Here is a 142,835-nt window from a genome sequence, read left to right as displayed (position 1 = left end):
GAAATATAATAATAAGAAAAACTCCACCATTTGTTACCCTTCCAAAATTATAAATGTCATATTGTGATATATTTTGATTTGTCCTTTGCTGCCACATCATCACCCTAATCAGATTACACACTTTAATCAGATTACACAACAGCACAGATTACACACCTTAATCAGATTACACAATAGCACAGATTACAAACCCTAATCAAACTACACACCCTAATCACAAATTACTTACACACCTTAATCACAGATTACTTACACATATAATCAGATTACACAGCAGCTCAGATTACACAACCTAATCAGATTAATCACATTACACAACAGCTCGGATTGCACACCCTATTCAGATTACTTACAAACCCTAACCAGATCACACACCCTAAGCAAATCAATCACCAGATTACACACAACAACTAGATCACATAGATTACACAAAACAACCAGATCACACACACCCTAATTAGATTACACACCAGATTACACACAACAACCAGATTACACCCAACAACCAGATTACACACCCAAATCAGATTACACACAACAAAAAGATTACACACCCTAATCAGATTACACTCTTACACACCCTAATGACATATTACGCACCCTAATCAACAACTAGCTTACACAACCTAGTCAGATTAAACAACCTAATCAACAACAAGATTACAAAATGTAATCAACAACTAGATTACACATCCACAACCAGATTACATAACCTAGTAAACAACAACCCTAGTCAGATTACACACCCTAAAAACCAACTAGATTACACAAACTAATCAACAACCAGATTACACAACCTAGTCAACAATCACCCTAATCAGATTACACACCAGATTACACAGATTACACACCAGATTACACAGATTACATACCCTAATCAACAACCATATTACACACCCTAAAAACCAACTAGATTACACCCCCCAAGTTGGATTACACACCCCCCTAGTCGAATTACACTCCTTAGTCGGATTACACTACCCTAATCAACAACGAGATTACACTCCCTAATCAACAATCAGATTACACACCATAATCAACAACCAGATTACACACCCTAGTCAAATTACACAACAACTTAGATTACAAACCTTAATTAGATCACATACCCTAATCAGATTACACACCCTAATCACAAATTACTTACACACCCTACTAATATTACTTACACACCCTAATCACAAATTACTTACACACCCTAAACAAATTACAGAACCTAATCCGATTACACACCTTGTTCAGATTACACAACATTTCAGATTACACACCTTATTCGGATTACTTACACACCCTAACAAGATCACACACCCTAACAAAAAACTAGATTACACACCCTAATTAACAACCAGATTACACAACCTATTTAACAACCAGATTACACATCCTAATCAACAATCAGATTACACACCGTAGTCAGATTACACACCCTAGTCACCCTAGTCAAATTACACAACAACTCAGATTACACACCTTAATTAGATTACATACCCTAATCAGATTACACACCCTAATCACAAATTACTTACACACCCTACATAGATTACACAACCTAATCCGATTAAACAACAGCTCAGATTACACACCCTAATTAAATTACACAACATTTCAGATTGCACACCTTATTCGGATTACTTACACACCCTAACAAGATCACCACACCCTAATAAAAAACCAGATCACACACCCTAACCAAAAACTAGATTACACAACCTATTTAACAACCAGATTACACACCGTAGTTAGATTACACACCCTAGTCACCCTAGTTAGATTACACACCCTCGTTAGATTACACAACAGCTCAGATTACACACCCTAATTAGATTGCTCACCCCAAGCACAGATTACACACCCTACTAATATTACTTACACACCCTAATCAAATTATACCCCCTAATCAGATTATACAACAGCTTAGATTACACACCCTAATCAGATTACACTCTTACACATCCTAATCATAGATTACATACCCTAATCAGATTACACTCTTACACACCCTAATCACAGATTACACACTCTAATCAGATTACACTCTTACACACCCTAATCAGATCACACACCAGATTACACACAACAACCAGATTACAAACCCTAATCAGATTACACAGATTTCACACAACAACCAAATTACACCCAAGAACTGGATTACACACAACAACTGGATTACACACAACAACTAGATTACACACCCTAATAAGGTTACACACCCTAATCAGATTACACACAACAACAAGATTACACACCCTAATCAACAATCAGATTACACACCTTAATCCACAACTATATTACACAACCTAGTCAAATTACACAGCCTTGTCAACAACTAGATTACACAACAGATTACATACAACAACCAGATTACACACTCTAATCATATTACACAAGATTACACATCCTAATCAGATTACACACTCTAATCACAGGTTACACACCCTAGTCAACAACAAGATTATACACCCTAGTCAGATTACACAACTTAGTTAGATTACATAACCTAGTCAACAATCACCCTAATCATCACACCAGATTACACAGATTACACAGATTACACAACCTAATCAATAACCAGATTACACAGATTACACACCATAATTAACAACCAGATTACACCATAATCAATAACCAGATTACACACCCTAATCAACAATCAGATTACACACCCTAATCAGATTACTTACACACCCTAATCTGATTACACACACACTAATAAGATTACACACCTAATAAGATTACACACCCTAATTAGATTACACAACAACTCAGATTACACAGTCTAATCAGATTACTTACACACCTTAAAACGATTACACAACAGCTCAGATTACACACCCTAGTCAGATTACGTACACACCCTATCAGATTACACACCCTAGTCAGATTACGTACACACCCTATCAGATTACACACCTTAAAACGATTACACAACAGCTCAGATTACACACCCTAATCAGATTACTTACACACCCTAATCAGATTACGCAACAGCTCAACACACCCTAATCACAGATTACTTACACCCTAATCAGATTACTTACACACCCTAATCAGATTACTTACACACCCTAATCAGATTACTTAAACGCCCTAATCAGATTACACAACAGCTCAAATTACACACCCTAATCAGACATTACATACCCTAATCAGATTACTTACATGAAGGGAATGAACTCTCGATCCACGTAGTTGAAGCATTGGGAACCGTTTAGATTTTTTATTAAGAATTAAAACAAAGCAATAAATAGAAGAGTAAGAACTCTACCTTTGTAGCTTGCAAGACTCCTCGGGGTATTCCAACCATCCAGAAGTTCTTCAACATTCCACAAGATCTTCCTTACTATGACTCGAAACAAGGTCAAGACTTGTGGGAGCCTTTTGAAAGAAAATCCCAAAGGGATATGAGAAAGAGTTTCAACAATTCTCTAAAGATGTAATTTCATTCTCCAGAGTAAGTGAGAGAGATTGATGTATCTTTGGCTCAACCCGAGGGTCCTATTTATAGGGACTCTCGGAAAATATTTGCCAAATAATATATTTGCATATTTAATATATTAGGATATTATACCTTATGCAAATCATATTTAGATATTATAAGATATCCTAATATATATTTAACTAATTTGAATCTCATTCAAATTTTAAATATATTTTTATTTAATGTATCAAAATACATTAATTGATTTAATATTTAATTGTATCAAATACAATAAATATATTTTTTCTTTAATATATCTAATATATTAAATATTAATTTGAACTTTCAAATTAATATATTTTTCTCCATTTATATTTAACATATCTAATATATTAAATATTAATTTGAACCATTCAAATTAAATATATTTTCTGTATTTATTTAATATATCTAATATATTAAATATTAATTTGACATTTCAATTTAAATTTATTTTCTCTTTTATATTTAATATATTAATATATGTAAATACTATGAGCTAGCAAGAGTACCTTAGATTTTAAACTCCAAAGACACAAAATTAATTAATTAAACTCTTTAATTAATCAATTTTCATTCATTAACTATAGATCACTCCACTAGAAACCTAGAGTTGCACTCTTATGCACTCTAGGACAAGTTATATCCATTGATACAATCATTACAAGCAAGTCGATCCTTCACGAGTTGTTCATAATTACAGCTGGGGCAAAAGTCCGTTTTACCCCTATAATTACATCTTTCACCTTAAGTACCATTGATTCTCTGATGAACAATTTGTCTATGATCCAATCATAAACCAAGTCTCTCTCGGGCCAATGAGAGGGTGGGGCCCCATTGTTCAAGTCCCGAAATCAGTACTTAAAAGAACAACTCATCTACTTTACTTATATGGAAAGGAGTGAATTTCATCTTATGATATTATGTTCCCAACTCCTTATTTGGTCAAGTCCCCAAAATAATAGGCATATTGAATCGGCTAAAAGAGTCATTCTCACCCATGTAAATTAAAGGACAAGCCCTCACAGACAGGAGTTCATAACTTACTAAGGATTAAGATCGAGTCGCATATGATCATCATGTGAAATATTAATCTTCTCAATTAACGGATTTATAAAGAGAGATTAAATATTTCTTGGTCCAGTCAAATACAAACTCATTGTATAGGATACCCCCACTTACATATCTCCACATGAATGATTTGGATCAAATCATTTGTAACGATTACAAAGGGGGCCGTATCAATAGTGTTACTAGGATAAGGCACCCAACCTTATCCATACACTATAGACTCTTTAGGTTATTACTTGAACACGATCTTCTTGTATGTCAACCATATACTGTTCAAGATTACATTAATAACCTTGGATTTTCATACGATGGATAACAATTAAATTACAAATAAAACAATATAAATTATTGTTAAAAACAAAATAATTAATTAGAGGCTTTAGGGCATAAATCCAAACAATCTCCCACTTGCACTAAAGCTGGTGAGACATGTGTCCTAGGGCATACTCTATACCCAACATGTTCTCCCACTTGGCCTAGAGAAGATGAGACATGTCTCGTAATTCTAGACATTCTAGATGACCCTCAAACACTTTAGCCTAGAGAGTCATTTTATATAAATCAAAATAATTATCATTAAAAGCATCTTGGTCACTACCATGATGCTTTCTCTCTCAATATCATTCTTTATAGATTGATCTTTTATGATTTCCTTAATGTTAGTCTTTGTATCACTATCATCACAATGAAGGTGACAAACTAAATCACATCTGAAACACCTTTCAAATGTTTAAGAAATTATTATATTCATACAAGTCATTTTGTTGCTTTAAAAGCAAAAAATATTCTGCTTGTATACCATACTTCACCATCTATGGTAAAATTGATCTTAACATAAATTTCTCTAAATTTATATAACTAGTGTATCGGTTAAAGATCAAAGCTTTAATTCCATACACAAAATAAAAAATTCTCATTATCCATCGATACTCTCAGAAAACTTTAATTTTTCACTTAATGGTCATACCATTAGTTTAACTAATATAATCTAACTAACTATATATTTAATGTTTATTCTCATGTACGCATTAATTGTCTCCCACTCAGGAAAGATAATTAATCATACCCTCAACATTTGAGGTTACTTATGATACTATTCATCCGACTTCATATTTCAATGATCATTATCATTCTTTGAAGTTTTGCATCAAATATTTGACAACCTTTTTTTCAATATAATATACAGGAGACAATAATAACTTTTATCCTTAAATCTTTATTTTTACGAGATACAGAATTATCCCAAATCATTTATTTGGAATTGGTTAAGTAGTCTATTTAAGTTAGATGGACTGGACTGATTACATCATCCTAATGAGTAATGTGTCAACATAAAATTTGAGAAAATTCATTAATCAATAATTTTTTTGTGATGGACAGATTACAAGCTCATTACAATTTATTTAAAGTCATATCTTATCAAACATTCTATTAAAAAATCTGTACGTTAAATTCATTTAAAAAATGAACTTTTACTCCTTTTAGCAAACCGTTTGCTTTTGATCTTTAATAATAAATCCATATAATAACATGAGTACATGCATTCTCTTAGATTTTTTTTCACAAAAAAAATTCTAAATATTCATTCAACATATCTCATATAAAAATGAATCAGAGAATAATAATAGACTCTAAATGACAATAGGAGAGAAGTCTATTTCTAGATACTTTCTCCCATTAAGTTCAACTCTTTGTCATGAGTCATGTTTTGAAGATCTGTATCTTCTTATCTATACATAATTTTTCTTTTATAGATCCATTCATATCCTATGAGTTTAACCTCATCAAGAACATCTATAAATCCCTGGATTTTATGACTTTAACTTATTTATCCTTCGTCATCATCCCTTTTAACTACTGGGTAATAAGCCTTCAAATTGGTCATCTAACATGACAATTTGAATTTTAATAGGATTGAATCATCTCATAATTCTCCAGAATGAGGCTTATCCAATTAATGACTAGGACCCACTTGACTCTCAAGTGAAATTAAATTGTTAACAACTTTTGTTCATTATCAGCCGCTTCACTTGGAACTATCTAATTAACACTATCTCACCCTATTAAAGGTGTATGTCCTTCTATTTGAACTTCTTTAGAAAATTACATTTGTCATATAAATATGTTTTTCTATTTAGAATTAAATAAATGACTATTTTGTTTCTCTTTAGGAGTGCACTTAGGCATAATATTGAACATATTTGTCTCAACATATATGATCGATTACAACTATTGAAGTGTTGTAAACTAAAGTTTACTACATTTCTATAATCCCAAAAATTGTCTCATAGACAATTTTGAAGGCAATCATGTTCACCATGCAATCCCTATTGCATATCTTAACCAGAGTTTGGTAATGACTTATAATTCCTTTTTTTTTTAATACGTGACTATATCTAATTTAGTCTTGTTTTCTCCTCTTATGTCACAATTTTACGAAATTGTATTATGCTCACAGTAGGAAATCAATTCCACTTTCTATCAACTATATTTAGTACACAATGTTTTCGTACTATTCATTATGATCCGATCATAATGTCTTGATAGATTTACCAAAGTGGATTTAACTTTAGTCTCATTTTACTTGAACTTTAAAAAAAAAAAAAATTAGAGTAAGTTACATTTGATAAGGATACTTATATATTGAATAATCATCAAAATCTTCTTTGACTTTTGTATTCATCAAACTACTTGGGTCAGAATGCGTAAGCCCAAAATGCTCTTTGGTCTTCCAGCCTTTTTCAATAAAAGCCCAATGATTATTTGCATGAAAAGCGAGATCTATAGACATGTAAAATAATTAACTCCAACGTTTAGAGGATTAACTTTTACTAGTCTTTGCATTGTATTCAATTTGACATTAATCAAATGAACTGCCAAAGACAAGTATCATCTTTTGGAGAAAACAATTTATTTTTTTTATTCTTGATTCTCTCATCATGAATATCTCAATGTTTCTTAGCATAGTAAGTGTTTAACATTTTAACACATACTAATTGTACTTAATTTGAGCGGAACATATTTTCAAACAATTTTGAAAATATAAACTTTAATATTTCAAGTAACTAATACTATATGAACTACTTAATAATAAAGTTTGAGAAATTGAATTTCTCTCATGGTTACTAAAAACACCATATTCAACATTTAGTAACAATTTTAACTTAACATCTTAATGTCTCCCACTACACCCATTGAGATTGATTTCCTAGTGTCAACGGGTAGAATCTATTCTACCTCATTAAGTATTTTTCAAGAATCACATATAAATGTAATGAAGAACAAATCTTGATAGTAGATCTTATCACTTAGTCTCCACAAAAAATCTAGTAAATCAAATTTACTTTCATTTAGATTTTTCTTTAACTAGAGTAATTTCAAAAATTTCTCTCACTATGACCTCCTCCCTAATTAGGAACTATTTCCCATCATAGCTTTAGTCATAAGATTTTTCCTGAATTTTTGTAATACTTAATTTTGAGATCATTTAGATAACTATCTAAATTTAGCTTTTATTGACTTAAATATCTCACACGTTTTTGTCATTTTCTTATCCTTTAGTCATGACATCAAACATGTCAACTAGAAGACATGAATTCTCATCACCTTTGATTCACCAATCATATGCTCTTAGAACAATTCGATTCACATTGACAATAGGTCTTGAGAACATTTCTCAATAAAGACAACAAAAATATATATATATTACCATCATATAGTGCTAATATTATTTTTCTAAGTATTACAATTTTCTCAATCTAACTTATCAGTAATGAAAATTGAACAATCTGAGAGAATTTAAAGGGAACCCTATAAACTATTTCTAATGCTATGGCTTTAGTGATTTAGAACAAGTGCCACCGTAGGGTAGGTCAAGCGTTCCTTCACTAAACTGAGACAATCTCAACCAAGCATTATACCAGAATAACTCTTATTCTTATAATATTTAGTTACCATTACTACCGAGAGAGTTTAATCCTCTTATTGTCGGTTCTGACGGCGGCGATGGCGTTCCCTCGCGACAGCGACGTGGGTGCTGGGCGGGGGGTTTTCTGATGTGGGAAGGGGCGCGGGGTGGTGTGGGAAACAGTCGACTGCGGGACCGTGAGCGTTGGGTGGTAGTGGCTTAAGGAAGAAAAGTGAAAAAGAAAGAAGGAAGAGTGGCGGGCGGCAGCTGGGTAAGGGTTTGGCTCACATGCTGAACCCTAGGGCTTATTTTTATAATTCTTATTTTGTTATTGGGACATGGGCCCAAAACATGGGCCTCACATGTAGAGTGCTTCAAAGGGTGTCTTGTTAGACAATGGTGATGATGTTTTATTTATAAGATAAATAGCCGTTAAAATGCATTCTCCCCAAAAATTAAGTGGAACCTGTAACTGAAAAAGAAGAGACCTAGCTTACGTTCTACGACTCCATTTTGTTGTGGAGTATAGACACAAGTGCGTTGAAATTCAATACCACAAGAAGTAAAAAATGGTTGCAAAGATAGGAACTTAGTCCCATTGTCTGAACTAACTATCTTGATAGTAGTATGAAATTGAGTTTGAACGAATTTAACAAAGTTTACTAACAAATGATGTACTTCTCATTTGTGTTGCATAAGAAAAACCCAAGTACATCGAGTAAAATCATCAACAACAATGAGAAAAAAAACGTAAACCAGAATGGGTTGGAATTTTATGTGGTCCCCAAACATCATAGTGTAACAGATCAAAGGTAGAATGAATTGTTATTGAACTTCTTGGGAAAGACAACCTAGTTTGTTTTGCTAATGGGCATAATACTACAATTATGAGAAAGAGTAGCATTATTAAGATGCAATTGATCATATAGAAATTTAAAACGAGAAGAAGAAGGATGACCTAGGCGTAAATGCCACAAATCAGATGACTGAGATACTTGATTTGCTGAAGATTTGATTGGAGATGATGAAATATGATAGAGACCTCCAAATTGTTTACCTGAGCCAATCGTCTTCCTCGTAGCTAAGTCCTGCATAACACAAGAATAAGGATAGAAGGTGACATAATATTTCAAGTCATTGGTAAGTTTGCTGATGGACATTAGGTTTAAATTGAATGAAGGCACACATAAAACATTGTTTAATTTAAGGTCAGGATTAAAGAAAACATTGCCGGTATGTGACACATTTGTTGTCCCTCTGTTAGGCAAATTTATCATAGATATGGTGGTAGCCTTTGGTTTAGTCATAACAGAAGCTTTGGATACTATATGATCAGTAGCTCCACTTTCGAGAATCCATAGATTAGAATTTGTAGAGTTAATAGATAATGCAGATACTGGAAACAAACCTGCAACATTGATGTTATTATCAGAATTACCAAAAGAACGATGATTGAGTGCAGATAAGGCTTCTACAATTTGTTGTAATTGCTCAGAAGAAACATTTGGGATGCAATTAGGTGACTGTTCTTCTGTATTCAACTGAGAAACATCGGTCATATTTGCAAATGATCGATATCCTCGATTGTTGTGTTGATTGATTTGTATTGCCCTTCTAGAATTACTTTTCTGTTGACATCGATCTTCTGTATGTCCCCTTCTATCACAAAATTTACAGTAAAACTTAATGATTCGACACTCATCAATTGTATGACCACTTTTATTGCAGTATTCACATGATTTATCCTTGGCGAATTTTGAATATGTTGTTTTCTTCTGCATTGTTGATGCAATCGAGAAATTTTTAGTAGGTTTAGAAGTTACCTGACGCTGCATCTCTTCTTGTACAAGTAATGAATAGGCTTGCCTCACATTAGGTAATGGAGTCATCATCAATATGTTAGATCTCACCGTTTTAGAAGACTTATTGAGCCCCATGAGTAATTGCATCAACTTGTCTTCTTCGCGTTGATCAACATGTATTTGACGTTGATTACAGGTAAATGGTGTGCAGTACGCTTCCAATTCATCCCAGAGTGCTTTGAGCTTGGTGAAATATGCTGACAGTGTCATGGTTCCCTGTGACATCATTGCTATCGACTTTTGTATCTGAAAAATTGCTGGTGCATTCTTTTGTGAGAATTGATCGTGAAGATCAACCCACACTTGATGAGTTGTCTTGGTGTGAATAATACCCTCAACGATACCTGCATCAACTGAATGAGTTAACCAAGATATTATCATACTGTTGCACTGATTCCAGAGTTCAAATTCGATTGAATTTGCATCTTGAGACGGTTTCCAATTTTCTTTTTGGCAATAAGAGCATGCATAACTGATTTACTTCAGGATTGGTAATTTGTTTCCTTTAATTTGATTGGAACAAGTGAATATCCTGACTGATGAGAGTGATGAATATAATAAGGATGTGTTAAATCAACATCCGAAATTTTGAAGCTGGATTTGGCTGATTCCGCTATAGAGGAAATTTTGATATTTAAGAATACCAAGATCGGTGCTCTAATACCATGTTAAGAATGAAAAATAGAAATAGAATTAGAATCAAAAGTGTGTATTCTTATCGATATTCATAATGTTTAGAATACAAGCTAACAACTAATACCTATAAATAAGAAAAAACATATAGTAATTAAATATTAAGAATAAAATAAAATATACTATAAATCAAATAATAAATAAAGAATATTAAAATATAATATCTAAGATATATTTCATAAATAATATATACTCTAAATATTATATCTGGATACTAGTTCACACCAATAAAAGATTCAATAAAGAAAATTTTGAACTACTCTATTAATATTTAAATATATATAAATAAGAAAATATAGGTAGAATGTAGCAAACTTACTCTTAGTATTAATTATTTTCAATATTTTAAATTGTCTTGAAAATAACTATTTCAACTACTTTTCAATCATTCAAATGAGAGACAAAACAGTAGACGTGATGCCTAGTAGACGTGATAGCGGCAGTTAAATCAAAATGAGGACAAATCAAAGTATGTTTATAATTTTGGAAGAGTAAAAAATGGTAGAGTTTTTTTTTTTTAATTTCTAAATAAAATTATTTATACCTAATATAAATTTAAATCTAATTATTACTCATATTCATTTTTATTATTATTCTATTATATTAATATATTAATATATTTTAAAATTTTGGTGGTTACTTACATAATTTTTATTATTATTATATTATATTTTATAATAAATTTTGAAATTTGAATTTAACGGTTACACACGTTATTTTTTTTATTATATTATTATTATTATATATAATAAATTTTGAATTTGTAATTTGACCATTATTCGGTTTTTATTTTTATTTTTATATTATATTATTATAATTTAAAAAAATAATAATAAACTTAAAAGAATTTCTTATTATTTACTCCTAATCTCCACCTTTCATTTCTCTTTTTACCAAATCTAATGGTCCATATTAATCTTATTTTTGCCACTTTTCTTCCCTATTTAAACCCATCTTCCCCATATTTCAAAACATACCACTCCTATAATTCTTTTCAATTGTTCAAAGTCTTCCATTGTTTGTTGCTCTCTACACCCAACCAATTTTATTTCTCATCTCATTTTTTGGAGGGATTTTTAGTGTATTGTGAGAAAATAGGTGTGAATGCTCAAATTGTAAATCTACTATTTTAGAGAGTTGTGGTGTGTTACTACAAAATTTCAGTACTTGTACCGTTTGATCCTGAACCGTGGAAAGAATTGAGTTTACTCTTGAACTCGTAAATATGTCATAGATGAAAGAAAAATGATGTTAATGCTATGCTATGAATGTAAATCATGGGAACCTCATGTATGTATGTATGTCATGCATTGGAATAATTCCTCATTATGTTAATACGGATGTGTACCATTGATATTTATGTTCGTCATGATATCATGCGAGTCTTTCCTTTTCTTCTGTATTTGGTGACACGTTGTGCCTGACAAATTCAAGCCTAGGGAGTATGTATACAGCCCACCTGGTAGGTTCATGTGCGCGTGCATGAGCCATGTGTGGGGAAGTAACATACATCCAACCTTGCCTAAAACTAAAAAAGTTCAGGTCATGTTATGGTTTTAAAGAACAAGTCTCATCATTATATGTGTGTAATTGCATTCCTAACGCAAAAAATGGGGTGATTTACTAAGTATTTCTTAAAATACTCAAGTCACGTGTTACCTTTATTTTTCAGGTAAAGGTAAAATGTTCATGCACAGATGACGGTAAATGCTGAAATGGTCATGAAAGTCAAGATAGGGTAATAGTATGCATTTATTTTCATTGAGTAATTAATAGGTGACTTTTCATTTTCGTATTCAAATACTATGTCATTTCTATTTTCTTGTTTTAAATTAAACGTGTAAGTCTATGACTTGTTTTTTAAAAAAATTATTTTAATTTTAAATTAAACCCAAAAATTTTCACAACCCAACCCAACCCAACCCTCTATTTTCGGGTTTAGGGTTTAGGGTTCGGGTTGTTCCAAATTGAGAAGAGACAAGAAGTTGAGAAAAAACTACGGTCGACCGAAGAAGTCCGACGAGGAACACATAACGTAGAAGTTCGACGAAAATGGAACAGAAAGCCGAGTGGAGAAGCAATTGGCACGACATCGACGAAATCGAGTGGAGAAATGGGAGTAGAGAAGAGAGTCTAACGGAGAAATAAAGAGGTGACTGGCGAGCTAGATCAACGTCTGAGATGAGGACGTCAATGGAGAAGTTGAACACCGTGAGATAAGAAATGAGAGTAGAGAAGAGAGTCTAACGGAGAAATAAAGAGGTGACCGGCAAGCTAGATCAACGTTTGAGATGAGGACGTCAACGGAGAAGTTGAACACCGTGAGATAAGAAATGAGAGTAAAGAAGAGAGTCTAATCGAGAAATAAAGAGGTGACCGACAAGCTAGATCAACGTCTGAGATGAGGACGTCAATGGAGAAGTTGAACACCATGAGATAAGAACGATGAAGATGAGCACAATGAGATAGATGAAGAGAGAGAGAAAGTCGGCACTTTTAAAAACAGAGAGACAATAACAATAATTAATCTAGTGGATCAAACCAGAAAGAGAAAGTGTGCACCTTCAATATTGCATGTCACGTGGCACAGTTAGACAAGATGGTGTTGGGTTTTATGTCCTAAAACTCATAGTGTGTAAACAAAAACATATTCTATTTTCAATAAAGTTATGATTGATGTTTATTCAGTTAAGATTGTTATTGAATAAAGTGAATTTTACGATTATTAATCTAAATCCAATAAACTAAGAACATTCTGACTATAGTATGATTACTTGAACTGTATGAAAAGACATAATAGTGGATCAAGTTCAAGTATACATTCAAAATGATCTATAGTACAGGGATAAGACTGAGTACCTTAACCTAGGGACACTATGGATGCGGCCCACTTTTGTATATGACATAAACAATATGATCACTAAATTGTACATGCGGAGACATATGAGTGGGGGCATCCTATGCAATGAGTATTGCATAAGATCGGACCATGAAGAAAATTACTCACTTTATAATGTCGTTTACTATTGAGATTGATTTTCTTTTCATCCGATGACCTAGGTAACTCGATCTTAATCCTGAGCTAACCATGAACTCCTGTTTATTCGGAATTATCCTTAGATTTACATGGGTGAGAGTGGCTCGAGTTCGCTGACTCAATAGGCCTCCCATTTTAGGGGTAAGACTGGGTGAATGTCTGGGGACGTGGGGTGCAAGATGAAATTCACTCCTACCCACTTTTAGGGATAGAAGAGAGGTAGTTCCCTTAAGTACTGACTCCAGGTCTTGAACAAGGAACCCCACCCTCTCATTGGCCTGAGAGGGATTCGGTTTACTGGTTGGACCACAAACCAATTGTTCATTAGAGGATCAGTGGGACATAAGGAACAAGAAGTAACTTCAGGGGTAAAATGGTAAATTGACCCAGCTCTAGTTACGAACAACCTGTGAAGTATCGACTTACTAATCATGGTTATATCAAATGGACAGAAATATATCTATAATGAGGGGAGTGCAACTACTAGGCTATAGTGGAGTGTCCTAGCAGTTAACGAATGTTAGTTAACAAGGTAATGAGTTTAACCGGTTAATCTTGGATCGTTGGAGCCCATGATCTATAGGTCCATTAGGTCCCTCTATTAGCTCATATCAGACTAAACCGTAGAATAGTTTGACGAGTGAGTTCGAAGTTTCAAATTCAAATTAGGGAATATGCGTTACATATATACGATATATTTAACCACATTTTTGTTTTATTTATGAATTAAATCAAAAGAGAGAATCTAAATATTTAAATAAGATTTAAATATTTTAATAAGGATTAACATTTGAATTAATATTAAATATTAATTAAATAGTTTAATTTATCATTTAATATTACATTAATTTAAAATTAATTATTCAAATTAATGGTTGTATTAAAATGAAAAAGTCAAAATGGACTTCATTTAATGGAAAAATCCATGTTTGAGTTCGTGGAATTTTAAGGTGTCAAAATTTGGTTTAGCCAACTTGCATGTTTGCCAAATAAACCCCACAAATTTTAGTGGAATTTTGAGCATCAAAATTTGGTTAACTCAAACTGCATACTAGCCACATAATCCCAAACATTTTAGTGGAATTTTGAGTGTCAAAATGATGCAAACATGACTCTATAAATAGAGTGATCAAGGTACATGAAAATTCTTCCTTGAAAAAAAACCTTGAGAAAAACTCTCACAAATTCTCTCTTCATATATACTAAAAGCCTCCCAAGTATAGTCACTCACCAGATTCCACAATCCCGTTCTAAGGCCAGAGAATAGTGGAGAAGACACTAGTGGTGGTTCGTGAGAAAAAAAGGAACTTGAACTACAAAAGGTTAGTACTTAAAGACCTTGAATTTTAATACTTATGAACATGCTTGTTATTTACTCTAAGTGATGCTCTAAGAGTGCATAAGATCCAAATTGTTTTCGCATGTGTTATATTAACTTCATCACCCTTAATAATCATATATTACACCCATCAAACAGATTACACACTCTTTTCAAAGATTACACACCCTTTTCATATTACACACCCTAATTAGATTACACAACAACCAGATTATGCACCCTTTTCACAGATTACACACCCTAATCAGATTACACACCGAATCAGATTACACGCCAGATTACACGCAACAACCAGATTACACACAACAACAAGATTATACACAACAACCAAATTACATACCCTAACCAGATTACTCCCAACAACCAGATTACACACCCTAACCAGATTACACCCAACAACTAGATTACACACCCTAATCAGATTACACAAGATTACATGCCCTAATCATATTACACACCCTAATCATATTACACAACCGCTTACCCTTTTCACAGATTACACACCCTAATCAGATTACACATCGAATCAGATTACACGCAACAACCAGATTACACGCAACAACCAGATTATACACAACAACCAAATTACATACCCTAACCAGATTACTCCCAACAACCAGATTACACACCCTAACCAGATTACACCCAACAACTAGATTGCACACCCTAATCAGATTACACAAGATTACATGCTCTAATCATATTACACACCCTAATCATATTACACAACCGCTTACCCTTTTCATAGATTACACCCAACAACCAGATTACACACCCTAACAAAATTACACACCCTAACCATACTACACACCATATCAAAATTACACACCCTAACACGATTACACACCATATCAAGATTACACACCATATCAAAATTACACAGCCTAACCAGATTACACACCCTATCAGACTACACAACCTAACCAGATTACACCCAACAATAAGATTACACACCCTAATCGGATTACACACCCTAATCGTATTACACACCCTAATCAGATTAAACAACAGCTCAAATTACACACCCAACAACCAGATTACACACCCAACAACCAGATTACACACCTAAATCAGATTACACTCCCTAACCAGATTAATTACACACCCTAACCAGATTACTTACACACTCTAATCAAAGATTACTTACACACCCTAATCAGATTACTTACACACCCAACAACAAGATTACACCCAACAATCAGATTACACAAGATTACACACTCTAACCAGATTATACACCCTAATCAAATTACACAACAGCTCAGATTACACACCCTAATTAGATTACACAATAGCTCAGATTACACACCCTACAACCAGAGTACACACCACAACCAGATTACACCCAACAACCAAATTATACACCCTAATAAGATTACACAAGATTACACACCCTAGTCAGATTACACACTAGTAAGACTACACACCCTAACCAAATTACACCCCCTAACAATCACATATTACATACCCTAACAATCACAGATTACACCCCCTAATAATCACAAATTACACCCCCTAATAATCACACGTTACATTCACATATTACACACCCTAATAATCACAGATTACACATAACAACCAGATTACACTCCCTAATTAGATTACACCCCCTAATAATCACATATTACACACAATAACCAGATTACACGCAACAACCAAATTACACGCCTAATCAGATTACACACCTTAATCAAATTACACGCCCTAATCAGATTAGGGAACAACTAAGATTACACAACAGCTAAGATTACACAACCTAATCAGATTACACAACAGCTCAGATTACACACCCTAATCAGATTATACAACAGCTCAGATTACACACCTTATTCAGATTACTTACACACTCTAACAAGATCACACACCCTAACCAGATTACACACAATAACCAAATGACACCCAACAATCAGATTACACACAACAATCAGATTATACACAATAACCAAATGACACCCAACAATCAGATTACACCGAACAACCAGATTACACACAATAACAAAATGACACCCAACAACCAGATTACACACCCTAATCATACACACTCTTTTCACAGATTTCACACAATAACTAGATTACACACCCTAATAATCACAGATTTCATACCCTAATAATCACAGATTACACATCCTACTACTCACAGATAACACAATTTTCACAGAGTACACACTTTACACAGACTACACCTTAATAATCATAATTACACCCCTCACAAATTACACCCTAATAATCACAGATTACACACCTAGTAATCACAAATTACACCATTTTCACAGATTATACACCCTAATAATCACAGATTACACCCTTTTCACAAATTACACACCCTAACCAGATTACACATCCTAACCAGATTACACACCTTAACCAGATTACACACCCCAACCAGATTACACCCCAACAAGATTACACACCCTAATCAGATTACACATGATTACACACCCTAATCATATTACACAACAGCTCAGATTACACATCCTAATCAAATTACACAACAGCTCATATTACACACCCTAACCAAATTACATACCTTAACTAGATTACACCCAACAACCAGATTACACACCCTAACCAGATTACACAAGATTACACACCCTAGTCAGATTACCAGATTAATTACACACCCTAGTCAAATTACACACCCTAACCATATTACACCAAAAGATTACACACCCTAATCAGATTACAAAAGATTACACACCCAAATCAGATTACACACCCTAATCAGATTACAAAAGATTACACACCCTAATCAGATTACAAAAGATTACACACCCTATTAGGATTACACCTAACAACCAGATTACACACCCTAATCAGATTACACCCAACAACCAGATTACACCTACACTAACAACCAAATTACACACCTTAAACCATATTACCCAACAACCAGAGTACATATATTAACCAGAGTACACACCAAACAACCAGATTACACCCAACAACCAGATTACACCCAACAACCAGAGTACACATCCTAACCAGAGTACACACCAAACAACCAGATTACACACCCTAATCAGAATACACAAGATTACACACCCTAATCATATTACACACCCTAGTTAGATTACATACCCTAACCAGATTACACCCCTTAATAATCACATATTACACCCCCCCAATAATCACATATTACATGTTTTTCACAGCTTACGCATAACAACCAGATTACACACCCTAATTAGATTACACTCCCTAATAATCACAAATTACTTCCAACAACCAGATTACACACAACAACCTGATTATACACCTAAGCAGATTACACACCTTAAGCAAATTACACACCTTAATCAAATTACACAGCATAATCAGATTACAAAACAGCTCAGATTACACACCCTAATCAGATTACACACCAGCTTAGACTACACAACAACTCAGACTACACAGCAACTCAGATTACACACCATAATCAGATTACACACCCTAATCAGATTACACAACAGCACAGATTACACACCCTAATCAGATTACATATCCTAATCAAAAATTACTTACACACCCTAATCACAGATTACTTACACACCCTAATCACATAATGCTTACACACCCTAATTACAGATTACTTACACACATAATCAGATTACACAACAGCTCAGATTAAACACCCTATTCAGATTACTTACACACCCTAACCTGATCACACACCCTAACCAAATCACACACTCTAACCAAATCAATCACCAGATTACACACAACAACCAGATCACACAGATTACACACAATAACCAGATCACACACCCTAATCAAATTACATATTAGATTACACACAACAACCAGATTACACCCAACAATCAGATTACACACCCTAATCAGATTACACACAACAACCTGATTACACACCATAATCAAATTACACACACCAAAAAGATTACACACCCTAATCAGATTACACTCTTACATACCCTAATCACATATTACGCACCCTAATCAACAACCAGCGTACACAACCTAGTCAGATTACACAACCTAATCAACAACTAGATTACACAACCTAATCAACAACTATATTACACAACCTAGTCAACAATCACCCTAATCAGATTACACACCACATTACACAGATTACACACCCTAATCAACAACCAGATCACACACCCTAATAAACAACCAGATTACACACCCTAAAAACCAACTAGAGTACACAAACTAATCAACAACCAGATTACACAACCTATTGAATAATTAGATTACACAAATTACATACCCTAATCAACAACCAGATTACACACCCTAAAAACCAACCAGATTACACACCCCCCAAGTCGGATTACACACCCCTCTAGTCGGATTACACTCCCTAATCAACAACCAGATTACACTCCCAAATCAACAATCAGATTACACACCCTAATCAACAACCAGATTACACACCCTAGTCAACAACCAAATTACACACCCTAGTCAACAACCAAATTACACACCCTAGTCAGATTACATACCTTAGTCAACAACCAGATTACACACCCTAATCAACCACCAGATTACACACCTATTTAACAACCATATTAATTAACAACCAGATTAGAAAACCTATTTAACAACCATATTAATCAACAACCAGATTACACACCGTAGTTAGATTACACACCATAGTCACCCTAGTCAAATTACACACCATAATCAAATAAGACAACAACTCAGATTACACACGTTAATTAGATTATATACCCTAATCAGATTACACACCTTAATCACAAATTACATACACACCCTAATAATATTACTTACACACCCTAATCACATATTACTTACACACTCTAAACAGATTACACAACTTAATCCGATTATACAACAGCGCAGATTACACACCCTAATCAAATTACACAACAGCTCAGATTACACACCTTATTAGGATTACTTACACACCCTAACCAGATCACACACCCTAATCAAAAACCAGATCACACACCCTAACCAAAAACCAGATTACACAACCTATTTAACAACCAGATTAATCAACAACCAAATTACACACCGAAGTTAGATTACACACCCTAGTCACCCTAGTCAGATTACACACCCTCGTTAGATTACACAACAGCTCAGATTACACACCCTAATAATATTACTTACACACTCTAATCAGATTACACCCCCTAATCAAATTATACAACAGCTTAGATTACACAGATTATACACCCTAATCAGATTACACTCTTACACATCCTAATCAAAGATTACACACCCTAATCAGATTACACTCTTACATACCCTAAACACAGATTACACACCCTAGCTAGATTACACACCCTAATAAGATCACCCACCAGATTACACAGATTATACACAACAACCAGATCACAAACCCTAATCAGATTACACAGATTACATACAACAACCAGATTACACCCAACAACCGGCTTACACACAACAAACCAGATTACACACAACAACCAGATGACACACAACAATCAGATTACACACAACAACTAGATTACACACCCTAATTAGGTTACACACCCTAATCAGATTACACACAACAACCAGATTACACACCCTAATCACATATTACACACCCTAATCACATATTACACACCCTAATCAACAGCCAGATTACACACCCTAATCAACAACCAGAGTACACACCTTAATCCACAACTAGTTTACACAACCTAGTCAAATTACACAGCCTCGTCAACAACCAAATTACACAACCTAGTCAGAATACACACCTTAGACAGATTACACAACCTAATGAACAATCACCCTAATCAGATTCACAACCTAGTTAGATTACACAACCTAGTCAACAATCAAATTACACAACCTAGTCAACAATCAAATTACACAACCTAGTCAACAATCACCCTAATCATCACACACCAGATACACAAATTACACACCCTAATCAACAACCAGATTACACACCCTAATCAACAACCAGATTACACACCCTAATCAACAACCAGATTACACACCCTAATCAACAACTAGATTACACCCTAATCAACAACCAGATTACATACCCTAATCAACAACAAGATTACACACCCTAATCAGATTACACACACCCTAATCAGATTACACACCTAATCAGATTACACACACCCTAATCAGATTACACACCTAATCAGATTACACACCTAATAAGATTACACACCTAATAAGATTACACACCCTAATAAGATTACACACCTAATCAGATTACACACCTAATCAGATTACACACCCTAATTAGATTACACAATAGCTCAGATTACACACCCTTATCAGATTACTTACACACCCTAATCAGATTTTCCAACCTAATCAGATTACACAACAGCTCAGATTACACACCTTAAAACGATTACACAACAGCTCAGATTACACACTCTAATCAGATTACTTACACACCCTATCAGATTATACATCCTAATCAGATTACACAATAGCCAGATTACTTACACACCCTAATCAGATAACCCAACCTAATCAATTTACACAACAGCTCAGATTACACACACACTAATCAGATAACCCAACCTAATCAATTTACACAACAGCTCAGATTACACACCCTAATCAGATTACTTACACACCCTAATCAGATAACCCAACCTAATCAATTTACACAACAGCTCAAATTACACACACACTAATCAAATAACCCAACCTAATCAATTTACACAACAGCTCAGATTACACACCCTAATCAAATTACTTACACACCCTATCAGATTACACATCCTAATCAAATTACACAACAGCTCAGATTACACACCCTAATCAGATTACTTACACACCCTAATCAGATAACCCAACCTAATCAATTTACACAACAGCTCAGATTACACACCCTATTAGATTACACAACAGCTCAGATTACTCACCCTAATCAGATTACTTACACACCTTAATCAGATTACCCAACCTAATCAAATTACACAACAGCTCAGATTACACACCCTAATCAAATTATACACTTTAAAACGATTACACAACAGTTCAGATTACACACCCTAATCAGATTACACAACAGCTCAACACATCCTAATCACAGATTACTTACACGCCCTAATCAGATTACACAACAGCTCATATTACATACCCTAATCAAATTACACACCCTAATTAGACATTAGACACCCTAATGAGATTACTTACACACCCTAATCAGATTACACACCCTAATCATAGATTACTTACATGAAGGGAATGAACTCTTGATCCACGTAGCGGAAGCATTGGGAACCGTTTTTATTTTTATTAAGAATTAAAACAAAGCAATAAATAGAAGAGTAAGAACTCTACCTTTGTAGAAACCCTAGCTTGCAAGACTCCTCGAAGTATTCCAACCATGTAGAAGTTCTTTAACATTCCATAAGATCTTCCTTACTACGATTCGAACACAAGATCAAGGCTTGTGGGAGCCTCTGGAAAGAAAATCTCAAGGGATTGGAGAGAGAGTTTCGAGAATTCTCTGAGTTTCGAGAATTCTCTGGAGATGTAATTTCATTCTCTAGAGAAAGTGGGAGAGATTGATGTATCTTTGGCTCAACCCGAGGGTCTATTTATAGGGACTCTCGGAAAATATTTGCCAAATAATATATTTGTATATTTAATATATTAGGATATTATACCTTATGCAAATCATATTTAGATATTATAAGATATCCTAATATATATTTAACTAATTTGAATCTCATTCAAATTTCAAATATATTTTTATTTAATGTATCAAAATACATTAATTGATTTAATATTTAATTGTATCAAATACAATAAATATATTTTTTCTTTAATATATCTAATATATTAAATATTAATTTGAACCTTTCAAATTAATATATTTTTCTTCCTTTATATTTAACATATCTAATATATTAAATATTAATTTGAACCATTCAAATTAAATATATTTTCTGTATTTATTTAATATATTAATATATTTAAATACTATGAGCTAGCAAGAGGACCTTATGTACCTAGATTTTAAGCTCCAATGATACAAAATTAATTAATTAAACTCTTTAATTAATCAATTTTCATTCATTAACTATAGGTCACTCCACTATAGACCTAGAGTTGCACTCTTATGCACTGTAGGACAAGTTATATCCATTGATATAATCATTACAAGCAAGTCGATCCTACACGAGTTGTTCATAATCAGAGCGAGCGTTTTTTCTCAAATTAGTATCAGAGCGGCTTTATTTTTCTACAAATTGGTATCAGAGCCGATGGCGAACATGATAAGACAAATGCCGCTACCACGATTGACGAAGACGAACTACGAGAATTGGAGCATCCAAATGAAAGCTCTTTTCGGTTTGCAAGACGCATGGGAGGTGGTCGAAGATGGTTTCGAAGAACCGATTGATACCAGGGTTATACGGTGGCGCAAAACAAGGCGCTAAAGGAATTACGATCAAAGGATAAGGTAGCATTATACATGCTGTTCCAGGTTGTTGACGAGTCGGGCTTTGAGAAGATTGCAAGGGTAATTACTTTAAAAGAAGCGTAGGACACTCTAGAAAAGATGTTCAAAGGAACCGACCGAGTCAAGCGGTGCGTCTCCAAACTCTGTGTGGCGAGTTGGAGAGCATGAAGATGAAGGAGTCAGAAAATGTATCTGACTATATTACACGTGTACAGATCGTGGCGAATCAGCTAAATCAAAGTGAAGAAATGTTACCCGAGACGCAGGTTGTGAAGAAAATCTTGAGGTCGTTAACAGACAACTTCGAAAATGTCGTGTGTGCCATAGAAGAGTCGAAGGACCTGACGAAGTTCACAGTCAATGAGCTTGTCGGTTCTCTCGAGGCACACGAGCAACGTAAGAAAAAGGAGGAGCCACTCGATCAAGCGCTTCAGACGAAGGCAACAATAAAGGATGGAAAAATACTCTACTCACAAAATTTTCGAGGTAGAGATAGTGGAAGCCGCGGGAATGGTCGAGCTGCTCAATGCAATAGTCACGAAGAAAACTACCAGGAGAAAAGACTATCGAGCCAAGCAAATTGGCGTGGAAGAGGACGTATTCAAGGGCGCTGTCAAGGATACAATTCCAACATCCAATGCTTTAAATATAAAAAATATGGTCATTACGTGAATAATTGTAACTCCGAAAAATGTTTGAATTGCGGCAGAATCAGGCACGTTGCAAAAGCATGTCGAGCCAGAAAAATGGTGGAAGGAACAACCAACCTAGCCGTGGAAGACGTAACGGATGAAGGTCTTCTTTTGATGGCTCAAGATGAAGAGAACGTCAACAACGACACTCTGTGGTGCCTCGACTCAGGGGCAAGCAACCATATGTGCGGTCACGAGCACCTATTCAAAGAAAGGCAAAATATTGAAGATGGTCATGTGTCATTTGGAGATGCGTCAAAGGTGGAAGTCAAAGGCCAAGGTACGATACACTTCTTGCAAAAGGATGGTGTGATGGGGTCAATCCAAGATGTCTATTACATACCAGACCTCAAAACCAACCTATTGAGTCTGGGGCAACTCACAGAGAAAGGTTTAGGAATATTCCTAAAGAACCGTCTGCTACACCTAAAGGATAAGAAAGAGCGTTTGGTTGCTCGAGTCGAGATAGGAAGAAATCGAATGTACAAATTGAACTTAAGAAGCATACGAGAAAAGTGTTTGAGAGTTGATGTAGAAGACCATGCATCACTCTGGCATCTCCATTTTTTGTCACCTACATCATGGCAACCTAAAAGAGTTAGTGAAGAAGAATATGGTACATGGGCTACCAAACATGGACTTTGAAGGAAAATTTTGTGAAGAATGCATGCTCAGCAAACATGTGAGAACCTCAATTCAAAAGAAGGCAGAATTTTAGGCTAAACAACCCCTCAAATTGATCCATACAGATATATGTCAACCAATTAACCCCGAGTCTTTCAGCGGAAAGAGGTATTTTATTTCCTTTATCGATGATTACTCACAAAAAACTTCGGCTTATTTTCTGAAAGGAAAATCTGCGGCGTTCGAGGTATTTAAAAAGTTCAAAGTAATGGTGGAGAAGGAAACTGGTAGACACATCAAAGTTGTACGATCCGATAGAGGTGGCAAGTATACGTCGATGACTTTCATGGAGTACTGCGAGGAGCAAGGCATAAGGCGATTTCTAACCGCACCGTACACCCCTCAACAAAATGGTGTGGCCGAGAGAAAGAACCGAACCATTCTCGACATGGTTCGCTCAATGCTTAAGAGAAAAATGATGTCAAAGGAATTTTGGGCAGAAGCCATGCAATGCGCCATCTACGTACAGAATCGATGTCCACATGCAAAGTTAGATGATCAAACACCACAAGAGACTTGGAGCGAACAAAAGCCTACAATTTCTCATCTCAAGGTGTTCGGTAGTGTGGCTTATGCTCACATACTGGACCAACAAAGAACGAAGCTCGAAGACAAAAGCAAAAAATATATTTTTATTGGATATGATGAGAAGACAAAAGGATACAAACTACTTGACCCGATCAGCAAGATGGTGATAGTGAGTCGTGATGTGCGAGTAAATGAAGCAAGCGAATGGGACTGGAACAATTCGACGGAAGTCAATATCAAAGTTGGAGAATCATCTGTCGCTGCACCAACAAGTGCACCAACAGACTCAGAAATTTCCGATGATGAAGATGAACCACAACAACCCAAAATGCAAAGTTTGCGAGATTTATATGACTCAACAGATGAGGTACATCTTGTATGTCTTCTGGTAGATGCTGAAAATATCAGCTTTGAAGAGGCGGTGTGAGACACAAAGTGGCAAACTACCATGGATGAGGAGATTAAAGCGATCCATCACAACAATACATAGGAAGTGACAGATTTACCGAAAGGAAGTCAGCCCATAGGTGTGAAGTGGGTATTCAAGAAAAAGATGAATGCTCAAGGCGAGATTGAGCTATACAAAGCGCGACTTATTGCGAAGGGATACAAGTAAAAGGCGGGAATCGACTATGACGAAGTGTTTGCTCTTGTCGCTAGAATGGAGACAATCTGATTGATCATTTCTCAAGAAGCCCAATTCAAATGGCCGATTTTTCAAATGGATGTCAAATCAACATTCTTGAATGGTGTGCTTGAAGAAGAAGTATATCTCGAACAACCTCCCAGATACGTGAAAATTGGAGAAGAGAAGAAGGTACTAAATCTAAAGAAGGCGCTTTACGGGTTGAAACAAGCACCGAAGCATGGAATACTCGTATCGACACATACTTCAAGGAAAATGGGTACAAGCAATGTCCCCACAAACATTCATTTTATGCAAAGAAGAGTGAAGGTAATGTGATACTTGTCGCTCTTTATGTCGATGACCTCATTTTCTCAGACAACAATGATGAAATGATAGAAGAATTCAAAAGCACAATGACGCGAGAATTTGAGATGACAGACTTAGGTCTGTTGAAATTTTTCCTCGGTTTGGAGGTTAAACAAGGAGAAACAGGTATTTTTATATCACAGGAGAAATATGCAAAAGAAATTTTGAAGAAGTACAAGATGAAAAATTGCAACTCGGTATCCACACCAATGGAACCAGGTGCAAAGCTCTCAAAGTACGATGGAGGAGAACGAGTAGATACAAGTATGTACCGAAGCCTGGTGGGAAGCCTTCGCTATCTTACATGTACAAGACTAGATCTTTTACTAAGTGTCGGCATAGTAAGCCAGTTCATGGAGGAGCCAATTTATTCACATTGGAAGGCGTTGAAGCGAATCCTACAATACGTTCAAGGAACATTGTCACTTGGGTTATTTTACTCAAGAATAGAAGATTACAAGTTAGTTGGTTACTCCGACGGTGATTGGTATAGAGACATAAACGATCGAAAAAGAACATCAGGTTATGTATTCTTCATGGGCAACACAACATTTACTTGGCTTTCAAAGAAACAACCGATCGTGACACTCTCGACGTGTGAAGCTGAGTATGTAGCAGCATCTTGGTGTGTGTGCCATGTAATATGACTTAAAAATTTGTTGAGTGAGATGGAGCTAAAGCAACGAGGTGCAACCATAATACAAGTTGACAACAAATCAGCAATTGAGTTGGCCAAGAACCCAGTGAACCATTAAAGAAGCAAACACATTGATGTTCGATTTCACTTTATCTGAGATCATGTGAAAGAATCATGTGAAAGAAGGAAACGTGGAATTGCTGCATGTGGTAAGTTAGGATCAAGTTACGGACATCTTTACAAAATCGCTACCAAAAGTATTTTTCAACAAATACAGGAAATGATTGGTATGATAAATAGTAGGAGCATTTAAGTTTAGGGGGAGTTTCGTTGAAAAATAAACTTAAATGTATGAGAGAAAAAAATAATAATTATGAATCTTTTTTTGTTTTAAATTGGGTCAAAGACCCTTATGAAATTTGAAATTTGATTTGAAAGAGAAATGGCCTATGGGAGAGAGAAAAGTGATGGGGGCTAAACTTATCCTTGTGAAAAACTATTAAAAGGGCTTTACTTATGGTTGTAAAAAGTACATAGAAAAGAACTTGTGTGAGTTAGTGTGTAATACAAAAAAAAAAAATCTTTTTAGAATTTCTCTGTCTCCTTGTCTCTCTCCCATTTCGACACCCCTTTAAAGTTTTGTGAGAGTTATCTAAACGAGTTAGATTTAGAGCAAGCGTTTTTTTCTTAAGTTGCTATCGGAGCGGCTTTATTTTTCTACAAGTTGGTATCATAGCAATTTATTTTCTACGGTATGTATACAGCCTGCCTGGTAGGTTCATGTGCGCGTGCATGAGCCATTTGTGGGGAAGTACCACACTTCCAACCTTGCCTAGAACTGGAAAAGTCCAAGGTCACGTTACGGTTTTAAAGAATAGGTCTCATCCAACCAGCCATGTGATTGCATTACTAACGCCAAAAATGGGGTGAAAGTCACATGCTACCTTTATTTTTCAGGTAAAGGTAAAGCGCTCATGCACGGATGACGGTAAATGCTGAAATGGTCATGAAAGTCAAGATAGGGGAGTGGTATGCAATGATTTTCATTTAGTAATTAATAGGTGGCTTTTCATTTTCGTACTATGTCATTTCTATTCTCTTGTTTTAAATTAAAGTCTATGACTTGTTTTAAAAAAATTTATTTTAGTTTTAAATTAAATTCAAAAATTTTCCCAATCCAATCCAACCCAACCTTCTATTTTTGGGTTTAGGGTGGGGTTGAGTTCGTGTTGTTCCAAATTGAGAAGATACAAGAAGTGGAGAAAAAACTACAGCCGACCGAAGAAGTCCCGACGAGGAACGTAGAGTGTAGAAGTCCGACGAAAATGGAACGGAAAGTCGAGCGGAGAAACAGTTGGCACGACGTCGACGAAATCGAGTGGAGAGTAGATAAGAGAGTCTAACGGAGAAATAAATAGGTGACTGGTGAGCTAGATCAACGTCTGAGATGAGGACATCAACGGAGAAGTTGAATATCGTGAGATAAGAAGGATGAAGATGAGCACAATGAGATAGATGAAGAGAGAGAAAAAGTCAGCCCCGAGACAATAACAATAATTAATCCTCACCGTAAAGGAGAAGTCTGTACCTTGAATATTGCATGCCACGTGGCAAGGTCAGACAAGATGGGCTTCTACTGCGTGGCTTGGGTCTTTTGTATGGTTTTCGGGTTGGGTCGGGTTGTCCCAATAATTTAAAATTTGAACCCCGAACCCAAAGTCCTTTTAAACCCAACCCAACCCTTATAATTCGGGTTGGGTTCTCGAGCGGACGGGTTGGGTATACACCCCTAGGTTGTATTAAGTTTTACTATTTAAACCCGACTCAACTCAACTCATGAACATCCAATTCAGCGTAAATCCACCGAGAAAACTATGAAGACGAGAAGACATCGTACTGATTAAGGAGATCAAGAAGCTCCGAACAGCAAAAAGAGAGACAATTTGAAGTGTTGCATATAAATATGATTGTGTGGTGCCTTAAAAGTCAAACCAGGACAAAAGCAACATTCCCACTTCCTTAAAGGACAAATTAAAGCCAACAACTATTTTTAGAATATTTAGTTTGACTTTGGTCAATTTATCGTCCACTTTATTTATTCCATAAAATTAACATCATTTTAATAGCTTAATTAATCAAATAAAAAATTAATTCAAAATATCACTCAAACTTAATATTTTTTAATCCAATAAAAAAAAACCATAATGAAAATGAACTAAATTAATATTTGATTGTTTAATAATTATAATAAAAATGAATCAATAAATTATTTTTAAAAATTATGATATATAAATAATAAATCAACTAATCAAAATTAGTCCCGAGAAATAATTAATTATAATTATAAAAATTAAATTTTACCAATGTAAATTGTCTAATTACATCCCTTAAATAAGTTTTTAAATGTAAAAATGAATTAAATATATATTTAAATAATTTATTGATAAATTAATTATGTTGATTTTGGTGAACCAAGAACAATTAACTAATCATCAAGTATATTTATGCAATTAAAAATAAAAATAAAAATAAAAGGCAAATTAAGAACGAGAAAAAAAAAACGTGATTTTATTAGTGTATTGAATATCCCGACCAAAAAAGAGATATATAAATGATCAATACCACATCCGGAGTATTCTTAAAAAATATTACTATATTAATAATATGTACCATTCTCTCCGGTGGCTCAATCATAAAAGTTCTAAAGTTCAATATAACGTCGAAGCTATATCAAGTGTAAAATTAACATTCTAAATTTTGATTCGAATCCTGAATATAGAACGTTACGCTTATGTCGGATGTGTCAGCCCAAGTCCACTGCTAGCAGATATTGTCTTCTTTAGTCTGTTAGGAGGAGGTTTACCCCCTTTGTAGCCTAACGGCTTCGCTGGCACACTGTCCAGTGTCTAGCTCTGATACCATTTGTAACAGCCAAAGCCCATCGCTAGAAGATATTGTTGTTTTAGATCTTTTCCTTCCAAAGTTTTAAAACGGGAGAGGTTTTCACGCCCTTATAAAGAATGACTCGTTCCCCTTTCCAACCGATGTGGGATTTCACAATCCACCCTGTTCGAAGTCCAACGTCCTGACACGCCACTCGTTGTCTGGCTTTGATATCATTTGTAACAGCCGAAGCCCACCGTTATAAGATATTAAACTCATCTGCTAGAGAGAGATTTCCACGTCTTTATAAAAAAAATGTCTCGTTCCCTTCTCCAACCAACGTGGAATCTGACGACGGGTATAAATAATCCTTTGAAGAAAATTATGAATGTGCAAGAATATAAAATGAAGTCCACCATCCCACTATCCAACAAAACAAGCAAAGAAGAAAAGACATATAAGAAGTAAGAATAATGGTAAGTTTCGTTTAGTGGGTTAGCAAAACAAATCTTATATTGCATAATACAAAGATATCCACTCCACAAACCAAACTTTGTCGCCAAGTGTTCTATTTAATCATTTCTTTTTGCTTCCTTTTTGTGCTCTTTATGGAACCTCTCCTCTTCCTTCCTCATCTCTTCCCCCCAACCTAACCACAATCATTTTCCCTTTTTTTTTTCCTTCAATTTTTTACTCAACCTTAGTCCATCATGCCACCTACCAAACCCTACGATCCAAACGGGTGTCAGTTCTATCGTGTCGACCTATCGTTGTTTGAAGCCGTTTATTATGTGATATGGAATTAATTCAAGAGAGTTTTGATCAACAGGAAAAAAAACTCGTGCTTCGAATCACTCTGCGAGAGGTCTGATCAATATTATTTGAATGACTCTAGCGTCTAAATTCTAAACATAAGAATTAGCAAAGTAAAAGCTTAGTTCTCAACAAAGTTAAAATAAAAACGGGATGGTAATTGAGTCAACCGCTCTTTTAGAGTTCCTTTATTTGGGATTCCTAGAAAAGAGGATCAAGTTGGCCCTTGCGAATAACCCATAGAACTACAAGATCACCCCAAGAACGCATTCGGTATCCATGAATCGCGAACCAACTATAGAACCTTGTTCCTATCTGATTGCATAATAAGAGTCGGAGAAGGGTTGTAACTTATAATAACCTAATATCAATCGGAGAAGGGTTGTAACTTATAATAACCTAATATCAATTAAAGACTATTATAATTTAAAGATAATTCTCTAAAACTTAAAAAATACCGTAAAATCTTCTTAAAGGATTAAGACACTTTATTTTGTATCATCAGACACTTTATTTTGTTTCTATCATATGATAGTTTTATCGTGTTGGACATTTATTACTAGATAATTCTATCGTGTTGGACGTTTATGACGAGACAGTTCTATTGTGTCAGCCTCATTAAATAATTTATCGAGAATGACTATAATCGAGCAAGTGGCAGAAGCTGTGACAATTGCAGAATGACGCGAAGTAAAATATGGACAACAGTAGGCGCCCAGTTGTTGAGAAATGGAGCAGAAACAGAGAGGCCAAGCCGCCGTGTATTTTCTCTCGGCACGCTTGTTGACCATTTCTCCTCCTTTTATATATATAAAGCACCCCACTTTGGCTTTGAAACCGAAGGAATGGCTGGCCAAATTTGCCTCTTCCTCCTTGCATGCACGAACATGAGCCTTCCCCTGCCGCCTCAGCCCCAAATATAAGCTTCCATCTCTCACCCTAACACTGCCTCTCCCCTGTCTTGAACGAATCAAAATGGGTAACTCTTGTGCTTCCTACAGAGCCATCTTGCCTTGTTGCCTCAAGGTCGATGCAGCACACAACCAGGTGGAAGCTTTGAAGATTGTTAAACCAGATGGGAAGGTGTTGGGGTTCACCACGCCAACGCTCAAACCCAGCCTCATGGATGATTCAGACAAACCCAGCAGCACAAGGAGAGTCAGAATCGTTTTAACAAAGAAGCAGCTCAAGCTGTTGGTGGACAAACAAGTGTCAATGGAAGAGCTACTTATGCAGCAGATTGAGAAAACCACGTTGTGCAGTGTTCTTGAATGTTCATCATCTTGGAAGCCTGCACTGGCAGCCATTCCTGAAGGAAATGAAGCATAATGGAATTTGTAGAACAAAGTTAGTTTAGTTTACTTTCCGCTAAGCGTCCTTTTGATGTTGGGTTTCTAGAGCAATTCATAACAATCAAGAGAGACAGAATTTGCCATTATTGAAACAAACTTGTTTTATATGTATATATACATCATTAAAATGCACAAACTATCACTGGATCTCAATATCCATGACATTGCGTTGAATTTTGGTTTTTGGGAGTGTGATGTAAAGAACACCATTGTTAAGTTTGGCCTTGATGTTGTCCTTGTCAATGCCATCAGGAAGTTGGAGGCGGGTGTGGTAGGCAGAGGCGTTCTTTGTGGACCAGCCCTCCTCATGGCTGCTAGTGTCCTCATGGCCGCCTTTGATAATCAAGAAATTGTCTTCAATAGATACCTTGACATGTTCTTTGGAGAGGCCAGGCATGTCGAAACGCATCTTGATTTCGTTTTCCTGTTCTTCGATGTCCCATGGAGCTCGGACCTCTCCCCTACTCCACATGCCTCCTGGCCTCAACATTGCTGCATCGTCGAACAACCTGTCTACTGTGTCCAGCATTTGCCTCATTGTCCTCATTGGAGATAAAGGGTCGAAGATTCCTGCAAAAGGGTAATTGAATCAAACTTCAGCCAACATTTTTACAAATGGGTATGAGCTTAATTGATAAATTGATTAGTAAAGGAGTTACCATAAGGTGAAACATCCATGGCCAGCCGCTTGGGGCTGGAGCGCCTCTCCACGGACGTCCCCTGGCTCTGGCCGCTTGGATTGACATGCACCTCCAAAGATGTGTCTTTGCTGTGGTCGCCGCCGGCTCCGGTCTCAGCTCTCACCCTGAAAGGCAGGGATGTGAGTCGGGGCGGTGGGGCTTTCTTGAGGGGTCTAGGCTTGAAGGACAACAGAGGTGAAGCAGAAGAGGAAAGAGTGGACGCCATGGCTGTGTTGGATTTGTAGTTGGTGTCTTACAGAGGGGATGAAGAAGACATTTATAGAGAAATGAAAAGAGGAGAAGAATGGAGATGGGTCTGGAGATCATACACCTGTCACTTGGAATGCTCCAGATTTCTGCTACAACTTCTAAATGATTCTTGAAGGGTCTATGGAAATGACAGAAATTAGAAGCTTTTCTGAGATGACATAAAATTCTTCCCAAATTTGTTCTTACCATCAATGGAAAATCTCTAATACTTCCCTTCACCAACAACATTTTCCTAAATTTATTCCTAAATTTTCAATTTTGTTTCCAAATTAGTTCGAAAAAACTCGCAATTTTCGAACACTATGCCCGATATGAACCCAGTCTAAGTCTCTCTCGAGTCCGAGATGAGAAATCATTCAAACATCGAACACCTATAATGTAAATAATAAATCACATTAGAATGTTTTACATAAGTTCAAAATAAAATTTGAGAAAATTTGTGAAAATCACTTCTAAACCATAAGGGTGGTTACGATCACATAGTTAAACTTTTAAGTTTGATTGATCGTCCTCTTAATCTTAAGGAGTTATGGTAATAAAACCCTTCAATAGTGTAAAAACGCACTACCAAAGAAAAGAAACTTCCCTCATCAACTTTAGGGAAGTTTCTATGGGCATGGTAATATCATTACAACTAGCTAACAGCTCGGTACAAACCTAAATCTGATAACAACAAAGATCATACACTAACTAAACAGATTATCCAAGCAAAATTTAACATCTTGATGAGCATACAAAGCAGAAAGTTCTTTCTATGTCCAGCAAGGCCCTTCAGACTGTCCTGGCTTGGTCTCCAGTGTCTACTCTGCTGCTTGAACATGTTGGGAACCATCATTCTGGTTCAGCTTTTCCAGTGCCGAAATTCTACTCTCCATAGAATCATGCAGCCCTCCCATCTGAATAACCATTAGGAAACAAAAAGTAGTCAGGAACGTGTCCCTGCGCCCTTCCATTCCTCCCTCACCAAACAATCAGAAGGGTGATAGAAACATGTTACAGAGATCTTATACATTTTAAACGCTGTTAACAAGAAGTTTCAGACTGGAAATTGGAAGAAATTATAGACCAAATATGGTAATGATTATAAGAAGGTGATCTGGGTTATGTACCGATAGAACAAAAACGTGTCACATTCCTTCCACAGCCAAACTTGATACTAGGTTTTTCCAAAGATTAACAATTCAGCAATGCAGTATAGTGAAATCTTACCAGTGTCAATCTTGATGTCAATGAGACACCATAGGAGTTTAAGGCTCCAAAGGCTCATCTCTATTAAGCATGCATACATGTAGCGTTAATATCATTTACATGTACGATTCTCAATGGAAATAAATGCCATTCTCTAGTGAATCTTTTGAGTCAGCTATATCATATAGTTAGTTCCACTTCATAGAGCTGAATTGACTTGTAAACTTCACTGAATCTTGCATTTCAAAACATCAACGGTAATTCCCAAAATCTGAAGATGAAATGGGCTCTTTCTTTTCCTTTCCTTTAAGTTCAAATTATAAAATTGGTCCTCATGTTAGCTAAGTTCATATGATTTGAAAGTTATAATTTCATTATTATGATTGGATACCACTTCATCGATAGTGTCGAATGTGGTTTTATCAAACCATTGGGAGGAATTCTAACTTTTAAATTTTTTAACTATAGGAGCTAAATTCTAACTTTCTCTCGAGCATAGGGCCAAATTTGTAATTTAACCCAATTTGGTAATCGCCTTCCTCCACACATCTCACTCTTGATTTCTACTACAATTTGGTAATCTCCTTCCTCCACACATCTCACTCTAGATTTCTTCTAGATTTCTACTACCAAGATAATGCCTCTTTTCTAATCAGCTCCACGAACTCAACCTTCATACAGATTCTCTCGTCTTTGAGGTGCCTCACTCAAAAGGCCTTCCTCTTCCTATTAAGAAACTTTACTCCCTCAAGATCTCATAAACTTCAAATTTCCTGTAGAATAGATCTGATCTATTCTATATTTTCAATATTCACAAACTTATTAGCAAAAATAAAGGTTGAATTCTGAGTTTAGTAAGACTTATTAAAAACAAAATTAAAAATTTAAGGACTTACTAGACACATTATAAAGTTCAGAAATCTATTAGATACAACTTGAAAGTTTAGACCTATTAGATACTTTTTAAAATTCAAATACATAGAAGAGCTCATTTAAGCGTTAAGTATAGAGTTCAAGACATTTCTACTACCTAAATGCCTAGAGTTCATTTTTTTAATATCTAGGCATTTAGGCGTTAAATATAGAGTTCAAGACCTTTCTATTGCCTATGTCGTAGCAGTGTGGTTGTTCGACCATAGTAACAATCAATCCCAAAACGTGAGTAGAGTTAAATTACACCAAGTGGAGATAATAGAAACAATCGATCCAACTCACCCAAAAGTGGGGGAGGTGACAAATCTAAATTGGAGGAGGAGACCATACCCTTCCATCAAAAGTCGGATCTGGAACTGTGGAAGCTGAAACACCACCACTCGAAAGCATTGACAATCTCTCTAGGGCCCTGAAGTTCTAATTTGCTCTACGGAAGAAAGTAGGGGAGACAATGGAGCACTTGGAACAAGGTATTATATACGTCAAAGCTAGGTTAACCATAGATCTGCCAAAGAGGACTATTGACTATGTACCCACCCACTATTGACTATGGATCTACCCACAATTGCATGACAGAGATCAAAGCAAAATACTTGAACATACTCAAACACTTAGATACAGGAACGATGAAAACTATCAATTCGGTAGCACTACCCATATTAGGAATTGCAAAGAGAACCGTGATCATGCTAGGGACTTTTTAGTGAACAAACCGACTACTTGATTGTCAAGATGGACGATTTCGACGTTGTGCAAAGGATTCAATTTCTTCTCGAACATAAAGTCATTCTTATGCCTCAAGAAAAATGCATGGTGATTAAAGAATCCATCCCCACCATTGTTTAGACTAGCATCAAACAACCAGAACCGTGATCATGCTAGGGACTTGTAGTGAACAAACCGACTTCTTGATTGTCAAGATGGACGATTTCGACGTTGTGCAAAGGATTCAATTTCTTCTCAAACATAAAGTCATTCTTATGCCTCAAGAAAAATGCATGGTGATTAAAGGATCCAACCCCACTATTGTTTAGACTAGCATCAAACAACCAGAAAGGGTGAAGATGACATGGGCGCTACAGCTGAAACGATGTTTCACGCACGACAAGCCCACTTTTATGGTTATTCCAATAGTTGAGGATAAAGGCTCAACTAAACCAGTTCCTACAGAGATACAATGGGTACTAGGAAAGTAAAGAGACGTAATGCCAGAAAATACTCCAAAAGCTTTGCTGCTACACAGAGGGATAGATGATGGGATTGAGTTATGGTCGGGTGTCATAGTCGCACTCTTGCGAAAATTGCAATGCGATTGTACAGCACTTACTCTCGCATTCGAGTAAGTCAGCCAACTAAACTTGGGTCGCCGTTGCTACAAACAACCCATGTTCGAGCCTCCGACATCACTCTTGGAAAACGAGATTAGACAAAGTTTTGGAAAAATGTTTGGATTAGTTGAGATCTGAAGTCAGTTGTTGTTCACATTGCTGGGTTCAAGCAAAGTCTTTTGACAGGGACATCAACCACTTAAGTGGGAGAAGATTCCACAATCATGCTTGTTGCTTGTAGCTGCATGCCCATTCCAAACTCTTTTACCTTGCTTTCATGTTATCTACTTGTTTACTTATTTGTATTATTATAATTTATGTGTATGACTCACCACTTTTTACGTCCACACCTACTAAAGGCAATTTACGTCAAAATGTATTAGAGAATGATGCGACTAGTCGTCAATTCTTTCTACTTGAGTTATATGTTATCAATGTCGTTTTTGGCTAGTTAATAACATTATTTTCTCAAATTTCTTTCTAAACGTTTTCCAAAAGTTTCTCTATCTCATTTTCTAAAACTATTTTCCAAAAGCAAGGTTGGAGGCTTAAGTACAGATCATTTGTGCCAACAGTGACCCAAGTTTTAGTTGACTGACTCACTCGATGACAAGAATAAGTGTCTCACAATCACGTTGCAAGTCCCAAAGGAGTGCGATTGTGGCATTTCTTCCTCTTCTGTAATTCCTTTTCTTATTAAGCTAAGAAAGGAATTTCAGCAACTACCTAGAACAAGTCGCCCAACATCGACGGAAAATTCTGTAGTGACCAGTTTCCATCAATATGATATACTAGCCATGACTTTAACCATCTATCCACTGAGCAATAACATCTGACCATATGATATGAAGAACCAGACTTTTATGCACCAACAAGGAAACCACTAATTCCATTTTTCTCCTCAAGTTTTCGCACAGAGATGAGTTTTTAAACTAGCGTCGAATACAAATCTAAATCTCCAGCTCACCTGAATCAAAGCTAGCCCGATAATTCAAAATTTTCACAAATTACAAATGAAGCACCAAAATCGAACGCAAAAAAAAAGGCATTCATGTCAAATAAATCAAATTGGGACGGAGAAAAACTGAAATGTGAAAATCGGAATACCTTTTGCGAAATGGAGTCGTAAGCGATCTTGTAATCTCTTTGAAGAAGGTAAAGCCCTAGAGACGATGCAACCGCTGCTCCGGTAAAGAAGGAAGCCAATCTCACTCTCAGGACGTAACCCATCTCTCCAACCCACGCCCTCTGCTTCGCTTCTCGCCCCTACTATCCTTGTTCTTCTAGAGCATCAAGCGTCAATGAAAATGGCCAACCAAAATCCATAATTACCAAAATGACCTTGAATGTATTTTACTTTTTTTTTTTTTTTAATTTATTACTATAATTATTTTTTAGGTTTGAGAATCTCTGCTAATCCTTCAACGATTAGCCTCCTCCTATTTGGTTTAGGAACTTAACTTTACCAAATGTTTAAATATTTTTTTAAAAATTAAAATTTATTTGTTTAATTGATTAAAAAAAAAATTGCTCCAAATATAAAAATTAAATTTATTAATGTAATAGACTCATAATCTTTTTAAAGTTATATTAGCCTACAAAGTTTTAATATTTTATCGCATAGTTTTTTGAACTTTGAAGACCATAATTTGAACTCATAAGCAAGTAGAACTCAACCATAATTTGAACTCATCTAGTATAAAATGAGCCCAATTTGTAGTATAAAAGATATTTGAACTTTAATAATAGTTCAGAACAAATCAAAATTACATACAAAAAGTAGAAATGAAATGCCAGAAACCATGAGGAATATGACAAAGATCACAGAGATCGATCAATCGAGTATTACTATCAGATTCACAGTTGTAATGATTCGTTTGAATAAAAAATCAGAATGAGACATCTGATGAATCCATGTCATTAGAACACAAACACCCCTAACAATAACCCCAAAAAAACCGAGAAAATACAACAAGGAGAGAAGAAAACAGTTTGACAAGTCCGTTCGGAGAAATTACAGATAATTGATCATTCAAAACTGGACGATTTTCTGCTTCAACGTCTCAGTATTATCCGATCCTTTCCTCCAGAAGCCCTCGTTAAGCCATAAGATTTGAGCACATTCCATATAATCTCTGGAAAATCCACAAAAGGGAATCCTCCATAAATATCAACCATGAAAATTCAAGTATTACCCTAAACTCAAGAATAGATACAATCGTTTATTACCAAAACAAACTTATTGGACCATAAGAGTTTAAAGAAGCCAAAGAGAAATTAAAAGAGATACTATTGCCCAGGAGAGGATGCATTAGTGGATAATAATTCAGACAATCTATCAGAACACGGAACGATGTTGCTTTCTTATAAACAACAACCACTAATTGAGTAAAACAGTTGAGCATCAAAACCTTCTTGAGAAAATCACAACCAATAATAGTAACAATTCAAATTGAGAAAACACACGCAAATGCAGATAGCATACAAAAGAAAGCTTAGGTTAACCGAACTCAAAACTCCAATCTAACAAGAGTACTTACTATCTTCGTGAAGGCAAGGGAGCAGCAGCCATCCTGTCACGTTACATACAAAGTTAAACGCATTAAACTTATGTTCAATCATTCATTCACGACGAAAAGATATTGAGCAAAAGAATATTGACCATAGAGTCCACAAGCTAGATGGTTTAGAATAATACCTGCCCTGATGTTTCCCAGAAAAATTGGCACTAGACCTCCCATCAGTTGAAGGTAAGCTTTGACTGCTCCCACTTGATGTTCTATCAACAGCAGCCCCATTTTCAAACCCCAAAAACACAGATGATTCACCAGGCTTGGCTTCTGAGACGTTCAGTTCACGATTATCCTTTGGTCTTGTATAAAGTTTCATGTTTACTAGACCTCCACCAGCAGCTGAATGAAACCCATTTTTAGGTTGATTCTTCATTTGTGTGCCCTGAGGAGAATCCTTGTGCATATTTGGAGTAAAAACAGAAGTCTTCTCGGCTTTCATGTTTTTTGAATCAGAAGATGGAATCCTCTTTGACCGATTAGTATGAGCCATTGGGGTCATAGCAACAGAAGGCAAATGTGATGAATAATGAGATGAAGCTGCAGCTGCGGCGGCAACCTTAGCAAAAGCTGCAGTAGCTGCTATTGTCTTCTGTGCTCCTTCACGAAGCTGAATATAATCTCCCTCAATCACAAATAACTGATCACAATAAAGAATAAAGCATTAATTGATTCAAAAAGAAAAAGAAAAATTTAGTAACTTTTACAGTCACACTGCTAGAGATATAAAATCATTTAATATGCATCAAGTTGTGGAGAATCTCACTTCAGGGTGACCAGCTACAAAATCTTCGAGCTTACCATACTTCTTCTCATAATCACGCCAGTGTAAAGGTGCAAGCATCTTGCACAGCCTATTTGGCAGCTGCATTTGAAAGAGCAAATAGCTTCATTTAAGAAAAGGGCAACAAAATATTATTTTCTAAAAGTGTAATCACCACTATGATAAAGTTGTCAAAACTAAAACTCACTGTTGAACTTATTTGAATTCTACCACCAGCTGGAATAGTGCGAACAATGCAAGCCAATAATGCTCTTTCATCCAGAAGGGCAGGTTCTGAGGTCTTCCCTGCCATCATTGGAGCTTTCAGCCCAGAAGAAACAAAAGCTTCAGGTACAACCACCCCAGAGCCAGAAGCATTGATGACCATTTCACTGACATTTACATTGTGAATGGAGGAAGAATCAGAGGATAATGTACTGACAGCAGGACTTAATTTTCCCCCATTTAACCCTTGCTCCTCAGGAACTTGATCACCTGCACCCAAACTATTTTGATCCTGGGGCAAACAAAGTATAGCTGAAGTTAAATCTTGAACCAAATAAGCAATCACCAAATAATAAAGGGAAGGAACACAGAATGTTCACCTTTTCATTGTTGGGCTGAATAGAAGTGGAACCAATCCTTAGGGCATCATGAAATTGAGTGGTGACATGTTGCAAGCTCGTATCAGGTTGGGGGGCAACTTGGTATCCTCTATCCACTGACTCAAGCTAAAAAATATATATGCATTGTCAGGATTGCAAACAAGACTAAAAAAACCATGTAACTAATTAATTATTTGGAGTTTAAATCATTTAAAAGACCTGTGTTTCTCCAGAAGACAATGAAATCCCTGAATCAGGTTCTCTTCTCTCCCTGCTATGAACATCCAGATAATCTGGTTCAAGAGCTTGCCCATTATCAGTCATCTCATAGGGGTAATTAGCATTTGATGTCATTATGCTTTGTATATTTTGAGATGACTGAAGCTCATTCTGAACAGATACATTGGAACCCTCTGCAACAATCTTCAGAAGATGCATAATATTTAATTTGCTTCCTACAATATTCAAAGAAGAGAAGAAAAAAAAAACAAATATATTAATGTCAGTTACCTGCTCAGTCTGCCATGGTTGGATGGATGATATGGTTGGTAATGAAGAAAAATGCCCCATATGAGATTGGGGAACTTGGGATGGCACAGAATGAGGAACCCCAGGTTGATGCATCAAAAAAGGATGCAAAGCAGCCATCTGCCCAGGTGGAAGGTAGGGTGGCATCCCAAGGAGAGATGATGGAGCCAGTGGAACACCGGATACATGGTCAGTCTGCAACAAAAACAGATCAGCTATATTATTACAGAAGTCAACAATGTTTTTTCATGTGCATGCTGCAACTGCAACAAGGGATGAGGGTTCAAAATTATTTCTCCTTCGTTTATTGTTGATCCATTTTAGAAGTTTTAAGATCAATAGTTGGACAGGAGGACACTTACTCCCACCTGGATAGATGAATTGCCCGTCAAATTAAAAGATGGAACATTTTCTGAATTCCCACTTGACAGCGCCCCATTATTTCCAGTTGAAGCTGCTCCACCTAATTGGTTACTATTGGTTTGTCCATATTGTGGTACATCTTTGGAATTTGTCTGAGATATATTTGATTCATCATTGTAAGTCCCACTTCTTTCCCTTGCATCAGCCAACTCGAGTTGGAGTTGTTGCAATGCATGCACATGAAGCCTTTCCATCTCTGCGAACTAATATTTAAAAAAGAAAATGATAATATTGATGACAACAATAAATTTCAAAGGAAAAATAAATAAAGCAATATTAAAAAAATACAAATAAGATCTTAGAATAATTAAATAAACGACCTTATGTGCTGCAATGGTTCCTAAAGTAGAATCAAAATATTGTAAAATATGAAATTTGATATTGTAGAGGTCATTAATAAATAGCTCAGAATGAAGAAATCTGGAAATACAGTAACAGAAGAATTCATAGATTTGACAACAAAGTAAGGTGATTTTGATGATCCAAGAAAAGGACTATAGTCATAATTGTAAGTCTGTAAGCTATAATAATACTTGATCAAAAGGCCAAAGAAAACCAACCTGACGCTGGCAACCAACCCATAGCTGGTTATACTGCTCCGTTCGTTCACGCAATTCAGCTTGTAAGGAGTGGTTTGTAGTTGATTGCAAAGCATCCATTTCCTGGACACGAGCAATCCAAGAATGGGCTTCCCTCAATTGTTCATCTTTGTACAAAATGGCTTCTTGAGCTATCCTATGCTGAATAATAGGAAACCATAAGATCTTTATGAAGTTGCGTAGTTGTAATATAACCATACATAACCACGTGAATGACAAAATCAGGGGAAACTGTTTGCAAGAAATAAAAATCATGTTTCACAGAAATCTAGACAAATACAACAGCAATATGCCTTGACAATAATAATGAAGAAAGGTAATATATGTATTTTGATCATGAGACACTCCTTAGATGATAAATCTAGAGGATCAATTGAGGCAATGGATGTATTGTTATCAAGAGACACTCCTTAGATGATAAATCCACACGTTGAAAGGAGAAAATTTTAGAACAAACATCCTCCCAATAAAAATAAAATAAAATTAAAAAAAAGATATTCATGTCAAGGGCGAACTCCAACAAGTAAGAAATACAACTGAGGCTTTAGAAATCACTCGGAACAGCCACTGAAACCATCCTTTGTAAAGGACCAATTTTTCATGATTCAAGAATAAAGTACACTTTTAAATCAACAAATTCTAGCTTGCTTGGAGATGAGAGGCAGATACTGCCTCATTGCATTAAAGACAATATTTATTGTTAGCATTACCTTGCATTATTACAAGTTTTCTCTCTAGCACAAGCACATGATTTTATTTGCTTTCTTTAGAAACTTTATAGTATTAAATTAAAAAATATTCAAGCTTGTTCAACAACTCAGATAATGTTTTCAAGTTTCTGCAGCATCAACACTTGTACTTGAGAACAAAATATAAGAACACAAACAAGAATACCCGAATTAATCCTACATTTGGGGGTGTTTCTTAATCTTCCATCCATCACAAAGAAATTAATAAAAAAAACTCCTAAAGTTTCTTTACCACACAATACCTTAGGAAGTACTTACAAGGAGGTTTAAAGAGAATGGTGGAAAGGAAGAAAGATGATATAGAGAATGAAATTGATTTTCAAATTAACCGGAAAGAACAATTCAATTAAAAAATTAAAAAAAATAAAATAAAATTTTTTTTAAAAAAAACCCTAACCAGGAAAAGCAACAAACCTGCTCCTGTAACTCGAGATGCTGTCGCTCTTTCTCATGGATGTGTTCTTGAAGTTCATGCATTTGTTTCATTTGCTGAGCTCTTTCAGCCTCAGAATGATCACGTTCTCTCCTACAAAGGATATGTTTCTAATTTTCTTAACTTCATAACTCATTATGGCAGCATTATAGAACACGAGGTCTTAATAGAAAATACGCTGTTTATAGCAGAGCCAACAAAAATGCAGGTAGTGAATATTTGTACAGCAATAAAATTACAGTATTTAAGTATGTATAAGAGCAATCAAAAAGTAAAATCAATGACTCAAAAAAGGAAGAAAGACTTGTACACAAAATGTAACCTGTAAGTTGCTATTTCTTTATCTTGTTCCCGCAGAAGATCATCTTTGGCCCAAGCCTGTCAAGAAATTATAAACTAGGAGGGTTATTAAAAAAATATTGGTTTTAAACATTCTTAGGCTAAAAAACCAAACATGATGGAAAAAAACAACAAACCGCTTCATTGTCTAATTTAATTGATTGCAATTCTCTATCTTTATCTTCTATTTTCCTTTCCAATTCGTGAATAGCTTGATCTCTTTCACAAAGTTGTTCCTGTACGATCACAAGCATCTCATTCTAGTATCAAAGTAGTCCAGGTCTAATAACAGTATCAGTAATCAATTAAAAAAAAATCTTCATTTATTAATTTCCACTTTTTTTACGAAATGATATAAGTATGAAATTAAACGTATTAATTTCCACTTTTTTTACGAAATGATATAAGTACGAAATTAAACATATTAAATTCCACTTATAAGTACTATGCACAAATCTTTAGTGGAATGATTTTATATATAATTTCACGAAGCTCATTTGCAAAATCAATAGCTTCTGACTATCAAAACCAATTAACAATGCAACTGTGGCAAATGTATTTCTGAACCATAAATGATATAGAAGATTAAAATGCAGCTAAAAACAATTACAACACGAGCTTCGTCAGACAACTTGTCCAAGCATCTATTCGTAGAAAGTAAAAACCTGCATCTTGATGGCAGCATTATTGCGTTCTTTCATTTGAGCATCAAAACTCTTCTGCATTTCCAATATTTCTGATCTTGCAATAACTTGAGCTCTAAGTTCAATTTCCATCTGTTGAAGATCCTCTCTTTGTCTAGCGACATCATTGAGCCGCCGCTGCAAAATATCATTATCTGGATTCCCATTTATTGAAATTGAACAGAAGTCAACATCAAGGGGTTCCCTTCCCTGCTGCACCTTGACATAGTTCAAATCATAAGATAATTCATGAGGTTCATATAATGATTCACGAGGTTCTATAAGATAATTCCAATACCAGAACTTTCTTACCTCATATATAGTCCTTTCATCTGATTGCAACTTTGATCGTTCCAGCTCCTGCACATCAAATAAGCTTCGATAAAACTAATAACGGTTACAACTCATACATGATGCTCTATACAATTTAACGGAAGTTTCATAATTGGGGCAGGACATAAGCTAACTTCAGTATGCTCAGGGTGGGGGGTAATAATGAACGCAGTGTTCAATCGAAATCAAACATAGTAGAATACTCTTTTTGGCCCGCTTTAAGGTCCTTCAAACAAGAATTTTTTAAAGTTCCCGATGATTTCATATTAACAGATTGAAAGGATTCTTGTATTCTCCACTCTTACATTTGGATTAAGGTTTATTTCCTTAAAACTCAAAATTCAAAACAAAACATGTATTAAGCATGACTTCATGCTGTCCTCCCATTTACCACGAAAAACCAGGGTTCTACTACCAGACCTGAGAATAAGATAAACTCATACACAAAACAACAACTACAATGATATGAGAGGCAACAAAAAAAATATTCAGTACAAGTATTTAACAGGACAAGTAAAGCGATAAGACATTAAGATAAACAAGAGGTGCGTTCCTGTCCTTTATAATTCGTCATGTGAAATATAAGGCCAAGGCAAGAGATCGAAAAAGAAACGGTAGCCGATTAGTGCAGAAACAAAAAGAAGCGGCACAATGCGAGAAACCCTTAAATACAAGGAAAGCCCTACCTCATCGGCGGCATCTCGAGCGGAGTGATTGTCAGCAACGGCACGCCATTCCTGGCGGGAGAGCTGGGGAGAATGCATGGAGAGAGAAGCACCACGCGCTGCAGCCGTGGCTTCCATGAAAAGATAAAAGAGCGTCAATGCTCCAAATCGGTCTGTGTCGGCCTCTGGGAATGTCCAGAAACCCTAGCTCCGGAGGGGCTGGAAGGGCACCCAGGAACTGGGGGAGATGACGAGGGGGCGCAGAGAAGAGATTGGGAATCAGGCAGTGAGGGATTTGGAAGGGCGAAGAGGCAGTGAGTAGGAGAATGAACGCGATGATAGAGAGGAGAAAGGGGGAAGAAGGAAGACGGTCGACGACAGGAGGGGGTCAATTTATTTAGGGAAAAGAGGTCTTTTCGCAAATTTCAATACTTTTGTGGGTCAAACTGTGATTTTAGAAAAATACAGATACAACACTAATGCTTCTTCCTTAAGGATTACACCCAACACTCTTCGTCTTTAATCAAAAATATCTATACCCTCTTTTCCTTTTCAATTTATTTCCAAAATAATCAATATTTTTAATTAAAAAAATAAATAATTAATAATAACTTAAATATAGTTCTATCGATATAAATCTATACCAAATAAAAATTTTGGTTTAAAAATTTCAAATAATTTGAGGAATAAACATCATTTAATAAAACTAATGATGCTAGACATACGACCATTAAGGAAAGGTGGTAAATTGGGCCATTGGGAACCATTGATCTTGGTCACTAGTCACCAAGCACTCGTCCCAATCATTGGTCGCTAGCCTTTGGTCTCGATCGAGAGTCACTGATCCTTAGTAAAGGTCAAAAGCGATTGGATTTGAGACCATAGATCATAACCAAAATTTGATTCTAGTGATTGGTAGTTAGTAACCAAGTATCGGGATTAGTGATTGAGACTAAGAATGGATGATCGTGACCAATGACTTCTCAAATTTGAAGTTATTTGTTCATATCGAAGACTGGCTATTGATGATCAATCGATAGTGTGCAATTTTAAAAATCGAGAAACGGGTAGCAGATTAAAAAGAGGAAAAAAATAAACGAAAACTCTAACCCTAAGGGCTCAATTATAGATAGTCGAGTCCACAATTGGAGTGTCCCCCGATGCACGCATATCGAAGACATCGTTACCACTCAGTTGCGCCACTGTTGTCGCCCCTTTCCTATTCTTTCTTCATTGCATTGTTGTCTCCATCATTCTTTCCCTCTTTCGCTTCTTTCTCGTCATCTTCCACACTCATCTGTTCTTCGCTACTTGTCATTATCGTTCACGACCAACGACGTCCAAGGAGGGACTCGCACACTTGAAGCCACGAGTCCCACTACGGCCCTTGCGTACCAGTCGTTGCAACTATTGCCCCCACATTCACCACCACAGCTACCTGTCCATGAGACGATCGTTGTCGCTATAGTACCACATACAGTATCGTTCAAAAAGGGGAAAACCCTTGGAAATCTAGGTTGGAAGTCAACATGATGACCCATAAGTTTAAAGCACTTTTGAGATAGTCGGAACTAGACTCAAGCCTACAAAGAGGAAGCTAGGTTGATTTGTTAAGGTATTTGAAGGTAGGTTTAGACATAGGACACCTAGACCAACACATCAAACTCAAAGGTTGTTATTTTCTAAATACCGGTTATATATATGTGTGTGTATATATATACTATTGTGTGTATTTGAGTAGCCAGCCATTAATAGTCATGTGAGATGGTTGTTAATAATTACTTTTATGGTAAGAGTTACACGTTATGTGTATCAAGTAACCAATCACGATGTTCACTGAAGAGTGATTGTTGAAAATGATTTTTGGTGAGTAGATTACACGTTAATTTTCTTGTTGCTTTATTTGGTTAAATTGCACGTCTTTGAAGTTTCTTTAGAAAGGGTACACAGTGTCAAAGTTATGTTTGTCCAAGACAAGTTACCTATGCCTGCATGTCGGATGCCTCGGTCATACTTGTCCATGATCGCATGCTCGTTCCAAACCCCTTTTACATGTTTTCATCTTGGATAGGTTTTTACTATTTCATGTTGTGTCAATACGGAGATGTATGACCGGTCACAAAAATCATGTGTACCCCCCCCAAGCTAAAATACCCCAAAATGTACTATAGGGAATATGACTAGTTGTCACTTCTTTCTACTCGAATTATATGTTATCAAACCTGTTGTTGTTGCCTAATCGCTTTTAGCTTATACCATTGTTTATTCAAATTGTTTTCGACCTATTTTCTTGCTCACGTTTTCTAAAACATTTCTTGTCAACGTTGTGTGCGAAATTCAAATTTCTCATGGCTTATTTGTTCGCTGAATTAGAACAAGTGCGCACAATCGTTGTCCCACTACGGCAAGAGTGCGATTGTGAACTCTAACCGAACCGAACCACATTGGGTATAAAATCAACATTTAAAGTGTTTAATAACCGAACCGAACCATATTAGTTCGAAGTGTTTAATAATCATTCTTTATTATACTTAGTTCACAATTTTGAACTCTAACCGAACTACATTGGGTATAAAATCAACATTTAAATTTGGTTCGGTTCGATTTTTTAGCTTGGTTGTGCGCCTCTAACATGTATCAATGGGAGGTTTAGATCTATGAGTATTGATAGTCAAATTAACACATATCATCCGTGGCCTCTTCAAGTAGTGACAATCTTAAATCATTAGAATCGTATGCTTGATGGCATGATGTTCAACACTCGTGGGACATAAATGATACACGAGATTTAAAAGAGAAACTATCCATCCAATTGAGATGGGTACATATGATCCCATACAACAACCTCGTAAACACTACATGTAAATTGTTGTTCTCGTTCTTGTTGAACTCTAGTCTCTACCATTGGCTCGCTCTAGTTCTCTTTATAGCTTTAGTTACTTTTTATTCTAGCTCTAGTTATCACGCCCTTGCAACAGTATAGCTCTCACTCTTGCTATATCTCGTAATTTGACTCTTACTGTCGCCAATAAGATATTATTGCTCTCACGCTTGCTTTCTCTTATAAGTGACCCTCACTAAGGGTGTTTACATGACCCCACTAATTTGGACTACCTAACTCAAATCATAAAGGTCGTGTTGGGTTGGATTCGATTTGTTTTCTCCCGTTTGGGTTGGGATAAGGAAATCTGGTCAGTTAAATCTAAGAATCCTAGTAAGGACTTAGATATGCAAACCCCTAGTTTATTACCCCAAGGAAAAATAAGTCTCTGATTACTTTATTGAATGAACATCTCAAGATAAGAATACTTGTTTGAGATTTGAATTACTCAACCAACAAGAATGATCATGTTAAAATATCATCACTAGTTCAATAGGGTTAAGCCCAACAATTGTGTGAGTCATTGTATATTTATGTTAGGAAAATGATTGGATTTTATGAATAAATTTATGAAAAAGGTTCATTAGGAATAAATTGTGTAGCCTCTATTATATATACCCCTCTATCCTACCTAGGTTTATCATCTCAATCCCAAGAAATTTTAGGAATAAATGTTTTCTTTGTAATCTCTTCTCGATTGGTCTTTACAAAGAGTGTGAGTGTTTCCCACAAAAACTTGTATTTAACAATCTAGTATCAGAGCGAGGTTAGTGTAGGTTGTCGATCTCTTGGAATTCTTAGTATGGTTTATGGTTGCAGCTCTGTCTGATCTTTCACATCAGAGACGATTTCTTAGGATTATTAGTGAGTGAGTTTCTTTGTGTTGTGAGTAGTTTGTGACTCTGCAAGTCTTGTGTCGAAAGAGCTTGTTTGGTATTACTGAGGTAGCCAACACGATGGGTGATTTCCAAATTGTTGGAGGAATTAAGAAACTCAACAACAACAACACAACACGTGAGCAACATGCATGATGTGCTATTTACAAGAACATGACCTTTGGTAGATTGTTCGCGAGAGTGAAACTACGCCGCCAAAGGAGGATTCTAACGGCGCCTTGCTCAAATGGAGAATCAAAGCAGGCAAAGTAATGCTTGTCTTGAAGACCACAATGGAGAAGAGAAGTTGGAGCATATTTGGGATGACAAGGCACCGAAAGAAGCATGGGACACGTTCGTGATGTTGGTTTCAAAGAAGAACGATAGGAGGCTACAACTACTTGAGAACGAGTTATAGAATATAGAAGCTTCATTATTGCTATACAAGGATGGCCGACTCAGCCATTACTTGTAGAGTTTGAAAATTTATTAGCCAGTAAAGAATCCATGACTAAACAAATGGGAGGCATTACATTGAAGAGTGAAGAAGAAGGACTCTATACAAGTGAAAGTTAGAGCAATAATAAGCCTTCTACAAACGTGGATACAAAGATGGTGACAAAAGAAGAAGCCACCAAGGAACTACACAACTAGGAATAGCTCATAAGAACGACAACAAGAGCTGGAAGATATTTGAAGGTATTTGCTACAATTGCAGGAAGGAGGACCACATGTCTAGAGATTGTTGGTCTAAGAAAAAATCTGTCGAAAGCAACGTGGCATCCTCCAACATGGAGATGGAGGAGGAATGAGATGCAAAGGTACGTTATGCCATAAAAGAAGACGAGCTAGCACTCATGGCGATGATGGGAGATCATATCGATTATGAGAATGACTGGATCGTTGATTCAGGATGCTCAAATCACATGACTAGCGATCAGAGAAAATTAAAAAACAAGAAAGAGTACAAAGGGAGTCGCATGATACGCACAACAGATAACACACAGTTGTCAATTGCTCAGATTGACAATACGACAATCATGCATGACAATAAGTTTGACATAGTATCACTACATAATGTTTATCATGTACCGGGTATAAAGAAGAACTTGTTGTCAGTGTCACAACTAACAACATCAAAAAACTACGTCTTGTTGGGGCTAGAGGATGTGAAAGTCTATGAGGATGTTAAGATAATACGAAAGCTGACAATAGAAGGACGAAGAGTGGATTCCGTTTACATTGTATCTGCAGAGTCTGCCTATGTTGACAAGACCCAAAAGAATGAGACAACGGATCTATGGCATGCAAGATTCGGACATGTTGGCTACAACAAGTTGAGACTGATTACGGAAAAATCCATGCTCAAAGGTCTACCTCAACTTGAAGTCAAAACTGACGTTGTTTGCGTTGGATGTCCATATGGTAAGGCTCATCAATTACTGTACAAAGAATCAAGTTTCAAAGCAAAGAAACCATTAGAGTTAATTCACACTGATTTGTTTGGTTCAGTCAAACAAGTATCGATTAGCAGAATGCGGTATATGGTGACATTTATTGACGACTACTCAAGATATGTGTAGATTTTCTTTATGAAAAAAAAGTCTTAACACATTCTCAAAATTTCAAGAATTCAAGATGATGATCGAAGAAGAAGTAAGAGTGAAAATTCATTGCCTACGTTCAAACAAAGGCCTAGAATACACGTCAAATGAGTTCGATCAATATTTACACAAATGTGGAATACGACGTCAATTTACATGTGCCAACACGCTACGACAAAATGGTGTAGCAGAAAGAAAGAATCGACACCTTGCAGAAATATGTCAAAGCATGTTACAAGCAAAGAATGTTTCAAGAAAATTTTGGGTTGGAGCTATGTGAACTGCTGCCCATGTGATCAACAAGCTTCCCAACCAAGGCTAGGATTCGAGATACGATGAGACATGAAACCTACAGTCAGCTACTTCGAGTATTTCGTTGTGTTTGCTATGTATTTGTGTCTGATCATCTACATAGAAAGTTTGACAAGAAAGCAGTCAAGTGTATATTTGTTGGATACGTCAATCAAAGGAAAGGGTGGAAGTGTTGTGATCCAACAAGTGGAAAACACTATACATCAAGAGATGTAGTTTTTGATGAAGCGTCTTCATGGTGGTCCTCGGAGAAGAAAGTCTTACCAGATTCAAACAATGAATCATATACATATGAAGAAGCATCATAAAACTCGGTAGAAATTATAGCCCTGGACCAGAATTAAACTTGGAAACTAGTGTCGTGACTAGGAGATCTCAAGCTCATCTCTTGCAAGTGGGTCTACAAAATAAAGCATCAACTAGATAAATCAATCAAGAGATATAAGACTCGACTCGTAGCTCAAAGATTTTCTCAACAATATAGACTAGACTATGACGAAACATTCAGTCTAGTGGCAAAGATCACTACCGTACGAGTCTTGCTAGCACTTGCGACAAGTAAAGATTAGAAATTGTGGCAGATGGATGTGAAGAATGTTTTCTTACATGGAGAGTTAGACAAGGAGATTTATATAAACCAACCAAAGGGATTTGAGAGTGTAGCTAATCCGAATCACGTATGTAAGCTTAGAAAAGCTCTTTACGGATTGAAGCAAGCACTGAGAGCTTGGTATGGTAAGATTGCTAAATTTCTTGCCCAAAGTGGTTATTCAGTTGCGCATGCAGACTCGAGCTTGTTCATCAAAGAAAGAGAAGGAAAATTTGTAATTATGTTGGTCTATGTGGACAATTTGATTATCATTGGAGACGACGAAAGAGAAATTTATCCATACGCTTTCAGATGAAAGAGCTAGGAGAGCTTAAACACTTCTTAGGCCTAGAAGTTGATCACACAAATGAACGATTGTTTCTCTGTCAACAAAAGTATACAAGAGATATGCTTCAGAAGTTCAGCATGTTAGAGTGCAAGCAAGCTTCAACACCGATGAGAACTAGTGCTGAGGGGGAGTATTAAAATATCATCACTAGCACAATAGAGTTAAGCCCAACAATTGTGTGAGTCATTGTATATTTATGTTAGGAAAATGATTTAGGGATTTTAGAAATAAATTTAGAGAAATGATTTTGGTATTTTAGAACAAAGGTTTAAAAATTTTAAGACTAAATTGTTTAGCCTCTACTATAAATACCCTTTGTGTCATGTACCCCTCCATTCCAAGAAATACAAAGTAGTAGTATTCTACAAAGTGTCATGCAATCTTTTCTCGATTGGTTTTAATAAAGAGTGTGAGTGTTTCCCACAAAAAGTTGGGTTCAACAGTTCATGTAAAGCTGTTTCCCACAAAAAGTTGGGTTCAACCGTTCATATCAAGCTTGAATGATTTTAAATATGTAATCTAAACTATATAAAATTGCAAAGAAATTTAGACATTGGCTAGAAGAAACCACAAATGTTTTTTTTTCCTACATTTTCCAAACCTACCCTATAAAGACAATATACATAGCATTACGCAACCTCAAAATGAAAACCATTAATTTTACCGGATGCATTTCAAGAGTTGTAACTTTCACACTTTATGAACATTACGTAAATGTAAGGTTAAAATAAATAAAGCCTTAAAGTACATTAAAGAAACATAAACTCTCGATTATCATCTACCTAAAATTTGTAACTGTCCATGAATAAATGAAGTTTAATTCTTCCTTAATGTGACATGAATTGCAACTCTGGTGATAATTTGAACAACATTTTCTTCACATGCTCTTCAAAGTTTATATGCAGATTGATATCTTGATTCATATCAGGTTAGGTTGAATTTTTTGAAAGTCGAAAATTCTATTTGGTTTACATGTTTACCTCTTTTTTTGCTTCCGATAAAAATAGAGTTACAACTTAAGTCAACCATGGCTTAATTTAAAAAAAAAAAAACAAAAAATATTTTTAACCATTGATTTGATAAATAAGATTTTTTAAATAATTAAAAAATAAGAACCCAATAACCCAATTTGAACACAGATGGGAACTCTATTTTTGTTGTTGTTTATTTATTATTGGAATAATTTAGAGAAGGGAGGGAGAAAAAAAAAAGAAGGTTTTACATTTGGACTCCATCCAGTAGTTACCTGCTACTCTTTGACTTCTCTTCTCCTTTCATTTTCTTCCCATTTTTTATTATTTAAATCCTACAGTGAGAAAATGTTAATTAATTTAATTTTAAAACCTAAGTTTCTCCACCATCATTTTCATCCATTTTTTAATTCCTTTTAAATTCTTCTAATTTCACTTCTTTATTTTTTTTTTTTTTACTAATTTTATTTTTGATTTTCCTCAACCCTCAACCCTCCTCCATATTTTATATTTTACATTTATTTTTATTTTTTTCTTATTATTTTACCATTTATTATTATTATTATATTTAAAATATCATTAGTAATTAATTGATGGCGGTATTAATTATTTAAATTAAAATTATTTATTTGAGAATAATTAAAATATTTAGCGCTAAATAAATTTAAAAACTTAAAATTTAAGACATTATATAAAATATTTTTATTAAGGAATGAGAATTAAATTAGTTAATCTTTTTTAATAATTTGACTTAATAAAATTAATTACATTAAAATTGTAAAAAATAAATAATTAAACAAACATGTCGACTCTTATTTTTCAAACTTTATTTTTTTTAAATTCTTGGTCACCTAAATTGACAAAATTATATGCCACGTGTCAGCACCCTATTCATCAGCCTCATCGTTAAACTAAATCAAACAAACGGCATGTCCGTTCCTACTTCCAATTTACCTTCCTCCGACGACTTTACAACCTCCATTTTCAACGCCCACCTTCTCTCCGACGACTCTTTCTTCTTCCTCTTCTTCTTCTTCCTCTTCTTCTTCTTCCTCTTCTCAGAGATCCCAAATTCAGAACTAAATCTCCACAGATTGCCATTTATGCTTAAACCATTCTCCGATTAACGTCATCCTTCCAGCTTAACTTTTCCCATGGGGCACCACTGTAGTAAAAGCGTTTCTGATATCAGTAACCACGCTGTAATTTCCGGTGGCAGCCATCCAACCGAAGATACCCGGCACTCCAACTCTGTCTCTGCGACAGCGAGCCCATTTTCTAGTCCTCTGCCTTCTGGAATAGCGCCGTCGCCAGCCAGAACAACGAGGAGGAAATTCCGATGGCCTCTACCGCCTCCTTCACCAGCAAAGCCCATCATGGCCATTCTCCGGCGGAAATCACGCAAGGCTTCGATACCAGAGGAAAACCAAATTGGGGAAGAGGGGTTAGGAGAGGTTCAGTTGGATAAAAGCTTTGGGTACTCGACGAACTTTGGAGCGAAGTTCGAGCTCGGGAGGGAGGTGGGGAGGGGCCATTTTGGACATACTTTCTGGGCTAAAGGTAAAAAAGGCGACCTCAAAGGAAAGCCTGTGGCCGTCAAAATCATCTCTAAATCTAAGGTTGGTTTAGTTCAATACTCATTTCTTCACCTCAATCTGTTCCTTCGTTTTGTTCATCTAAAACGTGAGATCCTAATCTAAATCTGCTATAAAATCCATTTACATAAGTGGGAACGAAAGACTTACATTATTTTGATGCCAACTCGCTGCTCGGACTTATTTGGTTTGGCAGATGACATCGACCGTTGGAATCGAAGATGTTCGCCGGGAGGTAAAGATACTGAAAGCATTGTCCGGGCACAAGAATCTGGTCCATTTCCACGGTGCATTTGAAGATGCCAATAACATTTACATAGTTATGGAGTATGTGCTTGTAGATATCTGTTTTTGCCAATAGCCCTGCATTTTCTGATAGCTCAATCAAGTTAATATCAACCCTTTTTCTGAATTTGGTATCAGATTGTGTGAAGGCGGAGAACTGCTAGAAAGAATAGTGTCAAGGTAAAAATGGTTTGATTCATTTACTCTTGAGAAAAAACATCGATCAACTCGATTACAAGTTCATAACGTATACCTGCAGAGGAGGAAGATATCAGGAACAAGAATCGAAAACGATCATTGTGCAGATACTCTGTGTTGTTGCATTTTGTCATCTACAAGGGATAGTGCACCGTGACTTGAAGCCAGAGGTACACATCTTCTTGTAGCTTCAAGTCATTCTTTGGCTTTGAATAAAGTTCCCTATTACTTGTTGTAACTAGCTTTATCCAAATTCACTGTACCAGAATTTCCTTTTTATGAAGAAAGATGAGAACACAGGACTCAAACTCATTGATTTTGGTCTCTCTGACTTCGTCAAGCCAGGTAAATACATGTTGCCCTTGATAATATGTTCTTGCCTCTGTTCAGTTCATTAAACATTTGCATATATTATGAAAGATTGGTGGAGAGAGATTCATATATTACCATCCAAGCTTCTGGGCTGTCCTTGAGAAGTTGCTGCTTTCAATTCCTACTTGATTTTCACTTTGCCATCTCATTAGGGGTGAGACTGTTTTCACAACACCTATAAGTTCTTCTACAGATGAACGTCTGAACGATGTCGTCGGTAGTGCATACTATGTTGCTCCTGAAGTACTCTACAGATCCTACAGTTTTGAAGCAGACATGTGGAGTATTGGTGTCATAGCATATATACTGTTGTGTGGGAGCAGACCTTTCTGGGCAAGAACTGAATCAGGAATCTTCCGCTCTGTGCTAAGAGCCGATCCTAACTTCGATGATTCCCCTTGGCCGACCATCTCTCCAGAAGCTAAAGATTTTGTGAAACGCCTTCTGAATAAAGACCATAGAAAAAGAATGACAGCAGCACAAGCTTTAAGTAAAATCTTCAGGCTCACTTTTTCTAGTACCAATAAAATGTATACAAGTATATTTGTTGATAAGCAAACAATTTCGCACCTTTGATTCACAGCACACCCGTGGTTACGAGATGAAGATCTTGCCGTGCCTTTGGATAACTTCATATACAAGTCAGTTAAGGCATATCTTCGTGCAACTCCTTTCAAGCGTGCAGCATTGAAGGTAATCTGTCACTGCAATTGAACATATCACAAATGGTGCATCAATAACTTTAACGACATCTCTACGTTATTGTAGGCACTTGCAAAAGCTTTGACAGAAGATGAACTTTTCTACCTCAGGACCCAATTCAAGCTTTTGGATCCACAAAATGGATTTGTAACCATTGATAACTACAAAGCGGTTAGGCTCCTGCCATTCTTTTTGCTTCGACGTTTACTTTGTAATCTTTACTGTTGATGCATAAATATTATGAGTTGACCTTATGCAGGCTCTAGTGAGAAACGTAACTGATGCAATGAGAGAATCCAATGTTGCTGACATTCTGAAGATGGTGAGATCACTTTTACTTGGCCTTCAATTTAGACACCTTTTGTGAGATCCCCTATTGATGGGAGAGGACGAGAACGAAATAACCTTTATAAGAGTGTGGAAACCTCTCCTTAGCACGTTTTAAAGCCTTGAGGAGGAAGCTCGAAAGGGAAAGCCCAAAGAGGACAATATCGGCTAGCAATGGGCTTGATTTCCTACAAATGATATCAGAGTCAAACACCAAACGATGTACCAACGAAGAGGTCGAACTCCGAAGGGGGTGGACAAAAAAAGGCGGTGTGCCAACAAGGAAGCTAGGCCCTTAGGGGGTGGATTTGGGGGTCCTACATCGATTGGAGAAGGGAATGAACGCCAGTAAAGACGTTGGGCCCTGAAGGGCAGTAAAGACGTTGGGCCCTGAAGGGGGTGGATTGTTAGATCCACGTCAGTTGGGGAGGAGAACGAAATACCCTTTAAAGGGTGTAGAAACCTCTCCCTATAAAGGGAAGTCCAAAGATGACAATATCTGCTAGTAGTGGGCTTGGTTGTTACACCTTTTATGCATATACCAAAATCAAGTTACATTCTCTGCAACTTTGGCATAATTGGCATAATGCTCTCCGGCCGTGGTTGATATTCTTTTTCACTAACATTTCCAACTTGTATTTAGATGGAACCTCTCGCTAACAAAAGAATGGGCTTTGAGGAGTTCTGCGCAGCTGCAATCAGTGTATATCAGCTGGAGGCTGTTGCAGGATGGGAAAGCATCGCCACCCGAGCTTTCGAGTATTTCGAGCAGGAAGGAAATCGAGTCATTTCAGTACATGAGTTAGTTCAGGTAAGAAACAATTCGACGCTTGGAATTACTACATTTTACACAACTAACAACAGTGAATTGAAGTGCAAGTTTAAAATGTGTTCAGGAAATGAATCTGGGTCCTATAGCTCATTCTTTTCTCCAGAATTGGACAAGAAGTTCTGATGGGAAACTCAGTTTTTTCGGATATACAAGATTTCTACATGGTGTTACAATCCGATACTCTAATACAAGACATTAACACACAGAAGAAGCAGATAGTTCAATAGCTGTACACTTGATTCATTTTTTCTCCTCATTGTATTATCAATTTGATTCCTAGCAGCTTCAAAACACTGAATAAAAGAGGGCCATGCGATTGAGAAACATAAAAAGAAACGAGGATGTACCATGTATTGCATTCTTTCCCATTTCACCGCCCAGTTCTTTATAATCCTTCCTACATGTAAAAACAAGGCAGAGATCAGAATACAGATTTTACTGAGACTTGCCAAACTGATATGCTATATTATGTTCTTTCATTCTCCCAAACTTAAGTGCTCAATTGAAATAAACGTTTGAAGATATAGTTTTCAAGATTTTAGAATTCTTCATTCTGTTTCTTTTTTATGTTTTTCTGTAAACATATGGGTTTAGTCTTGACATATCGAGTTACTTCCAAACGTAATGAATATATGAATAAAAGAAAAGCAATGAAGGGAAACAGGAAAGTAAGAATACTGATGGGGTTGAGGTGGGGTGAGCTGATGTCGTCCATTCCATGTGGGCTATGGGTGGTCATAATTGGGAAGTCAATGATGGCATCTGCAAGACTGTAATGCAATACATACTGTAAGTGGAAGAAGCATAATAATGTTCTAAAGAGAATTTGACTTAGCGTTATTCAAGGGAGGATTTAGTATACACAGAAAAACGCGTCAGCAAAGCTGTAGGTGTCATTGCCAGAAAGAATAATAAAAAGTTATTACATCCTTACAAGCAAAGCAATCTCCACCCACCCCTTTTCCCATGGGATAGAGATCCCTCATTTTTTGAAGTCAAACGGGCCAATTTAGAAAGATAAAAGAGTTCCAATGGTCAAATATCCTTCCGAGAATCAATTTCAGACAGTTTTGATTACGTTATTTGAATTTTAACTAGGAAGAAACAGAGATTAATCATCATGATTGAGGCTGAAGAAGCTCGTATATGATACAACATTCAATGGCAAGCTAGACCATGTTGACAGTGACAATAATTTGAATGTATAAACAGAGGAAATTCCAATTCCACTTCCAGAAAGCAATGGTAACGCATGAATTGCTATTGGTTATGTGTATCAGAAAATTAACAAACAAACGAAGAGGACCCAAAACTAAGAACTAAGGTCGGTATTCATCAATATCAGCAATGGGGATGAGACGAATCCCTAAAACAGGAGATGGGAAGAAGATGATGGGGGTGATGATCGTGATGAATTATGCCCTGGAGAGTACGGAAGTCGTCGACAGGGCAAGGGATGGCGATAGGTCCTTTCTGGTCGAAGCCATACTCGTCTTCGGCCTCCTTCAAGAGCCGAGCGAACAAAGGATGGTTAACATAAATGACAGGAATCACGAACCGCTCTTGCTGTTGGCCGACGAGAATTGCCAAACACCCCTTGGGAGTCTCCACCTTGTTCCGATGATGATGGTGGTGAAAGTGAGGCAAATGAATATGGAAATGGAAATTCAGATGCAGGAGGTGCTGATGCTTGTCGCCACCGCCGCCACCGCCGCCAAACCCCATCGGAATTAGAAGAAAAAGAAGCCGCTGCAGCTGCTGCAATTGGAAGCTTGTCAAAGAGTGAAGATCCAAGCGTGAGAGGAAGAGATGGCGAGGGTGAAGAGATTGAAAGAGGAATCAGTGAAGGAGGAAGGGATGTTGCTCATCGAGGCTTCACCCTAATTCCGATCAACATATATAAAAGTGAAAACACAGCAGAAAAAGGGAACGCCGGAGTGGTGGTAGCGGACGCGTAGTATTTATAGTCGCAAAAATTAAATGGAATTTAATTTCATTTCCAAGTCCGCGTGAAAAAGCAAAGGCGGAACCCCGGGAGATGGCCAGGCCGTCATCTCTCTTTTTTCTTTTTTTTTTAAACTTTATTTTTTATTCCCTTTTTTAAGGGGCATTTATTCTTTTCAAATTAATTTTAATTTTCTCTTTAATAATATTTTTTTTCTCTATTCATCTTTATCTAAATACGTTAAAAATAAATTGAATAATTTATGGAGATAAAGATTAAAATTAAAAAATTAAAAATTTCACAAAATAAAAATTAAAATAGGAGGCGAGGACGAGATGAAAAAGGTTTCCCTATCTTCGCTGCTCAGGTGAACATCTCTATCTGTATCTGTATCTGCAAATAAGCTCTAAATGTTTGTTCGGTTCCAATCCAAGGCTCTATCTATATCAATCAAACGTGCAATTTTGTAGCTCATTAGCTTACTGCAGAAAGACCATTTGGATATAGGATCGTTCACTATGATTTTAGAGGTGTTTATATGACTCGATAACCTAACCACCTCAGATTACTCAACCTAAACCATAAAAATTGCTTGGATTGAGTTGAATTTTTTGAAACCTACTGTCGGTTCATGGTTTGACTTTTTTATTAAGTCAACTCAACCAACTTAAAAATAGAGTTATAATGGAACCTAATCCAACGATAGTTTTAAGATTATAATGAAAATGAATAATATTTCACGTTTGTAACCGATGTTAGTTATACGTCGTGACATGTAATTGTTGAATATTTGATATTTATGAGATTAATTATTATTGTAACGTATGGTGGATAAGTAATATTTTTTAAAATAATTTTTACAACTCAATCGAACTGGACGTTGTTCACAGTTCAAAATTTAAATTGGCTCAAAAGATTTCACCGACCTAACTCGTGTACGACCGACTCACATATTATTTCGATTTGTTTTTCAAACAAAGAAAAATCTATTTATTTGCCGACTAATTTAATTATTATTATTATTGTTATTATTGTTATTTACTTCTGAAATAAATTTTAAAATACATTTTCCAATAACCTCTTATTCTCCTTCTAACGGATTTCGTCGATATTCGTTGCTTCCAGATAGTCAAACATTTAATATTATACCACATTTACTGCTTTTATACGTGTTTCTTTTTTGGATTTTTAAAATTTTTAATTATATTCCTTTTCTTTTACCATGTTTCTATTCAATTTTAAATAATAATAATAATAATAATAATAATAATATTAAACTCATAAAAAAAACAATTTGATTTCATTATAATAATAAATATTCGTTGACTAATAGAAGGATAAATAATTAATTACAACACCGACATGAAGTTAATGTAAATTAATTTTTAGTACCAAAAGGATTACTCGATTCTTATTTCTTTGTTCATTAGGTTGAATATTTAAATATTTAAATGTTTTAAATTAGAAAATAGGAAAAAAAAATCATTTTTATTCTCGACTTAGGTTAAATAGAAAAAAAGAATCAATTTTCGATTTATTGAAAAAAAGTAAGATCTACATGGAAATAATCTTTTATGTGAAAGATCCAGGAGAGAATGATGTTGTCGACATGACTTTTGTGATGAGGAGTTCAAGCACGATTAAAATGTGGTTGAAAGCGGAGAGAAAGTGATGGATAAGGCGATGTTCGCGAATACAAAGGATGTAACGACACCGAGGTCGAAGAGAGAAAACATTAATTTCAACGAGAATGATCCTAAGCCCTGCACGTGCTATTATTTCACCGGAACATGGATAACGTAGTGGTTCGAGCCATATCCATTGAAAACCTTTCTAATGATGATTGAAACAAAAACTTAAAACTGAGTGAATGACAAGCTGAATTAGAATAGAATAAGGAAATAAGCACCCTATGCCAATGCCTTTGCTTTGCTTTGCTGTGCCTTTTCCTCTTTTTCTCCAGCTTTGTGGGCATTGGCGGTACCAAAATCCGGCTGGTTAAATAAATAGACCCTGGATAAGGAGGGTATGCCCTTCTTTTTGCCTTTGAGTTCTTCATTCTCTCATCACTATTCCACCTGGTGCTGCCAAGTTCACCTGGTTTTCAATGAAGGGGTTAACATTGAAAGAAAGCATGTTTCCACGGTAACAACCCATGCCTACCGCTAGTAGATGTTGTCCGTTTTGGCTTGTTACGTATCGCTGTCAGCCTCACGGTTTTAGAATGCGTTTATACTAGGGAAAGATTTATGTAAGATCTCACATTGGTTGGAGAGAGTAACGAAATATTCCTTATAAAAGTGTGAAAACCTCTCCCTAGTAGACGTGTTTTAAAACTAAGACTGACTGCGATACGTAACGGGCTAAAGCGGACAATATCTACCAAATGGTATCAAAGCGCGTCAAGTGGTGTGCCAGCGAGAACGCTGGACCCCAACGGGGTGGATTGTGAGATCCCACACCGGTTGGAGAGGGAAACAAAACATGTTTTATAAGGATATGGAAACCTCTCTCTAGTAGACACGTTTTAAAACCGTGAAGCTGATGGTGATACATAATGGGCCAAAGGGGACAATATATTACTAGCAGTGGATTTGGGTGGTTATAGAATGACTTTTAAAAAAGGTTGATATTGAAGTTAAAACTTCAAACCACCTGGTCTGGAAAACATTCTGTATCATCCTCCCGGTGGACGCTCGAGCTCCATCCTCCAACAGGTTCGATTCCTCTTGCGTAAGGCGCCAGCCAAGAGCCCCCAGATTTTCTTGAGCTTGTTTTAATGTCTTAGCTCCAGGTATGGGTATAGTTCCCTTGGATATGCACCAGTTTATAGCAACCTGTTACCAGCTCAGATCATGTGCATTTGTTTGTCAAAACCACAGTATCTAAAGAAATGCAAATCACATCACAGACAATTCCATTGAAATTAATTACTTGTGGTATTGTCTTGCGCCTTTTCTCTGCAATGTTCCCTAGTGTACTCAGTAAAGGTTCCAATCCTGGTAGAATTTGCCTGAACAGAAGACCTCTGGGAACGCCAATGTGTAAATAGCATGAAATTCAAAGAGAAATGTAAAACAATCCATTGATTTTACCGAGGTCCAGATGGAAGCTTGGAGGGTGAGTATTTTCCTGTAAGCATTCCCAACCCCAAAGGACTGTAAGCGATTAAGCGGATGCCCAAAGAATCACATATCTTCTTAGTCTCCAACTGTTCGTCTCCTATGCTTAGTAAAGAAAATTGCACCTAAAATGAAAGAGTTAGCATTCACAAAGTCCAACTGCCATTCAAGGTTTCCTATGCAGTCATTTAACAGTCATCATTCTTGGAACAAGAACTTTGTGGCAGAAAATAAGAGCAGAGTAACAAGGTTTCCTATAAGAGCATACCCATCATAGGCTGGCTCAGTTGGTGACAAAAGTGAATGGACTTTGAAGAAATGAGTTGAAATCCTATGGTGGGTATCTGTGAGATCCTACCTCGGTTGGAGAGGAGAACGAATTATTTTTTATAAGGATGTGAAAACCTCTCCCTAGCATACGCATTTTAAAAACTTTGAGGAGAAGCCGAAAGAGAAAGTCCAAAGAAGACAATATTTGCTAGCAGTCGGCTTAGACGGTTACCGCCCTCCCTAGAATATTAAAATCTTAGACGATTTCCTTGTGTAATAGCCCAAGTCCACTGCTAGCAGATATTGTCTGCTTTGGTTCGTTATGCATCGCTATCAGCCTCACGATTTTAAAACGCATCTACTAGGGAGAGGTTTCCACATTCTTATAAGGAATGCTTCGTTTTCCACTCCAACTAATATGGGATCTCACAATCATCCCCCTTGGAGACCAACGTTTGGTGTCTGACTCTGATATCATTTCTAATAGTCCAAGCCCACCACTGGTAGATATTGTCCGTTTTAGCCTGTTACGTATGGTCATCAACCTCACGGTTTTAAAACACATCTACTAGAGAAAGATTTCCACACCCTTATAAGGAATGTTTCGTTTCCCACTCCAACTGATATAGGATCTCACACGAATTCTTATCCTCCTAAGATGTTTAGCCTTAAACCATTGGTCAAGTACATGGTGGTTGGTAAGCTTGTTCATACCAAATACCTGAGCAGAGCACAAGGGAACTCCTCGATCTTTTAGGTAGTCATGTATCTTCACCAGTTGCTTTGGTCCATAGTTGCTCACTCCAACTGCTTGAACCAAGCCCTGTAATTCCCCAACTTTATGAGTACAGCATCAAAATGAAACGTATGGTTTCAGATACTCTGAATTCAAGTTTAATGATGAGAAAGTTGAACCCATTTGAGCAGAAATTATAGTGACCTGATCATACATTGCCACTAGTCCATCCCAAAGAGCCATCTCCTGCAAAGGAGCATAATTCGCTGTTGACCAATGTAATTGTCCTATACCAATTTTCTCAATCTGCATCCGATCCAAAGACGCCCTAAATAAAGCTCATTGTCATCCAAAATAAGTGGCAGTAAATTTACAAGTTAAGAAGAAAATAATGATAAAATTTGAGTTGGATCTGAAGCATACTTGCATGCTTTGACAAACTGGCCCGGCGTCAGGCGCCATGGATACGCAGCAAACTTGGTGGCTATCACAATGTCATTTTTCTCTGGAGAATTAGGGTTAGGGCAAACTTAATTCCTTGCGCGCGTTCAATTTCATCAACAAGCCAGAAAATAAATGTTAATACGAATAAGAGAGCAAACAGGACCTTGAGATTCTCGGATGAATTTTCCAAGTAGCTTTTCGCTTTGGCCATTTAATCTTCCAGTACCATAGGAATCCGCCGTATCGAAGAGATTGATTCCGTTCTCCACAGCCAAATTGAAAATCTGTTGAAGCTCAGCGTCCATGGATTCCTGGTAGCCCCACAACAGCTGGTTCCCCCACGCCCAGGTTCCAAATCCCATTGGAGATAAACTGAGAGGGCCCATCTTCACCTGTGATCAAACAGGAACGCCATTGAAGGCAGGGTAGTTTGTTTCCATTCAATTTGGATAATGAATACAGACCTTCTGCCATGGCCAAAAGAGAGGAAGCTTGAGTGGCTTGAAAGCCGCCGGAGAAGAAGAAGAAGAAGAGGAAGCCTTGTTCGATGCGGCCACAGCGAAAGATCTGAAGCAGAAGGAGGGGGTGAATGTGGAGGAAGCCATTCCTGCCATTGTTTGGAGGTCGAGACCTCAAGGTGCAAGTAAAAGGAAGGAGATGAGAAAAACAGTTGAAGATATTTGATTCATTGGTTATGTGGTGGAGCACTCTACTCAGTCATCGGGTCGGGCCCCACAAATTTTAAAATAATTAAAAATATTTAAATTGTGACCAATGTTAATATTACGTCATAAATGTTTAATATTTGAAGATAAATAAATTTATTTTTCAAACGGTCCATCAAATTTATTTTATTTTTTATTTTATATTTGTAGAATAGAAGGAAATTGTAAACACCCTAACTTTAGCTAGGAATGTCCAATATGTGAGATGGACCCGTGGAGGCCTGTATTGAACGGAGAGAAGATTTTCCGTCTAGATAGTGAATGAGAAAGCAGCGGGAAGAGATTTTTCTTTGTTAGATAAATAGGGCTCGAAATGAGAATATATTTCTCGTCCATGCTCCGCTTAATACAAATAATAATTTCTAATAGCACGAGTGAACCCGTAACAATTAAAAGTTATTATCGGAAAATGAAAAGTATTCATTAATTTTTTTTAAAATGACTATTTTTTTCTAAGTAGAATAATCCATAATTATCATTTTTGGTGGATAAGGACGAGGGGCATAAAAGTCATTTAGTAAAAAACGTTTTTGGGCCAAATTTTAGAACAAGTTAAAAGGATTTGAATGTATTTCCTTTTTCAGAAAAAAGGAGAATTTAGGGTCATGTTTTCCAGATTCTCCACGATATGAGATTCGAGGTGCGCGCCATTGGTCTCAAAACAATGGACGCCGTTCCAGTTGGCTATAAAAGACGCATCTGGGTTCGAGAGCTGTTGCATTTTGGGTACTGAAATGGCTATGGAGAAGAGGATTTTTGATTCAGAGGAAGATTTGGCTGTTTCTCTAGCCAAATACATCGCCGATTTGTCCGCGCACTTCGCTAAGAACAGGGGTCTTTTCACCGTGGTTCTCTCCGGTGGATGTTTGATCGAATGCCTCAGGTTCCCTTTTCCAATTCTCTTTCAAATTTGATCGAGATTCAACGTTGTTCAAATTTTAGGGACTTAATCGATTTTTGCTTCTTTTTGGGTGATTCATGAACTGGTTAAGGCGAAATAACTTCTGGGATGTTCGATCCTTTGATGTTTTTAGACTTTTCCTGTTCCATTTGAGATGTTGTGTTGCTTTTTCATGGTTTTTTAGATCTTTGTGTCTCAAATGTTAGGAAATTGGTGGAACCACCCTATGTTGATTCGATAGATTGGTCGATATGGCACATATTTTGGCTCGATGAGAGGGTTGTACCCAAGACTCATGTTGATAGCAACTACAAACTTGCTTATGATGGTTTTCTCTCTAAGGTTATACTAACTTTCTTCATGTTTTTGTTCTTTCTTTGTTCTTGTTTGATGGAAATGGCGTGGTATTTTAGTTCGTGTTCTTGACTGTTCATTTATCCCTTTATAGAGAAATGCCTTAAGAACATTAGCAGACAGTTCATTTTCGAAACAGTTCCTTCATATTTAGAACTTTATTGTTAGGTCCCACGTTGGTTGGAGAGAAGAAAAAAGTATTCTTTTAAGACGGTGGAAACCTCTCCCTATCAGATGCGTTTTAAATTCTTGAGGGGAAGCCTAAAAGGGAAACCCATAGAACAATATTTGTTAGCCATACACTTGGCTATGTGTCAGTGAAGAGGCTGAACCCTGAAAGGGGGTGAATACCAGATGATTTGTCAGCGAGGACGTTGGGCTATGAAGGGGGTGGATTGTGAAAAGATCCCACATCGATTGGAGAGGGGAATGAGTGCCAGTGAGGATGCGGGTCCTCGAAGGGGGTGGATTGTGAAAAGATCCCACATCGATTGGAGAGGGGAATGAGTGCTAGTGAGGATGCGGGTCCTCGAAGGGGGTGGATTGTGAGATCCTGCATCGGTTGGAGAGGGAACAAAGCACTCTTTTTAAGGTAGGTATGGAAACCTCTGCCTAGCAGACGTGTTTTAAAGCCTTGAGGGGAAGCCCAGAAGTGAAAGGTCAAATAGGATAATATCGGTTAGCGGTGAGTTTGGGCTGTTACAAATGGTATCAGAGCCAGACACCGAGTGATGTGCAAGTGAGGAGGTTGAAACCGAAGGGGTGAACACTAGGCAGTGTGCCAGCGAGGACGCTAAGCCACAAAGAGGGGTGGATCGTGAGATCCCACCGATTGGAGAGAGGAATGAGTGTCAGGCGAGGACACTGGGCCCTAAAAGGGTAGATTGTGAGATCTCACATCGGTTGGTGAGGGGAACAAAGCACTCTTTGTAAGGGGCGTGGAAACCTCTCCTTAGCAGATGCATTTTAAAACCTTGAGCGGAAGTCCGGAAGGGAAAATCCAAATACAACAACTAGCGGTGAGCTTGGGCTGTTACTTTCATCTCTATGTAGGTATTTGAAGCACATGGATGCTTAATGACGAGAGAATCCATTTAGAAGAACTTTCCAAGTGTTTAAAAACGTGTTCGTTTCCAGCGTCTTTGATAGCAGGGCATCGAATCGTTCCCTGATGTTTAGTTTTTCTTGTTTATCGTGTTGAGTAGGTTCCCATACCTCCTGATAACGTGTATGCTATCGACGACACACTATCAGCAGAGGGTGCAGCAGAAGAGTACGAAGCTCGTCTGAAGCAGTTGGTGAGTAGCAAAGTGATCGATATCTCATCCAAAAGCGGGTTCCCAAAATTTGACCTGAATCTTCTTGGAATGGGACCAGACGGGCATGTGGCTTCCTTATTCCCAGCTCACCCGCTTCTGAAAGAGAATGAAAAATGGGTTACCTTCATCAAGGACTCTCCCAAGCCGCCGCCAGAGCGTATCACTTTAACCTTCCCAGTTATCAACTCATCGGACTACATTGCGCTTGTGGTGCCTGGCGCCGCCCAAGCAGATGCCGTGGGCGTTGCTTTAGGAGGAGGAAGTGGTCAGAATGGTGAAGCATTGCTGCCTGTTCAGAGGGTCGCTGCTGAAGGCGTCCTGACATGGTTCTTGGACAAGGAGGCTGCTTCCAAGCTGTAATGTAAGAAGAGATGTGTTCATCAGCTCCGTTTTGCTTATGTTAAGCATATGAATAAGAGAGTTGTATTAGTACGTTCGCAATTGAATGTAGTTTTATGCAGGGCAAGAATAAACAAAGATCAAAATCTTTGTATTCGATAGCTTCTTCGTGCTTAGAAAAGGTATTTTTGAGAGCGCGATTGAAATTACTTTTAAAAAATTGTTTTGTTTTTAAGTATCGAAAAAGTTATGGTAAAACAAGTGTATTTTTAAGCACTTGAAAGGCCATTCAAATTACGTAGATATGTATACCTGGTTTTTGTCCTAAATTATTCTACAAGACCCTACGAAAGGGTCGTTTTCTTGCATGTCCTATAAAAAATCGATTAAATCATATGAAGAAAAGAATTTATTTGAAATTGAATAACATGAAAAAAAGAACATATGGAACTCTATATTTTATCCACAAATGCCCCAAATTTGAGAGTAAGGATGTCCATGGAGATGAGGGCATAAAAGGTTTTTCCATACACTCACCTAAAAATATAATATAAAGTTGTGCAAATATAAAATTATATAAATCTACTCATAAATAATTAATGCATAATAAAATTGAAAAACTAAAGGTATTTTAAAAATAAATTAAATTAAAGGTATTCTTAATTTTTTATTTATTTAAGGTATTATGAAAGTTTAAAACTATTTTTAAAAAAAATTAATTTAACTTAATTTATTTCATCTCAATATCTCCATTTGTTCTGTCGGCTTATATTATGGCTTCCGCGTCTCCCTCACTTCCTTCCACGCTTCGTATGCTCTCCTCCACTCTGCGAAGACCTCCGAAGATTTCCTCTCCGCTTCTCTCTCTGTCGCTTCCATCCAAAACCCCTGCTCTCTCCCTCCGCTTCACTCAAATTTTCTCTGGGGTTTCTGGGTTGCATCCCACCAAGAAGCATCTCGGTTTAAGAGCTCTTGCTTCCGCTACCGACATGGCATCGGAGAAGAGGGTTTTTGATTCAGGGGAAGATTTGGCGGTTTCTCTAGCTAAATACACTGCCGATTTGTCGGATCATTTTGCTAAGAACAGGGGCGCTTTCACTGTGGTTCTCTCCGGTGGATCTCTGATTAAATGCCTCAGGTTAGTTATTTGGTTTTTGAATTTGTTGGATTAGGGTTGTGAAATTGGCAATTAGGCGTGCTAATTTCAATTCCTGGACTGTCTTTGGTTTCATTGAGGAGTAATTAAAGAACTGGATTTAGGCTGAACTGTACAATTTTTTCGGAGTTGACTCTTTGTGGTAGTGATGAGATCGAACATGCGGCTTCTTGAGGTTCTCCAGCTTTTGTTTCTGATAGTATAGAAACATGCATGTATGCATAGGTCAATTGCTCGGGATTCAGGAATCACTCTTTGATCTTTTAGGACTTTGCAAAGCTTTCTCGCAATTTTCCTTTGAGATGCAATGTGAAATAGTTGGTAGAACTTTGATTGCTTATGAGATAGGAAGAGCCTCCTTTTCATTTTTAACTTGTAGATGTATCAAATTTCAGGAAATTGGTGGAGCCACCGTATGTTGATTCAATAGATTGGTCGAAATGGCATGTGTTTTGGGTTGATGAGAGAGTTGTACCCAAAGATCACGTTGACAGCAACTACAAACTCGCTTATGATGGATTTCTTTCTCAGGTCATCTTAACTTTTAGATGTTATATATATATACACAGAATGGTGGCATGACATTTTAATTCATGTTCTTTAGAGTTCATTTGTGCCTTAAACCACGGGATTGTCTGAGAGATTTTCAGGAGAACAACTTTTTTCTCATGATTTTTAAAATAGAACTTTGGTGAAATTTTGTTTATGGGGTTTTTTTTTACAATGTGTTTCTTTCTTCTTATTTCCTTTGGTAAGATGATTACCTCTGCAGAAGTTTAATTATTGATTGCTAATCCAAATTAGTTTCTGCTAGGAAGAATAACTCCTCTATGTCAAATTATCTGTTTAACTCCAAACCATTTTCTTAGATTATACTGGTTATTTGAGCTGTATCATATGGCTATTGCAGTCTTATGCTAATTGTAACTCTGTGAAAGATAATAATGTGTTTGATAACTATTTGAGTTTTTTATTTTTGTTTTTGAAATTTAAGCTTATAAACACTATTTCTACTGACGAGGTTCCTTGTTTTGTTATCTACTTACAAATATTTTCGTTTTTGGAACTTGACTATGAATATAGATCTTTCCTTTTGAAAAATGAAAACCATCGAAATCGGAAGGAAACAAACCCATTTTTCAAAAATAGAATACTGAAAACGAATGGTTATCAAACAAGATCTTGGTTTTCCATTTTTACACAATTGAGAGAGCTACAGGCACAGTCAACCACCATGGGGATTACCTCAATGGTCTAACAGACTAGCTTGAATTCGATGGCCCTCAAGGGGCAGCCCTGTTGCTAAGGGCTTGGGGCCTCTTGGTCATATGGGCTTAGAGGTCCGAAATTGAAACCTTCGGGTAAGCTTAATACCAGAGACTCTTGATGTCTCATGGTTGTGGGCCTTGGGGCAGGTACAGGCGGTAAAGGGGAGCAAAACTCCTACTCCTAAAATTTTATGATAATAAGCATCTCATTAGTAGCGAGTTCTTTGTCAACTATTATTGTGATTGTTTTTTTGGATTTGTCAAGGTGTGGATAAGTGGTCCTTAACATCAATGGTTATTTTAAAATAAAAAGGGCAATCAATTTGCTCAAAGGCAAAGGTCACTGCTTTAGACGTCTGAAATATCAAGCTGGGCATATTTGTTTAAGGAGGCTTTTTAATCTTTAATAATAGGGAATCGAATCATTCACTCGTGTTAATATATTCTTTTGTAATTGTGTTATATAGGTGCCAATTCTCCCCGGTCACGTTTATGCTATTAATGATGCACTATCTGCTGAGGGTGCAGCTGAAGATTACGAAACCTGCCTGAAGCATTTGGTAAATACCAAAGTGGTCGATGTCTCAGCAGCAAGCGGGTTCCCGAAATTCGATCTTATGCTTCTTGGTATGGGCCCAGATGGGCATGTGGCTTCTTTATTCCCAGGCCATCCCCTTCTCAATGAAAGTCAGAAATGGGTTACCTACATCAAGGATTCCCCTAAACCACCCCCAGAGAGAATCACTTTTACCTTCCCAGTTATCAACTCATCAGCATACATCGCACTTGTAGCGCCTGGTGCTAGCAAGGCCGACGCTGTGTATACTGCACTAGGAGGAGGAAGTTCTCAGAATTCTGAAACATTACCTGTTCAGAGGGTTGCTCCTGAAGGGGCTTTGACATGGTTCTTGGACAAGGATGCTGCTTCCAAGCTCTAATGTTAAAGAGATATGTGAGTCTGAGCTGATCTAATCTAAGTTATTATGCATTTGAATAAGAGATTCTGTATGTTCATCAGAACCTGGGGTAAGTTTGTGGGAGTTTTCCATCCCATTCCTTGAAAAGAGAGGACGCAAAATTGAATAGGCGTGGAGAAAACATACTGGAGGATCTCGGTCTTCGATGACGTATGAGAATGGATCGGATCCTCCTCTATCAGCTACGACTTTTGGGAGAGTTTGTTGATCGGATCCTCCTCTATCAGCTACGACTTTTGGGAGAGTTTGTTCATCTTTCCTACGTTGTTCATGGTTTTTGTTTAAATTAGTCAATGAATTCTGAACAAAGGCGTTAAAGATTTGAGGTAAGTGAATGTAGGAGCATGAGGGAGATATGAAGAGTGTGAGCTTGGGGTTGATGATGCTGATGGGTATCAGAGGAAAAGGGAACACTTTTATGATTGGTCTTGGTTTGCTTTAGGGAGAGGCCTTGATTTACAAGACACTGCCAAAGTGTGTTGTGTCACTATCTCACTACAATATAGCGCTAGCTTTGGTCCTAAATTGTTCCCCAACATCCCTCTTGGCCTTCAATTTTGCTAAAGCTATCATTTTCAAGCCCTACCAAAAATCTATCTTCAATATTTTGACCCATTTCCTTTCTCTCTCTCTCTCTTCCTTTTTGGATATACAAATCAACTTGAGGATAATTCAACTAGTCAAAGGTATATGTGATTGATCATAGGTTTGAACCTTACCCATCGTTGGAATTAATTCAACTGATTGAATGTATCAACTTGAGCATAATTCATTAGTTAAAACATATGTGACTAAGGCAAGAATCCCGGGGTTTTGCTAAAAAGGGAATGCCTTTTTCTTTTCTATTGTTTCTTTTTCATCTTTTAAAAGCAAAAGCAATCCACTTTGTTGACTCTTCTTTGGGGATTCCAATTCTCTTCCCACAAGCCAAGCTAAATTAATTTCCATTTTATTTAATTTTTTAATTTTTTAATTTAGACCCAAAATTAGTGGTTGACGCTTTAAAAGCTTGATTTTGAAGAAACAAGTTTCAATTATGGTTTTGTAATTTAATTTGGAAATTTGTTCAGAGAACATTATAATTCAAAGTTGGTCAAAAAACTCAAATTTATTCAAACCTTTATCAGTCAATTTCCATATTATTTTAATATCTAAATAATTAAGAGATAACGACGTCGTTTCCGTGTCACACCTCATTTCGGACAAATTTCTATCATTTTTTGTTTTTAATTTCCACTCTTTCTCTCTCTTCCTCAAAGACCACACCAGAGAGAGAGAGAGAGAGAGAGAGAGAGAGAGAGAGAGAGAGAGAGTGTCACGGAGAAGAGCGGAGAGAGAAGTTTTGTCGTTAAGAGGGAAAGTCGTTGAAGCCGAAGGAATCAAAGCAGTTGGGTTTCTGTTGGTTGGGACTTAAGGAGAACAGGAGCTCTCTTCTTTTCCTTTTCAATTTCCACTTCATGTTCATCATTGCCTCCGCCATCACCTCCGCCTTCTCCGGTGCCGGCGTTCGATTTCGATTCCGGCAAATGTCTGCGCCTTCCCGGACCTCTACGTGTTTCGCTCTTCCATTTCTTGATCGATGCCATGACTGACTTTCTCCTCAGAAATCTATATATTTAAAACCCTAGTTAGAAGGCCTTAAAGGATTTACAAAACATTTTACCCTCATACTCGATGAAAGCTCTGCGGAGAACTCAAACTTCGTCCTCATCCAATTCCAATTCCAATTCTTCTCCTCCTTCCTTGTCATGGGTTCACTTGCGTTCCGTTTTAGTGGTTGTCAACTCCTCTTCGCCATCTTCTACTTCTTCCTCCGATCGGTGAGTAACTCTTTTAGCTGCCCTTTAATTGGGGTTCTGGTTTTAGTTCACGATTTAGATCTCGATCTTAATCTGCCAAACTCTGTTTTTTTGTCTTCTTTTTGTGGTTAATTTCAGTCTGATCAAGGTGTCCTTGAAGATCCATGTGCTATTTATTTCGTTTCCTGCTTTGGTTCTATTTTCAATTTATTTTAGCTGTTCGACGGTTGTTGAATTCTGATGGTTGTGAGGAGCTTTTTTAACTTTGTGTTCGTGGTGCATTTTGGCTATTAATAGCTTCTTGTTACAAACCATTTTTTGAGGGTCTTGATCGTGTACAAATCTGGCTGATTATTTTGAATAGGTCTGTTGCGCCCTTGTATGAATCAAGTTGATTACATTTTCCTTTTTGAAATTGAAGGGTGTTTTCTTCTTCCTTTTTGAAATTGAAGGGTATTTTCTTCTTCCTTTCCACCCCTCTTTTGATTCGGATTTGACAAGAATTCAACTGTTTTACTTTTTGCGTTTGAAACCTTTGGAATGGAATGTCCCAGTAAAGGGATATAAGCATGTTAGGGACATGATCGCCTTTACCGTGTAAACATGGTTAGGGTTTCGGAATCCTTGCTTGAGGAGTCCGTAAGTTACTGTGATCCTGATGTCATGCATCTCATTGGGAGTTTTGTAATTATGTTCATGCATTCTTATTTAAACATTTCGTTGCAAAGTTGGAATTTCTCAACCCCATAACTCAGAAGGTTGATAATTGTCTTGCCTTAAAATTTATGTTGCAAATATTATCAGATGACTTCAATCCTTCTGACTTGGATGGATGGAATTCAGATACTCTTATAAGATTTGAGGGAGGGACTACTTAAGTTATTACTTGTTTTGGTTTGTTTTAATTTGTTCCAGTGTGTTGTTGCCATGTATTTTTTTTAATTTCCTGATAACTGCTGATAATTTCAACATGTTGATACCTTAAAAATTCAAGAAAATTAAACCTGCAATGAATTGAAATGTTGATTCTTGTTCGGAAGCCATACATTCTGTTACTTGTCTGGTTTAATAACAACTGCAGTTGAATTTTGTCCCAACCAAAGGACTTCTAGAATTTTATTCTTAGTGGCATTCCTTTTGATTTCAGGAATCGTCTCAAATCACCATGGTCGCGTCGAAAAAGAAAACATGCACTTTCACCCCGTCATTGGAAAAATGTGTTTAATCCAGATGGGAAACTCCGTGACTGTGGAATTAAGTTTCTAAAAAAAGTTCGCAGTAGAGTAAGTCAAAATTATCTTCTACTGTCTACTGCTCTTTTAAGATCTGGTGGAAGTTTCATTATCTCAATTCATGCAATTTGTGATTTAGGGTGTTGATCCAAGTATTCGGGCGGAGGTTTGGCCCTTCCTTCTTGGAGTGTAAGTTTCACTCACCCTCTCGGTTTCTGTCCATTACTTTCATTATAAATGGCCGACATGTTTGAAGTAGAACTATTCTGTTCCCTTGTGAATGAGATTGCATGTTCTAAAATTATTGATTTTGTCGACATTATCTTCATGATACTATCAGTAGTGTTAATTTTATTGGTGACTTGTTTTTAAAACTTTTATCAGTTTGTTTCTGAGCATAGAATGCATCTTACACTGTCTACTATCTTATACTACTCAAGCCATTTCTATGGGTCGATGTTAATCAATCTTAATTAGATGGCCTGATTCAGCAAGGTCGAGTGTCCTCAATTCAAGTGGGATCGATGGGTTTTGGTCAATGTTTTAAAAGCCTGTTATAAACTGATTGATTTATTGATATTATCTTCAAAATACTGTTAAAATTGTTAATTTGTTTGTTAGTGATTTATTATTGTTAATTTTTACTAGTTTGTTTCTGGGAAATATAATGTCTTACGCTGTCAAGTTTCTTATACAACTCAAGCTATTTCCATGGGCCAATGTCAACGTATCTTAATTAGATGACCTAATCGAGCAATGTCAAGTATCTTACCCAGTTCAAGCGAGGTTATTGGTTGTAATCATGGTTTAAAAGGCTAACAACAGGGTCAAAGATTCTCTTTCAAGGATATGAAGCATAAGCATTGAGGTAGCATGAGGAGTCTTGACTTTAAAAACTAAAATCTATAAATTGTGCAAGTGTATAAACAGGTCGTGAAAAAGAAATAATGTCTATCGATTATCACTTTAATAAGTAAAAATTCTAGAAGGTCATTCTAAACCTCATTACTATTACTGAGTTTTCTGTGATAGGCATCTTGTTTAGGATACTCTTGAAATACACACTAACACACACACAGATTATGAGAAACATAACAGAATTTCATTCAGAAGGGATCAGCAAAATAAATAAATAAATAAATAAATAAAAGAGGAAACAGAAAACAACCTAAGAGACAAGGACAACGACAAGGGAATAAGGCAACCTTTTTCCTCAGCTCTCTTGTAGTAATATTTCATACCATCTATGAAATATTTTCATTAAATTTTTTGTTCTTTAGAACCTTGGTAGTATAAGTAATAACCACAACTTACAATACAAGTACCATAACCCCTGTCATTAGACATTTTGGTGAATTTTTATATTTTTGAAGGATAGGAGAACCAAAAACTATTTTCCGACATCATTGGAGGACTAAAGAATTCAAACCTTTGTTTATTCTCATTGGAAGTGCCAGCTTCTTCTATAATAGCATTAATCATAGCCTTTTCTCATTGGAATGCTGGCCTGTTCTAAAGTCTCTTATGATTCAACGAAGCCATAAACCTAAAAGTTCGAGTCTTGCCTTGACAAATATATTGTTTAAAGTGATTATTAAAATATATGAATATTTAAAAATGATGTGTCATCATCCTGTTCATTTCTTAAGATTTTGGTAGAATGAAATGTCTATACATACCTTGTATCTGTGTCTTTCTTGGATGAGTTGTTCATTAATAATGGTTAGGGTGGCTTTGTTGACCTGTCTTATCCCATACCACAGGGAATACATTTTCCTTGCCTCATGATAAACGTATATGTAAAAAGAGACTTGGATCTTGCAGTTTGCTTCAAAATGTCTGATTAATTCTTTGTTATACACTTGCACTTGGTTGTACATGGAATGGAATATATGACAAGAAGTAGATAGCCCTCACTGGTTCATTGCCTTTTAGCTTCAACTTCATAAGATTGTTTCATTTGAATTTCCTAATTCAGCTGTATGATGAATGTTGGATATTTCTGTGTAGTGTGTACATGAACAAAGACACTATTAACGAAGAAGGGGAAGTTAGGCCCTCGTAAATATGAGTTCCTAAACTTAAGCAAAATGTTAGTGGGATTCCATTTCAAGTGATTGACTCAACCAGCTGCGAGATTATTTAGGGATAAATTGTGTTTTATATGTTGCTTCAGTTATGTTAATATTTTTTATGAAATCATTTGAATAATGCCTTATTGAAGCCTGAAATTGATCGACATATAACTATACCATCCTGTTCTGATGCTTAATCTTATTGCGATATTTTCTTGTCTATATTGCTTTTGAAGCTCTGAATTTCTGCGGTTCAAATACTGAAACACAGAGTTTCTAGTTTTTGCTGTTGCATTGATTTGATTCGACTGACCCTATGATTTCGAACAGCTATGACCTCAAGAGCTCTAAAACGGAAAGGGATATTGTAAAGACTCAAAAAAGGTACTTACTATATCTTTTTAAATTTTCATTTAGTATTTACACTGGATTCTTTATGCAGTACTTTAGACTGTTACAAGAGATCTCTCTCTCTTTCTTCATTGACATCCATCTATCACGGATTTTGTTTTACAATTTTAATGTTTTTGATGCAGAAAGGAGTATGAAAAACTTCGTAAACAGTGCAGGCGGTTAATAAAACGTAGGAATGAAAGCTCTAAGTGGAATGAATTTAGGGACATGATTGATGGGGAAAATGGCTTTCTTGTCCGAGACATAGATTCTCCTATTTCTGAAGACGGGGTTAGTGCTAGAGAGTCCATTTCAAGTGAAGAAAGGTGCTCCAATGTTGAATTCTTAGATGAAGCCTTCTGCCCTTTGTTGGAAGGGGAGGGGAATTCAAGATGGATAACATCTGATGGTTTTTTGGTACTGAATTCAGATTCGTCGGATTCAGACTCCTCAGATGACTTGGATGTTACTCAAACCTTTCCCTCCACGGATGGAATGGAAGAGCCTTATCTTGATACGACGGCCAAGGAAAATTCTTCTCCCTCAAGGACTGAGGTCTTACCTAATAGTGAAGATTTTACAACATGGCAGCGGATTATTCGACTTGATGCACTTCGTTCTAACTCAGAATGGGTACCATACTTGTCATCATCTCAAGCAATGGTTTCGAATGACAGAGCTAGGGAGTACGCTGAAGCTGTTGGTTTAGTTGATTACGACCATCTAGAACCTTGTATGATTTTCCATGCTGCAAGGCTAGTGGCAATTCTTGAAGCATATGCTCTCTATGACCCTGAAATTGGTTATTGTCAAGGCATGAGCGATCTACTCTCTCCTATCATAACCGTGATTTCAGAGGATCACGAGGCATTCTGGTGTTTTGTTGGTTTCATGCACAAGGCTCGCCACAACTTTAGGCTCGATGAGGTTGGCATTATAAGGCAATTAAATATAGTCTCCAAGATTATTAGGTGCAAGGACTCGCACCTTTACAAGCACCTGGAGAAACTTCAGGCCGAAGATTGCTTTTTCGTTTATCGGATGGTTGTGGTGCTATTCAGAAGGGAGTTGACATTTGAGCAGACGTTATGTCTGTGGGAAGTTATGTGGGCTGATCAGGCAGCCATAAGGGCTGGAATAGGGAAGTCTGCATGGAGCCGGATAAGGCAACGAGCTCCCCCAACAGATGATTTACTGCTCTATGCGATAGCTGCTTCAGTACTACAGAGAAGAAAACTGATCATAGAGAAGTATAATAGCATGGATGAAATTCTGAGGGAATGTAATAGCATGGCTGGGCACCTTGATGTGTGGAAGCTTCTCGACGGTGCACACGATTTGGTGGTAACTTTACACGACAAGATAGAGACGTCCTTCCAATAAGTGACGGGTCCATTTTCATTTTCATTTCCATTCTAGTTTTCACTAACCTGTTGGTATGGTAGTCTTGGCTGTTGGGGTCCTGAAAAGGGTGGGAACTTGGGGCCATTTCGTTATGCTGTCGGAACTGCAGCTTACAATGAAAAGCTCCTAAGTTAGAATATCTGTTTGGGTTAGTGCACATACTATAAAACCTCAAAAGTTAAGGCATCATAGCAAGCAGGCATTCATTCAAATGATGAAGAAAACCAGTTGGCTTGTGTCTGAAATATACGAGGTGAGACGATGGCGAATCAGTGAAGTTTCTGTGGGATGATATGTTTAGAATAGAACCGAATCCAATGATTCATGGAAACGCCTGTTTTCGTATCAAAACTTATCAACTCGCCATTCCTGTGTTCGCATATATGTCTCAAACAAGTCATGTTGCTTTGCTTTGTGGTGTAAGTTATATGAACTTCTGACCTATAGTGTTTGTGTGATATCTTATACTTGACTTAATTCAAGTATTCGTTTTTCCTTTTGTTAAAAGTATTGATCTGATAGGTATCTCTATTTATGTTAGACAACATGATTATAGATTAACAATCAGCCAACGAAGTGTTTGTAGTCTTCCTTTCCCTAAATGAAGCCTCGCTTTTCTATTTGAAGCCGTTGTTCCATAAATGAAACTCGACTTGATTGAAAATTAACTACATTTAATGTCTATTTTGAAATTTTTCTGTAGTCTCAAATAGCATGGTAGGATTCATACCATTTAGTGGCAAGTGAAAGTTTGGGTAAAAAAATGCAAACGATAATAATTGGCTACGAAACAAGGACATGAATGTTTCAAAGGGTCGTCCAGTGTAGCATAGCTTGGATCTTTGTCTTGTCAATCTCACAGCCCGCTTGGATCTTTGTCTTGTCAATCTCAGCTCTAGCGGTAGAAATCCAATGACCAACATATTCAACGCAGACCATAATTTAGATTGACACACAATTTATGTTCCGTTAATAATGAGAAAATTGAGAATAAATGTGTTCAATGAGCATCCAAATTAGAGCTGCAGATAAAAATATCATCATAGAATATAAAGACGAATATGCAAAAATAAGGATAAAAAATTTATTCACGAAAGGCTTGAAAGTGGTCAATGCATTAGTGACAACTTGCTTCTTGTTGCCTATTGAAACATTCAAACATAGATTACCATCTAAAACCATTACAAATTTTGGGTGGATAATGATAATCGAGAGCTCTAAAGGTTACATTTACGTAGTAAATTATGGTCATAAAATATGAAAGTTACTACTCTTGGAATATCTTAGGGAAGGTGAAAGGTTTTATTTTGAGGCTATAAAAAGTCATGTATGTCATATTTGTAAAGTAGCTTGAAAAAACGTAGTAAAAAGAACATTTGTGCTTTTTTGGGCTAAGTTTCTTTACAATTCTATATCGTTTAAGTTGCATGTTTAGAATCATTCAAACTTGACAGGAACAATCTTGCTCTGGAGTGATTCGAATCTCAAACAAGTGTTCTTATGTTGAGATATTCGAACAACAAGGTAATCAAAATCTCACCTTCCCTTGAAGTGATTCCTTATCGTTTTAAGGTTACAAATAGTTATCCGCATTTTGATACAACTTCGAGATGCAAAATTGAAAAAGAAAACAAGAACATAGCACTTAGCTAACTTATTATTAAGTAGAATATAAGATATGATCCAGACAACTCTAGTCTACGACCAACCCTCCACATGAAAACACAAACCAAACATAATCATTATGAATAAGCAGTTTACCCTCTAGAGGCTTTATTCATTCACTTATTCATTCATTCTTGGTGTAGTGACGAACAGCAAATGCCAAACCCAAAATAAATATGGGAACCAAAATCTGCAAGATTTTAATCACAAACTCAGCTGTCTTATCTGGATTGTACTGTGTTTGTTGTGATGGAATGTAAATCTTCCTCAAAGGAACTGTTGATGGATCGATTTCTCCAATGTAATATTTGTCCATCATTTCTCTTGCCGAGTCGCTGTGCCCAACATCTTCGAAATCGTTCGTAGCATCTTTTCCTGCAAAACATTCGAATCAGTAACTGTTATCGTATCATCGCAATCGTCATTTGCACGAGAACTCAAGGAAACGAAATCTAGTGTTTGTTGTAAGGGAACTCAGAGGATTACCAGTTGCTGCTAACAATACTTCATCGCCTCCAGGATGATCCTCCATGAAAGGAGTTACATCATAAACCTAAAGCCAAGGCCACAGGCAATCAAACATCAGAAAAGATATCTTATCTGCCCACCGCTAACTCGCTAACTGATATTGTCTGTTTTGGCCTCACGATTTTAAAACGTGTCTGTTAGGGAGAGGTTTTCACACCCTTATAAGGAATGTTTCGTCCTCCTCTCCAACCAATGTGGGATCTCAAATTCCACCCCCTTTGGGGGCCAGTGTCCTCGCTAGCACACTCCTCAGTGTCTGGCTTTGATATCATTTGTAATAGTCCAAGCCCACCACTAACTCATATTGTCCGCTTTGGCTCATTATGGATCACTGTCAACCTCAAGATTTTAAAACGCGTCTGTTAGGGAGAGGTTTCCACACTCTTATAAGAAATCTTTCGTTCTCCTCTCTAACCAACATGGGATCTCACAATCCACCCTCTTGAGAGCCCAACGTCCTTGTTGGCACACCGCTCGGTGTCTGGCTTTGATACCATTTGTAACAGCCTAAGTCCACCGCTAACTGATATTGTCCACTTCGTCCCATTACGTATCGCCGTCAGCCTCGCGATTTCAAAACGCATCTATTAGGTAGAGGTTTCCACACCCTTATAAAGAATGTTTCGTTCTCCTCTCCAACCAACGAGGAATCTCACAATAAATCATTTGCTCAATTTCAGTCCTTTATATAGCCTTTCACACACTATAATATAAACATCCTAACAGCTCTCCACCATTATTTCCCCATTTGAGATGACTATGGCACAGAAACATTAAGACACTACATAAACATGTAATTCAGTCATACAAACAAATCCAGATAATAGAAACAGAACAGAAAGAAATGAGACTAAATTATCTTCTATATTAAAAGCATATATGGAATCTCGCGTATGAACATAAGCAATGAAGAAAACGGGAGAAGATATTTGAATTTGAGAATCTGAAACAGAAATGTGTGAAAGTGCATACAAAACAATGAAACCCCAAAGCTAAGGCATCTATATCAGACTCTTGTAGCAGATATCCAATGGGCACACTGAGTTAGCAAGAGTTAAGAACATTAGCCATATCCATATGCTTTTCTTACCAATCAAAAGAGAAATATCCAGAAATTATAGCAGAACTGATAATCTGTGCTAAATAAAAATGATACGAACAATCAACTAAGAGAGATCCAATCCAACCTTCCCAGAGATTACAAGCCAACAATCTTTGGTTTTGTTGTGCTTTGCCACTTCTTCGAACAGATGAACCTTCGGATCCGAAGCCATTTAACACTACAAAAATCAAGAAACAATCGAGATTCACAAACCCTACAAAGAGCAGACGCCAAGAACTTGAAACTTCATATAAAAAAACGAAACGAAAATACAGAAACCAAGTCTAGATAAGAAACCGAAGTGGGTCGGCGCTAAGAAACAAGCACACTTACAGAGGGAAAAGGGTTGACGAGGCAACGAATTGTTCGGATCCCTGTTGTTTGCGGCAAAGCCCGAGTGCAGATTAGTTCCTGATTCGGCATCAAAAATCATTTTATAATAACAATGAAAGAACAACGGAAAGTGCGGCAAAAATCCCCTCGAATTACAAGAAGTAAATTACGAAGTCAAAAGGTGAAAAGGTAGTGCGGATTTTGAATCCATGGGCGATTTCCCAATGGAAAAATCCCTCGGAAACTTCAAAACAAGTGGGTAATGTAATTCAAACTTTTCTGCCCTAACGATCAGTGATCGTGTTTTGTTCCTTGACGTATCTAATTTGATTGTCTCTCTGGACCAAAAGAAAAAAATTATAATCTCTTCCTTTCTTTTTCTTTGATTATCGCCTAAATACGAAATGAATCCATTTATTTTTCTTTTAATTTAGTTTTAGATTCTAATTTTAAATTTTTAAATCTCATCATTTAGTTTTAGATTCCAATTATCTCGTTTTTCTCCCCTCGTTCTTACCAATAGCAACTACTATTGTCTAGGACGAGAGGTTTGAAATTAGTATCTAGATTCCAAAATTAAACAATCAGGATCTCAACAATTAGAAAAATGCGATTTTGAAAGACGATGAATATTTGAATGATGAGTGGTGGTCGGGCAACAACCCATGGAGATTGAATAGTGACCGGAGGAGAAGACGGAGGAAGCGTGCACGAAAATATTGGGGGCTCTAAGGGTTCTTGTTTCGTTCGTTGTCGTCATTCTTGTGAACCTCGTCATCATTATCATAGACCTATTGTCAGTAGGCTCTCGAGGCGCAACCTTGACATCTATATTCTAACCCATAATTCTTATCATATCGTTGTGGACACTGTTCTCGTAATCTCTAAAAGAGTTTAGTTGGCATTCCCCCCGATAGTCCCCATAATGTAAGCAACATAAAAAATATTGCGACCCTCGGTCAAGCCAATATCCTCTACCTATGTGGTCTCTCGCTGTTATCCAAACAAGTTCACGATTAGGGAGTAGTTGGAAACTCTCTAAACTGCATCCATAATGCCACAATGCGCTTTCAGAGTTCTAATGGGTTTGTGCATTTTAGGGCTCAAACAACTCGTAAAAGTACTTCAAAGACCCTTGTCGATCTGACAGGTTCGCTAAAAGAAAATTAACTAGCAAACCCCATAATAGTCTCGACAGAGTACACATAAATTATAGTCAGTTCTATAATATCATCCAGACCCTCGATGATCGTGTAGAGGTCACAATTAAGAGTTCGTTGACAAATCCCTAATCGTCCCCGTATAACAACATTTAACGTCACATATATGAACATTTTGTGAAAATTTATCATTTCTTTCTTATCCTTTCCTTCTCTATCTTCTTAAAGTTGAATACCCATCACGTGTAAGATGATAAAAATGATATTTTAGGCCTAACCATATGAAAGTAATTTATCAACTAAATTGGCAACCAAATGGACCCATTTAACCTAAAATCTCTTACATGACGTGCACGTTTTTAATCAATTGAATTATGTGTGTATTATCATTATGTCATGTTTTAGTTAAATAGACGTTTAAATAATAAGAGGAGTTTATATACAAAAAGAAATTGAAGAATGAACTCGACTTCATCTCGTTTTTTGTCCCTAGCTCTCACGAATAGCTATAACTATTGTCTATGATAGTCATGCCTGATAGGATAATTACCATTATGTTCACAAAAGATTTGGAATTAATCTATAGTTTTCAAAATTGAACAATCAAGTTTTCAACATCTAGAAAATGATCGAATTGTTAACGACAACTCTTCATTTGCCCTATTTGATCGCTAGCTCTTTTCGGGTTTTCCTCCCAAACATATTGTTGAAGATTGTTGGGAGAGGAGTCCCATATCGGCGAATTAAGGAGTGATCATGAGTTTATAAGTAGAGGAATACATCTACATTGATATAAAGTCTTTTGGGAACGAAAAGTAAAGTCATGAGAGCTTATGCTCAAAATAAACAATATCATATCATTGTAGAGGTTCATAATTCTTAACACATATGATGAAAAAAATTGGAAACCTATTTGTCTATTCAAATAGAACCGCTACTACATGCATGATATGGTTATTAAGTACAAAAACACTCATTTAAAATAGTTCATAAACGAATTAACTTTAAAAAAATAGTAGAAAATAAATGTGAAATGTACATCAACACAGAGTTTCAATAATAAAATAATTTAAACTGATTAAATTTTTCTAATTATCCATCTTTTTTTTAAAAAGGTAAATAGAATACGATAATTAATAATTAATAATTAATACAATAAATTAGGTGAACAATTATAAATGAAACTTAGAACATGCTAACTTAATAACATTTTAGAACTTAAATAGGAGAGGGTTGTTTTATAGTGGTTCGGTTAAACTCTACTCCATTCTCCAAGCGCCTCTTGATAATTTGAATAAACTTTTCTAACTCTTTCCTCGAATCACAGCCCAACCGCTACAACGCTCTTTTTACGAGTTTAAGAACAAACTCAATCCTTTCCACGACTCAGGATCAAACCAGCATATAGCTCTTTTTACGAGTTTAGGAGCAAACTCAATTCTTTCTACGGCTCAGGATCAAACCGATACACAGCTCTTTTTACGAGTTCAGGAGCAAACTCAATTCTTTTCATGGCTCAAGATCAAACCGGTATACAGCTCTTTTTACGAGTTTAGGAGCAAACTCAATTCTTTCCATGACTCTGGATCAAACCGGTACACAACTCTTTTTAGAGTTCAAGGGCAAATTCATTCCTTTCCACGGCTCAGGATCAAACCAGTACAATTGTCTGAATACAGCTCAGAATCAAACCGGTACACAGCTCTTTTTACGAGTTCAGGAGCAAATTCAATCATTTCCACGGCTCAGAATCAAACCAGTACAATTGTCTGAATATAACTCAGGATCAAACCAGTACACAGCTCTTTTTACGAGTTTAGGAGCAAACTCAATCATTTCCACGGCTTAGGATCAAACCGGTACAATTATCTAAATCTCTTAAGAACACACTACAACTCTATAAAAGAGTAGATTTACAATTTTGATTACTCACAACTATTTCTCACAATACAATAAACATCTCTTAAGACAAGAAATAAACTTGGAAGCTAAACATCTCTTAATATGAACAAGAAATAAACTTGGAAGCGGTAGAGAGCAACAATGAAAGCTTTAGAAAAATTTAGATTGAAAAAATTGTGTCGTGTTCCTACAACTATGGAGGAGTGATGAGTTTAAATAGTGAGCAATTGGTAAAAATAGAAATTGATACAGACCACTACAACCACCACGAAAAATAATATATTTTAAATAAATATTAAAACATTTTAAATCCATTATATATATATATATATATATATATATATATATATATATATATATAAATGTAATAATATAATAAAAAAAAATATTAATGAAAATAATTTGAGTAACGGTTTATTTTTATAATTCAAATAATTTTATTTCAATTCAAAAGTAATTGAAAACTCAACCTTTGTTACTCTACCAAATATTAAAACATTTTAAATTCATTTTTATTATGAGAATGTCATACTTAGATTGGTCCATAATGTCACTTTTACCGCCACATCATCACGTCGGGTATCTTGTTTTTCGACTCAAATTTCTTCGTTTTAGCTCTAATTTAAGTGAACTAAAAAAGACGTTGAAATCGTTATTCCCAACCTTACACTGTGCACAAAATACTGAGAATTATTAATAATTGAATGTAGGTTTGTTATCGTCAAAACATTAGTTAATTAATTAATTAATTTTAATTAATTTGAGATTAAGGGCCAAAAAGCCAACAAATGCAACTACCCTAACATTGGTCCTATGACCTTCATCGTGACGCCATCAACCATACACGAGTGTCTTACCTTTACTTATGTAAGAGTAGTACATGATTTGAGTATCTTAAGAAATACTCAGTAAGTAATCTCACTATTGGGATTAGGACGTATCATAACATGACCTTAGACAACTTTCTTGTCCGAGCAAGGTTGGATGTGTAGTACTTCTCTATACATGCATGGACCCACCAGATGAGCTCGCACACCCCTAGGCTTGGCTCGTCGAGCTAACACTCGTGGGCTCTTGTCGAACACCACGGAGGGAAAAGACCTGCATAACTGTTGGGATTTATGCCCTAAAGCCTCGTAATTAATTATTTAGTTTTTAACCATAATTTTTATTATTTTATTCGTAATTTAATTATTATCCATGGTATGAAAATCCAAGATTATTAATATAATCTTCAATAATATGTGGTTGACATACAAGAGTATCGTGTTCAAGTAATAACCTAAAGAGTCTATAGTATATGGATAAGATTGGGTACTTTGTCCGGGTAACACTATTGAAACGACCCACATTGTAATCGTTACAAATGATTTGATCCAAATCATTCATGTGAGACATGTAAGTGGGGGTATCCTAGACAATGAGTTTGTATAAGACTAGACTAAGAAATATTTAATATCTCTTTATAAATATGTTAAATGAGAAGATTAATATTTCACATGATGATCATATGCGACTCAATCTTAGTAAGTTATGCACGAGGGCTTGTACTTTAATTTACATGGGTGAGAATGACTCTTTTAGCCCATTCAACATGCCTACTATTTTGGGGACTTGACCAAATAGGGAGTTGGAACATAATATCATGGGATGGAATTCACTCCTTTCCATATAAGGAAAGTAGATAGTTGTTGTTTAAGTATTGATTTCGGGACTTTAACAATGGGTCCCACCCTCTCATCAGCCCGAGAGGGACTTGGTTTATAATTGGATCATAGACAAATTGTTCATTAGAGAATCAGTGGTACTTAAGGTGAAAGATGTAATTATAGGCTAAAATGAACTTTTGACTCTACTGGATTATGAACAACTCGTGAAGGATGGACTTGCTTGTAATGGTTATATCAATGGACATAACTTGTCCTATAGTGCATAAGAGTGCAACTCTAAGTCTATTGTAGAGTGACCTAGAGTTAATGAATGAAAATTGATTAATTAAAGAGTTTAATTAATTAATTTTATATCATTAGAGTTTATAATCTGTAGGTCCATAAAGTCCCCTCGCTAGCTCATAATAACGCTTCAATTTATTTGAAAGAAAATTTGAAGTATTCATATTTGATATATTAAATATAAAAGAAAAAATAAATTTAATTTAAAATGTCTAAAATAATATTTAATATATCTCATTTTAAGTGTTCAAATTGATATTTAATATATTTGATATATTAAATATAAAAGAAAAAATAAATTTAATTTGAAATATCAATTTAATATTTAATATATTAGATATATTAAATAAATAGAAAAAATATATTTAATTTAAAGGGTTGAAATTAATATTTAATATATTAGATATATTAAATATAAATAGAGAAAAATATATTAATCTGAAAGGTAGAAATTAATATTTAATATATTAGATATATTAAAAAAAAATATATATTTATTGCATTTGATACAATTAAAAATTAAAAATTAAATTATATTTTGATACATTAAATATATATTATGATATCTTATAATATCTACCAAATATCTGACCATGATTTGTAAAAGGTATTATATCCTAATATATTAAATAGACAAATATATTATTTGTCAAAGATTTTTTTAAGAGTCCCTATAAATAGGACCCTCAAACACATTAATTTCTCTTTTTTTTTTTTTTTTTTTTTTGAGAATGAAATTACATTTCTAGACAATGCTCGAAACTCTTTCTTCTTCTCCAATATCTTTGAGATTTTCTTTCAAGAGGCTCCCACAAGCCTTGGTCTTGTGTTCGAGTCATAGCAAGAAAGATCTTGTAGAATCTTGAAGAACTTCTTGCAAGCTAGAGTTTCTACAAAGGTAGAGTTCTTACTCTCGTATTTATTGCTTTTCTTTTAATTCATAATAAAATCAAAACGGTTCCTAATGCTTCCGCTACGTGGATGATGAGTTCATTCCTTTCAATAATATCATGGTAAACATTAAATGTTATAAATTATAAGTTGTAATGTGCGTCTATACTTATCATAATGAAAAAGTGTTCTGATGCACAAGACACACAAATATGCCTGAGGTCCTCGTAGTTTATTATCATGGCATACCTTCTATTCTTTTATAACATAATTAAGTTTGTAAATTGCACCTCCATTCTTTCATACATAGCATAACTTTTGTGGCATAGTTTATGGAAGTTTATGCGTTATAAAATATCAATCTCATAACAATTTTATGTAACATGCCATAGCTTATCATAATATAACATAACATAGCATGACATCGCATACCATAACATGACATAACATATAAAATATCAATCTCATAACAATTTTATGTAACATGCCATAGCTTATCATAATATAACATAACATAGCATGACATCGCATACCATAACATGACATAACATAGCATGATCCAACATAGTATAACATAACATAAAATAACATAGTATAACATAACATAATACAACATAATATAACAATCATAATTTGTGACGCGTGTAGGAGTTACAAGGCGTGCGTCATCATACATTATACAATCCTTTCAATCAAGCTAAGAGTAGAATTTTACTATGGAAATTAAAATCAAGAAGTCGCCTTGGAACAATCAGAAAATGCATTATCCGACTAGTTCCAAACCGTCCAAGTAGGATACCTTCTACAACTTTATAGACTTCTTTACTATAAAGTCTATGTATTCCAAACCGTCCAAAATGTATTTCATCTTGATTCCTTCTACAACTTTATAGACTTCTTTACTATAAAGTCAACAAGCCATATTCATGGCTTATTACGCAATATGCAAAAAAAAATGATCGAGTCTTAAAGATTCAAACAAATGGATTTTTCGTTACCTTTGTATAAACGTTCGATTCATCTCGTGGCTGCATCTTTTTTTTTGTATTTCTCATTTACTGATTTTATTATTATTATTTTAAACACACAACTTTAATTCCAAAATACATTGTATAGATATATATATATATAACGTATTTTGGAATTAAAGTTTTGTGGTCCTATGTGGCTATATATAATCGGTCAAGCTTCCCCCAAATTGAACAGATTAAGGGCTGCTAATGAAGAAGAATCGAGGAGTGTTGAGGCGTGTTGAGGCGTTGAATGCCGCTGCTAATGAAGAAGAATCGAGGCTTGGTGAGTTGGAGAGGCAAGCCCGCAACATAGCTTTGGGGTATCTCATATGGGAGAGGTGCTTTTTGTTTGCCGTCTCTCTCACTTCCTCCTCCCACAACTGTGTTCCTTGGTGGATTGTTGTGGGTTTGAGCCTTTCTGCCACCGCTCTCTACTTATTCATCTTCCTCCAGGCTGTCACTATGATGTTCCGGACTCATTCCACGCTCAACGTCATCTTGAGGGAACGCACCCTTGTCTTGGAGCCCAGAAACCAAGAAGACTGTGGTGGGTTGGAGAGGAAAGTTTACATATCCGCCCTGGCCTGTGCTATGCTTGCTGTTACTGCGTTTGAGGTCTACGCTATGTTAATGAACAGGGACATTGGGATGGGGAGCTGGAAGTCCCGTTTCTATGGTTTTGGTGACACATTTTTAAACCTCAACAATTTTTGTGTCCACCTGGTGTAACAATCAAAATTTTAAATTTTACATAAATAGCCCAAAATTACGAAGATATATGTACAACATATTTGTATAAAATTGCATTGTGAAATTTTAAGTGTTGGTATTTTGCCAATTTTTATTTGTGGGAACAGATAATGGTAAAAAAAGATGCGTGTGTTTTGTTTTATTCCACAGGCGTCGTAGAACAAGAGTGTCAGGACGTACGTAAATGGGGACATATATTCAATTATCGTTCTCCTTTTTCTTCAAGTCTGTCATCTCCCTACTTTTGGGGGAGTTTTATGTTGTCCTAGCTTCAAGTTGGGGAGTTGGATAATCATTCAAATTTAGAATATTTATATTAAATTAAAGAAAATATAAATAGACCGCTTCTACCCGTCCGCTCTTTTTTCCTCGGGAGCTTTCTTCTCCCCAACAAGGTCATAGCCATGTGGGCATTTCCACGTATTGTATTCTTCGAACGCATGTCTTAAATTTTCTACTTAATTCAATACCGCTATTATGTATATATTATGAACATTTAATATAGAATTTCTCACTTGAACCTTTATTTAAACTTTATAATAAATAATAAAACTTCATATTGTCCTTAATGTCACTTCTAAGTCTTTTTGAAATAAAATAATACAAATTGAATTAATAAAAAAAATAACATAAAGTAAAATACTCTATACTAACCTATATACTGCTAAATGAAAATGCACTAACGTATAGTCTACTAAATTTAAATTACGAAACTACCCTAAGTATGTGCTACAGTTTCGTAGTTGCGATGTCATTGTTAGCTATACAAAAGAGTCTTGCCTTTATTTGAAATAATAGAGTAGCACGTGACTTGAGTATTTTAAGAAATATTCAGTAAGCGACCCTCTATCGAGGTTAAATGCGAACACATACAATTTAATGAATGGAATCTATCATAATAGTCTATTTTCCTACATCGGCTATTCTAACGTGTAACTTTGATGTGTGCTTAATTTTCCTACACATGGTCCACACGTGCAAGCATGGACCCACCAGTCAGTTTGCACACCTTCTGGGCTCCTTTCTAGTCGGGCGAGCATTCTCTAGTAGCTGTTGATGTCAAACACCCGTTAGGAATAGCGACCGTCACGAAATCATTAGGATTAACATAATGATCGTTCCCTTGCCTTGTATGCCTCGTAGCATATGCGTCTGTACTATCAAGAAGGAATAAAGGTATCTCCCGATGTATGAGGTCCCAACATTTTTCCATGTTCATTATCGTTTACAACCCCACTAGTGTCTTCTTCATTTCATATAATTTATCGTTTCTTTTATGCTTGTCGGGGTTGTATTTCATGTTAGTTTGTCGTTTTGCATATCAATCATATCATATTATTCATGATGCACATATATCATATCATAACATTTTCATGCTTTCAGACATAACAATCCACGTCATGCACATAAACATATCATATATCATAACAGTCACATAACATGTCCCGAACATGTCTTCAACATATCATATCATAAACATATCAATTCATCAAATATAACATAACGATCACATCTCATAGCATATACATAACGTTTCATAATAGTTTGCATATACGAACCTATGACACGTGCGAAGCCATGAGCACATGTCATCATACATCACACTATTATAACCAAAAGACGGTAGGGTCACTTACTTGGTTGGCTTTAGCCAGCGTTCTTCCTAATTCGAGTATGTTCGCTCTCGTTCCTCAAAATTACTCCAAATTACCACTAGTTGTCGTTTCCTATTAGAATATTCATCCTGTTTCGTTAATAATCTAATACTTCTTAACTCAGTTGAACTTAAATCGAGAAATTTTTCCTTATATGGATCTTATTTGCCTTAAACAAGGCCAATTTTAGCTACGAGATAATCGAAACAGTGAAAAATGACTATTTTTTCCTTTACCAAGCCACAAGAGCGATTTTTTAGCCGTTTAAGCCGACTAAACCAAGAGGTGTGTTGAGTTATAGGTGTACCACGTGACCCAATCTGAAACCAAATCTTAAAGTCTGTTTATACATAAAAGGTCTATTGTACACAAAAATTTTAAATGTGAGTTCTAGTTGTATGAGGTAACTTTTGTGGTTCATGTGGGTATTAAATGCAGAATTATTATGGACCAACCAAGATAGAAGCAATGACGAAGGCGGTGCAAAAAAACTTTTTGGGTTCAATGGGATCGTGAAAAATGGCCAAATTCAAGCTTTTTTAATGGGAGGAGTCTTAACTCCGTGGGGTTCAAGAGCAAACCGAATCAGTCAAAAAATGCGGTGGTGGGCCCATGGGAACACAACGGCACTTATCACTTATTCCCAATGCGAAACACAACATGAAATATGTGTCATCATCCATGCTAACAAGTAATCTTTATTGTCAATCACAACAAATATCGAAAAATCAAGGATCCTATAATTCATATAAAACTGATCAACTCTCGTACACTGATCAATTCTCGTACACCGGGATGAGTAGTTATCTCAAATCTAGTTTTTACAAAATAATAATAATAATAATAATAATAAAATGAAATACATTATTACATATTTTTCAATGGGGTAAGACTTTATTAAATATAAAATTATAAAAATTTAATCTTTTGAAATGAACTAGTATTTTATCTTTTTAGAATAATGTAAAAAAAAAAAAATAATAATAATAATTAATAGGCTTGCAAGCGTAATGTTATTTTTCGGTAGATGACATTCCTGCCACTAGGTCTCTCCTCATGGGCCTTAAGACAACCAATGGCCTCCTCAATCGACATGTTCTTGAGGTTATAGAATTGTTCGATGGAAGTAACCATTTGCATGAATCTTGAGGATGACTCGAAAGAACTTCTTGACTATTGAAATCTCCTTCATGCTGCCTAACGAATGAATGCTAGTGACGATTGTTGTCAACTTCTTGACAAAGTCATCTACGACTCACCGTCCTTCATGCAGAAAGCCAAAAAATTGCTCTTCAAGATCTGCATCTTTGCTTTCTTGACATGTTCCACACCCATATGCATTATTCGCAATGTCTCCCACACTGTCTTTGCAGATGGCAGCAAGAGTCATCCTATCCTTATGCTCTCCAACTTCGTCACCATGCTCGATGGTGTCCCATATGCCTTATGTTTGTAGATTAGTAACACCTAATTTCCTATTGAAATAGAGTTGCTACCATATGCCTGACGATACCTCTCTATGCGAAAATGTTCATTTAAAATCATTCACAAAATGATGTCATGGACTAATATATTTGCATTAAAAGCTTTAAAACAAAACAATGAAATAACTCATGTGAATCATAAATAAATCAAAGAGAAGACTAAGACTAATTTCCTAATCTAACCTAAGATCTACGAAAATAAAATGAAACTATCCAAACACAAGTTCCATGATCTTCAACGCGACGATGTTGTCAACCATATATGGGTGTCTTGTCTTCACCTGAAATATAAGAATAGTACAAGATTTGAGTATTTTAAGAAATACTAAGTGACTCTAGTTAGACAATGCAAACACATGCAACATGCATGAATGAGACCTATCATTTAAAATGTCTTTTCTTAGGCGGCTTTTCCATCCGGGCAAATTGAATGTGTATTTACTTTTCTACACACGACCCACATGTGCGAGCATGAGCCTGCTGGTCGAGCTAGCGTCTCTGGTGTTTTTGCCAAACACCCAGAAGAAATAACGATCATCGTAGCATCATGATAAACATATCATTTCAATTTTATAGTGTACTCGTCCGTACTCATCAAAAGAGAAAGTATCCCGATGCACGTGAACATACATTTATGTATAAGGTCCCAACATTTTCCATTGTAATTGAATTATGCACAACCTCTATTCCTTTCTCACATATTATACTCAGTAATATACATATGTAAAACCTTACAAAATCATTTCATTCATAGTATAACCTTTAAATCATATATTAAGGGTTGTGCATCATAAATCTTCTTATCTCAAAACATATCATAGTATGTCATAATATAACATGACCTAACATAATTATATCGTAGTGTATCATGACATTTCATATTATATCTCTCGAGCGGAGTGCAATTCCTTTACGTGCCTTCGACTTAAGCAGTTGTGACTCCGATTTTTTTATTTTTTTATTTATTAAAACTTGACAAAAAATTTTATGTTTTTTTCTACATAACTTTGGACATTTTTCATATGCATATTACTTTATTTAGATAGATATGATCATAAGAAAGGGTTACTTACAGCTTAAACTATTTCTAACAATCAAAATCATGTCCTTTTGCATCAGCATAAGCTAGATTAAATTATTGAATACTCAATTTTATCATATAATATCATTATAAGCTTTGTTTATGTCTTGTAATTTGGAAATGATGGTACAATATTATAATATCATATAATATCCTTCTCTTTTCTATTAAATATATTAAATATATTAAATTTTTACTTAAAAAATTTCAAATAAATTTATGAGTTTAGTATTTTGAATTTATGATCTTAGTATTAATTAAGAACTAATAAAGGGATCATATGGATAAGTTTAAGCTTCCATTCATACAACTCATGAACTAAACTCTTTAATAGATTAATTTTCATTAATTAATTATTAATACTTCCATTATATATAGAGTTGAGTATTATATGACAAATTATATTTATGAATATAATCCTTATGAATTTTTCATAATTATAGTTTGGTACAAAATTTGTTTTATCAACGTAATTATATTTTATATGTAACGGTTTGATTTAAATAATAATAATAATAATGAACTTTGCCAAAAATCGAGGCTTTAATGGCGCAATTGAAACCATCCTGAGAATGTTTGCTTAATCCACCACACCTAAATGATGCGAAACTTATCTTATTTATAGTCAAATAAATTACTATGATATGGAAAGAGTAATAAATGGAAATAACAATAAATGTAAAGATACCCTGGGAAGAAGGCAAATATCTAGGGTTTACGGTTTAGGGTTATATTTGTCTTATAATAAAATATCAAATATGATATATATGGTAGATTATAATTTAGTACTAAATATCCTTAATACCCCTGCAAGATGAGCGTTGGATTTGAACGAATGTGAAGTTTGGATCGGAAAAATTCAAAGAGAAGTCGAGAAATACTTTTCGTAAAGATATCAACAACCTGGTTCGGAGGAGGCGTAGAGAAACAATTTCTTGGCCATCGAAAACTGCAAAAGGATCGCCGCTCAGCAGCGATGTTGCCTTGGCTTCAGTGAGAATATGCTTAACCCATGAAGAGGGATCGTCGCTTAGCAACGATGCTGCTTTGGCTCCGGTAATAATGTTCCTAACCCAAGAAGTTGAAGGAAGAAACCTAGACCAAGGGACCAAGACAATGTTGAAGGGGAAGACTGGACAAATAAGCCAATTTTGGCTAGAAGTGTAATACCCTAAATAAATAAATAAAATAGAATAAAACAAAATTAAAAAAAAAAAAAGAGAGAGAGAGAGAAAAGAAGGAAATGATAGGGCAGTCGGCAGACACTCCAACATCCCATCCCTCATCTCCCATCTCTCATCTCCCCTCCCTCATCTGAGACCTGCGAGAATGGAAGGGGTGAGAAGGGGGCTGAAGGTGTGGCTGGCCATTTGTCGAAAGGAGAAGGCACCGCCGGAGGTAGGGGACTGAAACCCAACCCATGCTCGCCGGAGACACTTGAGCTTTAGATCCACGGGTGTTCGGCGGTCGACTTCGGATGGATACACACCGAGGAGGGAAGTTGAACGAAGGAAGAACGCAAAGTTGTTATGTGTTTGCGGGAGGACGATCTACGAGATTTGAGGAGGATCGTGGGCGTCGGAAGCGAACCAGAGGATGAAGCGACGACGAGGATGCAGAGGAATTATCCGAGAAGTTTGGCAAATTTTGGACTAAAGACGCAAGTCCGAACATAAAGTGTCACGCTTTTCAGGTAGGTGGCACCACGGAACCTTGAATCTAGCTACGCTCGTAGTATGCATGAAAGTATGATATAAGAAGTATGTTTTAGAAGTTTGAGCATAGAATGAGATGAGAGGACACATGTTGATTGTGGTTGTGTATGTTTGCTGAAACGCGTATGCACTACCGTATGAACTGAGATTCATGATTAGCTTTCCATGATTAGATCATTATATTATGCCTCCGTCACATATGCTACAGTATTAGCGGTTAAGCGGGGACGTTTAGGGGTTCGCCAACCAACCTCTAACCGTAAACCTGACTTGATTGTCAGAGGTCCGCGTAACCATAGAATTGACCATTTGATTGTTGATGGTACCTTGTGGGGACTTATAGGAAGTTTGCCAGTTAGTTTCCTTTAAGTGAACCTGTCACGAGAGACAGGGGTCCACGTTGGTACATTAGAGTTGGTCGAGGATTACTGTTCATGTATATGATATTAGCGGTTAAGCGGGGACGTTTAGGGGTTCGCCAACTAACCTTTAACCGTAAACCTGACTCGATTGTCAGGGGTCCGCGTAACCATAGAACTGGCCATTTGATTGATGATGGTACCTTGTGGGGACTTATAGGAAGTTTGCCAGTTAGTTTCCTTTAAGTGAACCTGTCACGAGAGACAGGGGTCCACGTTGGTACATTAGAGTTGGTCGAGGATTACTGTTCATGTATATGATATTAGCGGTTAAGCGGGGACGTTTAGGGGTTCGCCAACTAACCTGTAACCGTAAACCTGACTCGATTGTCAGGGGTCCGCGTAACCATAGAACTGGCCATTTGATTGATGATGGTACCTTGTGGGGACTTATAGGAAGTTTGTCAGTTAGTTTCCTTTAAGTGAACCTGTCATGAGAGACAGGGATCCACGTTGGTACATTAGAGTTGGTCGAGGATTACTGTTCATGTATATGATATTAGCGGTTAAGCGGGGACGTTTAGGGGTTCGCCAACTAACCTTTAACCGTAAACCTGACTCGATTGTCAGGGGTCCGCGTAACCATAGAACTGGCCATTTGATTGATGATGGTACCTTGTGGGGACTTATAGGAAGTTTGTCAGTTAGTTTCCTTTAAGTGAACCTGTCATGAGAGACAGGGATCCACGTTGGTACATTAGAGTTGGTCGAGGATTACTGTTCATGTATATGATATTAGCGGTTAAGCGGGGACGTTTAGGGGTTTGCCAACTAACCTCTAACCGTAAACCTGACTCGATTGTCAGGGGTCCGCGTAACCATAGAACTAGCCATTTGATTGTTGATGGTACCTTGTGGGGACTTACAGGAAGTTTGCCAGTTAGTTTCTTTTAAGTGAACCTGTCACGAGTGGCAGGGGTCTACAGTGGTACACTTGAGAGTTGGTCGAGTCTTAGAATGCATGAACCATGAACATCGAGGTCGCGCCTCGAGTGCTTGAGATATGATGACGGTGATCAGAGTGGCTAGCAAAAGTGACTAACTAGGAGACCTAGAGGACCTAAGAATATTCCGAGGGCTAGAGGTCCAAATAGGACCGTGAACCAAGAGAGTGGAATGAGAAATCTCAGGGAGTAACGTAGGAAGAAGTCTATACGGGGGAATGAATCCCGATGAGAGAATAAGATACCGAACGTGGGAACAAGATTAATAAGACTTAATAACGAAATACGAACTATCAGCAAGCTGCTTACTGAGTATATTTTATATACTCATCCCTGCTACTCCAACTTTCTTTTCAGGTGGAAATCGATGTAGCGGTCGAGGTGAAGGCACACGGGGCTGTTGGCTATAGAGAGTTCCAACACATTTGAGTCGAGTTTCTTTGTACCTACCTTTAAATCCAGCCTTTCACGTATTTCAAATAGTTGTCCGAAAGATGTTGTATCTTAGTGGTCTTTTCTCTTTTCGTTATAAAAACAAAATTTTCATTACTACTTTAATTAAATTTCAATTTACATGCACGTGTTTAAATATTTTAAATTTTACGCATTTTTCTTATTTCGACATTCTTGAGTAACGATCCGTGGCTCGAGACCTTCAAAATTTTGGGTCATTACAAGAAGGGGGGGGCGACTTGGTTGGCGAAGAGGCTAGTGCAACGCCCAAATTTCAGAGGTAAATCTCTACAGAAGGTCGATAGGTTTAGGTTAGGGTTTCTGTGAAGGATGAAGGGAAGATTGAGAAGAATGGGAAGAAAATGAAAGAGACTATGTTGGTTAAGGGAAAATCGATTGCGTTGGAAAAGGTGAGGTTTTATGTACAGAATATGGTGAAGGGTGATTTGGAGGTCAAAAGGGTGGAGCCGAAGAGTAATCAATCGATTCCGCATGTGGCAGCCATGGCGACTGCCCCTGCGACGTCAAAGCCAGCAGTGGTAGTGGAGGGAAGAACAGTAGAGGATTTTAGAAGCTATTGAAAAAAAAGGATCGGGGTTGCTAAATCGAAAGGGCTCTGATACCATGAGAATTTTTGCTTAATCCATCGCACCTAAATGGTGTGAAAGTTATCTTATTTATAATCAAATAAATTACATGGATATAGAAGAATAATAAATGGAAATAACAATGAATAGAAAGATACTTCTGAGATATTTGCCTTATAATAAAATATCAAATATGATATAAATGATAAACTATAATTTAGTACTAAATATTCTTAACATATCCCCTACTTAAAAGAAACTCTTCCCTCTCACGCCTTCCATCACATACTTAAAGTATTTCCATTATGCATTCTATTTCACACATCGAGAGGCGAAACGAACAAACCGAGAGAGGTAACACAAAGGAAGGAGTTTTGTATTTTCGAAGAGGTTGTTGGGAATTTAGGAATATAAGAGTGTCGTGGAATTGTTGCACAAACCTCCAAAGGACGAACCCCAGCAGAAGTGTGAAGAAATGACGTCAGAATCGTCGAAAACGAACGGGAAAAAATGAGGGTTGACCAGCTTCAAGCCACGCATATTCTTGGCTCGGCTTCATGATTTGGTTTGGCTCGGCTTGATGGCTCGACTTGACGACTTGACGACTCGGCTTCTCAGCTTAGGCGACTCGGTATACAAATAATATATCGTTTTCTAGGTTTTCAACCTGCCATTTTTGACATTATTTAAGGCATTTGAGGTGAGTAAGACTCCTATTTACCCAAATTTAATTAGCTTTAGGACTTATATTGGAATTAATCATCATGCTTTGCTAGGTTAAGATATTATTAGACTCTAAATATGTCATATGAATTCATATAGGCGATAATTAGGCGTTGGAATATAGATTCGAGGAGACTACCAAATAATTAGAGTTCGGCCAAGGTCAATCAAGTAAGTGAACTTACTGTTGGAGTTAGCTCATTGAATGATGTATGATTTTGTATATGCTGTGGCTTCTGCATGTACCATATTAATTGTGTAATGCTTATGAGTTCTTTATATTGTCATGTGATGTATGCCACGTATATGTGTTATTTCTTACCTGTAAAGTTATGTGATGAAATGTCAAGTATACATGATGCATATATGAAATATGTTATAGAATAACAAAAAAAGAAATGAAATAAATGTTATGGTGTGAATGAAAATTATGGGACCTCATGCATGTATGCTCATGTGCATCGGGATACTCCCAATTATGTTATGATAGTATGGACGCGTACGTTCCATATTTATGTTCGCCATGATATCATGCGGGTCTTTCCTTTTCTGTGGCATCCGGAGACATGTAATGCGTTGTGTCTGACCAAGTCAGACCTAGGGGTACATATACGAGCCCACCTAGTGAGTCCACGTGTGCATACGTGGATCGTGTATGGAAAAGTACCATGCATCCAATCCTACTCAGAACTAGAAAGAGTAGGGTCATGTTAGGTTTTTAAAAGATAGATCTCACTCGTGTTTTATGTGAATGTATATAACCCCAATAGTGGGGCGACTTAGTTTTTCATAAAATACTCAAGTCATGTGCTACCCTCGTATTTTTCACATAAAGGTAAAGCTCCCATACATGGATGACGGTGATTGTTGAAAAGATCATAGAAGCTAGAATAGGGTATGATAGGGCAGTAGAACGCTTTGAATTATAAATTAGTGGTCGATAGGTTGCATTGAATTTCAATCAGTAGTTTTTAGGTGTTTTCTTGCCGTTTGATTTATATAACATTTTTTTAAAATAGTGTGCATGTATAAAGCAAATAAATTATTTATTATGTTAATATATGTTACCGTCGAAATGATTTAAGCAAATATAATCATGTTTTTATGTTAACTTATAACAATATGATAATTTAGTATATTGTTAATTTTAATGTATTGTCACTTACTATAAATGTAATTGAACCATATTTATAAAAATAAAATAAAGTTTGTCATTGATAGATTAATTTCCAGATAAGTTTTAAGGACAAGCTTAAAGCAACTAACCTGTTGTTTGTTTCAATGTTTCATTTTAGATGCCATTGAATAGGATGTTTGGAAATAAGATGGATGAGAATCAAATAATTTTTGTTAGGTGTTATATGGTAAATATTTTTTTTCGAGAATCTATTTTAAAAACTAAAAACAACACATGGGTTTGATATCCAAAACCCGAGTCTTACCCAAAGAAATACAAAACATAGAGTGCAGTAGTTTCTATAGAGTGTCTTGTAATCTCTTTCCGATTGGTGTTAAAAAAAAAGTGCGAGTGTTTCTCACAAAGAGTTGTATTCAACAATTTAGTATCAGAGCGAGGTTAGTGAAGGTTGTCTGATCTCTCTTGGGATTCTTAGTATGCTCCGTGGTTGCAAATTTGTCTGATCTTCCATGTCAAAAACGATTTCTTGATATTATTAGTGAGTGAGTTTCTTTTATGTCATGAGTAGTCTGTGATTCTGCAAGTTGTGTGTCGAAGGAGTTTATTTGGCATTACCAAGGTATAGTTAACACGATAGGTGATTTCTAAATTGTTGGAGGAATCAAGAAACTCAATAACAACAACTACAACTCGTGGGCAACATGCATGATGTCTTATTTACAAGGACAGGACCTTTGGGGGGTCGTTGACGGAAGTGAAACTACGCTACCAAAGGAGGATTCTAATGGCGCCTTGCGCTAATGGAGAATCAAAGCATTCAAAGCTACGTTTGCCTTGAAAACCACAATCGAAGAAGAGAGTTAGAGCATATTTGGGATGACAAGACACCAAAAGAAGCATGAGACACATTCGTGATACTGTTTTCAAAGAAGAACGATACAAGGCTACAACTTCTGGAGAACGAGTTGTTATCAATTTCACAATGTGACATGACAATTGCTCAATACTTCCACAAGGTCAAATCCAATTGTCGAGAGATTACTAAACCAGACCCAAAGTTCGCCATTGGAGAAGCTCGAATGAAGAGGATCATTATCCACGGATTGCGACCAGAATATAGAAGCTTTGTTATTATTGTATAAGGATGACCCGCTCAACCATCAATTGTAAAGTTTGAAAATTTGTCAGTCAGCGTAGAAGTCATGTCTAAACAAATGGGAGGCATCACATGAGAGGGGGAAGAAGAAACACTTACACAAGTGAAAGTTAGAACAACAATAAGTCGTCTACCAAACGTGGATACAAAAATGGTGACAAAGGAAGAAGTCATAAGGAGCTATACAACCTGCGAGAACTTAGAAGAACGACAACCAAAGTTCTCAGGGGAAGAGATTTGAAGGTATTTGCTACAATTGCAAAAAGAATGACCATGTGTCTAGGGATTCTTGTTCCAGGAAAAAAATTTGTCGAAAACAATGTGGCATCCTCCAACATGGAGATGTAGGAGGAATGGGATGCAAAGGCAATATGTGACAAAAGAAGACGAGCTAACACTCATGGCGATGATGAGAGAACATATCGACTACGAGGATGATTGGAACATTGATTCAAGATACTCAAACCACACGATTGATGATCAGAGTGGTGTAATGAAGTGGGGTGACCCTCAAAGAAGGAACTATTACCGTGGTTGGACAACATTGAAGAAATTCTTCCACAGAAGATGGAGGAGCAAACTATACACATTCGTTAAGTGCTTATGTGCCTAGAGATTTGAGTGACATTAATGTTAGTGAGCAAGAGGTGATTCAATCAAGTAAACTCGGTGAAAAGAAAATGGCGCCTCAACAACTTAGACGATAAAAAAGAATCCAAAAGTCAAATCCAAAGTACGTCAATAAAGCTATTATAGAAGACAAAGTTGAGCCAAAGAAGTATGAAGAGCCAACAGGCAATGGATAAAGAAATTATAGCCTTGGAGCATGGAAACTAGGACCAAGACCAAGACTAAGACTAGGAGATGTCAAATCCATCATTTGCAAGTTGATTTACAAAATAAAGTGTACTCTCGATGGATCACTCAGACATACAAGGCTCGGACTATAGTTTTAGGGTTCTCTCAACAATATGATCTAGACTATAATGAAACATTTAGTCCAATGGCGAAGATCACTGTCTTACAAGTTCCTCCATCACTTGCGGTAAATAAAGAATGGAAATTATGGCAGATGGATATGAAGAATGCTTTCTTGCATGGAGAGTTGGACGGGGAGATCTACATGAACCAACCAAACGGATTTGAAAATGGAGTTGGAGTAATTAATTAGTATATGCAAAGTGCAAAGAAGCCTCTTTTGCAGCTCAATAGATCTTAAGATATGTCAAATGTACAATTAATTATGATCTTTTGTACAAAAAAAGCGAAGACGGCAAGCACTAAATAAGTGTTCAAGCTCAATTCAGGAACAATTTCTTAGTGTAAGACAACCAATAATACTATTATCAATTACATAAACAGAGTATAGAGTAATCCATTCAAAAATAGTGAGTTAGGAAAATGATGTAACTATGTCTACGTATTTAAGTATAATGGGTGACTTTTTCCTTCTTCTCCAGGCGCACCTCAATCAATTTCTTCTTCCCTTTTGGGCATTGGGAATCTCAATCCCATTTTTCTGGTAACTGATTTGGGAGCGCCCACTCCCTGTTTCACCAGTTCTTATGAGGAGCAGATCGTCCGAGACGAGGTTCGTGCAGGAATTGGTTCTCTACGCAGCCAGCGCCGCCTTGAGCTGCTTGGTTCTCTTCGTTGGCCTACGCCACCTCGATCCCAACCGTGAGGCCTCCAAGAAGGCTCTTGAGCACAAGAAGGAGATTGCCAAACGCTTGGGCCGCCCTCTCATCCAGACTAACCCTTACGAGGTCTTTTATTTTCACGCCTCTTTACTTTTTGTTAACAATCTATCTATGCTCTTGTATTCCTGTGAAGTTTTATGAATTTGGTTATGTGGGTTTCCAATTTGAGAAATCTGTGAGTTGAATTCAATTGGGTTTGCCCCTCTGTTCTTGTTGAGGATGGTTGGGAGGGAGTCCCACATTGACTAATTAAGAGGATGGTTGGGAGGGAGTCCCACCTTGACTAATTTAGTGGCAAGTGCTATCTCTATTGGAATGAGCCATTTTGAGGAAACCAAAAGCAAAGCACGAGAGCTTATGTTCAAAGTGACAATATCATACCATTGTGGAGATTCGTGATTTCTAACCGCTCTTGTTCTTGTTTTACTCGTTGCTTACTTACATTTTAACCAGGATGTGATTGCCTGTGATGTTATAAACCCTGATCACATTGATGTGGAATTTAACTCCATTGGAGGCCTGGAGAGAATCAAGCAAGCTTTAATTGAATTGGTGATACTTCCACTAAAGAGGCCTGAGTTATTTTCAACTGGGAAGCTTCTTGGTCCCCAGAAAGGAGTTCTGTTGTATGGACCTCCTGGTACTGGGAAAACAATGCTAGCAAAAGCTATTGCAAAGGAGTCTGGTGCTGTTTTCATTAATGTCAGAATTTCAAATCTGATGAGCAAATGGTTTGGCGATGCTCAAAAGCTAGGTTAGTCTAGGGACTTGTTGATGCTTTTCTGGGGTTCTTTATCAACTATTTATGCTTGATTGGTTGTTGCCTGACATGACTTTTCAGTGGCTGCTGTGTTTAGCTTGGCTTATAAGCTCCAGCCTGCTATTATATTCATCGATGAAGTCGATAGTTTTCTGGGTCAGCGACGAACTACAGATCATGAAGCAATGACGAACATGAAGACCGAGTTCATGGCCTTATGGGATGGATTTACCACAGATCGTTAGTCATAGTTGGCCTATTTTGTACTTCTTTTCTGGTTCTTTATTCATAATAGCAGCTCTTTGGTTTTGATATGTCATATCTATTCTTATAGAGACTGCTCGTGTGATGGTTCTTGCTGCTACGAATCGCCCGTCCGAACTGGACGAAGCTATACTTCGGCGTCTTCCACAAGCTTTTGAGATTGGAATACCTGACCGGAGGGAAAGAGCAGAGATATTAAAGGTGATTTTGAAGGGTGAGCGGGTTGAAAGCAATATAGACTATGAGTGTGTGGCAAGGTTGTGTGAGGGGTACACGGGTTCGGATATTCTTGAACTATGCAAGAAAGCTGCTTATTTTCCTGTCAGGGATCTTCTTGATGAAGAGAAGAAGGGGAAACAATCTTCTGTGAGTACTTTTATCACCTCGTCACCTCGTCTCTTTCCTTCCCATTTGTTTAGTTCTTTGTTCTCTCTGCTGGCGTTGAGATATTTGAATGGATCATGTATTGTCTTCTTTGTATTTTTCCTTTTGAGATTCCTTTCAAGGTTTTAAAAATGTGTCGGTTAGTGTGAGGTTTCCATACTCTTATAAAGAATGTTTTGTTCCCCTCTCCAACCAATGTGGGATCTCACAATCCACTCTCCTTCAGGTCCCAGCATTCTCGCTGGCACTCGTTCCTCTCTCTAATCGATGTGAGATATCACTATCTACCCCCCCTCCCACACCTTTGAGGCCAACTCCTTCCTGGCACACTGTCTGGTGTCCACCTATTCAGGGCTCAACGTCCTCCTTGGTACACCCCTCGGTGTTCACCCTCTTTGGGGCCTAGTGTCCTCCCTAGCACACCGCCCAGTATCTACACCCCCTTTCAGAGCTCAGCGTCCTCGTTGGCACATTGTCCGGTGTCTAATTTTGATACCATTTGTCACGACTCAAGCCCACTACCTGGTGTCTAGCTTTGATATCATTTTTAAAACGCGTCTGTTAGAAAGAGGTTTTCACACCCTCATGAAAAATGTTTTGTTTCTCTCTCCAACCAATGTGGAATCTCACACATGTCCTGTGTTTTCATCTTTGCAGAGCCAAGATAGGTATATTGTGTTATGACATGTTCATCTACTGCGTATTATTGTCTTGTAGAGATAACGGACGGTGAAAAGGAAAGTGACTCATGAAAGTATTCCTTTGAGGATCTGCTAGCAACATGATAGCTAGACAATCTGATTTCTTAAAATGAAGCTTTTTGATTGATTGATATTATTATGAAAGTTCACTTACATGGGGTCTGAGGGTACAGGGGTTTATGTACTGTCTTTGTGACGAAGTTTCGGGTCTCTATATTGCGATCGAATAAGAGGTCGTTCACTATTTATGAGTAGGGCATGGAATGTTACTGACCTTCACATAACATGTCGGTTTTTAGGAGCCAAGGCCAATGTCACAGTCAGATTTGGAAAAGGTTCTTGCTACATCCACAAAGACAAAGGTTGCTGCAAGCGAATACACTGGATTGAGCTCTAACTCATCAGGGTGGGGGGAAGGACACAGGGAAGCTGGTGAGTATAAGGTTCAATCTGCTGCTAAGTGAACTCTCCAAGCTTGTCGTCTCCCAAATCTTGAATATACAATCCGATACTCGAGATTCATGAAATCCCTGACATCATCAATGATTCTCCCGACTCGTATTAACTAGCACAGGTTTAATTCAAAGGGTTTGTCTCAAATCTAAGAAGTTGCTTAAATCAAACCGTGGCTTAACCCGTTCGATAGTTTTTGTATGGAACTGGGTCATCTTCGAATTTGATTGAGTTAAAAGCATAATATGAAATGGAAGTTTGTGAATCTAAGGTTATCTGTTTGTTTGATTCTTGGCTTTTGGCTCTGTCTCATAGGTTATTGCTTGTTTCTTGTTCCCTTTGGAATTGAGGAACAAAAATGTGTGATTTTTTTAATATTCCACACAACAATTTGGACTTTGAATAAGATTCTCAAACCACTCGTGACTTTTCTATAAGAATGTATATGTAAAATAGAATAAATTAAGTTGGTCGAATCTTTGATTCATCCATTCATACGACAATTTTGTTTCTAATGTTATTTGCGTATGTATTTGCTTAGTTTTCCAATTTGTTGACCAGCTTTTGAACATTTTACCAAATTTTGGAAAAAATAGTTTTTTTTTTTATTGGTGAGTCTCTCTCTTAAAATTAATACTCTCTAGTCACAAATTTTAAATATTAAGTAAAAAAATTAGATTAACATTTAGAATTCTCAATATTGATAGATTTACATGACTCTCACACACACACAGCTCGAGACTCAGCCTATCACTCATACCCTTCTCTAATCGATGTGGGACCTCCCAATCCACTCCTTTGGGGCCCAATGTCCTTGCTCGCACACTGCCTTGTGTCCACTCTCTCCCTTCTCCAATTGATATGGGACTCCCAATCCATCCCTCCAGGGCCCAACGTCCTTGCTCGCACATTGCCTTATGTCCACTCTCTCCCTTCTCCAATCGATGTGGGACCTCCAATTCATCCCTTCAGGGCCCAACGTCCTGGCACACCACCTTATGTCCACTCCCACCCTTCTCTAATCGATGTGGGACCCTCCAATCCACCCCTTCAGAGCCCAACGTCCTTATTAGCACACTGCCTTGTGTCCACTCCCTCTCCCAATCCACCCCTTCAAAGCTCAACCTCCTCGTTGGCACATGGTCAGATACCTTACTCTAATACCATTTGTAATGACCCAACCACTGCTAACAAATATTGCCAGTCTTTGAACTTTTTTTTTTTTTTGGTTTTTTCCAATACTAATTGTAATGACGCAACCACTCCCAACAAATATTGTCCTCTTTAAGTTTTCTTTTTCTAGTTTTTTCTCAAAATTTGGGATGGTTTCTTCTCCTCCCCTCCCCCTCCCCCTCCCCCTCCCCTACCAACATAGGATCTCCCATTTCCTATCATGTTTGAACTAAATCCAAAGGTTTATCGGCAGCTATTTGGATAAGTATCACACATCCCAAACAACCAACAGCAGAAGAAAGTAATATTTGTTAATAACCTGTAAAGGAGGAGCAGCAGGATGGCATACCATGTGGTATTGGAGCTGCCCCTCTTGATGGCCGATGATGCACTTCGTTTCTGGCTTTGGCTGAACGATTCAAACCCATCTCTCTGTTCTAATCCATCTCATTTCCTCCCGCCGCGCACGCCTCTGCAAATTCAATTCAAACAAGTTGTTATTAAACTAAACAAATCACTGTTGAATACTTTAGACCCACCAAATCCTCCCCTCTGAAGTTTTCAATTCAACTCTCCCTGGTCAGACCCAACCCCATAGCACATCTTCTTCCATTAAAATAACTTCCTTCCCATCTTCTTCTTCTTCAATGGCCAATCCCCATTTCTTTCCTGCCCAAATCCCTCCATAGTTTGTTTGTTCATCTTCTTGTTCTTGATCATGCCGGTTTTCAGCACAGCAGTAGCTTCCTCCTTGTTCTTCGCAATTGCTTTTGTTTTGGTTCTTCGTTTTATAGCCAAAACATCTCTGTTGTACATGGTGGTCAAGGGTTTTCAATCAATTACAGACTATTTCCATGTCTACCAATACTTCAGAATTCCCCAATTCGACGAGAATCTACAGCAGAATCAACTCTACCTCCGTGTACATGCCTACCTTAATTCCTTACCTTCTCTGGAGGATTCCAATTTCACGAACCTATTCTGTGGTGCAAAACCTAGCGATATTGTCCTCCGCCTAGACTCCGATCAAACCGTCCACGATTCCTTCCTCGGGGCGAAACTCCGATGGAAACTCGAGATGCATAGCGATCATCATCGGCAGAACAGCAGTTTTTCATTCGTTCTAAAGCTGAGGAAGGACGATAAACGAAGAGTATTCCGTCAGTACTTCCAACACATCCTCTCGATCTCCGATGAGATTGAACAACAGAAGAGGGAAATCAAGATGTATATCACTGCGGACGGCGGCGCAAGACGTTGGATGGCGGTGCCGTTTACACATCCGGCGACATTCGGTACAGTGGTGATGGACATCGATTTGAAGAATAAGGTAAAATCCGACCTCGAACAGTTCCTGAAATCAAAGCAATATTATCACAGATTAGGCCGTGTGTGGAAACGAAGTTTCTTACTCTACGGTCAGCCGGGGACGGGAAAATCGAGCTTCGTGGCGGCTATGGCTAAGTTTCTGCAGTACGACATCTACAGCATCGATATGTCGAAAATCTCGAGCGACTCCGACATGACGATCCTGCTGCTTCAAACGACGCCGAAGTCGTTGATTCTGGTGGAGGATCTTGATCGGCATCTGATGAAGAGATCGACGGCGACGAGCGCGTCGGGTGTACTGAACTTCATGGACGGCATCGCATCGTACTGCGGTGAAGAGCGTGTGGTGGTGTTCACGATGACCGACAAAAGTGGGATCGATCAAGCGGCGCTGAGGCCGGGACGGGTGGACGTGCACCTTCATTTTCCGGCGTGTGACTTCTCGGCCTTCAAGACTTTAGCTATAAGCCATTTGGGGGTGAAGGATCACAAGCTCTTCTCTCAGGTGGAGGAGGTTTTTCAGAGTGGAGCCAGCATGAGCCCCGCTGAAATTGGTGAGATCATGATAGCTAATCGGAGCTCGCCATCTCGGGCCTTGAAATCCATCATAACTGCTCTGCAAATCTACGGCGGCGATGGCGAGGGGAGGGACCGGAATGGATTGAAATGGACGGGCGGTGGATCGGCGATTCATGATGAGGATGAGATCGGATCTAGACGCTTCTTTTATAAAGATAATTTAAGTATGGGAAAACTGTATGGGCTTTTGAAATTGGGACTGAGAAAAAATGAAGAATGTTTGAATTCTCACTCTATGGAGAAGAACTGATTATAAAAATCAAAGATTATATTCTAGTAATTCAGAAATGTAACAAAAAAAAAAAAAACAAAAAACAAATATTCTGGTTTGAAGGCTCACAAATGGGAGGGTAGATTGAAACTTACTTCTTATACCACCAAGGTGTCACAACGTTATTAGCGAACAGTGTAGGTTGTGACTCTCACGTTTCTATAATAGAAGCAACCACCCTCAAGTGGCGCACATCTGGCCACGTGAGAGCCTAAACGAGTGTCATGATACGACTGAAGAAGAGGACAATGCATCGTTTAACACGCCACACAAAGTGAGTATTGAACATAAGATGACAAGACATGTGCAAGATAAAGGCAACGAGTAGACAAGAGTGTCAAATACAAGCTTGATGAATGGTCGAGTAGGGCCATGAGCGTAAATCTAAAAAATCGAGGTTCCAAAGAGAATTTGGGCATGCTTCGTCTATATAAAATATGAAAGTTCTCAAAATTTGGTATCAATTGGACAGCGGACGTACGACACCGCTAGTTTGGAAATGTCTCAAAACCACCATTGGGCCTTGTGGTCTAAGCAAGCTACCTTGTGGTAGATGTGTGTGTCATAGTGAGGACGAGAGTTTCGAGATGAGTGTATCGGACGTCTTTCTTTGAAATGAATTATTTAAGAACAATACCGACGACATGGGTGTGGTATTGCATCCCAACCCATGTGTGTGGAGGTTCAAACTATGCACCTACTATTCGGTACAATATCTGTAAATGACATGACATGGGCATAAGAGGGTCAATGCCTCGACTGAACCTGGATGGATGGATGTTTGAGATGTCCCGAGATTATGAACGATCATGGGACCATTCTCGATGGCATGACCGAGTGAGTTGCGACGGCCGATGGCACCTCGTGACTTGGGAGATGTCAAGACATGAGGGTCATGTTAATTGTGAACCAAGATGATGTTGGATGAGATGCGACATTGCATTGAGGGACCTTAGCCCCGAGCAGAGGTAAGGTCGAGCCGAATGACTTGGCCTAGTGTAGGGTCAAGTTGGTTGTGTCATAGATAATTAAACACACACGCATAGGCGGCATGTGTGACCGAACAAACTTGGATTTCACACAAGTGATGTTTGGTTAACAAAGACAAACCTCACCTAAGGTTCAACGAAGCCACAAAATTCGGACGAAAAATGAAATGAGGTTTGAGTTCTCCTTAAAATTGGACGTGAACATGTCAAGATCACAATATCGCACGGTTGAAAAGTAGTAGAACCGTGACACAAAATGCATCTCATCTTCATTTTCTGTGGTCAATTATAGATATGTTGGGTCATGTGCACTAAGTGAGTGAACAAAAACATGTTAAAAAGACTCTCCTGAGGAGTAGAAGCAAGTAACGTAACCATAGTGTAGGAGAATTTCTTAATCATGGAGACGTTACACATCCTGAACAAATACTTAGCATTCATATAAAGAACAGAAGTTACTTGTAATATTTAACGAATATGATAGCAATTAAAATTATTTTTGAAGAATAAAGATAAATTTCAACTCGAATGAAAAATGGTCTTAAATATAAAGCTCTTGTTTAATAACGTTTTGATTTTTCATACTTTATTTTTTAAATGTAAGCTCATAAGGTGACTATGAGGAGCTGACATGCCAGCCTGTCTTTAATTTAATCTTGATTTGTTATATAATTTAGTTTTTATTTATTTATTATTACGTAAAGGAGATTTTTAAAAAATAAAATAAAAGAAAAAGGAGTGTAATCTGCATTCATTGGTTGCACATCCACATCGTATGAACAAATTCACATAAAGAGAGATAATCCAATCCCGCGCGTGTGACCCACCGTATAAGTTCTACGCGCGAAGGAAAGTAATCCCCACCGACAACTTCATACCCCATCGGACGGAGAATGTTCAGCCACGTGTCCATCAATCCACATCAGCTCTCAAAACGCGTGGTGGGTTATAATCCACTACGGCGTCACGAATACGCCCGCGCTTGGCTTCATTACTTTTTTCGATTTATTAACACAAAAGTCAAACGTACAATTAAAGATTCGGAAATACTTGAAGAGTCGTGGGAATTAAATTAAATAAAATAGCTATAATAATAATTATTATTAAATTAAAAAATAAAATGAAAAATTAATTAAAATTGGGATTGAGTAATTAATTTAACACACTCCCAAGTATATAACAAACGCCTTCATCTTCATTCTCCCTTGCCATTTCAATCTCTCACACTCTGTACGAAGAGGGACGCCCGTTGGGGAGCTTCTTTCTCTCATTCTGCTACAATGGAGATTTTCTACTTCTTGGTGTTTGGAACAATGTCTCTAGTTGTTGCAGCTCTGGAGCTCAGCAAAACCAACAAGGACCGGATCAATACGCCCTCCGCTTTCAATTCCTTCAAGAACAATTACCTTCTCGTTTATTCTCTCATGATGGGTGCGTATTTTGATTTTTAATTTCCATCCAGATCTGCTTCCGTTTTTCACTCGGATCTCCTTCAATTCTTGTTAATCATTGTCTGTAACTGTGAGTTTTTCGTTTTCGTGTTTGTGTTTTGCGTGAATCTCTGTTCTTGATTCCGTTCGGTGTGATCTGAATTTGTTTCGTTTTTTACTGTAGTGTTGTTATTATTTTGTTTCGATCTGTGTTTTTGATTTGATTGTTGAGGTTTTAGTTGAGAGTTGTGCGCATTTTGTTGGTGATCTTCTCGCGTTGAGAAGTGGTGGAACTAAGAGAGGACAGAGCGGTAATTATTCCAGTTAGAGATGTAATTGGTTCCTGATAGGTTGAGATTGTGTCTTGGAGATGCCGATTATTTTTTCTCTTACCTCTCTTTGTTTGAGCATTGGATCTGGATCTACCGACGGTTCATGATATGAAATGATTGCTATGTGCTCGTTCCTTTAAAGTGTACAATGGCACTGCCTTTTGTCTTTTTTTTTTTTTTTTACCTTGAAAATCTGTGTTCATTTATTGTTATGACCATCAATGTCATGTGTAATGATTTATCTAATGTGTTATTGGTTATGCGGCAACAGCTGGGGACTGGTTGCAGGGACCATACGTATACTACCTTTACAGTCAGTATGGCTTTGGTAAAGGAGAGATCGGTCAGCTTTTCATTGCTGGTTTTGGGTCCTCCATGTTGTTTGGTACAATTGTTGGTTCTCTTGCTGACAAACAGTGAGTCATTTTCTTTTACCTCCAACATTGGTTGACGTCATCAAATTTATTGAGGGAAACCTCTTTATAATAACTGATGCATCCATGTTTTTGAATTCAGAGGTCGAAGGAGGGCTTGCATTACTTATTGTATTACATACATTCTGAGTTGCATCACCAAGCATTCTCCTCAATACAAGGTTCTAATGTTGGGCCGTGTTTTGGGAGGTATTGCCACTTCACTCCTCTTTTCAGCATTTGAGTCATGGCTTGTTGCAGAGCACAATAAGGCAAGGATTCCATGCCACTGTCTTTAAATTCTGTTTAGCTTGCTTATATGATGTTTTCTGCTGAACAACTGGGCATGTTAAGAATATGAATCAATAATAAAATTTACATCAACCTATCAACGTAGACCTTATACACAGCAATAAGCTCTAATGTTTGTCATTGTCTTTTACAAATTGAGTTAGCGGATGTTGTAATTAACGGTAGAAATGTCCATAGACGCACCCCTGGTTTCTTATTCCACTTCATTACAGTGTTATTTCACTAGTTAAATACTTAAGAGTTTTCTGCCAGTTGGTTTGGCCCATGAACATGATATCATAGCCAGATAATTTCTTCCATCTTGAACGCTTGTCACCTTAATGCGACTGATTCTATGAATAGTATGGAACCTCATCTTCATTAAGATGCAGTGTAACAATCTTTTTGGAGAATTTTTTCTCTTTCCCTAGTTAATTAGCTTAATTCTTGTAATTGTGTCCCGCTAATGATTATTCTCACTGATTGTGCTCATTGGTTGATAATTCTAAATAATATTAACATGTTTCTTGCTCGATTCTCTATCCTTTCTGCAGAGGGGCTTTGAACAGCAATGGTTGTCGATTACATTCTCAAAGGCTATATTCCTCGGCAATGGTCTTATTGCAATTCTTGCTGGGTTGTTTGGTAATGTACTTGTTGATAGTCTATCTCTTGGACCAGTGGCACCTTTTGATGCCGCTGCATGCTTTCTTGCAATTGGTATGGCCATTATTATGTCATCTTGGACTGAGAACTATGGAGATATATCAGAGAATAAGGATCTGCTTACCCAATTCAGGGGTGCTGCCGTTGCCATCGCATCTGGTATTCTCTCGGATTTTCATTCATCTATCTTTTTCTTAGTTCATTGCATTTCCTGAAAGTCCAATGCTTAGCAAGGATTTTAGCTTTGCATGAAACACGTTCTTCGACTGCATATATTATTTAGTAGCATTACCCATGCGGTTCTCTCTTTTTAAATTCTGCAAAATCTGGGAACTGTTGAAAGCTTAATTCCTTAGTATTTTGCAATTAAATCCCACGCCACTAATAAATACTTCAAAAAAGCAATCTTATAAATTCAATATCTCCAGTTCACACAGGAGTTTTAAGCATTACTCCATACAATAAGTCCACTGAATTTTTCCCCTTTATTCTTTTTTTTCCCCCTTAAAAAGAGAAGAATCTGAACTGACTAATTTTCTTGAAGATATCTGAAATCATTTTAAATTTTCTGTGGATCAGATGAGAAGATCGCTCTGCTGGGTGCTATTCAATCTCTATTTGAAGGTTCGATGTATACCTTTGTGTTCCTCTGGACACCTGCTCTTAGCCCAAATAATGAGGATATCCCCCATGGCTTTATCTTTGCAACATTTATGTTGGCTTCAATGCTCGGAAGTTCCCTTGCATCTAGGTTGATGGCTCGAAATTCACCAAAAGTTGAGAGCTACATGCAGATTGTTTTCGTTGTCTCTTCTGCCTCTCTTGTACTTCCGATCGTGACCAGTGTATGTGGAAGGAAATTTTCTCTCCACTTAGTAGTTAGTTCTGGTTTTCATTAATGCTTGTTTATGTTTTGTCTGACTTTTCTGGTTGTGACAGTTCTTGGTAGCTCCATCAGGTGAGAAAGGTGGAAGCATCTCTTTCGCAGGCTGTATACAGCTGCTTGGCTTCTGTGCTTTTGAGGCCTGTGTTGGTATATTTTGGCCTTCCATAATGAAGATGAGATCCCAGTACATTCCTGAGGAGGCTAGAAGCACCATCATGAACTTCTTCCGCATTCCCCTCAACATCTTCGTGTGTGTGGTGCTGTACAATGTATGTCACTGAATAACCTTCCATATATTGTTTGACATGAAGAATATAATGCCATCAGTCGTTAGCATGTGCAGGGAAGAGCTTTCTATTTTCAATGTTGTCTGCTCGTCTTTAACTTTTGGGTTGCATTCAAGCAGTTCCCAAACAAATGTGACAAATTTCACCCAATTGCTGGATCGATGCCATAAAAAATAATATTAACACCCACTTCTTTTTTATTGTCACTTACCTTTGTTATTATTCTTTTTGTGTATTTGAAGGTGGATGCTTTCCCCATCACTGTGATGTTTGGCATGTGCTCTATTTTCCTCTTTGTGGCATCGATTTTACAGAGGCGGCTTCAGACAATTGCTGAGAAACCAAGTAAGTATATTGTTCAAATACTAAGATTTTTGCATTGCTAATGATTTGTTAGATTCAGTTTCTGTTGATAAATAATCCAACTATACTTCCCCACTTAGTAAAGTTGTATTTTGAGAGCCCTTTTTAAAACGTATTAGCTAAATTACATTAAACATAAACACGTCGTTAAAGGTGTTCTTATAGCAAATGATTTTAATATTTGCTTCCATGTTTTCAAAAGTACTTTTAAGCGTTTTCTTATCCAGACACCTCATGAAACAGTCCACGGTCTCACTGCTAGCAAATATTGTCCTTTTTGGGTTTTCCTTTTTGGACTTCCCCTTAAAGTTTTTAAAACGAAACGCCTAGGGAGAAGTTTCCACACTTTGAAGGGTGTTTTGTTCTCCTTCTCAGCCAATGTGAGATCTCACACTTCGTGACGCAGAAGAGAGGAGAAAAACACACATACACACTTTGTTTGAAACATATCATGAATTAAACTAACACTTAATTCTGTTGGCTGGATCGTGTTACAGAGAGTGTTGAATGGGGAATAAACGTAAAGAATACTGAGACCGATCCTTTAAACATCTAAGTGATGTCGAGAAGGATGGACCACCGGTACTTATTGGGAGGTCAGGACGTGAACCCTTGAATTCATCTGTATACAGCAGCAGCAGCAGCAGCTTCCTTCTTGAGTAGCTGCTGGTACAATATTTGAAGAATGAAACAGTACACGAATAGTGGTCTGCCCATCCAAGAAAACAAATTGAAAGGGTAAAGGCTTAGTTTACAATTTCTGTTTTCATCAATTTTTTTTGGTTTCTTCATAAGTCATTTAAGTAGTAGGTTGTTTAGGGATCTCCTCAGCCATTGTTGTGGAGAATTTTCCGAGTTCATCAACCCTGGATTTATCTGTACTTGTTCATCAAAGATTCCAAGTTTTCGTTATGCATTCTTTGCCTAATTAGTGTCATCATTTTTTTTTCTCTCTTAACCTAATGATTCACACTGGTTTGATTGTGGTGTGGTTGCTTCTGTTTCTTCAAAGAGTTTTTTTTTATTAGTTTCACCCTTCTTTCTGCGATTTTTTATTATTTGAACTTCGAACTTCAAAAGAAATAGTACATGTCAGTTAGTTCCGGTTAGCTTGTGTTCTATTTAACTATTTTTAAAGTTAATTAGATGTCATATGAGCTCACAGGTCATTTAAAATTATTATTCTTTTTTACTTGATGATCTCTCAAATCTTCAAAATTATATATTTGGTTGATAAAATTATATATTGGTTTAAATTGTATTTTGATGATCTTCCAAATACTGTTTTTATAATGACATTCACTTTATTTGAATGATAAAAAAAAAAAAAACTAATTGTTTTAGAAAGATAGAAGATGAAATTCAATACTAGTAGTAAAATAAATGTATAAATTTAGCCCTTATAGTATTGCTATAAATGTTTGAAATTGGCATTTCATTAATTGGTAAAATAATAAATGGCAAAAAAGAAGAAGATAAGTTAGGTATAAAATATTGAAGAAAATTATTAAAAAAGTGAACCTTAAAAAGGGAAACAGTTAAGTGGGGAGAAAAAGTTCTTCCAGTAAATGAAAGCTTTTTTTATTTTATTTTATTTTTATTTTTAGGGTTTATGAATTAAAATAAACCTAAAGAAAATTAATAATAATTCAACTTATCTAGACATTATTCCCTCACTAAATAATATAAACAATAATCACTTAATTGGTTGTATAATAAGAATATTATTCCTTCACTAAATAATATAAATAATAATGACTTAATTGGGATAATAAGAATAAAATTAATTATACAAAATATTAGAATTAGTTTCAATTTATTTCCAAACTTGAACATTTTCTTTTTAACCGATTTAACCATATCAATTATTGATTTTGAAATTTACTTTATGTACATGCTTTAAAAAAAAATTGTTTTGAAAAAGAAACTTTTTAAAATTTGGTATAATTAAATTAATAATATTATTTAATAATCTAACCTAATAAGAATAAAAACTGAACTGGATTGGTTGATTTTGCTTCCTTGTTGATCACTCCTCCTAAGCTTTATCCCATCCAACAAATCACCCTCCATATTTAATTTTTTATTAAATAATTTAATGTGATCTTAATTTCCGGTTTAAGAATAAATAAATAAATAAATAATGAAAATGAAGAAACATCTCTCTCCCACTATCTACTTGTCTCCTTTCCACGAAACCACCATCTTAATTTCTCCCTCTATTTTTGTTGAGATAAAAAAAAAAAAATCCAAATTTAAATATATATATTTCAATTTTTTTTATTTTTTTTAATATAATTTAATTAAAAAAAAAAGAAAAGTAAAACATCTCCCTACAAATATAATATAATTTGAGTGTAGTTTTTAAAAACTCAAATTTTATTGTTAAATTGTTAAAATATCATTTTAACATATACCATATATAAATATATTTATGATTATATATAAAAAGTGAAACTGGTAGAAGAAATAACTTCAAGTTCAAGTCTAAAACCCTGTTACCCAATTAGGAGAAATCACTCCCCACTCTCTTCTCCCAATTTTTCGGTGTAAATAAAGATTCCCTACTTCATTTAGGGAGAGTCTACATCAAATGGACATCTCTTGATATAGTGATTTAATCGACACCAACTTAAGCCTTAAAAAGTCTGTAGTACTTTAGACCATTATTAGAGTCAATCACATGAAGGGTATTTTCTAACAAAAAAATAAAAGAAAAAGAAAAAGAAAAAAAAAGAGCGTAACCTAAAGAGATCTAAATGAAGTTAGCAACCGTGAAATAAAGAGTATTTTCTCAGTGTTTTTATTTGAACTTTTTTAACACGGAAGAAGAAGAAAAGACGCAATGAACTATGTCGATAGGGATGATGATGATCATGAACCAAGAAAAGAAGATATGAAGATATGAGAATATTTTTTTAAAAAAATAAAAATCAAATCCAAAATTTTAGCACTAAATTGTTAAGAACTTAAGCTAAACTCACTCAAGAGACCAAAAAAATGTATATCTACTCTTTGATTCATCGCCTTACCCTAGGGCCTAAGGTTCTTCCCTCTCTCCTTTTTCTTTGATTCATTGGATTTCCACGTCTTGCCTTTTGGGTACGATCCTTTCACACCATTATTGGTGTTCTTGTTCTTTACCCCTCATAATCCTGTCCCGCTCAGTCTCTCACTACATCTATTTCCCTATTATTTTTTCCCTTTTCTTTTCCGTCTTATTTGTTGAAATCTTCACCCTATCTCTGATTCATTATGTTATTTGTTTATTTGAACGCTAACCCCTTTTTGATTGCTCATCTTTTTCTGCAGATTTCTGGGTCACCATTGAATTCATCGTAGGTAAAAACTCCCTTTATTGAGCTTTTGATTATCCACATCTCATGGTTTCTTGATGGAAGCCTTGAATCTCTTTTAACCTTTTGATTTGATGATTGTTTAGGAGGAGAAGCGTTTAGGGCTTTTATCTGTTTGATCAATGGCTGAACTGTTGGGGCCTCGTTTATACAGCTGCTGTAATTGTAGAAACCATGTTGCGTTGCACGATGATATTATTTCTAAAGCTTTTCAGGTGATGATATTGAAACCTAAGCCTTTTATTGATTGCTTTAGTCTTATTAGTGTGTGTTTGATCATCAATTCAAAAGGGTTTGCTAATCGCCCAAACCCCAATTAGAAGTTTAGGTTCTTATGAACTTGAAGATTTCAAATGCATTTCTGAAACTTTGCCCTTGACTTTTTCATTATCCAATACTGTTTTGTGTTGAATTTTCTCCATAGGGAAGACATGGGCGTGCTTTTCTGTTCTCTCATGCTATGAACATCACAGTGGGACCGAAGGAAGATCGGCATCTCATGACGGGTCTCCACACTGTTGCTGATGTGCATTGTGTCGACTGTCGTGAGGTGCTCGGGTGGAAATACGAGAGGGCGTATGAGGCGTCGCAGAAGTATAAAGAAGGGAAGTTCATTCTTGAAAAGTCAAAAATTGTTAGAGACAACTGGTAGCATCCAGTGGTCGTATTTTATGCATTGATTTTTATGTTCATGTTAGTTTATTGATTCTTCGTGATGTTATTGTGTATATAAAGTTCTCATCGATCTTGTCGTTGTTCCCTGTTCCTTGTGTATATATTATATTTCTGCAAGTTGTGAACTTATCTGGATATCATTGTATCTTGAATCCTCACCATCTGTGTTAATGAAATTGTCTTGTCTTTTTGTTCTATGGAGATGATAATGTCTTATTAGTCTCTTCTGTCCAATTTATTTGGGATTGTTGCTTTGAGAATGTAATGGATAAAGAAGAGTAACATTGAGTGGGTGAGAACTTGCACATTTCAACCTACTTGATGATCGTTTTGCCCTTTGTTAGTCTCTTATCTTTCAAGAGGGTGACCAAATATGCTTGCCGACTAACCCACTGCTCCACTTTTCACAGTTTCTCCTTTTCTCTTCTCTTCTTGGTTTGCTTTCTATTCTCTCTCTTTTGGAAGAAAAGTTCTTCCCTCTCTTCGTGACGAAGAGGTGAACCGCTTTGTTCTAGGTGCGATCTCTTTCTTGTGAGATCCCATGTCGGTTAGAGAGGGGAACGAAGCATTCCTTATAAGGGTGTGGAAAACTCTCTCTCTAGCATATGTGTTTTAAAACCTTGAGGGGAAGCTTAGAAGGGAAAGCCCAAATAGGATAATATCTGCTAGCGATGGGCTTGGGCTGTTACAAATGGTATCAAAGCCAGACACCGGACGGTATACTAGCGATGACGCTGGCCCCCCAAGGGGGGTGGATTGTGAGATCCCACATCCGTTGGAGAGGGAAACAAAGCATTCCTTATAAGGGTGTGGAAACCTCTCCCTAACAGCGCGCTTTAAAACCTTGAGGGGAATCCCAGAAGGGAAAGCCCAAAGAGGACAATATTTGTTAGTGGTGGGCTTGGGATATTACAGATGGTATCAGAGCCAGACACCAGACAGTGTGCCAGCGATGACACCGGACCCCAAGGGGGGTGGATTGTGAGATCCCACATCAGTTGGAGAGGGGAACAAAGCATTCCTTATAAAGGTGTGGAAACCTCTCCCTAACTGCGCATTTTAAATCCTTGAGGGAAAGCCCAGAAGGGAAAACCCAAAGAGGACAATATTTGCTAACGGTGGACTTAGACTGTTATAGATGGTATCAGGGTCAGAAACCGGGCGGTGTGCCAGCGAGGACATTGGTCCCGAAGGGGGGTGGATTGTGAGATCTCACGTCGGTTGGAGAGAGGAATGAAATGTTCTTATTAAGGGTGTGGAAACCTCTTCCTAGCAGACACGTTTTAAAACCTTGAGGGAAGCCCAAAAGGGAAAGCTCAAAAAGGTCAATAACTAGCGGACTCGGGCTGTTACATTTCTTCTCATAAAGATAGGTCTCCTTTCCAAGGATTGGATGATGACTGTACTGAAAGTTTGTGGTGGTGCATATTGAGATGCCCCCATTTTTAATACCTTTTAACTTGTTGCATCTCAGCAAAGATTGAAGCAGGATGAGATAAAAGCTTTCTTCATGGCTTACCATGTCTCCAACATTATAACAGGTTCTCTCTTACGCTTTACTGGATCCCTTCTCATTTTTCTTGCATCTCTAATTAGCGAGAAGTCGATCAGAACAATTACATACTATAGTTTTCAATGGTGCCTTTCTGGAAGTATATGGCTGAATATTTGTTCTATGTTTAGGATTCAGATTCTCAATTCCTGTTTTTTGGTGCTTGTCCTGGTTTTTGATCATCCTATACTCTTTGCCTTTGAATTCCTTAACTACTGATGATGATATTTTGATGGTTATTCTGGACGACGCGTTTTCTTTTCTCCTTCTTCTAGCTCGATCGACCGTGTTTAATTCTTAGATAGGCTGCCCAGAATCTGGCATCAGCTTATTCACTCAGGCTGTTCCCTTATGTACTACTCAATTCTTCTCTACTGGTTGTTTTGGCTATCAAGATCTAATAAATGGAACTCTACAGTAAACGGAGTGCTTTATGGGAGTATCGCAACGCGAAAGTCAGCACTCGGTCGTCTTCAACTCAGTCTTGAAAGCTAAGTATGCAAAATTCCAATTCTCTAGGTTATGTACTTGGAAAAATGCATATCATCCATACATTTATAGCATTATCTTCATGTCAGTGTGAACTGAAGCCCTGCAATAGTTCTCATAATGAATGAAAAAAGTCGGGTTCGTTTCGAAAGGCATTCTCTATTTGATGAGGATGAGAACTAGCTACGAATCGGGATCGAAAACATAATTAGTCATAACTCGTAGAACAACCAGCTTAAATCCTCAACTAAGACTGCTTTTAAGGATGAATCAATAGATGCTCTGAGGCTCTGAAGATGCGTATAGTACCTAGATGATATCATTATAGCTGTTCATTAGTTATAGACTGCCATTGGGAAAACTCTGTTCTTTATGTGTCTGAAGATCTATGGGGGGCCTCAAACAGGGTGTGGCTGTAGCGTCTTGATGATGCCACTGTTACCAGTTTCGTCTCTGCATGTTATTGTCTTAGATATTAAACTATCGCCATGTGCTCGAGGGTCGAGCTATCTTTTCCTACAGTCAACTTCAAATTTAATGATGAGCTTATACTTATATTCTTGGTTTGGATGTTATCTGGAGCACCATTATTTAAATTCTATAAGTTCACCGCTAGCAAATATTATCTTAAGTTTCTTTTTTAGGCTTCCCCTTAAGGTTTTTAAAACGTCTAAGCTAGGGAGAGGTTTAGTTCCCTCTCTAATTGATGTGAGATCTCACAATCCACCACCCCTTCGAGGTCCAGCATTCTTGCTGACACTCGTTCCCCTCTCTAATTCATGTGGGATCTCAAAATCCCTCGTTCCTCTCTCTACTCAATGTGAAATCTCACAATCCACCCTCTTCCGAGGCCCAGCATGCTTGCTGGCACACCATTAGGTATCCACCCCCTTTGGGGCTCAACGTCCTCCTGACACACTACCCAATGTCTTGCTTTGATACCAACTGTAACGTCTCGATTTTTCTTTGAGTGACTTTACCGTTTTAAAATAAATGAAAAATATGCAAAGGAAGTAATTTATTAAAATCATACGTGGGTAACCTTTAAAAGACATGCAATTCAACGACAAAAACTTAAAACCAAAAGTTAAACTAAAATTGACTCCTTAGTTCCCAAAAGTTCGGTTGTTCTCCGACACAATTGACCATGGGAAAATGTCTTACAATGAAATTATAAAATTCTCTGAGTGGCTTTTCCACTTTGCTCGTCACTTTCGTGCCACAACTTCACCTGACAATCATTTTAAAAATAAGTGAGAACAACTTTCACATTGGGGTCAAACCATCATATGATGATCATACAAAATCGAGGGACCTTAGTGATTAATTACCCGAAACACATTGCGTGTAATTTTTTATCACATGAATCAACCAACATCTTTACTCAAAATAATAATTAATGTCTGGTTACCCAATTCACATAATATGTAACCCTTATCTTGATAACCATTTTATGCATTCACTTTGCAGAGTGACAATTAGTGGTTGGTTATTTGAAAACCACGTTGTAATTTCGACAACGTAATTTCGTTATCTAGAAAAGAAACCACGTTGTAATTTTGTTGGTTGGTGCGTTGTACCTTGATTACTATATGGACATTTAGAGGTAAACATTAAGGGTATGGTTCATTCAAAATGGAGATTGGACTCAAAGAACAAGTCACATGAAAATTCACCGTTTGCTCCTTTAAATGGTTGTTTCGACGACGGCGGCGGTGAAACTCGCAATGGCAACGTGGGTGAGTGGCAATGGTTATTTGATGTGCAATGGGGATTGGTGGTGGTCGTTCAACGTGCGGTGGCGGGGTGGGACGACGTGAGCGATGGACGGTGGCGAAAGTTTAAAGAAGAAGATGATGATAAAAAGGAAGGAAAAGGCGGCGACTAGGGTTTGTGAGTGGTTGACTCATCTGCTTCGTGCTTTGTGAGGTGGGCGGCTGACTGTGGGTTCGACTATACGTAGCTAAATCCTAGAGTTTATTTTTAATGTATTGGGCCTTGGGCCTAGAACTTGGGCTTTACAATTCTCCCCTGAATTCAAAAAGGGATTTTTGTCCTCGACAGCTTCACTTAAAAGCGTAAGGTATGCGCTACATCCCTAATTGAAGAAGCTCAAGGTATTTAGTCATATTTCCTCCTCTCGTTTCTAAGTGGCTTTTTTAAGCGGGTGATTATGCCATAATATCTTGACAAACGCGATCTCTCGGCTATGTAAGGTCTTCCTTTCTCTAGCCACAATTTACATGGGTTCTTTCTCATAGTTCAAACCTTTATCCAATCGTAAGAGTTTGAAATCCATCACATGTGATGAGTCTGCTATATATAGTCGCAACATCGATACATGAAACACATTGTGGACTCTTGAAAGCACAGTTGGTAGGACCAATCGGTAAGCTACTTGTCCCACTCGTCCAATATCTCAAATAGTCCAATGAATTGTGGACTTAACTTTCTTTTGCTCTCAAACCTAAGAATGATCTTCATGGGGCCACCTTGAGAAATACTTTGTCTCCCACCTTGAACGCCAAATCCCTTCATCTCACATTGACATAACTCTTTTGTCTACTTTGAGTCGAAAATATTCTAGTCCTTATCTTCTGAATAGCCGCATTAGTTGCTTGCACTATGTCTGGGCTCAAGAACTTGCATTCTCATACTTCATCCCTGTTGTATCCGGGCTCTTTTTCCAAGTAGAAGTCCTTCCACGAGCAGTGAGAACATTTGAGTTAGAGTCTTGATATGCCTCCTTTTCCTTCTTTTACATCTCATTATTTATTAAGGCATTTGAAACATCTTCAAAATCAATATCAGTGATTCCATGTAGTAGGGTCGTTACTAAAAACTCGTAGGATTCCCGCAAAGAATTTAATAACAACAACGCCTTGTCTTCGTCATCAATTTTAACATCAAGATTGAGCAAATCAGTGAAGATTTTGTTAAAATCATCCAAATGCTCAGCCATTGAGATACCATTTCTTGTAGTCAAAACGGAAGGGTTTCTTGATCAAATAGAGTTTATTTTTCACTCTTTTGCATGTATTTCGCCTCAAGCTTGTCCCATAGTTCTTTCGCCATTCACCTTCATAAATGGATATTTTTGATCTTTGCCAAGATATGATCGAATAATTCCGCAAACTTGCCGATTTAGTTTCGTCCATTCTGCTTCTGTCATGTCTTCAGGTATCTCCTCTTGGAGGGAAGCATCAAGATCTTGCATGACCAGCAAATCGCTAACTTTGCCTCGCCAAACACCAAAATTAATAAATTATTGATTCCATCAAATTTCTCTACTTCGAGATTAGAACTCAAAAATCTCGATCCACGTCGTGATTTAATTCCAGATGATTATGCCATTTGTGATAGGTAATCTAGATGTAACTAAAAACACAATTCTTGAAAATTGATTTTCAAGAAAATAAGCGATTGTGAGCACGTCTAGTGGTTGATGAGGCCAAAACTTTCACAACACCCCAAATACCACAATCAGGCTCTAATACCACGTGTTGTGCGTCGAGCAGAGAACATAAACAATTGGACTTTAAGTTTGGCGCACAACAAGTGGTATCAGAGCCTGATTGTGGTATTTGGGGTATTGTGAAAGTTTTGGCCTCATCGACCACTAGACGTGCTCACATTCGTGCTTATTTTCTTATAAATCAATTTTCAAGAATTGTGTTTTTAGTTACATCCATATTACCTATTACAAATGGCAGAATCATTTGGAATTAAATTACGGCGTGGATCGAGATTTTTGAGTTCTAATCTCGAAGTAGAGAAAGTTGATGGAACCAATAATTTTGGTGTTTGGCGAGACGAAGTTAGCGATTTGCTGGTCATGCAAGATCTTGATGTTTCTCTCCAAGAGGAGATACCTGAAGACATGACAGAAGCAGAATGGACGAAATTAAATCGGCAAGCTTGCGGAATTATTCGATGGCAAGGATAAGAAATATCCATTTATGAAGGTGACCATGGCGAAAGAACTATGGGACAAGCTTGAGGCGAAATATATGCAAAAGAGTGGAAAATAAACCCTATTTGAACAAGAAACTCTTCCGTTTTGACTACAAGAAAGGTATCTCAATGGCTGAGCATTTGGATGATTTTAACAAATTCTTCACTGATTTGCTCAATCTTGATGTTAAGATTGATGACGAAGACAAGGCATTGTTGTTATTAAATTCTTTGCGGGAATCCTACCAGTTTTTAGTAACGACCCTACTACATGGAATCACTGATATTGATTTTGAAGATGTTTCAAATGCCTTAATAAATAATGAGATGCAAAAGAAGGAAAAGGAGGCATATCAAGACTCTAGCTCAAATGTTCTCACTGCTCGAGGAAGAACTTCTACTTGGAAAAAGAGCGAATGTGGAAAGTCCCGATCAATTAAAGGAAGTAGAAGAGGTAGCATATACTACCTCAACAGAACCACAATAATTGGGCATGCTGCTGTGGCAAGTTCGAAAGAACAAGACATATCGAAATTATGGCACATGAGACTTGGGCATGCTGGTGAGAAGGTGCTTCAGACATTGGTGAACCAAGGAGTCCTTAAGGGTGTCACAACTGGTAAAATTGATTTATGTGAACATTGTATATTTGATAAACAAAAAAAATGTAAAGTTTGGTACAACTATACACCAAACAAATGGCATTTTGGATTATGTTCACACTGATGTATGGGGTCCCATGAAGAATGTCTCATGGGGGAAAGAGGTGGTTTGTCACCTTTATTGATGACTACTCGAGGAGAGCTTGGATGGATCCCATGAGGCACAAAAACGAGGTTCTCCAAATCTTCCTAGAGTGTAAGAAAATGGTAGAGAATCAGATGTGCAGGAAAATCAAAAAGCTGAGATCAGACAACGGTGGTGAATATACTTATGATCCATTCATTAAAGTATGCCGAGATGAAGGGATCGTTCGACACTTCACTGTTCCTGGTAAGCCACAACAAAATGGAGTTGCTGAGAGAATGAACCAGACATTAATAGAGAAGGTTCGATGCATATTGTCTCAAGCAGGATTGAGTAAGGCATTTTGGGCTGAGGCTCTCAATTATGCAGTTTACTTGGTGAATCGTTTACCTGTTTCTGAAAATGGTGAGAAAACTCTGCTTGAGGTATGGTCGGGTATTCCTGTTAGTGATTATGATATGGTTTAGAGGTTGATTCTTCTTTGAGAAAATTGCATGTGTTTGGGTGTCTTGCTTATTATCATGTGACAGACTCAAAGCTGGATCCTAGAGCAAAAAAAGCCAAGTTTATGAGCTTTAGCAAAGGCGTGAAGGGCTATAGGTTATGGTGTCCAGAAACAAGTAAGATTGTTAATAGTCGAGATGTGACATTCGATGAGTCTGGAATGTTTTTGCAGAAAATTGAAAATAATGACGAGGCATTGAAGCAGGTGGAGAAGGTAGTGTTCTCTCCTGATATGGTTGCTCCTACTGAAGAATCTATTGATCAGGTAAATAATAACTCGATTAGAACAGGAGGAGTAAAGCCTCGTAAATGAAAGAAGGGAGGAACCCAAGTCCATCACCAGGAATAGACCACGAAGGAAAATTCGAAAACTGGCAAGGTTTGATGATACGATAGCATATGCTCTCCCTTTGATTGATGGAGTTCCCAACAACTACAAAAATGCTAACTAGAGCCCGGATAGATTGCACTGGCAAGAGGCTATGAATCAGGAGATAGCATCATTAGAGATAAATCAAACTTAGGACTTGGTACAACTTCCAAAAGGTAAGAAGGAAATTGGTTGTAAATGGGTTTTTGCAAAAAAAGAAGATTCTTCTGGTATACGTTACTCGACTTGTAGCTAAAGGCTATGCACAAAAAGAAGGTATTGATTACAATGAAATTTTCTCACATGTGGTAAAACATTCTTCCATTCGAATTTTGTTAGCGTTGGTTGCTCAATTTAATCTTGAGCTTGTACAACTCGATGTAAAAACTACTTTTTTGCATGGAGATTTGGAAGAAGAAATATATATGGCGCAACCGGTTGGTTTTCGAGTAGTTGGACAGCAACATTTAGTATGCAGATTGAAGAAATCTTTGTATGGGCTGAAGCAATCTCCTTGTCAATGGTATAAAAAGTTTGATCATTTCATGATAGAGCATATGTATACTCATAGTCAATTTGATCATTGTGTGTATTATCGGTGTCTTGATAATGGATCGTTTATCTATTTGCTCTTATATGTTGATGATATGTTAATTGCTTCAAAGAGACAGGTGGAGATTGATAAGCTCAAAGATCAGCTTTCTAAAACAGTTGAAATGAAAGACTTAGGTAATGCAAAAAACATACTTGGAATGGAGATAGAGTGAGATCGGAAAGAAGGTACAGTCTGGTTGACTTAGTCTCAATATCTACGCAAGGTATTGACAAGATTTAGTTTGAATAATTCAACCAAACCCGTTGGTACTCCACTTGCTCCTCATTTTAAGCTTAGTGCTTCCATGTGTCCAAATTCTGACGATGACAAAAGGTATATGAAGAATACTCCTTATACAAATGCTGTTGGTGCTTTGATGTATGCTATGGTATGTACTCGACCTAATCTTTCACACGCAGTAAGCATGGTGAGTCGTTATATGCATAATCCTGGTAAAGAGCATTGGCAGGCTGTCAAATGGATTCTTAGGTATATTCTTAGTACTATTGATGTTGGTATTAAGTTTCAAAAACAAGAAATGTTTAATCTTGACAACCTTGTAGTTGGTTATGTGGATTCTGATTGTGCTGGTGATTTGGATTAGTGACGATCTACTACGTGTTATTTATTTACTATGGATGGTGGACTTGTTTGTTGGCGTTCAACATTGCAGTCTACTGTTGCATTGTCTACCACCGAAGCAGAGTATATGACAGTAACGGAAGCTTTTGAAGAAGTTATTTGGATGTATGGTTTGATCAATGACTTGGGTATTTTGTAGGAACATATAGATGTGTTTTGTGATAGCCAGAGTGCTATTTGTTTGTAAAAAAATCAAGTCCATCATGCTCGTACTAAACATATTGATGTCCATTTTCACTTTATTCGAGAAATTATTAGTGAAAGGGACATTCATTTATTAAAAATTGGAACTGCTGATAACCCTGCTGATATGTTGACAAAGGTGATTGCTCGTGAAAAGTTTTGACATTGTTTGGATTTCATCGTCGTCGAAGAAAGGAGTAGTGTGTTGACGTGGTAGCAACTAGATCAGTTATCAACTTGGAGATTTTATGACAAGGTGGAGATTGCTGTAAATTGTTATAAATTTTTTTTATTTAATTTAGTACTTAAATTCATTCAAAATATAACCATTTTGATTAAATTAGAATATTAATTTGGTGGTTTAATTTATAACCATTTAATTAATATCTTATTTATTTTGGTTATAAATCCACATTCGGTATGCAAAGTTTTTTTTTAATATTCTACTTGAATTATCCATTTATAAGGGGTGTGTCTAGGAGGTTGAGGATATCGGAATTTGACATCGGGAGAGTTTTGTTAGGAGTTACTGGTCTGGTCTTATGTGGTTGATATAGTTCTGGTTTAGGAAGTCCTATTCTTTGGGAATGATCTTTGAACAGATTAGTCCTATTCTTTGTGATTTAAGTTTCTTCCGGCTGATATTTTTAGGTTCAACCATGATGGTAAAGGCTAATGCCATGCTTAGAATTAATGAAATCGCACTTGAGATCCAATTGTTTATGTTCTTTGCTCAGCGCACAACAAGTCTCCAAATCTTCCTAGAGCTTGCGTTCTCATACTTCACCCCAACACATTGAGGATAGATACTTTTTCCCATATAAGGCCTCAAAAGGTGCCATATCCAATGTCACGTGATAATATTGTTATAAGCGAACTCTATAAGATGCAAGTGCGTGTCTTGGCTACCGGCAACGTCTAGCATACAAGCCCGTAGCATGTCCTCTAGAATTTGGCTTAAGCGTTCAGTTTGCCCATCCGTCTGTGGGTGAAACGTTGTGCTAAACTTTATCTGCCCAATGCTTGCTGAATGCTTTTCCTGTGAAACGAGGATCCCTGTCTGACACAATGGATACGAGTACTCCATGTAATCTTATCACCTCCTTTAAGTACAATTAAGTCCATTTATCCACAGAATAGGTGGGCTTTCCTGGCAAAGTGTGCTGACTTTGTGAGCTTATCAATCACGTCCCATATGACTGTACCCTCTGGCCATCCTGGGTAATCCCACGATAAAGTCCATGGCGATGTAATCTCGTTGGTTTCTGCCTTGGAGCTTTGACTTGTTGGCAAACTAGACACTTGCTCACAAACTCGGCCACATGATCACGTTTCATATTCTGCCACCAATAATGTCGATTCAAATCCTGATACATCTTGGTACTGCCGAGATGTAGGGCGAATGACGAGTAGTGAGCCTCGTTAAGATCTTGATAAGAATCACGATGTTCCAAATGTTCCAACTGGACCTATTACACGATCTAAGGTCAAGAAGATTCAACAAGCATTCATTATTTATCTACAAAATTGGGTAGGCTCAGTTCAACCATCATTTCATATGTTACAAGCTTATTCGATTGAGGAAGAACCATTTGAAGCTTCAGAAGTGAATATTTGCACGGTTGAAGTAGCAGATGAAGCCGCAAACATCATTTCATGAGTTGTTAGAAAACTTTAATTATTATTTTTTAATTTCACAAAGTTTGTAATGGTCAAATTGACTTCGTCTTGTGGAGATTTAAGGGGATCGGGATTAAATCATGACCACTAACTTCTTTTGTGGGGATCGAGATTAAATAAAGAAGTTAGTGGTCAGGATTTAATCCCGATCCCTATCTCCACAAAAGACGAAGTCAAATTGACCATTACAAACTTTATGAAATTAAAAATAATAATTAAAGTTTTCTAACAACTCATGAAATGATGCTTCGACTTCATCCGCTATTTCAACCGTTCAGATATTCACTTCTGAAGCTCCAAATGGTCATTCCTCAATCAAATCAGCTTGTAACACACGAAACAATAGTTGAACCAAGCCTATCCAATTTTGTAGATGAAGAATGAAGGCTTGTTGAATCTTCTTGGCTCTGGATCGTGTAATAGGTCCAATTTGAACATTTGGAACACCGTGATTCTTATCAGATCTTACCTTTCTTTCTTCATCATTTGGAACACACAACTGCTCATGGTACAAGGTTCTATTGTAAAGCCCAAGTTATGGGCCCAAGGCCCAATACATTAAAAATAAACCCTAGGGTTCAGCTACATACATACATCAATCCCTCAGCCAGTCGCTCACCTCACAGAGCACGAAGTTCGAGACTAGCGAGCCACTCACAAACTCTAGTCACTACCTTTTCCTTCCTCTTTATCATCTTCTTTAAATTGTCGTCACCGTCTATCGCTCACGCCGACCTGCGCTGCCATTCCCACTTGTCTTGCGCCACCACCGCTAGTTGCTGTCACACATCGGACAACCGCTGCCAGTCACCCACGTTGTTGTTACAAGTGAACACTGTCACCGTCGTCGAAGCAACCCTTTGGAGGAGCAAATAGTGAGTTTTCATGTGACTTGTTCTTTTGAGTCCAATCTCGATTTTGAATGGATCATACTCTTAATATTCACCTCTAAATGTCTATGTAGTAACCAAGGTACAATGGGTCAACTAACAAAGTTTCAACATGGTTTCTTTTTCTGGATAGTTGGGGTTGGACCCAACCTCTACGTAGGAAGAAGGTAAGCAATAATACTCTATGATTCGTGAGAGTCGTTGTATTATGTCAAGATGAGTTGGTTAAATTTTAGTGTTAATAGGCTCGATCTAAATCGGAGTTGACCAATATCTGGAGGGACGATTAGAAAGGACCAAAGTAAGGGACCTTCCTATTGAAACTTAAATGTTTTGTTTTTCTAAAAAAAGGTTAAATATGTTTGTTATTGTGTGGTTGTGTATTGTATGATATGATGTATGTTGACCATGAAAATAAATATGTTGAAACCTATTGCATGCATATTATGTTCAATGATTAAAATATGTTTGTTGTGAGTGGTGTGACATGATGTATGTTTGTTTATGAAATAAATGTTTTGGGACCTAGTGCATGCATATTACCTTTGATGATTAAGGTGGTTGTGGTAAAGGTTACACGTTGTCTGTATCGGTAACTAGCCACTAATAGTCACTTTGCAGGGTGATTGCATAAAATGGTTATCAAGGTAAAGGGTAATCAACCATCGATAATCATTTTAAGGAGTAAGGAAGGATGTTGATTTTCTTGTGGTACTGTGTTTTTTGGGTAACTAACCACTAAGGTTCCTTGATTTTTTTTTTTTATTTTTATGTCATATGATGGTTTAGTATTTTGATTCCAATAGGGGAGTTCCTTACCGAGTATTTTAATACCCCTCTATTTTTAAATTGATTTTCATGCGAGACTGTGGCACGAAATTAACAAGCAGGATCGAGAAATCAATCATAGGATAGCTCGAAAATTTTATGTTTTCATTGATAGACGTTTTGACAGAACACCTAGTTTATTGGGAGCTAGGGAGCCAAGCTGAGTTACTTTTGGTTTTAAGTTTATGTGACTGAACAATTTAATTAGATTGCATGTCTTTTAAACTTTCTTTGAATGGGTACTCAGGTGCATGATTTTAATAAATTTCTTCATTTGCATAATTTTCATTTAATTTAAAACTGTAAAATCACTTTTCTTTGCAATGACTATGACCACCATGTGTACGAAAAGTCGAATCGTTACACTTGATCTCCTTATTAAAAAGAGAACAAGAAATATATCCTAAAAATTAATTTTAGGTTAAATTACAAATTTAGCCAATCTAACTTAAATCTCTTATGTTGCTATTATGAATCACGGCTCAATTGAGTACATGACACCGAACTTTCCATATATCAATGAAGTGGTATTTCTATACTTATTCTACTATTGAACGCTAGCTAGAAGCTCAACTGATGGTGCCTAATAAGCTCCTTATTCTCATGTAGTTTTAGGCTCTTCGATGGTACAAGGTAGTCACTCCACTAAGCACAACTAGAGCTCTCTCAATAATACCCAATAATGTGACACGGGTCTTAAGCGGGCGTATTCCCACAAAGTAGATTATCATGTGTTGAGGCGATGCCACAATTAGGGACTATGCTCTAACCATCCACACATAAACCTAGTCGACTCATATCGTCATAACAGAATATAAATGTGACTCAAGGACAAAGGAAACACAAATCATAGAATGAATTGCTTCTTGCCCGCTCATTCAATGTTCTGTTCATTCTTTCTGCAACACCATTTTTTCTTGCCTTACCAGGAACTGTCCTCATTAATCTAATTCCCTCCGCTGCACAAAATGTTATAAACTCTAACTTGTCGTACTCTCCTCCACTGTTAGACCCCAATCATTTGATCTTCAAGCTGGTGTGATTTTCAACTTCAGCCTTCCACTTCTAGAAGGTGACAAACACATTTAACTCTGTGTTTCAGGAAATAAACCCATACCTTCCTGCTGAAATCTCGATGAAGGTGACCTAGAACTTTGATCCGCCAAGTGATGAAACTGGAGATGGTCCCCAAACGTCTGCATGGACCATTTCCAATCGTACTTTCTTTGATTCTCTGGCAGCCATTGAGAAGCTAACTCGTTTCTGTTTCACATAACGCATCTCTCAGAAAGACCTATGTCAACAGACTTTAGGCCTTCTAAAACTTCATTTGCAACCAGCATCTTCATTCATTTGACGCTCATATGTCCAAGTTTATTATGCCATAGACTTGAACTTGAAGCACTCCAGCAACTGCAGCCATTTTCATACACCCTGTAGTGGTGTATAAGGTTCTAGATTTTGTGCCATGTGCTACCACCATAGCACCCTTCACAATCTTCCACGAACTCTTCCCAAACTTTGTTGCATAACCAATGCTATCCAACTGACCAATACATATCAGGTTCTTCTTGAGACCAGAAATATATCTGACATCCTTTAATGTCTACCGAAGGCAAAAGAAAACCAAGAAGGAAGAAGAATCCTAATTCAGCAGCTGTTGATAGGAGAAGGAAAAGAAAACCAAGGATGGTAGACTAAGGCAAAGAGGTGGATGAGAGAGCTCAAAGGAGGGGTACTTCCATTGAAGGACACCAACAAAGCTTGATAACTCTTAATCATTTCCTCTCTTTTCTTATTCTATCATGATTAGGATGTTGATTTCTATGTTGAAATCGGTTTGTATGGAGAGATAAGCCTTATAGGGGAGGCGGAAGAGTTTTATGCAGTTTAAGTATGTTTGCGGTGTTATTTTAGTTTATTAAAGAGTTGTTACTAATGATTTACATGTTTGCTTAGTTGGCCACTTTACATGCTTAGTTGTTCTCTTATTGTTCTCTTGATCGAAAGAAGAGGGGAGCAAGGAAATTATCTTTAATACTCTAGTTCCATTGCGAGGATATTTAAACATAGTCGAAGGGTTATGAATAATTTTTTTAGCCCTATTATTAGAGATTACAAACCTATTATGGAAGTAATCACCCTACATGACCCTTGAAAGTGCGCCGTGGGTTTGCAAATCAGTTAAAATGAGCTAAAAGCCACCACAAAATTCAACAACCTATCTATTTTATCAGTTCTAGCCAAAGCTTCCTTAATTTTTCTAGCCATTCTTCGTTGTTCGAGAACAATTGATACTCTCATTCAAATTTTTTTAATTAGTTTAAGTTCACCCCCATCCATTTGAATTAGACCAAAAACTCACTTAATTTCTAGAAACGAAAGGAATAAAAAAATAGGCTCTCTATCGAAACGACAATATACTTATTATTTACTATTTGTGATATTGTATATTTACATGTATTCTCGTGAATTTCACACCATTTTTCTCTATACATTCACGAGTCATCAGTTACTCCCATGCTACAACCTTACTTGAAAATCATTTGAAAATAGGGTAAGTACGAAAAAACTCATTAACTCCCCTAGTGTGGTTAGACAAGCAAACCATCGTATAGTTTCATCAATCAAAATGAAGGGACCTTGGTGGTTGATTACTCATAACACATAGCATGTAATCTACTCACCAAGAATAGCTTTCAGCATCCAATGCTTAGTGACCAATAGTGGTTGGCTACACTATACACACAACGTGTAACCCTTATCACGTTTATAAATTTCATCAATCACCCATGTGACCAATGGTGACTGGTTACCCGATACACAAAGGGTGCAACCCTTATCGCATTTATTTCATTCAAAAATCATAACATGCACAAATGCGATACCAAAATAATTATTTTCGTAATCAATAGGCATGACAACAAACAACAACATCCATATAACAACAATCAATCTAAGCCGCACAAGACATAACAACTCTAAACTTCGTTGGGCTTTATCACTTACCGTTCTCTTACGGTGGGGATAGCTCAGTTGGGAGAGCGTTAGACTAAAGATCTAAAGGTCACGTGTTTGATTCACGTTCACCACATTTGAACCGGAGTCTTACTTAGACTATTTCATCTATTAATGAGTGAATATTTATTTGCGATTTAAACTTTGATAGAAAGTTACACATTGATTTTGATTGTAATCAATTGTCAAGTTAAGCATAACTCAACTAATTAGCGGTGATTAAATAGAAGAGATAGCTCTACTTATGCATTTTTATTATGTTAAAATAGCGGGGATAGCTTAGTTGGGAGAGCGTTAGACTGAAGATTTGAAGGTGTTATGCGTTTGATCCATGTTCACCGCAATGGTGTCGAGAGTCCTAACTTGACTGTGCAATCTAGGGAATGTATCATTTGTGAAATATTTCGTAATGATTTAAACTTTGTAGCGGGGATAACTCTACTTATGCATGTTTACATTAGCAAATAGTGGGGATAGCTCAGTTGGGAGAGCATCAAATTAAAGATCTAAAGGTCATGTGTTCGATCCATGTTCACTTCAGTAGTCTATAACGAGGCATAACTTGACTATGATGCATATTTGGATATAAGAAGTTTTATTCTCTTTTTTTCAATTTGAGTATTATTTGGATGGTTCTGAGTTACAATTGGTTATTGTTTAGTGATATATTACAAATCTATTGAAATAGGTTAGTTTCAAATTTAAATATGTTCATTAAATTTTTCATTATCATTTATTCCATAGAATTAAAAATAAAATAAAAAAACAAAAGCAAAGTCTTTACGAGAAGGTAGGAATTTCAACCGAGCATGACTTCAACTGAACATTCTCAATCGGCAGCTGATCCTCGGGAAAGTCACATCCACCGCTTTTCGCTGCCTTAGCCAGCGGAGCACATGGCGGCGGATCCACATCGCTACTAAATTCCTCAATGTTCGTACAGTTCCACTGCAACTTTTTAGGTGTCGCCGACAATCCAATGTTCGTACAGTTCTCCAGTTAAGTAGGGAAAGATCTCAAACCCTAATATTTACCTAGGGAAAGATCTCAAACCCTAATTTTTACTTAGCGAAAGATCTGAAACTCTAATTTTTACCTAGGGAAAGGTCTCCAACCCTAATTTTAACTAGAGAAAGATCTCAAACCCTAAGTTTTACCTAGGCAAAGATCTCAAACCCTAATATTTACCTAGGGAATGATCTGAAACCCTAATTTTTACCTAGGGAAAGATCTAAAACCCTAATTTTTTCCAAGGGAAAGATCTCAAACCCTAATTTTTACTTAGAGAAAGATCTCAAACCTTTATTTTTACCTAGGGAAAGATCTTAAACCCTAATTTTTACCAGGGGAAGATCTGAAACCCTAATTTTACCTAGGGAAAGATCTCGAACCCTCATATTTACCTAAGGAATGATCTCAAACCCTAATTTTTACCCGGGGAAATATCTGAAACCATAATTTTACGTAGGGAAAGATCTCAAACCCTCATATTTATGTAGGGAATGATCTCAAACCCTAATTTTTACCTAGGGAAAGATTTGAAACTCTAATTTTTACCTAGGGAAAGATCTCAAACCCTAATTTTACCTAGGGAAAGATCTTAAACCCTAAATTTTACATAGGGAAAGATCTTAAACCCTAATTTTACGTAGGGAAAGATCTCAAACCCTAGGTTTACCTAGAGAAAGATCTCAAACCCTAGGTTTACCTAGAGAAAGATCTCAAACCCTAGGTTTACCTAGAGAAAGATCTCAAACCCTAAGTATAACTCGGGAAAGATCTCAAACCCTAATTTTAATTTGGGAAAGATCTCAAACCCTAATTTTAACTTGGGAAAGATCTCAAACCCTAATTTTAAACTAGGGAAAGATCTCAAACCCTAATTTTATCTTGGGAAAGATTCCAAACCCTAATTTTTAACTAGGGAAAGATCTCAAACCCTAATATTTACCTCAGGAAAGATCTCAAACCCTAATTTTTACCTAGGGAAAGATCTGAAACTCTAATTTTTACCTAGGGAAAGATCTCAAACCCTAATTTTACCTAGGGAAAGATCTCAAACCCTAATTTAACCTAGGGAAAGATCTCAAAACCTAATTTTTACCTAGGGAAAGATATCAAACCCTAATTTTACCTAGGGAAAGATTTCAAAACCTAATTTTTAACTAAAGAAAGATCTCAAACCCTAATTTTTACCAAGGGAAAGATCTCAAACCCTAATTTTTACCCAGGGAAAGATCTAACACCTTAATTTTACCATAGGAAAGATCTCGAACCCTAAGTTTACCAAGGACAAGATCTCAAACCCTAAGTTTACCTAGGGAACGATCTGACACCCTAATTTTACCTAGGGCAAGGTCTGCAACCCTAATTTTAACTAGGGAAAGATCTCAACCCCTAATTTTTACCTAGGGAAAGATCTCAAAAACCCTAACTTTTACCTAGGCAAAGATCTCAAACCCTAATTTTTACATGGGGAAAGATCTGAAACCCTAATTTTTTGAAAGGGAAAGATCTTAAACCCTAATTTTTACCTGGAGAAAGATTTCAAACCCTAATTTTTACATAGGGAAAGATCTCAAACCCTAATTTTTACATAGGGAAAGATCTTAAACCCTAATTTTACTTGGGGAAAGATCTCAAACCCTAAGGTTACGTAGAGAATGACCTAAAACCCTAAGTTTAACTAGGGAAAGATCTCAAACCCTAATTTTACCTTGGAAAAGATCTCAAACTCTAATTTTTAACTAGGGAAAGATCTCAAACCCTAATATTTACGTAGGGAAAGATCTCAAACCCTATTATTTACCTATGGAAAGATTTGAAACCCTAATTTTTACCTAGCGAAAGATATGAAAACCTAATTTTTACCTAGGGAAAGATCTCAAACCCTAATTTTCACAAAGGGAAAGATCTCAAACCCTAATTTTTTCCGAGGGAAAGATCTCAAACCCTACTTTTACCTAGGGAAAGATCCCAAACCCCAACTTTTACCTAGGGAAAGATCTCAAACCCTAATTTTTTTTTTAAGGGGAAGATCTCGAACCCTAATTTTTACCCAGGGAAAGATCTCGAACCTTAAGTTTTTCTAGGGAAAGATCTCGAACCCTTAGTTTACCAAGGGCAAGATCTCAAACCCTAAGTTTACCTAGGGAAAGATTTTAAACCCAAATTTTTACAAGGGAAAGATCTCAAACCCTAATTTTACCTAGCGAAATATCTCGAAGCCTAATTTTTACCTAGGGAAAGATCTCTTACCCTAATTTTTTTGGAAGGGAAAGATCTCAAACCCTAATTTTGACAGGGGAAAGATCTGAAACCCTAATTTTACCTAGGGAAAGATCTCAAACCCTCATATTTACCTAGGGAAAGATCTTAAACCCTAATTTTTACCTAGGGAAAGATCTCAAACCCTAATTTTACTTTGGGAATGATCTCAAACGCTAATTTTACCTAGAGAAAGATCTCAAACCCTTATTTTGACCTAGGGAAAGATCTCAAATCCTAATTTTTACATAGGGAAAGATCTGAAACTCTAATTTTTACCTGGGGAAAGATCTCAAACCCTAATATTTACGTAGGGAAAGATCTCAAACCCTATTATTTACCTTGGGAAAGATCTGAAACCCTAATTTTTACCTAGCGAAAGATATGAAAACCTAATTTTTACCAAGGGAAAGATCTCAAACCCTAATTTTCACCAAGGGAAAGATCTCAAACCCTAATTTTTTCCGAGGGAAAGATCTCAAACCCTATTTTTACCTAGGGAAAAATCTCAAACCCCAACTTTTACCTAGGGAAAGATCTCAAACCCTAATTTTTTTAAGGGAAAGATCTTGAACCCTAATTTTTACCCCTCAAACCCTAAGTTTTTCTAGGGAAAGATCTCGAACCCTAAGTTTACCAAGGGCAAGATCTCAAACCCTAAGTTTACCTAGGGAAAGATTTCAAACTAGGGATAGATCTCAAACCCTAATTTTACCTAGGGAAATATCTCAAACCCTAATTTTTACTTAGGGAGAGATCTCTTACCCTAATTTTTTGAAATGGAAAGATCTCAAACCTTAATTTTTACGGGGGAAAGATCTGAAACCCTAATTTTACCTAGGGAAAGATCTCGAACTCTCATATTTACCTAGGGAAAGATGTCAAACCCTAATATTTACCTAGGAAAAGATCCCAAACCCTAATTTTTACCTAGGGAAAGATCTCAAACCCTAATTTTTTCCGAGGGAAAGACCTCAAACCCTATTTTTACCTTGGGAAAGATCTCAAACCCTAATTTTTTTTTAAGGGGAAGATCTCGAACCCTAATTTTTACCAAGAGGGAAAGATCTCGAACCCTAAGTTTTTCTAGGGAAAGATCTCAAACCCTAAGTTTACCAAGGGCAAGATCTCAAACCCTAAGTTTACCTAGGGAAAGATTTCAAAACCAAATTTTTACCTAGGGAAAGATCTCAAACCCTAAGTTTACCAAGTGAAAGATTTCAAAACCAAATTTTTACCTAGGGAAAGATCTCAAACCCGAATATTCCCTAGGGAAATATCTCAAACCCTAATTTTTACCTAGGGAAAGATCTCTTACCCTAATTTTTTGAAAGGGAAAGATCTCAAACCCTAATTTTTACAGGGGAAAGATCTGAAACCCTAATTCTACCTAGGGAAAGATCTCGAACCTCATATTTACCTAGGGAAAGATCTCAAACCCTAATTTTTACCTAGGGAAAGATCTAACACCCTAATTTTACCTTGGGAAATATCTCGAACCCTAAGTTTACCAAGGACAAGATCTCAAACCCTAAGTTCACCTAGGGAACGATCTGACACCCTAATTTTTACATAGGGAAAGATATGACACCCTAATTTTACCTAGGGAAAGGTCTGCAACCCTAATTTTAACTAGGGAAAGATCTCAACCCCTAATTTTTACGTAGGGAAAGATCTCAAAACCATAACTTTTACCTAGGGAAAGATCTCAAACCCTAATTTTTACATAGGGAAGGATCTGAAACCCTAATTTTTACCTAGGGAAAGATCTCAAACCCGAATTTTTACCTACGGAACGATCGAAAACCCTAATTTTTTGAAAGGGAGAGATCTCAAACCCTAATTTTTTCCAGGGAAAAATCTAACACCCTAATATTTACCTAGGGAAAGATCTTAAACCCTAATTTTTACCTGGGGAAAGATCTCAAACCCTAATTTTTACCTAGGGAAAGATCTCAAACCCTAATTTTACTTGGGGAAAGATCTCAAACCCTAAAGTTACCAAGAGAAAGATCTCAAACCCTAAGTTTAACTTGGGAAAGATCTCAAACCCTAATTTTACTTTGAAAAACATCTCAAACCCTAATTTTTAACTAGGGAAAGATCTCAAACCCTAATTTTACCTTGGGAAAGATCTCAAACCCTAATTTTTAACTAGGGAAAGATCTCAAACCCTAAAATTTACGTAGGGAAAGATCTGAAACCCTATTATTTACCTTGGGAAAGATCTGAAACCATAATTTTTACCTAGCGAAAGATATGAAAACCTAATTTTTACTTAGGGAAAGATATCAAACCTTAATTTTTACCTAAGGAAAGATCTTAAACCCTAATTTTACATAGGGAAAGATTTCAAAACCTAATTTTTACCTAGAGAAAGATCTCAAACCCTTATTTTTACCTAGGGCAAGATATCAAACCCTAATTTTTACCCCGGGAAAGATCTAACACCCTAATTTTACCTTGGGAAAGATCTCGAACCCTAAGTTTACCAAGGAAAATATCTCAAACCCTAAGTTTACCCTAGGGAACGATCTGACACCCAAATTTTTACATAGGGAAAGATATGACACCCTAATTTTACCTAGCGAAAGGTCTGCAACCCTAATTTTAACTAGGGAAAGATCTGAAACCCTAATTTTTACATAGGGAAAGATCTCAAACCCTAATTTTTACAGGGGAAAGATCTGAAACCCTAATTTTACCTAGGGATAGATCTCGAACCCTCATATTTACCTAGGGAAAGATCTCAAACACTAATTTTTACCTAGGGAAAGATCTCAAACCCTAATTTTACTTTGGGAAAGATCTCAAACCCTAATTTTACCTAGGGAATGATCTCAAACCCTAATATTTTTACATAGGGAAAGATCTCAAACCCTAATTTTTACGGGGGAAAGATCTGAAACCCTAATTTTACCTAGGGAAAGATCTCGAACCCTCATATTTACCTAGGGAAAGATCTCAAACCCTAATTTTTACCTAGGGAAAGATCTCAACCCATAATTTTACCTAGGGAAAGATCTCAAACCCTAATTTTACCTAGGGAAAGATCTCAAACCCTAATATTTACCTAGGGAAAGATCTCAAACCTTAATTTTTACCTAGGGAAAGATCTGAAACTCTAATTTTTACCTAGGGAAAGATCTCAAACCCTAATTTTTGCCTAGGGAAAGATCTCAAACCCTAATTTTACCTAGGGAAAGTTCTCAAACCTTAATTTTACATAGGGAAAGATTTCAAAACCTAATTTTTACCTAGGGAAAGATATCAAACCCTAATTTTTACATAGGGAAAGATCTTAAACCCTAATTTTACATAGGGAAAGATTTCAAAACCTAATTTTTACCTAGGGAAAAATCTCAAACCCTAATTTTACCTTGGGAAAGATCTCAAACCCTAATTTTTAACTAGGGAAAGATCTCAAACCCTAATATTTACGTAGGGAAAGATCTCAAACCCTATTATTTACCTTGGGAAAGATCTGAAACCATAATTTTTACCTAGCGAAAGATATGAAAACCTAATTTTTACCTAGGGAAAGATATCAAACCCTAATTTTTACCTAGGGAAAGATCTTAAACCCTAATTTTACATAGGGAAAGATTTCAAAACCTAATTTTTACCTAGAGAAAGATCTCAAACCCTTATTTTTACCTAGGGAAAGATATCAAACCCTAATTTTTACCTTGGGAAAGATCTAACACCCTAATTTTACATTGGGAAAGATCTCGAACCCTAAGTTTACCAAGGACAAGATCTCAAACCCTAAGTTTACCTAGGGAACAATCTGACACCCTAATTTTTACATAGGGAAAGATATGACACCCTAATTTTACCTAGGGAAAGGTCTGCAACCCTAATTTTAACTAGGGAAAGATCTCAATCCCTAATTTTTACCTAGGGAAAGATCTCAAAACCCAAACTTTTACCTAGGGAAAGATCTCAAACCCTAATTTTTACATAGGGAAAGATCTGAAACCCTAATTTTTTAAAAGGGAAAGATCTCAAACCCTAATTTTTACCTAGGGAGAGATCTCAAACCCTAATTTTTCCCAGGGAAAGATCTAACACCCTAATATTTTCCTAGGGAAAGATCTTAAACCCTAATTTTTACCTATGGAAAGATCTGAAATACTAATTTTTACCTGGGGAAAGATCTCAAACCCTAATTTTTACATAGGGAAAGATCTTAAACCCTAATTTTACTTGGGGAAAGATCTCAAACCCTAATGTTACCTAGAGAAAGATCTCAAACCCTAATTTTACCATGGAAAAGATCTCAAACCCTAATTTTACCTTGGGAAAGATCTCAAACCCTAATTTTTAACTAGGGAAAAATCTCAAACCCTAATATTTACGTAGGGTAAGATCTCAAACCCTATTACCTTGGGAAAGATCTGAAACCCTAATTTTTACCTAGCGAAAGATATGAAAACCTAATTTTTACCTATGGAAAGATCTCAAACCCTAATTTTCACCAAGGGAAAGATCTCAAACCCTAATTTTTTCCGAGGGAAAGATCTCAAACCCTATTTTTACCTAGGGAAAGATCTCAAACCCCAACTTTTACCTAGGGAAAGATCTCGAACCCTAATTTTTTTTTAAGGGGAAGATCTCGAACCCTAATTTTTACCCAGGGAAATTTCTCGAACCCTAAGTTTACCAAGGGCAAGATCTCAAACCCTAAGTTTACCTAGGGAAAGATCTCAAACCCTAATTTTTACCTAGGGAAAGATCTCAAACCCTAATTTTTTGAAAGGGAAAGATCTCAAACCCTAATTTTTACAGGGGAAAGATCTGAAACCCTAATTTTACCTAGGGAAAGATCTCGAACCCTCATATTTACCTAGGGAAAGACCTCAAACCCTAATTTTTACCTAGGGAAATATCTTAAACCTTAATTTTTACCTTGGAAAAGATCTCAAACCCTAATTTTACCTAGGGAAAGATCTCAAACCCCAACTTTTACCTTGGGAAAGGTCTCAAACCCTAATTTTTTTTCAGGGAAAGATCTCGAACCCTAAGTTTTTCTAGGGAAAGATCTCGAACCCTAAGTTTACCAAGGGCTAGATCTCAAACCCTAAGTTTATCTAGGGAAAGATTTCAAACCCAAATTTTTACCTATGGAAAGATCTCAAACCCTAATTTTACCTAGGGAAAGATCTCAAACCCTAATTTTTACCTAGAGAAAGATCTCTTACCCTAATTTTACCTAGGGAAAGATCTCGAACCCTCATATTTACCTAGGGAAAGATCTCAAACCCTAATTTTTACGTAGGGAAATATCTTAAACCCTAATTTTTACCTAGGGGAAGATCTCAAACCCTAATTTTACATAGAGAAAGATCTCAAACCCTAATTTTACCTAGGAAAAGATTTCAAAACCTAATTTTTACCTAGGGAAAAATATCAAACCCTAATTTTTACCTAGGGAAAGATCTAACCCTAAGTTTACCTAGGGAATGATCTGAAACCCTAATTTTACCTAGGGATGATTCAATCTCTTTTTGTTCATGTTTTTCTTGGTTACATTTTCAAATCACCACTCCCAAAGGTGTTAGGTTTATAACAAAAAAATACTCGATAGGTCAAACCCGGGATGCAAGAATTTTAGCTTCTTTATCGATAAAAAGTGTGAAATGGCTAGTCAGATTAAAACTTCCGGTCAGCCATTTTCCCGGCGGCACGACCAATTGAGCTCCGCCATCTGCCGCCATTGTGCTTAGATGTTCAATCGCTTTTCGAAACGCGTGAGTATTTGAAGTTACTCCGTCGCCGACGCCGCCAAACTCCGTTAACAACGCTGAGTGTTTCCGACAATTGATCGCCTGAAATTCCAGGGAGTTCGAACTTAGACGCGGATTCATAGCGTCCACGGTGGCTAAGCTCACCAATGCCAGTACGATCACGACAGAGATTCTCGCTGCTGTAACCTTCCGAAAAAAATCAAAGATGATTCAATCTCTTTTTGTTCATCTTTTTGTTGGTTACATTTTCGAATTTTATCGAGAATAGTGAGGATCCACAGGAAATTATCTTTAATACTCTAGTTCCATTGCGAGGATATTTAAACATAGTCGAAGGGTTATGAATAATTTTTTTAGCCCTATTATTAGAGATTACAAACCTATTATGGAAGTAATCACCCTACATGACCCTTGAAAGTGCGCCGTGGGTTTGCAAATCAGTTAAAATGAGCTAAAAGCCACCACAAAATTCAACAACCTATCTATTTTATCAGTTCTAGCCAAAGCTTCCTTAATTTTTCTAGCCATTCTTCGTTGTTCGAGAACAATTGATACTCTCATTCAAATTTTTTTAATTAGTTTAAGTTCACCCCCATCCATTTGAATTAGACCAAAAACTCACTTAATTTCTAGAAACGAAAGGAATAAAAAAA

General features: G+C 36.8%; 14 protein-coding genes, 4 long non-coding RNA genes, 1 other non-coding gene and 1 pseudogene across 29 annotated transcripts; 14 read left to right on the top strand and 6 right to left on the bottom strand.

Moving 5' to 3' along the window:
* The first annotated feature begins 31,631 nt into the window (after positions 1 to 31,631).
* LOC111430396 lies at positions 31,632 to 32,494 on the top strand. The gene has a single exon (XM_023066621.1). The coding sequence runs from the start codon at positions 31,944 to 31,946 to the stop codon at positions 32,295 to 32,297; it is 354 nt and encodes a 117-aa protein (XP_022922389.1). The 5' UTR covers positions 31,632 to 31,943; the 3' UTR covers positions 32,298 to 32,494.
* Positions 32,390 to 33,368, bottom strand: LOC111430395 (small heat shock protein, chloroplastic). Its single transcript, XM_023066620.1, has 2 exons — positions 32,980 to 33,368; positions 32,390 to 32,890 (listed from the first exon to the last, which is right to left on the bottom strand). Exons 1-2 carry the CDS (start codon positions 33,224 to 33,226, stop codon positions 32,460 to 32,462), a joined length of 678 nt encoding a protein of 225 aa, XP_022922388.1. The 5' UTR covers positions 33,227 to 33,368; the 3' UTR covers positions 32,390 to 32,459.
* Positions 33,369 to 33,750: 382 nt separating this feature from the next.
* LOC111430397 lies at positions 33,751 to 38,039 on the bottom strand. The gene is made up of 2 exons (XM_023066622.1): positions 37,827 to 38,039; positions 33,751 to 34,166 (listed from the first exon to the last, which is right to left on the bottom strand). The coding sequence occupies exons 1-2, from the start codon at positions 37,947 to 37,949 to the stop codon at positions 34,071 to 34,073; spliced, it is 219 nt and encodes a 72-aa protein (XP_022922390.1). The 5' UTR covers positions 37,950 to 38,039; the 3' UTR covers positions 33,751 to 34,070.
* A 498-nt stretch (positions 38,040 to 38,537) lies between these two features.
* Positions 38,538 to 45,807, bottom strand: LOC111430268 (nipped-B-like protein B). 3 transcript variants are annotated; one of them, XM_023066443.1, is made up of 16 exons: positions 45,431 to 45,807; positions 44,724 to 44,771; positions 44,394 to 44,630; positions 43,866 to 43,964; positions 43,712 to 43,767; positions 43,371 to 43,482; positions 42,169 to 42,348; positions 41,548 to 41,811; positions 41,168 to 41,380; positions 40,877 to 41,080; positions 40,658 to 40,783; positions 40,261 to 40,569; positions 40,056 to 40,154; positions 39,418 to 39,929; positions 39,260 to 39,292; positions 38,538 to 38,854 (listed from the first exon to the last, which is right to left on the bottom strand). In XM_023066443.1, coding segments are annotated over exons 1-16 (2,610 nt in total). In that variant the 5' UTR covers positions 45,548 to 45,807; the 3' UTR covers positions 38,538 to 38,853. The 3 variants fall into 3 exon arrangements, with proteins under 3 accessions (XP_022922211.1, XP_022922213.1, XP_022922212.1); XM_023066445.1 differs by having other exon boundaries at positions 41,554 to 41,811; XM_023066444.1 differs by having other exon boundaries at positions 44,394 to 44,624.
* A 7,982-nt stretch (positions 45,808 to 53,789) lies between these two features.
* Positions 53,790 to 57,787, top strand: LOC111430287 (CDPK-related kinase 4). Of its 2 annotated transcripts, XM_023066482.1 has the most exons (11): positions 53,790 to 54,609; positions 54,782 to 54,912; positions 55,009 to 55,050; positions 55,130 to 55,238; positions 55,335 to 55,413; positions 55,634 to 55,930; positions 56,024 to 56,133; positions 56,209 to 56,313; positions 56,402 to 56,464; positions 57,113 to 57,280; positions 57,366 to 57,787. In XM_023066482.1, exons 1-11 carry the CDS (start codon positions 54,145 to 54,147, stop codon positions 57,498 to 57,500), a joined length of 1,704 nt encoding a protein of 567 aa, XP_022922250.1. In that variant the 5' UTR covers positions 53,790 to 54,144; the 3' UTR covers positions 57,501 to 57,787. The 2 variants fall into 2 exon arrangements, with proteins under 2 accessions (XP_022922250.1, XP_022922249.1); XM_023066481.1 differs by having other exon boundaries at positions 57,113 to 57,787.
* LOC111430289 lies at positions 54,138 to 56,577 on the bottom strand. 4 transcript variants are annotated; one of them, XR_002708311.1, is made up of 4 exons: positions 56,248 to 56,577; positions 56,011 to 56,144; positions 54,736 to 55,884; positions 54,138 to 54,651 (listed from the first exon to the last, which is right to left on the bottom strand). It is a non-coding gene; the product is annotated as an uncharacterized LOC111430289 (long non-coding RNA). The 4 variants fall into 4 exon arrangements; XR_002708310.1 differs by having other exon boundaries at positions 54,138 to 54,645; XR_002708308.1 differs by having other exon boundaries at positions 54,138 to 55,027; positions 55,124 to 55,884.
* A 785-nt stretch (positions 57,788 to 58,572) lies between the features above and the next one.
* On the top strand, positions 58,573 to 59,230 carry LOC111430288. The gene has a single exon (XM_023066483.1). The coding sequence runs from the start codon at positions 58,649 to 58,651 to the stop codon at positions 59,033 to 59,035; it is 387 nt and encodes a 128-aa protein (XP_022922251.1). The 5' UTR covers positions 58,573 to 58,648; the 3' UTR covers positions 59,036 to 59,230.
* A 1,685-nt stretch (positions 59,231 to 60,915) lies between these two features.
* Positions 60,916 to 64,505, bottom strand: LOC111430205 (pyridoxal reductase, chloroplastic). The gene is made up of 9 exons (XM_023066369.1): positions 64,283 to 64,505; positions 63,982 to 64,210; positions 63,798 to 63,879; positions 63,579 to 63,702; positions 63,360 to 63,461; positions 62,342 to 62,493; positions 62,181 to 62,274; positions 61,902 to 62,083; positions 60,916 to 61,343 (listed from the first exon to the last, which is right to left on the bottom strand). The coding sequence occupies exons 1-9, from the start codon at positions 64,430 to 64,432 to the stop codon at positions 61,340 to 61,342; spliced, it is 1,119 nt and encodes a 372-aa protein (XP_022922137.1). The 5' UTR covers positions 64,433 to 64,505; the 3' UTR covers positions 60,916 to 61,339.
* A 645-nt stretch (positions 64,506 to 65,150) lies between these two features.
* On the top strand, positions 65,151 to 67,709 carry LOC111430207 (probable 6-phosphogluconolactonase 4, chloroplastic). The gene is made up of 3 exons (XM_023066371.1): positions 65,151 to 65,426; positions 65,651 to 65,786; positions 67,004 to 67,709. The coding sequence occupies exons 1-3, from the start codon at positions 65,278 to 65,280 to the stop codon at positions 67,475 to 67,477; spliced, it is 759 nt and encodes a 252-aa protein (XP_022922139.1). The 5' UTR covers positions 65,151 to 65,277; the 3' UTR covers positions 67,478 to 67,709.
* LOC111430212 lies at positions 65,793 to 66,626 on the top strand. Its single transcript, XR_002708298.1, has 3 exons — positions 65,793 to 65,973; positions 66,139 to 66,141; positions 66,395 to 66,626. It is a non-coding gene; the product is annotated as an uncharacterized LOC111430212 (long non-coding RNA).
* Positions 67,710 to 68,221: 512 nt separating the features above from the next.
* LOC111430206 (probable 6-phosphogluconolactonase 4, chloroplastic) lies at positions 68,222 to 71,472 on the top strand. The gene is made up of 3 exons (XM_023066370.1): positions 68,222 to 68,594; positions 69,008 to 69,143; positions 70,348 to 71,472. Exons 1-3 carry the CDS (start codon positions 68,230 to 68,232, stop codon positions 70,816 to 70,818), a joined length of 972 nt encoding a protein of 323 aa, XP_022922138.1. The 5' UTR covers positions 68,222 to 68,229; the 3' UTR covers positions 70,819 to 71,472.
* Positions 71,473 to 72,126: 654 nt separating this feature from the next.
* Positions 72,127 to 78,267, top strand: LOC111430199 (GTPase-activating protein gyp7). Its single transcript, XM_023066365.1, has 5 exons — positions 72,127 to 72,677; positions 73,804 to 73,939; positions 74,028 to 74,077; positions 76,294 to 76,347; positions 76,500 to 78,267. Exons 1-5 carry the CDS (start codon positions 72,532 to 72,534, stop codon positions 77,737 to 77,739), a joined length of 1,626 nt encoding a protein of 541 aa, XP_022922133.1. The 5' UTR covers positions 72,127 to 72,531; the 3' UTR covers positions 77,740 to 78,267.
* A 1,111-nt stretch (positions 78,268 to 79,378) lies between these two features.
* LOC111430208 (cytochrome b5-like) lies at positions 79,379 to 81,719 on the bottom strand. 3 transcript variants are annotated; one of them, XM_023066374.1, is made up of 4 exons: positions 81,389 to 81,700; positions 81,141 to 81,269; positions 79,912 to 79,978; positions 79,379 to 79,800 (listed from the first exon to the last, which is right to left on the bottom strand). In XM_023066374.1, exons 2-4 carry the CDS (start codon positions 81,225 to 81,227, stop codon positions 79,550 to 79,552), a joined length of 405 nt encoding a protein of 134 aa, XP_022922142.1. In that variant the 5' UTR covers positions 81,228 to 81,269; positions 81,389 to 81,700; the 3' UTR covers positions 79,379 to 79,549. The 3 variants fall into 3 exon arrangements, with proteins under 3 accessions (XP_022922142.1, XP_022922141.1, XP_022922140.1); XM_023066373.1 differs by having other exon boundaries at positions 81,141 to 81,233; positions 81,389 to 81,695; XM_023066372.1 differs by lacking the exon at positions 79,912 to 79,978 and having other exon boundaries at positions 81,141 to 81,233; positions 81,389 to 81,719.
* LOC111430213 lies at positions 81,538 to 104,965 on the top strand. The gene is made up of 3 exons (XR_002708299.1): positions 81,538 to 81,549; positions 89,180 to 89,185; positions 104,795 to 104,965. It is a non-coding gene; the product is annotated as an uncharacterized LOC111430213 (long non-coding RNA).
* Positions 101,867 to 104,916, top strand: LOC111430204 (annotated as a pseudogene).
* Positions 104,966 to 106,069: 1,104 nt separating the features above from the next.
* LOC111430202 (AAA-ATPase At2g46620-like) lies at positions 106,070 to 108,034 on the top strand. The gene has a single exon (XM_023066366.1). It carries the CDS (start codon positions 106,565 to 106,567, stop codon positions 108,002 to 108,004), a length of 1,440 nt encoding a protein of 479 aa, XP_022922134.1. The 5' UTR covers positions 106,070 to 106,564; the 3' UTR covers positions 108,005 to 108,034.
* A 2,169-nt stretch (positions 108,035 to 110,203) lies between these two features.
* Positions 110,204 to 114,637, top strand: LOC111430203 (molybdate-anion transporter-like). Its single transcript, XM_023066367.1, has 8 exons — positions 110,204 to 110,445; positions 111,048 to 111,192; positions 111,293 to 111,461; positions 112,035 to 112,305; positions 112,726 to 112,991; positions 113,086 to 113,301; positions 113,562 to 113,664; positions 114,180 to 114,637. The coding sequence occupies exons 1-8, from the start codon at positions 110,295 to 110,297 to the stop codon at positions 114,236 to 114,238; spliced, it is 1,380 nt and encodes a 459-aa protein (XP_022922135.1). The 5' UTR covers positions 110,204 to 110,294; the 3' UTR covers positions 114,239 to 114,637.
* Positions 114,638 to 116,694: 2,057 nt separating this feature from the next.
* LOC111430209 (protein yippee-like At4g27745) lies at positions 116,695 to 117,914 on the top strand. Of its 3 annotated transcripts, none has more exons than XM_023066377.1 (4): positions 116,695 to 116,727; positions 116,995 to 117,024; positions 117,125 to 117,253; positions 117,463 to 117,914. In XM_023066377.1, the coding sequence occupies exons 3-4, from the start codon at positions 117,161 to 117,163 to the stop codon at positions 117,688 to 117,690; spliced, it is 321 nt and encodes a 106-aa protein (XP_022922145.1). In that variant the 5' UTR covers positions 116,695 to 116,727; positions 116,995 to 117,024; positions 117,125 to 117,160; the 3' UTR covers positions 117,691 to 117,914. The 3 variants fall into 3 exon arrangements, with proteins under 3 accessions (XP_022922145.1, XP_022922144.1, XP_022922143.1); XM_023066376.1 differs by having other exon boundaries at positions 116,704 to 116,784; XM_023066375.1 differs by lacking the exon at positions 116,695 to 116,727 and having other exon boundaries at positions 116,791 to 117,024.
* Positions 117,915 to 118,963: 1,049 nt separating this feature from the next.
* Positions 118,964 to 120,295, top strand: LOC111430211. Its single transcript, XR_002708297.1, has 2 exons — positions 118,964 to 119,760; positions 119,844 to 120,295. It is a non-coding gene; the product is annotated as an uncharacterized LOC111430211 (long non-coding RNA).
* A 12,873-nt stretch (positions 120,296 to 133,168) lies between these two features.
* On the top strand, positions 133,169 to 133,241 carry TRNAF-AAA. The gene has a single exon. It is a non-coding gene; the product is annotated as a tRNA-Phe (tRNA).
* The last annotated feature ends 9,594 nt before the right edge of the window (positions 133,242 to 142,835 follow it).

The sequence above is a fragment of the Cucurbita moschata genome, unplaced genomic scaffold (assembly GCF_002738365.1).
Source record: "Cucurbita moschata cultivar Rifu unplaced genomic scaffold, Cmos_1.0 Cmo_Scf00033, whole genome shotgun sequence".
In the NCBI taxonomy this organism is placed as follows: domain Eukaryota; kingdom Viridiplantae; phylum Streptophyta; class Magnoliopsida; order Cucurbitales; family Cucurbitaceae; genus Cucurbita; species Cucurbita moschata.
The sequence above is the reverse complement of the archived record's forward strand: the minus strand, read 5'-3'. Positions and strand labels throughout refer to the sequence as shown.

Bases quoted from the DNA above. Each gene is read 5' to 3' on its own strand.
- LOC111430205 (XM_023066369.1), bottom strand. From the start codon at position 64,432: ATGGCAGGAATGGCTTCCTCCACATTCACCCCCTCCTTCTGCTTCAGA. The intron at 63,703-63,797 runs GTATGCTTCAGA...AGCTTTATTTAG, and splicing joins CAGTTTGTCAAAGCATGCAA to GGCGTCTTTGGATCGGATGC. The intron at 63,462-63,578 runs GTCACTATAATT...GGGGAATTACAG, and splicing joins TAGTGGCAATGTATGATCAG to GGCTTGGTTCAAGCAGTTGG.
- LOC111430202 (XM_023066366.1), top strand. From the start codon at position 106,565: ATGCCGGTTTTCAGCACAGCAGTAGCTTCCTCCTTGTTCTTCGCAATT.
- LOC111430287 (XM_023066481.1), top strand. From the start codon at position 54,145: ATGGGGCACCACTGTAGTAAAAGCGTTTCTGATATCAGTAACCACGCT. The intron at 55,051-55,129 runs GTAAAAATGGTT...GTATACCTGCAG, and splicing joins CTAGAAAGAATAGTGTCAAG to AGGAGGAAGATATCAGGAAC. The intron at 55,931-56,023 runs GTAAAATCTTCA...TTTGATTCACAG, and splicing joins GACAGCAGCACAAGCTTTAA to CACACCCGTGGTTACGAGAT.
- LOC111430268 (XM_023066443.1), bottom strand. From the start codon at position 45,547: ATGGAAGCCACGGCTGCAGCGCGTGGTGCTTCTCTCTCCATGCATTCT. The intron at 39,930-40,055 runs GTGAGATTCTCC...TATTGTGATCAG, and splicing joins TTGTAGCTGGTCACCCTGAA to TTATTTGTGATTGAGGGAGA. The intron at 39,293-39,417 runs GTATTATTCTAA...GTAACGTGACAG, and splicing joins TCTGGGAAACATCAGGGCAG to GATGGCTGCTGCTCCCTTGC.
- LOC111430209 (XM_023066377.1), top strand. From the start codon at position 117,161: ATGGCTGAACTGTTGGGGCCTCGTTTATACAGCTGCTGTAATTGTAGA. The intron at 117,254-117,462 runs GTGATGATATTG...TTTTCTCCATAG, and splicing joins TTATTTCTAAAGCTTTTCAG to GGAAGACATGGGCGTGCTTT.
- LOC111430395 (XM_023066620.1), bottom strand. From the start codon at position 33,226: ATGGCGTCCACTCTTTCCTCTTCTGCTTCACCTCTGTTGTCCTTCAAG. The intron at 32,891-32,979 runs GTAACTCCTTTA...ACCCTTTTGCAG, and splicing joins CATGGATGTTTCACCTTATG to GAATCTTCGACCCTTTATCT.
- LOC111430203 (XM_023066367.1), top strand. From the start codon at position 110,295: ATGGAGATTTTCTACTTCTTGGTGTTTGGAACAATGTCTCTAGTTGTT. The intron at 110,446-111,047 runs GTGCGTATTTTG...ATGCGGCAACAG, and splicing joins CGTTTATTCTCTCATGATGG to CTGGGGACTGGTTGCAGGGA. The intron at 112,306-112,725 runs GTATTCTCTCGG...TCTGTGGATCAG, and splicing joins TGCCGTTGCCATCGCATCTG to ATGAGAAGATCGCTCTGCTG.
- LOC111430208 (XM_023066372.1), bottom strand. From the start codon at position 81,488: ATGATTTTTGATGCCGAATCAGGAACTAATCTGCACTCGGGCTTTGCC. The intron at 81,234-81,388 runs GTAAGTGTGCTT...TGATTTTTGTAG, and splicing joins TCGTCAACCCTTTTCCCTCT to TGTTAAATGGCTTCGGATCC. The intron at 79,801-81,140 runs GTTGGATTGGAT...AATGTTTTGCAG, and splicing joins GGCTTGTAATCTCTGGGAAG to GAAAAGATGCTACGAACGAT.
- LOC111430288 (XM_023066483.1), top strand. From the start codon at position 58,649: ATGGGGATGAGACGAATCCCTAAAACAGGAGATGGGAAGAAGATGATG.
- LOC111430396 (XM_023066621.1), top strand. From the start codon at position 31,944: ATGGGTAACTCTTGTGCTTCCTACAGAGCCATCTTGCCTTGTTGCCTC.
- LOC111430207 (XM_023066371.1), top strand. From the start codon at position 65,278: ATGGCTATGGAGAAGAGGATTTTTGATTCAGAGGAAGATTTGGCTGTT. The intron at 65,427-65,650 runs GTTCCCTTTTCC...CTCAAATGTTAG, and splicing joins TGTTTGATCGAATGCCTCAG to GAAATTGGTGGAACCACCCT. The intron at 65,787-67,003 runs GTTATACTAACT...CGTGTTGAGTAG, and splicing joins ATGATGGTTTTCTCTCTAAG to GTTCCCATACCTCCTGATAA.
- LOC111430397 (XM_023066622.1), bottom strand. From the start codon at position 37,949: ATGGGTTACGTCCTGAGAGTGAGATTGGCTTCCTTCTTTACCGGAGCA. The intron at 34,167-37,826 runs GTATTCCGATTT...ATGGTTATTCAG, and splicing joins ACGACTCCATTTCGCAAAAG to ATGGGAGGGCTGCATGATTC.
- LOC111430206 (XM_023066370.1), top strand. From the start codon at position 68,230: ATGGCTTCCGCGTCTCCCTCACTTCCTTCCACGCTTCGTATGCTCTCC. The intron at 68,595-69,007 runs GTTAGTTATTTG...ATCAAATTTCAG, and splicing joins TCTCTGATTAAATGCCTCAG to GAAATTGGTGGAGCCACCGT. The intron at 69,144-70,347 runs GTCATCTTAACT...TGTGTTATATAG, and splicing joins ATGATGGATTTCTTTCTCAG to GTGCCAATTCTCCCCGGTCA.
- LOC111430199 (XM_023066365.1), top strand. From the start codon at position 72,532: ATGAAAGCTCTGCGGAGAACTCAAACTTCGTCCTCATCCAATTCCAAT. The intron at 72,678-73,803 runs GTGAGTAACTCT...TTTTGATTTCAG, and splicing joins TCTACTTCTTCCTCCGATCG to GAATCGTCTCAAATCACCAT. The intron at 73,940-74,027 runs GTAAGTCAAAAT...TTTGTGATTTAG, and splicing joins TAAAAAAAGTTCGCAGTAGA to GGTGTTGATCCAAGTATTCG.